This window comes from Brassica napus, chromosome C9, assembly GCF_020379485.1.
Source record: "Brassica napus cultivar Da-Ae chromosome C9, Da-Ae, whole genome shotgun sequence".
NCBI lineage: Eukaryota > Viridiplantae > Streptophyta > Magnoliopsida > Brassicales > Brassicaceae > Brassica > Brassica napus.
The window spans coordinates 25,954,930-26,096,985 of record NC_063452.1 but is presented as its reverse complement, the minus strand read 5'-3'; the positions used below and the strand labels follow the sequence as shown (position 1 = coordinate 26,096,985).

Sequence of the window (142,056 nt, the reverse complement as noted above, 5' to 3'; positions counted from 1 at the left end):
TCATGAAGAATATGGTAGACAAAGAGATGGTAGTAGGGATGCCTCAGGTGATACACGAGAAAGATGTGTGCAGCGCCTGCTTAGTTGGGAAGCAAACTCGGAAGTCTTTCCCGCCTAAAGCAAAGTATCGAGCATCACACGCATTGGAGTTGGTACATGGTGACTTGTGCGGTCCGATATCACCATCAACACCAGCAAACAATAGATATGTATTTGTCTTAATTGATGATTACTCAAGATATATGTGGACGATGCTGCTAAGAGAGAAGAGTGAAGCGTTCGATCGGTTCAAAAAGTTCAAGGAGTACATGGAGAATCAAACGAAGCTACAACTCAAGACTTTTCGCACCGATAGAGGAGGAGAGTTCACATCTTCTGAGTTCATTCGTTTTTGTGAAGAAAATGGTGTAACTAGACATCTCACCGCACCGTATACACCGCAACAAAACGGTGTGGTTGAGAGAAGAAATAGAACACTAATGGAGATGACTAGAAGTTTGATGAAAGCTATGAAGATACCTAATCAGCTATGGGGAGAAGCAGTACGTCATTCAACGTATCTCATAAACCGCATTGCTACAAAGGCTTTGGAAGACAAGACTCCATACGAAAGCTTGTATGTTAAGAAACCGAACATTGAGCATCTAAGGGTCTTTGGATGTGTAGCTTTTGCAAAAATCAACAGTCCTCATCTCAAGAAGCTGGATGATCGATCAAGGATGGTGATCAACCTAGGCACAGAGCCCGGCTCAAAAGCTTACAGACTCTATGATCCGGTCGCGAAGAAGATAGTTGTTAGTAGAGATGTAATCTTTGACGAGAAGAAAAGTTGGGATTGGTCCACACTATCAACAAACGTAGACGAAGAACCAGGATCATTCAAGCTTCCTCATATTGATGTTACAGAAGAAGGAGATGGTGATGAGCATCAAGATCACCAACACCACGAAGAGCAAAACAATAATGAAGAAGAAGAAGCTGTAGACGCAGATGAACAAGAGCAAGTAGTAGAGAACAACGATGCAAACCAAGACCCGCATGTAACATCAAGATATGGTCGTAACATCAGAAAACCAAAGCGGTTCGATGATTACATCCTACTCGCTGAAGTTGAAAGTGGCAGACTCTTGCTCACCATCGATGGTGAACCAGAAAGTTACATCGAAGCTGTAGTAATACAAGCTTGGATAGATGCAATGAAGGCAGAGATCGAATCTATCATCAAAACAAAACCTGGAAGCTCGTCAAGAAGCCGACAGGTGTGAAACCGATAGGTTTGAAGTGGATCTATAAGATCAAGAGGAATGCAGATGGAACGGTGATCAAATACAAAGCAAGGCTAGTTACAAAAGGTTATGTGCAACAACAAGGCATAGACTTCGACAAAGTATTTGCACCAGTTGCTCGGATAGAAACCATACGACTACTCTTGGCGTTAGCAGCAACTAATGGATGGGAGATCCATCACTTAGATGTCAAAACTGCGTTCCTGAATGGAGACTTAAATGAGGATGTATACGTTACTCAACTAGAAGGCTTTGTGGAGAAAGGAAAGGAGGATCATGTGTACAAACTTAGCAAAGCACTATACGGTTTGCGTCAAGCTCCGAGAGCTTTGAACATCAAACTCGATCGTGTTCTCAAGGAGATGAAGTTCACGAAGTGCACCAAGGAACCTGCGGTATATCAAAAGAAACAGAAGGGGGAGCTTCTGATCATAGCTATATACGTTGATGACTTGTTTGTAACAGGGGCTTCACTCAACGTTATCAAGCAATTCAAAGATGATATGTCAAGAAGATTTGAGATGTCAGACCTCGGGAAGCTTACATACTATCTTGGTATAGAAGTAACGCAAGGAGCTGATGGCATTCACATCAAACAAGAAGGATACGCGCAAGGTATACTTGTCAAGACGAAGATGGAGTCATGTAACTATACTCATGTTCTGATGCACACGAGTTTGAAAGTATCAAAGGCAGAGGAGGAGCCTGAGATTGATGCAACATCGTATCGAAGCATCATAGGATGCTTAAGGTATCTTCTTCATACACGACCGGACTTGGCGTTTTCGGTTGGTGTATTAAGCAGATATATACAGAGTCCAAGAGAGAGTCATGGAGAAGCAGTGAAGCATCTAATACGATACATAAAGGGCACTACAGAGTATGGTCTCTTCTTCAAACGGGATGGAACAACGGAGATTACATGTTACAGTGACAGCAGCCATAACATAGACGTTGATGATGGAAGAAGCACTACAGGGTTTATGTTCTACCTAGGAACATCGCCGATCACGTGGACATCGTGCAAGCAACCCACAGTGGCACTCTCTTCATGTGAGGCGGAGTTCATGGCAGCTACGGAAGCTGCAAAACAAGCAATTTGGTTAAAGGAGTTGATGGTCGAGATCATGAACAAAGAAGACAAGAAGGTCGTGTTGAAGATTGACAACAAGTCAGCGATAGCCCTCACCAAGAACCCGGTGTTTCACGGTAGAAGCAAACACATACTCTCGAAGTACCATTTCATTCGAGAATGTGTGGAGTTCGACTTTATCGAAGTGAAGCACGTACCTGGAGTGGAACAGAAGGCAGACATACTCACTAAGCCATTGGCAAGGATCAAGTTCGAAGCAATGCGCAAGTTCATCGGAGTTAAGAAGATCAACATACCTAAGATTCAAGTTGGAATTAAGGGGGAGAATGTTGGATAATTCCAATTAACTTAAGGAGCAAGTTAACTCATTAAAGTGAAGTTTGATGGGTTAAGGAAAAAGGAAAACATATCGAGCTTAGGAATGTTTCCATATTATTATTAGGAAAAGATGTAGCTTCGCTCTTAGGAAAAGATGTAGCTTCTTCCTATATAAAGAGTTCTCATGGAGAGATGTTCCATCAAGAGAAACACATTGAAATATTTAGTTTTGAGAGAGTTTCTAAATCTAATAAGAAGAGAAGTTCTTATAATCTTTGTGTTTGTGCAACTTTAAGATAACCGAAATTTGTAATAACTTGAGAAAAGTAGTGATGTCTTTAAGAATTAATTATTCCTTTTCAGTGAAGGAGATTTTTGTAATATATATGCTAAGCATATATCATAATTTTGTTATATATTTGTTCCTTGCCATTGTCATTTTTAATCTGAAAGTGTAACTAAAGGGTTATGCTAAATAAATGGGATAATGAAATGAGTAAAAAATACCATTAGAATTGGTTAGTCACAATCTGGTGGAAGCATATTGAGAAAATTACATTGACCAGTCCTCCTAAAGCAAAGGAGACTAAAAGAGAAAACCGAAGATGTTATTAGTTCCTGAAGCTTCCCGGTAGGCACCTAAGATGAATAATCAGAGGAGGATGGCTATCTTATATAGATAATCAAAACACCAGCTGCTCATAATCTCACCAAATGTTGAAAAAATTGAGTAGATTTGTGAATCAAAGGTTATCGGAGTCTTGGGCGTGCATTGGACAGAGCGAAAGAAGCGACTCAGTCCTGAGATGGCACGAGGAAATAATATTCAATAAAGAGAGAGAGAGCAAGTGACTAGCTACCGTGATGGTAAGGACTAAATATATCTATGCTGTTTCAACGTATTCGTTTAGAAGCTAAGTTAATTATCTGTTCTTGTTCTTCAAGGTGACAAGATAGTAAACCTAACCATCACTTGGTGGCCTAGTGGTAGGCGAGCTCTAGTGTTGCTAAGCAACCTGGGTTCGAAGGCACCCCGCTACGGTTAAACCATTTGGTGGCCACCCGGGCCCATCCTGCTACTTCTGGGGTGGAGTCAACGTGGCTGCTGCGGACCTCGAGGGATGTTTCGGCCCCGACCTGGGACCCTCGGTTAACAAAAAAAAAAAAAAAAAAAAGGATAGTAAACCTTCCCACCAAAAGGGAGAAAGAAAATTTAACTTCAAGGTCTCGTAAGAAACCAAATTTACCGTTTCTTTTCTGCCGCCTGTTATTCATAGTCAAATAGAGTGAGAACAAAAAAAAGTAAAAAAAAAAAAGAGTGAGAAAATAATAATTTTTGCTCTAGGAGAGAAGTTTTGTGAATTGAGATATTTTTTCAACGATGATAAATTACTAATAATAAATATTAATTAACGTGTATGGATTTATATAAAACGTACAACGCCTTGTTTTTTCTTACTTTGATCGTAAAAGTTTTTGTTTATGATATGTGTTTGTTTTTCTTTTCTTTTGGAGATTGGTGAAGTTTTTTTTTCTTTGAAAAAGCTTTTCTTCAGGTTAATTTTGATTTTGGAGCTATCAAAATTTAAATTTTAGTCAAAGAAAAATCATGGAACAAGTGAGATAGTAAAGAATAGAGCTATGTGTTAAAATGATTTGATTTGAGCCAGTAATAAAAGATGGCTGTATGATAGAAGACGGCAAAAGAGAAAGTAATATAATTAGAAATAGTAAGAAATAGCTGTATAATAGGAGATGATGGTACGGAATATGCTCCAGTTGGTAAATTTAACTTAAAACTAAAAATGATTATAAAAATTTAATTGAGTAAAATGAAAACCACTATTTACTATTTTTTTTAACGCTAAATAATTATGTTATTACAAATTATGAAAATATTACAGACGATTTTACAGCCGACAATTCTACCTGTATATGAGGAGGATTCATGCATGACTGCATCACGTGAGCCACCCTATGGAATCTACGCTTGACGATACTTTTTGCACCTCGCTGAAGATCTCTTGTAAGCTTGTTCTCCATTAATTCGTATTTTCTGGGAATCGAAACCCAGACCTCCTGATATAAAAACATTAATCAACATTTAGTCAAACAAAGGTAAGTGACTGAATTTAAACATTTAGGTACCTTAGTAAATTTTCTATAAATTAACATTTTAAAGACACTAGATATTTTTTCCGCGCTACGCGCGAATTACATCTTTTAACTTTGTTTGATTTTTTTTTTTTTTGTCTTAGTTGCTTATTTATTTTTAATTTAATACTTCAATATTTTTTGTACTTTATTTTTTATAAATGGATAATATTATATTATTTTAATGCTATTTGTTCAATATATCAAAATTTTAGTTTTAAAATAGGATTATATTTTATGAAACCAAAAAAACCACGACAATAAGGATCATGAAGGTAGAGAAAAATATTTTTTCTCCTCTTTCGCAGAATTCTGCTTGTTTCTCATGTGGGATGATGTAAATGTTTTTTTTATATTCTAATATCTAATTTCTATTTTAAACTTCTAATAATTTTTATAAATTTAATTGTATTGTATGAAAAAATCAAATTAAAATTATGTGTTAATTCTTATAGATCAACCAATATGTTAATTATTTTACTTTATTAGCTAAATCTAGAAATTGTTCATTTAAAACTTATAGGAATCTTTTTTATTTTATCATGACATATTTCAAGTGATCATTTGGATAGTTTATGATCAATAACTTTAAAAACGTTAATATATTTTGCAAGTTTCTTTGTATTTTTTGTTTAATTCAATTTTTTTGAATCATCAATTTATTTGTGTCATATTGAGTTAAAAACTTCGTATATTTCATTTGGATATTTTTCTTAAATATATGTGAGAGTTTAAATAAAATTTAAGATAACAATAATTTTTAAATTTTGATAGGGAAATTCAGCTTTTTAAACACAAGCTTTGAAAATTTGTTTCTGTTATTTTACTTAGTTAATTGTTCATAATTTTTATTTTTTTGTTTTTAAATTATATCATGGTATGATGATGGCTCATATTTCTATCAAGTCGTGAAGTTAATCACTGTATCAAAAGATTATATGAAAAGAAAAAATGTAACATGGCCTTCGAAAATTTCTCCAACTTCAAATATGAGATGCTTTTTCACTATAACTATCTTAAAGCCATAATATTTTTTAATTGATAAACTGGAAGGTAAAATATCAGATATGTTTACTTAATTTTCTTTCTATCTGTAATAATATTTGATAATCTGAATTTTTACTAAAATATTTTTTTACATACCACACAATAATTTTAAAGAATTTACATATACAATAGTGACTTTCTTTAAAATTTTAGAAAGTTACAACCGGTGACAAATCTAGAATTTATTTTCATTCGGGACATCAGAGTATAAAATACATAAACTACACTTTATAACCACAAAAATAATTCAAATTTGTTAAGTAACCAACCAAAATCTCTCTCTTTCTTCCTTTCTCTTTTTTTTCGAGCAATCTTTCTTCTTTTCTCTATCTATATCTTTATGTCCCCTTTTTACAATTTCTTTTTGTTATTTCACCATTCACCCGATAAAATAACATATAAAAAGAGCAAACATAAAAAGTCTTTAAACAACTTTCACAAAATCATAGGTGGCAGCGGCTCCTCCCAAAACCTAAGCAGATCCGCCATTGGTCACAGCTCGAAAATGTTTATAAGGTTAATAACCACTTTCTATTCCAAATTTTTGATCAAATTTTCTAATAAGTCAACTACTTTGTATTTTCAACATCTTTCTCTTTACGGAGTGATGCTACAGACCAATAAAATAAATTATATACATATTTTAATATTATATTATATGTATATAGTATTACCAACTATTTTTTGTTTATGCATTATCCTTATCAAACAATGTTAGAAATTTATTTGTTTATGTTTGTTTTTTTTTGTTTTAGTTGAATTTTTAAAAAAAGTTTCATCCTCCGTGGTCAATAACAATTTGCATAATATATAAAGCCAAAAACCAAAACGTAAATATCTTTTAATACTTTGTCATTTTTTTCCTAACTTCTAAGCAATCAATCAATAGTTTCTGAATCAGAGATTAACATTTAAAAATAATTGTTTTCCTACTTATATAACTTTTCATTTTCTGTAAATAATACGACAACACACACAGAAAAAATTAATTATATTTTTTTTTATCAAATACACCAAGTGTTTGTGTATTCTAGTGAGGAGTTCAATTTCCGTCTTGGATTCATTGAGTCATTCTATTCTCTTAGCATATCAGTAACCTTCTGTTAACAGCCCATGTAAGAGCTGTCATGCATAGTTCAAAATGAGCATGCTGGTCGTCCATAATGTTATAGACATTGCAGATGCTATATTGATCATAATGTTATAGAGATTGCAGATGCTATATTAAAGGCATAACATGAGAAGTATGTGATACATTAACAGAGCATAGAAATAAAAAAGTGAAGGATAATACCTCTTCAATCAAAGTGAAGCTCTGCCGTGAGAAGCACTCTTAACTGGAGAAAGACATTGATCAAAAACGGCACCTAGAGATGATGATGAAATTTTTTTTAAGCTCACGTTAGATGAATTGTCATCTGAGGGAACCTCTTTGACTGTTGCATCATTTCCCATTCCGTAGTCCTCCAGCACAGCTTCTTATTCGTCTATTGAAATGCATCTGCACAAATTTTTTGATCAAAAGCAAAGGTTTCAGACTCGTACTTATCTATATGACGGTAAAGAAGGAAAGAGCCGAGAAGAAATGTGTTGTTTACCCGTTACTGTGTTTGTCAAATTCTGGACAGTTTTGTGAAGATTCTCAATACTTTCAAGCAATGTTTCAGTAATGAACTCGATGCAGTCAGATTAGCCCGTCCCTATCAATATAAGCCAAAATCAGAATTCCCTAGACACATGAGTTTTTTATAGAAAAATAAGGGAATAGAAGAATAGGGTGTATATGATAAGCCTAGTTACAAAAAAAAAACTTACAGCATTCAACATTCATGAGCTCCTTCACTTCTGCCTCTGTGAGTCTAGATCCAAATTTGGATAGTCCTTACTTCAGTTCTTCATATGTGATTGTTCCACTGTTGTCTGTGTCTATGTTAGCAAACATTGTTTTTTAAATATATCTCAAGCATTGAATCTTAATCTCAGTTTAAAAATTCTTCGGATCTAACCTCTCCGTCTCGTAATGAAGGGTTTCCATCCTCTTTCGCCAATTCCATTGATCCTTTACTCCACTTGCCTTTCACCCGACTGTGGACCCTGTTTTATTTATTTTGGGCTTAGATCAATTTGATAGCTAGCTAATTTGATTCAAGCGAAAAGGGGAACAATATGGCATACACAAAGGTTTCAGTGGAGACTCCAATATTATTCTTTCATTGTGTAGAGACTCTAACATTTTGTATGCGAAAAATCCGTACACACTGACAAAATGATACTGGAATCTCCCCTGACCCAACTCACTTGGTAAGGTTATGTAAACAAAGTCAGCTATGTTGAGAGTTATCACTTGCCCCAAGATTACCGTATAAGCACTCTCTCTCCGACCTTGACACCAAGTTGAGACATTTACAATGTTACATTCACAGAGAAACAACAAAATAAAAAAATATTATTTATATTGGTATTACTATAAGAAGAGACGTTTAACATAGTAGCAAGAAGACTTTTGATAGAAGTCGGAAGGTGTGTAAACGAAAGGTGTTCTTGTGATTGAAATTGCAATAACTAACCTGGTCAGTGGGATCTTCAGTTTCTTCTTCAGATTTGCCTTTGCCAACTGTTTCATCAATTGCCTCTGACATCATATCTATCTGTAAACTTACAAAAGACAAAACAAACATGACAAAGACCAATCTTTACCTTTACACTATGACTTAAGTATTACGCTCATAGAGATGGAAAAATATATTGTGTACCATCATGTCCAATGTGCAGACTGCTTCTGGAAATCCTTGATCACTTTAGGTTGTTTTGCCGATAATGAAAAGATGAAAGGCTAATCGGGTCGCTCCGGGTACGATTCACTTCCTCTGCCCCGCAACCCTAACAGCCACAATCAAACTACAAATAGCAAATTTTGGTAAATAATTCTCACAAAACGCTAATCGCACCACCAAACTTAATATTGACAGGGGAAAGAGAGAAGTGCAGGAACCCATCATTCAATGTTTCCTTCGATACGATTCCAAGAGTGATCCATTCAAGTGATGGGTCCGAAGGCAAAATTCTTCACTGGTGCGACTGGACCGCTCCATTATTCACCCAAGAAACCCCTTTTTCTCGCGGTCAAACATAACCCAACAAATGACACCAAGAAACAAACACAACAGATTAGTACGTAGTCTGTTTGTGATGATTGTGATGATTCAAACGTCGAGAATCATTGGAATTTCCATCGGGACTCCATTTGTTCATCATATATAACCTGAATTTATAGAACCATCCATAGAAGTTTTAGATTTTGGTTGAAAGTAAGATTTACAAAGGAAATTTTATAGGAAGAGAAAGAAAGGGAGGTGGAACGATAACATATCTCACAAAGAAATGGGTAAAGAACATGAATGAATGATTTAGAGGGGGTAGATATTAATTCACCGTAAAGGCGAGTTGCAGACGGATGAATTTACAGTTTGGAATGTTGAGGGTGCGTGCAAGAGTCGTAGCTCGACTGCGACGAGCAATCTAGCGTTGAAAGGGTTGTGGGCTTTTCACAAAATGGGCAACTTGAAATTGTTTTTAAGCTTAGTCGAAGTGACCCGAGTTAATTATACGTAGAGTAAGCATTTGTTTGACATGTCAAAATCGAGTCTTCTGATTGGATGATTTTCTTTGCAGACGTGGACGCTCTCCCCATGGCTTATATTTGCCAATTAGTATTGTATAGATTTCAATATTCCTGCTGTTTTAGTTATGTTTTCGTGCAGCTGTATGACAGGTAAGACTGTTTAATTTATACTTAATTCTGTAATATTAATAGAAACATGTAATATTTAGAAAAAGTGTTTCCATTTCCACTGGTTTGGACCTAGTCACCATCGTGAAACGAAAGAATCTTTGAAAGTTTGATTTAATACTACTGATCATATATAAGATATTAAGACTAATATCACAATGTCAAACTTGGTTTGATCGTCGTAATTAATCCCATTTAAGAGAAGATTAAAACATGTATAGAGACACAAACGTTGATAAACATAGAATGAACTAGCATTATACAATTACTATTTAGGTCTTGCCGAATATTCCGTATGGATACAACATTATATATTGTTAATTAAGTAATACGAGAAGCCACGAAAAGCATTGGTTGCTTTTGTTTCCCGTGTTTTAATATCGTCCAAAAGCAAGTATCAAGAGCTGTTTAGGCTTTTAGTGACTGCGAAAGGTCACATAACCCAACCCTGGCCTCTTAATTAACAATATCTTAAGGAAACCCTAACCTGATTCATGTTCTTTTGGATCTATCATCGAATTATTGTATTTATTTTCTATATAATAATATATACACATATCTACAGAATCCTAGAAAACTTAAAATATAATTGAAAATTTGAAATAAGATCAAACCGCCATGTCGAGAACGCCAATAGCTTTTCTCTAGATTCAAGTTTCCCGATGGTCTTCAAGTAAAATTAGTTGTCAACTTAAAAATCCTCTTTTTCAAAAAAAAAAAAATCTTCTTAAAATCCACCATTTTGATTCAAAATTAGATAGTACTAATACTTAACCCCAATAAGCATGGCAGTAGAGATTAATATGTCACACAGCTCAAAGAGCCATATGAAATGAGCTCTAAAACTAAATGGCAAGAAAAATCAAACTTTTACCGGTTTTCTGATTAAATCCTGATTTCGATTTAAGATCTACGTATTTATAGAATGATAATTTTTTAATCAAAACTGAAGACGACACACAAATCAACACTACGAGAAAGAAGACAACGTGCACATTTGTATTAATTTTCAAACAACAAGAGAATAAAGTTTTTACAAGAAAAGTTATACATAGTTTTATTTTATATAGGAAATTTGTATATTCTCTTCACATTCCGGGATATTCTTTCCATGAAGAGGCCATATAATGTCTTCCAACTTCCGAATTGTCACCAAAAGTTAGCAAAAAAAAAAAAAAAAAATTCCGAATTGTGTGGGTTTTTTATGGAATGAAAATAATAATAAAAAATTCTTCTTTTAAAGATATAATATACTACAAGTCTACAATATATATTTTTTCTCTGATGGCTTTAGAGCATATGATTAATGGGGGTGCTTAGAGGGGGGTGCTTAGCAAAAAAATAATATAATAGCAGGTGAGACCCACACAAAAACTATGCACCTGTGCTTATTCTGCTTAATTAAGCATCGGTGCTAGCACTGTTTCGCGGGTCCCACTGATACGTGGTGGGCCGCGATTGGTTCGTTTTAAATTTTTTTTTTTTTTAAATCAGAAGAAAAACCAAAAAAAATAAAAATTAAGCTAATGGTGGTCTTACGTATCTTATAACTACAGTAGTATACAACTAGCGTGGCCGACATATATATATTAGGGACGCAACTATTATATTTGTTCCTTTGTGGTGGCTCAAGTTTCCTAAAAATGTTGATATCAATAATTTCGATTCTCTGTATGAATGACTGGGGAAATTAGAAACATTGAAAAAAAACTAGTTGGAGCCGACCAAGAAGAAAAGCTTTACTAGAAAGAAGACGTTGGTATATATATATACTACTTTTATATTTTAGTTTCTGTAAATGTTAAATTAGACTATAGTCCAGAACGATGTGGTCAGATATATTCGATCAATATAATGCGTCGATCAACTTCATTATTTAGAGCTTCATATATCGACTATAGATTAAGTAAATTAATATGGATCTTTAATTTATGGTACAGCACAAAATCAGGATAAATCCCAATACCAATTATGGGTAGAAGAATATAGATTGAAAAATATAACTTTCGAAGTCTAGAATCAAAAAAGAAAAGTTTTTGGCATTAATTAACTTGTATCCATAGAACATTTGACGTGGCATAAATAATAAATATATATGAGTTAATATCATTCTAATTGCCCGGTAACAAATTCCATTTTATCCTATGTAATAGTATATAAACATTTTCGTATGAATTTCAATGTCTATACCCTTTGCTTTTCGTAATGAACTTTTTTGAAAAAGTTATGATAGTTTTGCATCTTTAGTCTTTGTACGAGTAGAAGAAGACATTGCAGGAGAGCTACACCGAATAATTCCTGAGCATCGTGATCTTTCTTCCGAAATAGTCCGACCAAAATTTGATTGGCTCGGCCACTCTGACTGCAACGGACCATAAATCCCGATGGTGGTCTCACCCGCTGTGGCAGCATTGGCCGTGGAGTGGCAAGCTTGAGGGACCCATATCCCACCGACGACTACGAAATGTTGCGTTTGAGAGTCTCTCTTGTTAGGAATTGTTTGGCCAGGTCGTCTTGTATGCAGCCTGTATTTCTATTTATCATCCAAGAAGAAATATTTTAATTAAATATGTGGGCAAATTTTTTGAAGAAAAATAAATAAATTTAAGGTCTAATCGCAGTTTTGACAACAACAAAAAAATGGCAGTTTTGTAAAAAGAATAAATCGATAAACTTTTACTGTAGTCTTCAAAATTCACGTGTGGAAGTGACTTAATTTGGCAAGAAACATATTTATTTTTTTTGTATCAATTATGGAAATTCTATTTGTATGGTAGACCATGATTAACCCGGGTTTTTAGGATGGAGTTTTTAGCTTCGGTTAAGAATCGTTTTTTAGCTTTTAACTAAGAAAAGCTAAGAACCGATTCTTAAATAAGAGATATAAGAGAATGTTTATTGTAGGTCTCTTAGGTTGAGTCTCTTAGCGTAATATAAAATACGATCTCTTAGCTTTTAACTAAAAAAAGCTAAGAGATCTTTCTTAAATAAGAGATATAAGAGACGTCTCTTAGTTTTTTTAGTTAAAAGCTAAAAGACCGTATCTTTACGCTAAGAGATCCAACATAAGAGACCTGCAATAAACATGCTCTAAGAGCCGGTTCTTAGCCGAAAAGTATAAAAAAAACAAAACAAAAAACAAAAAAAATATCAAATCACGAGTTAAGAAATCCAAATTAAGAGCTTTGCATTAATCATGCTAAGCTAGTTTTACTACTAATGACTTTTGTACCAATTATGGAAGTGACTTAACCTGCAAATGACTTTTAACTTCATCATTTGTTAACCCATCAACCTTCATTAGCTCTCTTATCTGTTTCGGAGTAGCTACTGCAAAATGTCGTTATTACAATACAAATTAATTGAATCCCCTGAACCCTATATATCAAAATTATGAATCTTGAAAATGTTAAATGAAATCAAGAAACGCACCATGAGGACCACCAAGCTGTTTAAGAGTGTTCAAGAAGCGTCTGTGCAACTCATGTGACCAACACCGCCTATGCCTTCTCCGCCCTATCCCGCCGCTGCCACCGCTGATGTCTTTCTCCGCCTCCTTCTTTTGCCGACCGCTAATACTCGCCTGAGATTTATCGTCGCCGCTTTTTCCGTTGCTCGTTTCATAACATGGCGGCTGATGAGACGTTGTTCCATTGTCATTTCCGTTTATCGCTTCTACCACCGTTTCTGTCTCCTGTTGTGAGCGTTCCTGAAAACGCAAGACAGATTTAAACCTAAGATTTTCGAGTTATGAGTTAATACTTGTTTGCAATTGCGTTTACATCATATGGTTTTTCTTTGTTAACTATATATGAAAAAGTCAAACGGTGAACCCTCTATTACATTTAAAGAACACAAATATTAAAATTCTCATAAAAACACGACTGCAATGCATTCCAAACAATCAAGGCCATAATCTTTCCGTTATATCATATTTATTCTGAGAAAAATCGAAATTTCAATATCTTCAGATTGTTCCAGTCCAAATATTATATCGGCATTTTTAAAGCTAGAATAACATATTAAATTCATTTATCAAACATTTTTACAAACAACAAAAATATATTCAAAGTAGAATCTTACCAATTTCTTAGAAAGAACGGAGTCAGGTTGGTTCCAGAGCTGAACAGACTTGAGCCATTCAGATTTCATGTTCTTGTCATCGCAATCTAGGCCAGTTTCATTAGATTCATGTTCATCATCAACATCAACCTCTTCTTCTTCCCCTTCTAAGGAGGTTGAAGAGTGTTTGATAGGTCTAAATAGATCCAGGATGCCCCCACATTCTCCGGTCGTTTGCTCGGAGCACTCCGATTGTCCGCACAAGTTCTCCATTGTCGCCTCTGATATCTCCTTTTTATATGTCTCGATCGCTAAGTTTCCAAATCCATAGATAATTAAAATCTTCAAAAATATATAGGTACAAACCCCTTTCAGTATATATATATATAGATCTCATACATATTTAAATCAAAATTAAATAGCATATGAAAAAAACTTTTGTTCATATACATATTGAAAAGTTCAAATACAAAAAACCACAAACTTGAAATTAAAAATACTGCAAAAATGTAATAGTTATACATGTACTTGTGTTTATACATATATATCGTATACGTAGATGCTATGTATTTATAGATTTATACCTTGAGTGACAAGCTCTAAGCAAAGAGGAAGCTCGCGTTGGAAGACATTGATCTTGCGGAGTTCTTCTTCAAGAGCTTTGATGTACTCACAACATCTTACACGTTTCTCGTTGTAGTTCTTCATATTGCTTAAGCTTTTAATCATGGTGATTTTAGAGATTAATCTACTTTATTTTATAGCTATGCAGTACTCTTTAAACAAAAAGATGGGGGTTGTGTCTCTTTATAAAGAGAACAAATATATGGCTCTATAGGGTTTCTCAAGGATCATTATCTTTAAAGAGAAGCCGAGCCGTCGCATTTCAAGTCGAATCTTAGCTTTTGTTTATAAAATATGTAACTAGATTTTGACCCGCGCTTTAAAAACGCGGGAGTATTTTCGGCTTAATCCAAAAAAAAAAATTGGTTCTGGTTCAATTTTTGTTTTTTTAAAGCTAAGATATAGAAACCGTTCGGTTATTTATGAATTTGTATTTGGTTTCAGTTTGACTATTTTGGTTACGGCTGTGCAAAAAAATCAAATTTGAAGAACCAAACAAAATACAATCCGAAAAGTAGTACCAAACCAAAATAGATTAAATATCCGAATGAGTTCAAAAATTTTGTATTCAGAGAACCGAAACCGAATATGATCTGAACCAAAGTATTTCAGATACCTGAATGTATCCGAAATAGATTTATATACTTAAATATATTAATTATTTTAAATTTAATATATAAACAATATCCAAAATATGTATTATATTTGAAATTTTCCAAAAGTAAATGTTTAAATTAGCTAAACAATACTCAAAACACCAAAAATACTTGAAATATCATTGTTTTTTATCCAAATATTCATACCAAACCAATTTATATGTAAAGTTTAGGTATTTTGACATACATTATTCAAACTTATATAATATATTATTTTAATTTTATATTTTTAAAATTTTAATATATATATGAATTAAAATTTTTTTAAAGTAATTTAAAATTTTTTAAAATAATTTAAATTTTTTTAAAATAATTTAAACGGGTTGTGGACCCAACACGCCAGAAATTTCAAATATAATTCCTTTAAATATATATGGTCGTCTTCTTGTTGGTTTATTATTTTCTATAACATTAAAATCGGCCTGTATTATTATTATTATTCATATTGACATCAATCAATCTATAATGAAGTTGTTAAGATCATGGATTTTAATATCCATCAAATTTTGGAAAGTATTTTAAATAAAATTATGAGCATGTTAAGATTTGCTAGAAATCGGTATTAGTTAAGGAATATACTGATAATATTCTAGAAAAGAAAACGATATAATCCTAATATTTTTATATTGTTTAAAACAATGTAAATAACCATTAGAAAGCCATTAATTGATAGATTTATTATAAACTCTAAAGAGCTTCCAGGTTATTGATCGAGAGAGATGTAGTTATTGTAAATATCGCAAAGTGATTTCTTGAGTACTCGTCATAGCTTTTGTATACCAGAATATTATATAATATATTAGGCATAAGCAATTTGACCCCAAAAAAGCTCTTTGTCGTATAGATTTTTTGTCGTATAGGTTTAGTATAGTTAATATTAATGAGTTCCAAATGTATAGATTCTATGGGCCTTGAATTTATCATCGTAACTTGATTCGATGAGCTTCCGTTTTGTGTGGGATTTCTGAATAATTTAAAATTTGAGCAGCTGATTGGTTGATAAATAAGTGACAAAAATAATTAAAATTTTCAAATAAGGAAATGACATAGCATTGTAAATAATTCTAAAAGGTAAGGGCGGAATCCTAATAGGGATTCTGCTTTAATAGTATAGATATACCTTGATCCCCCTAGTATAAAATACAATTGACAGGTTAGAATATCAGAATACGAAGGTGGGTTGTCTTGTTGTAGTAGTATTAAAAGGAGTGGTGAATATACGCCATTCTAGTTGCAAGTTTCTCTGTAATTTTTTTATAAAATCATTTGGGTTTATCCAACCACGGTGTATAGTTTACATACAGGAAAAATGTAGTTGTAGCAATATATAGATTGTGTGTTACAAAACAGAAGAAGCAATATATAGATTGTTATGGGTCATTTTGTGTGCGATAGATATGCAGATTCCCTCTATCCGAATCGAGACTGATTACTTAGATTTGATGGATATGACTATAAACTCGGTCGAATGGCCGGTCTTCATTTCAATGATAACTTCGTTTCGCCTTTTGCATGATATTTTTGGGAGTTCGAGCTTAAGACATATATTCTTAAGAACTAAAATGTCTATGTGGATTCATTAGCAAAAGAGGATCGTATCAAAAGCGTAGTATTTTTCCCATGTAAACCAGACATGGTTGGATAGAAATGTTTTCCGAAATTACATTTATATCGACCAAAAATATGTAATACTAAGCTATTGGTTTCTTGAGTCAGGAATTTCATATAATATATTATGTTGTGCTAATGGATTATAACCCAATGAACTTTAGACATGGTATTAGAAACCACTTGATCCGATATGAATATGTTATCCGCTATGGATATTGATGCTAACTGAGAGTGATATGTGGTTCTGTCTAAACTGGATAAATCCCTAACTGCCTTTCAGCTGAATCCTATAATTTATAAATTCTCTTATTTTCACATACAAACTCCGGTTGTTGATCCAATTTGTATACACGTTTACTTTTGTAGATTGTTATGTAGTTTCTAAATTCAATACGTGGGGACCGACCGGATCAGCCGATAGGATTTATCAAAAAAAAAAAAAAATTCATTACGTGGAAAAAAAAACTCAAACGTTCATGAGCTATTTTGTTTTATAAGCATTGATTTCACACATACAAAATCTTCACAAAACGTTGAAAATGTATTTTGCAACAATCCAAAATGAAAAGCCAAATGTCTCTTCGTAGATAGCCTAAACATGGGAGAAGAAAAAGCCTTACATATACTAACTAGCTTATTTCTTAGAAAACATTTATATGTCATAGGACCTTGACATTTTGTTAAATTCGCTTAGAATCTTATCCATATATACAAATATATTAATATGTTTATCAGTATATTCAGATACAATGCCAGTCCAGAGTGCCTAATCTGAGATTTGACTGGTCATTAAAACTGTCAATTACCACCGAGTAAACCAAATATGCGAATGTTTCTTTCCAACATAATGGCGAGCCAATGCCTTTCCCAATCAAGGCATATTATAATGTAGTTAATATACATTTATATGATGCTGTTTTTCTATCCTTATTTTCAAATTTATGTGAAGTTTTAATATTATAATTAACTAATAGCTGTATCAAAAAATGGTCTTCTCTAGAAATCGAGATTTGTGTTTGATGGGCTTATCTGTTTTGATTAGATTGTAACGTGTTCTTAATTAATAAATTAGTTGTCAAATGAAGTTTAGAGTTACATATGTGTATCATTAATATTGGATTACAATTTGTCCCTTCGGAGTCTCAAAAAGCCATACTCACCGTTGATAATGGTTCAAATCAAATCGCCAACGACCGCTTTCAAACGAAACAACTCCATAATGCTAATACTCCAAAAGCCTTCCTTATGTATGTTTATAACTTGGGCTGTATTTATTTGAAAACTATTTCCCTTCCACAATTCTCCAATATTCTTAATACTCCATTTGACCAAAAAAAAACCAGAATTATCAACATGAATTCAATTGATTATGGTGCAAAAATAAACTAGCAGAAGCTATTTAGCTATTTAACACTGGTATACTAAAATTATCAGTAAGTTTTGGGGCTACTACATATATAATTATAGTAAAAATCATCTAGTATCACATGTTATTATTAGTCTACAATTTAAAATGTATCTAATAAAACACATTTGAGTTGAAGCATACTTCTAATCGCTATCGAAAAACAGTTCAACGCTACTGTGAGATGGAAGCTCTTTTTTTTCTGGAACATTATGATTCTTAACCCATGCCACCCACAAAGACTTTGATTTGGTGAAGAAATTTCATATCTATTTTTCAATATATGTAAAATTCATTAAAAAAAAACTAACTTTTGTATATCAAATATATCGTGTTGGATCTAATTGATTTTCTAGAAACCAGAAAATCATAACAATTAAACAAAACCAGAGTCTAAACCCTTGAAGCAAATCAGCGCTGCAGCAGAGCTTCATAATTTCGATGGCCCGTCGCAGACACCGTTAAGCACCAGTTACGAAAATGCCTGTCAATCATCTTAGTCAGAGAGCCTCCTACCATAAGCATTGCTTGATGACATCTATTTAGAGATGTCAAACAGGTTTACCCATCCCGTTCCGTTCCGTACCGCGGTGGGTTAGTCGTCGAGCGGGTTACATCGGGCATGTCCCGCGCGGACTACGGTCTTCAAAATGCCAGCCCAAACCCGTACCGCAGAACATATAGGCCTTCGCGGGCCGTCCTGCGGGAAGCCTCCTTATCAAACCACCTGCTACATATTCTTTCATTAATGTTCAAGTAGAAGACTTGTGTAAGAAAGTTGAAGAGAGCTCATTAAACTTCACTAACTAAATTTCACTAAAGCCTTATCAAAATCAATGCCACAAAGCTCCGTTTGTGCTTGCGTTCTTGAGTTAAAAGCCTTCTTTTGTTATCAATATAAACTTTTGTTGAGTTTGAATCTGATTGAGTTGTTGTCTTTGTAATAATTTGGCTCAAGTGTTATATGTCTTCATCAAACCATCTCTCTATTTAATTATTTGGATTGTAAAAAAATTTGTGAATCACTTTGCCAAATTATACAAGTGATGTGATATACAACTAACTTTTCTCCTAAACACCACCATTGTAACCAAATTTAATTTAAGAAAAACACTACTTCATAGTACTGAAAACAAAACCAATCAACTTAAACAAGAAATATCACATTGTAATAAAACAATTCATAGTTGTGTATAATAAAAAGAGAAAGCCAAATCAAAACACCACTAGAGCTCGAATCGTCATCGCTGGAGCTGGAGTCGTCATCGCCGAAGCTCGAATCATCATCACCAGAGGTCGAATCATCATCGCCGGAATTCCTTATGTTTTCTGGGGGAAAAGTCACAAGAATCGCTTTCTTCTCACTCTCTCTCTCTCTCTCTCTCGTTTTTCAGGTAAAATAAGAAATGAAGAAAAAAAATGCAGGTCCATGTAATCACGCATGACCCGTTTCGGCCCATCCCGCAAAAGACACAATCCCGCAAAGACGCATCCCGCGAGGCCCGCAAATTTACGGGCCTATAAAACCTCGTCCCAATACCGTACCGTGATAGCCCTTTACGGGCCAGGCCCGCGGTCCAGATCCATGATTGCCATCTCTACGTCTATCGTTTCTCTCCCGCCATATGGAGTGAAGAGTGATCTGAAATGTGTAACGCAACAGAAACTTGGATTTTTGATCCTGAGTTGTGTCCATTATGAGGTGAGTAAGATATCCCCAAACCGTAGTAAATCGAGAACCTAAAAGCCCCCGTGTTAAGAGTGACCACATTTCCGCAGAGAACGCACAATCGAAGAAAATGTGTTCACGAGTTTCAGTCTCCCGCCGACAGAAAATACATAAAGAACTTATTCCGCTGTTTTAAGTGGCCATACGATCTCCCGTTGTTAGTCTGTTATGAATAGCTAACCAGGTGCATAAAGCATATTTTGGGGTTGCATACTGAAACCAAATCCCAGAATGCCATTGCATTGTCGGATGCACCTGTCGAATGAGAATCCAGGTTCGTTTGGTGCTAAAATGTGGCATGTATGTGTTGTCTTTCTGTTTCCATAAAGGGACATAAGTTGTATCAGTCATCATGGTCCTTTGGTTCTTCGAGGCTGTCTCGATCATATTATAAATCGCCACCCGGTGAGTTCTTTTCCTACGCACTACAGGAGAGGCCACTGAAGCGTTTCTCTAATACCCATTTCAATACAACCTCTTGCTCCTACCAAGTCAGATAGGCATCCCATATAGGCATCCCATATATATCCAAGTGTCATACCAAAACGAAGTTGATAGACCATCTCTTACATCCATTCGGCAGAAGGTTTATCTTTGTCTCTATATTTCAGCAACTTACACCACATCAAGGACCCCGTAGATGTGTTATTCTTTCAGTACTGTTCAGTAGTTTCCTTGACGAATAAATTTTTCTGGACCCACTGACCCCATAAAGATGGCTGCGGTGATGTTAGTCGCCAGGTAAGTTTTAGACAACTCACCATATTTTCTTCTTTCAGAGGCTTTAAACCTAACTCACATTCACTCTTTGGTCTGCAAACTACATCCCACAATATCTTTGCCTTCCTAAGATTCAACACAGGGCCTGACACAAGAATGCAGAACAAAGGCGATCTATTTCCATGAGGCATTCTCCTGGTAATCAAAAAGAGGACAACCAAAAATTGGTTATACTCATGAGAACATAGCATATTAGTTGTAAGTGTCTTGCCATCGACAAAAAGTGATTTGTCCATAAGTTGATCCGTTTCCTTATTTGTTCAAGTAGAGGCTGATAGTCTTGAGCTCCCATCCGTTTGGTCGGAGGAGGAAGCCCGAGATATCGAACATGAAGTTTGCCTGATTCAAAATTGCATTGCACTTGGACTGCTTGGTGAGTTGAATCATGACACCCATCATAATAGATAGTTGATTTCTCCATGCTAATGCGAAGGCTTGACATTCTTGCGAAATTGTGAAAAACTTCTACGATACTGTCGATTGATCAAAAATTTCCATCAGTGAAAACCAGAATATCGTCAGGGAAACTCAAATGGGTGAGTCCGAGATTCTTTCATTTCAGATGGTACCCAATCTTACGATCGAGAGCTGCTTTATCCAGGAGATTTGAAAGGACGTTCATACTGATGATGAATTAGTAAGGCGAAAGTGTGCAGCCTTGGCACAACGCTCTTTCACTATTGAAAAAAACCTGCTAGTTCCCCATTCACGTGAACTGAGAAGGAAACTGTAGTAACGCAGATTGAAATCCAGTGAATAAACTTCGGTGGAAAACCAATATCCTCAAGAGTGTTAAGAAGAAAAGTCCACAGAATATAGTCAAAGGCTTTCGAGATATCAATCTTGATCGAACATCTCTTAGAAATCGAATCTTTATGATAGTCTTTAACCAACTCTATCTCAAGAAGAAGATTTTCAATAAGCAACTGATCTTTAACAAAACAGATTGGTTGAGGCTAATGAAATCTGGTAATGTTACTTTCAGCCGATTAGAAATAATCTTCGAAATAACTTTATAGATAACATTGCAACATGAGATCGATCGGTAGACCTTCATGTGACGAGCCTCCAGCTTCATTGGTATGAGAGCCAAGATTGTTGTGTTAACTCCTTTTGGAAGGAAACCTTTAGTAAAGAAAGACTGATCTGCGATAGTATACCCAGAACCGATAATATCCCAAGCCGCTTTGAAAAATTCTGATGTATACCCATCTGGACCCGAAGATTTCTCACTTGGCATTGCAAACAAGACTTCCCTAATCTCCTCTGCAATGACCTCCTTTGTCAGTTGAGCCTGCTCTATTTCACTGCAGCGATAAGGCAACAACTCTCTCAGACCTCCACTTTAATTCAAGTGTAATCATGCGGCTTATTGATATATGGTGTTTTTAACACCTTTGTATATATGTTTTCAAAAGGTTTTCGGTCAGTTATCGAGTCTGTCTAGTCCATTCTTAGTCCTTTCAGGTCCGGAGTAGGTTGCTGAGCAAGAGAAGGCTGCATGAAGAAAAGAGTGTAAGTTGGAGTTTTTCACGCAGAACAGTCTGACGACTATTCCCGATCGATCGGAGCACCCCGAGTGCTTGTTCCCGCGGCAGAGATTTTTAAGGAAACTATAAGCCATTACGGGATTTGCCCTAATTATCCCATTTTTTTCTCCCAGCCGCTTATGGCTTTGATATACCATATTTTTCTCTTTCTTTTTACATTCTATGCTAGTTTTGCAAGAAGACTAAGACCTATTATTGAATTTTGCTATTGTAAGGGAGACAGCTTCTCTTCTTCACCGAGAAAATTATCCTGAACACTATTGATTTCTCTTTAGATTTATATGCAATATTATTCAGTTATTATGTCTGGTTCATCTTGTATTATGGCTGAGTAGTCGCCTAGCTCATCTAGGGTTCTAGGGTGTTGATCGCAAAAGCTAAACATAAACAAGCGACCGTATTGTGTCATTGTTCATCTCTGTTCTTAATGCTAGTTATAACCTGATCACTTACTGCTTGATCTTAGGTTGAATCTGCTCATTAACTGTGTAGTAGATTACTTAATATTGAGTGAATGAGCCGCGCATCTCTAGTCAGCGAAAGTAGATACTAGAGTGCTCAGTGAACCTATCGGACTTGATCTCTATTGCTTGTAGTCGATCCTTGATCCAAACGATAGTTTATGTGTCAAGATCAAACCGCAAAGGGAGCAGCACCACGACAGTGGACTGTTCTACTTGAGTGATCCGTGTTCTAGATTGTGTTACATTGCGCTTGAATAAATTTTTGGTTTAGCATCAACACCCGATGAGAAACCCTAGATTGGCTTCTCTTTAATATTGAATTTACTCATTGCAATCATCTACTTTACTTGCACGTTACCACTTAATTCAAACTCCACTTTTAGTTTTAGCTAAGTTGAAAACTCATAGAAATAAAGTGTAGACTGGTCCTCTGGATTGAATCTTAAATAATACAATTACCGCTGTTAACTTGATAGTAGGAAAAGTTCAGTTTTAGTGTATCAAGTTTTGGTGCCATTGCGACGGGGACCAGCTCTTTACCTTTATTTTTTGGTTACATATTTAGTCTAAGAATTCTAACTTGCCTTATCCTTTTTGTTGCAGCTAATGTTCCAGGTGCATGACCAGTAGACATACTCGGAGAAACACACAAGGAGAGTTAGTTACATTTAGCAACTAGGAGCTAGCAAGGTTAGAAAGAACAAACCGTCAACAACCAGAGCCGAACAACACCACAATGGGCGACTACGGCAATCAAGAGCAACTCACTGCTCAGTTGCAACAGATGCTTCAGATGCAACAGACCATCCAAGCTCAGCAGGATGCTGCTCAACAGGCTGCTCTTGTGCTGCAGAAGGCGCATGCTGTTCCGATTGGGGAGATAAACCTTCCGCGTAACGTCCCTACTACGCGTTCTGCCATTGTTCCTCCGGACTGCACCATGCAGGACTTTGAGATCATGCTGCTTTGATCGGCCTAGTGCAGAGAAAGGTGTTCTTTGGTCTCTCTACCGAAATTCCAATGGAGCATATTGAGAGCTTCGAAAAAGTCTGCAGCTTCACTCGCGCAAATGGTGTCCCACCAGACTACATCAAGTGCATGTTATTCCCATTCTCCCTTGATGGAAAAGCTGCACGGTGGTTGAACTTCCTCCCTACCGGCTCTCTCACTTCATGGGAGCAGGTCCGATCAGCGTTCCTCAGCCATTTCTACTCTAAGGCGAGAACAACTGCATTGAGGAACAAGATCACCTCCTTCAGACAACTCACTGATGAGCCTTTCCGCGACGCATGGGTGATAGACCATGGATTTTACCTATTATTGGCCATGGTTTATAAGAGTTTTAAGATACATTTACTACTATATAGAGTCTATTTAGAGTATTTATAGGTCCATGTACTATTTTCAAGGAAATGATGTATTTGGAGCTATTTGGAGATCTTTTGAGCTTCGCTGGAAGCAAGAGATGGTCGACGGTCGCAATTCAGTATCGACCGACAGTTACCACCAAATATCGATCGATGTTGGGTTCCTCACATCGATCGATTATGAAGCCATCCGAGAATTAATGACAAATTAGAAGATTTCAAGTTTCACAAAAGTCTTAATAATTACATCATTAGTCCATGACCGTCTGTTAGGCTATTTATTAGGGTTTTGTATCATTTTAGAGGCAAACTTGCCTAGAAACCTTTTTTAGACCTAGTTTGGAGGAGGCAAGAAACCACTGTGGGAACCGGAACTCACACCGTCGATTTTAATGAATAAGTATGGAGGAAAACCAAGAAAACCCGATTTTTCCTGAAGGTCCGAATTCTCTGCGTAATCACTTTCAGAGCGTAAAAAGATAGATAGCAAGATAAAGATAAATAGTCGCTCGGAGGCGTTTTATTAATGAAATAGTATGAATACAGGACTTCTCCGAGAGGAGTAGAGATATGCTAACTAGACAAAAGCAGAACAGAAAGGCGGCAAAACATTCTAAGCCTTGCCTTGCTAGTCTAACCACCTAAGTTCTAAGTTCCCTAGGCTAGCAAGAGTTCTCTAAGTCTAAATTCTCGGATCCCTTTTCTTCTGCTCCAGCTCTCCTTATATAGTTGGTTTAGGTCGGTGGCCCACTTACTCCTTTGCCTTTGGGCCCAAGTTTATCTATTTTGGGAATATTCCATTTTTCGTCGATCTTTGTAGTTATCCTCGAATCTTGATATTTATCTTTGGAAACTTAACGTTTATCCTACTTCCGCGAGTTAGGATAAATCGTCATTACTCCCATTGGGCTCGGGTCCCTTTTAAATCGCAGATCGGCCTCTAGACACGTTTAGATCCTCTCTGGCCGTTTTTAGGCCTTCGGGCTTTTCTACGATTTTAGTCGTAAAACTTCGAGAGTAACTCCGATCGAAGACGAAACGAGAGGTATATGATCCAAAAATCGGATATCACAACTATACGAAGGACACGAGAGTCGAAACGAGTCAGACTGGCCAGGATTGGATCGTCCTCGCCCATGGGCGAGGTGACCGTGGTGCTGGTCGTCCTCGCCCATGGGCGTGGTGACCTTGGTGATGGTCGTCCTCACCCATGGGCGAGCTGACCGTGGTGCCACTACAAAAAAAGTTGCTATTCATAGCACATTGTTATAGCACGTTTCACTGAACTGCTGTCGTTGATGAGTGAATTTTTTTTCTAGTATAGGTTAGCATTATATAAATGCTATGATAGAGTTTTGCTAAGCGGGAAGCTAAAATTAGCTTTTCCACGAAACACTTAGTAAAAATTAGCTAATATTTTCTGTTTTCCCTCTCTCTAATCGGGGTTCCCTCTCTTCTCTCTCATTTTCCCCCTTTCTCGACAAAACTCTAAGAGAAATCAATCTGGATTCTCCATCTCCTTCTCTATCGTTCTCTCTCTATTTCCATCTCTGTCTCGATTCTCCATCTCCGGTTCTCCATCTCCGCCTCGATTCTCCATCTCTGATTCTCCATCTCCTCCTCGATTCTCCATCTCCCCCTCGATTCTCCATCACTCTCCTTCATCGCCGCTTCTCCCAGCTCCGATTCAACTCCTGTTCTACATCTCTTAGGTATAGGAAGTCACAATTTCGATATCTCTGTCAGTGTTAAGCTGAAATCGAAGTTTTATTTTTTTTTGCTTTAATTTCTTGGTTGCTTTGATATGTTGGTTGCTTTAATTTCCTGTTTTATTCCAGTTATCTTTTTATTTGGTTGGTATCGTTTCATGCTCTGAATATTTTTGCTATATCATTACATCCTCTGACTCTTATGTGTTATGTTATAAGTTCGTTTTGTTACAAAAGGTTTCAACTTAGGTTCGAACACAGCATTATGGACAAAGCTTGGGTACATCTAAACATGTAATGAGCTTAAGCGTGTATCTCATGTTTCATTTGGTGATTACTGACTTAACTTGTTTAATTTTGTTTTTCTTTTGATTGTTAATGGCAGAGTTGATCCTGGATATGAGAGAGGGGCTTCAAAGTTTGTCCGGGATGTGGCTTCAGCAATGGGAGGGGTTGATGTTATTGTATATCCGTGTATTGACTGCCGTAACATAGTTCGACATTCAGCAAGTGTGGTACTTGATCATCTTGTTACTAGGGGTATGGAGGAGGGTTATAAGATGCGGGCTGATTGGTATCTACATGGAGAGTTGAACGCAGAGGTTGCTGATGAAAGCAAAGGAAGTGAGTGGAACGATGAGATCTATGGGTTGTTCAGAGCTGCTGAGTGTTTTGATGAAGAGTTAGCTGGTATGGGGAATCTATCTGATATGGCAGAGGGAGAGGACAAGAAAGAAGATGAGTTCTTGGCAAAGCTAGCTGACGCTGAAACACCATTGTATCCGAGCTGTTCAAGCCATAGCAAGTTATCTGCAATTGTTTCGTTGTTCAGATTGAAGACTCAGAATGGATGGTCTGACAAGAGCTTCAATGATTTGCTAGAGACCTTGCCAGACATGTTACCTGAAGAAAATGTCTTGCACACATCACTCTATGACGTGAAGAAGTTCTTGAAATCATTTGACATGGGCTACGAGAAGATCCATGCTTGTGGCAACGACTGCTGCCTATTCAGAAAGAGGTTCAAGATTCTCGATAAGTGTCCTAAATGCAAGGCTTCAAGGTGGAAGACTAATGTCCACACGGGTGAGACGAAGAAAGGCGTCCCACAGAAAGTTCTCCGTTACTTCCCTGTAATACCAAGACTAAAGAGAATGTTCCGGTCTAAAGAAATGGCCAAGGATTTTAGGTGGCACTTTACCAACAAAAGCAGTGGTGGAAAGCTGCGTCATCCTGTTGATTCTGTGACATGGGATCATATGAATGCCAAATACCCTACGTTTGCAGATGAAGCAAGGAACCTGAGGCTGGGACTTTCAACAGATGGATTCAATCCATTCAACATGAAGAACTCGATGTACAGTTGCTGGCCTGTTCTGCTAGTTAACTACAACTTACCTCCATACCTGTGCATAAAGAAGGAGAATATCATGCTTTCTTTGCTGATTCCTGGTCCACATCAGCCTGGTAATAGCATAGACGTGTATTTAGAACCCCTAATCGACGATCTTAACACTCTGTGGAGCATTGGAGAGGTAACATACGACGCTCTTACTCGATCAGCTTTTACACTAAAGGCGATGCTGCTTTGGACAATCAGCGATTTTCCAGCTTATGGGAATCTAGCAGGCTGCAAAGTAAAGGGAAAATGGGATGTCCGTTATGTGGAAAAAATACAGAGAGCATGTGGTTGAAGTTCAGCAGAAAGCATGTGTATATGGGTCATAGAAAGGGTCTGCCACCAACTCACAGTTTTAGAGGAAAGAAGAAATGGTTTGATGGAAAAGTAGAACAAGGGAGAAGGGGAAGAATACTTACTGGGCGTGATATTTCTCAAAATCTGAGAAATTTTCACAATGATTTTGGAAATTTCAAACGGTCTGGCAGTAAGAGAAAAATGATGCAGGGTTCAACTGATTTAGGGTCTGATATTGAGGGTATGTCGAGTGAATCAGATGAAGAGGAAGAAGTACTAGTAGATGAGGATGAGTTATCTAGATGGAAGAAGAGGTCAATATTCTTCAAGCTACCTTATTGGGAGGTAGATTATTATTTCATTTGCTTAATTTTTTTTTCCTCATCACTGTTATTTTCTTAACTTAAATATGATGTTTTATTTCTCATGTGTAGGAACTCCCGGTGAGGCACAACTTAGATGTAATGCATGTGGAGAGAAATGTTGCTGCAAGCTTAGTTTCAACGTTGTTGCACTGTGGGAAATCTAAGGATGGTCTTGCCGCTCGTAAAGATCTGGAGGAGCTTGGTATTAGGCCGGATTTGCACCCTAGAGTGCAAGGAAAAAGAACCTATCTCCCTCCAGCACCGTGGTCTTTGTCCAAGCAAGAAAAGAAGATATTTTGCAGGCGTCTATTTGACTTCAAAGGGCCAGATGGATATTGTTCTAACATATCAAGAGGTGTCTCGTTGGATGACTGTAAAGTATCTGGTTTGAAATCACATGACTACCATGTTTTGATGCAACAACTTCTGCCGATTGCACTTAAAGGGTTGCTGCCAAAAGGACCGAGGCTTGCAATTTTTAGATTATGCTCTTTCTTCAATCTGTTGTGTCAGAGAGTGATTGACATGGAGAAGCTTCTGGTTATGGAAGCTGAGATTGTTGAGACTCTGTGCTTGTTTGAAAGATACTTTCCTCCAAGTTTGTTTGATATCATGCTTCATTTGACTGTCCATCTAGGAAGAGAAGCTCGGCTTGGTGGACCAGTCCACTTTAGATGGATGTACCCGTTTGAAAGGTAGATAAATATGATTTTTTTTTTCATTCTGTTACAAACATATCCAAAACTGACATTTATTGATTTGATTCAGGTACATGAAAGTCCTCAAAGACTTTGTTAGAAATCCTGCAAGACCAGAGGGCTGCATAGCTGAGTGCTACCTTGCTGAGGAATGTATCCGGTTTTGCAGTGAGTTCCTGAAGAAAACAACAAATGTTCAAGAGAAACAGGATAGAAACACAGAGTATGAGAACAATTCTATCTTAGAGGGTCGTCCAATAACCACTGCTACTTCAGTAACTCTCACTGAAACGGAAAAGAGGATTGCTCATCTTGCTATCATCCAAAACATGGCTCTGGTCGAACCTTATGTAGAGTAAGTATAAATTTATCTTTCATTACATAGTTTTTATTTACAATCAACAACTTTTTCTAATTTATTTCTATTTTGATCTGCTACTAGTGAGCATCTACAATATTTACAAGACACAGATGGAAGGTGTCGGCGAGATGCATCAACGTTATGGAGTATGCATACTAAGAATTTTGCTTCCTGGCTAAAAGAGAAGGTACTGAATTACATTATACAATTCTCCTCTTATAGACTGCCTACTTGTTATTGACTTGTTATTTATTTATCAGGTGCCTCTTGATTCTGCAGAACATGACGACACACTTAAGTGGATAGCTTATGGTCCACGTTGTTCTGCGAGATCATATACATGATTCATTGTTAATGGGCAGAGGTTTCACACAGTGTCAGTTGATAGGAAAAGTCAGAATAGTGGGGTCTATTATGAGGCTACAGCAGTGTGTAGAGCTAGTGCAAAAGATACATCACAGGTGGTAGATTTAGTATCTTACTACGGCAGGGTGACAGACATCATTTTGATCGACTACAATGTCTTCTATGTTCCTCTGTTCCGATGTCAATGGGCAGTTAAGGGTAATGGAGTAAAGATCGAAGATGGTTTTACACTTGTGAACATGAATCAAAGTCAAGCCTCCTTTGCAAGTGACCCTTACATTCTAGCATCTCAAGCGAAGCAAGTGTTTTACTCCAGAGAAGATGAGTCATCAAACTGGTATATTGTCATGAAAGGTCCTTCTAGAAGATACAGTAAGGAAGATATTCAAGAGGGAAATGCAGATATTGGGCCATTACCGTCGAATGTTGACTTGGATGTTGACATTGATGATGCTGAGAATGTCAGAACAGATTGTGAAGGGATATATGTGTGACGAAGCTGCCTTATTGACATTGATGATATCATTGCTTGTTTTTGTTTTTGATTGTGGTACTTGCTTGGTCATTGTCTGCTTGTTTGGTTGTTTCTTGTTTTGAGGTTGTAGTGTGATTGTTTCAGTGTTCTGTTGAGTATGAAGTTAACTATGTATTTCTTATTATGTTTCAGGTGAATTAAGATGGGACGTGCAAAGCAGACTAAACATGGAAGGAGACAATCAAAGAAGTCAAAAAAGGCAGATGATGACGAAGTTGAGTTCGTTTGTACTATCCAAACACATGAAGAAGAACATGAAGAGGAACGTGGGCAGCGACAGGAACAGGAAGAGGAACATGTGGAGGAACGAGAACCGGAAGAGGAACATGAGGAGGAGCAACAACAGGAAGAGGAGCGTCAACCAGAGCAACATAATGACGACGAGCCTGAAGGTGAGATAGAACATACTCAGGAGGCTGAAGGTGGAACCTCCCGTAAGAGAAAGCGTGGTCCAACAATGATGAGAGACCTAGCCAAAGATCCAAATACCAGAGTTCATGTCGATTTCACTTTTATGGGAGAAGCTTATGGTCCTGGTTCAGTCAAGCTATCTTCATATTTGGGTCCGTTGGTAAGGGAGCACGTGCCTGTTACAGTTGAAAATTGGAAAAAAATTACTGAAGAAGTGAAGACAGTGCTTTGGAAATCAGTCCAGGTGACAGTTTCTAAACAATAACAGCATGTATATTTCTGAACAGACATCAAGTTATTGATTATTGGTTGGCTAACTACGTGTGCAGGCAAGGTTTGAACTTGATGAGGACCACCAAAGGGTTGCAGTTCTTAAGCAGATGGGAGCCTTGTGGAGATCATCCAAGTCACGTCTTGTTACCCAAATCAATGAAGCTGAAAATAACCAACAAAGGATGAATCTCAGACCTAAGAATGTTCATCCAATTGAGTGGCGCAAATTTGTGAAGCTAAAAACAAGCCAAGAATTCAAGGTATACATTCTTAGATGGAACTCCCATCGCTATTACTAACTAGATTAATAAGATCGTTATTACGAAATGATAGGTTCTGAGTGATAGCTACAAAGAGAGGAGAAGCAAACAGATTCCTCACACTTGTAGTAGAAAGGGAATGGTTAGACTAGCAGAAGAGATGGTAAGCATATTATCTCAGATTTTGGTTTCATTTTTTTATCTGTAGACAAGGCTGTTGACATATAATTTTGCAACAGAAAAATAGTTCTGAAGACAAATCTGAAGTGTCGAGACTTAAAGTCTGGGTGAGGTCACGTACAAGAAAAGATGGAACTCCCATCAACACAAATGCTACTGAGAAGATTGTAAGTTTATAACATAATCTGTTCCTCCTATTAATCATGGTCGGTAGATAGATATGCTTATAACTTTTTCTGTTAATTGTAATGTGGTATACAGCAAAAGGCAGCTGAAATTGTTAAGGGTGGTAGTCAGAGTGGAAAAAATCTGGATGAAGATACGCTCATCCAGGTCTTAGGACCTGATAATCCTGGTCGTATGAGAGCAATGGGGAGGAATATTAGTAAGACGAAATTAGCTTGCTTCAATGTCAACCAGAAGTCAATTTCTGAAATGCAACATACACAAATTCATCTCATGCAAAAGGTTAATGAGCTACAGTCTGAACTTGCGAAAGTAAAAAACCAGGTTAGTTACATCTCCAAGAATACATAAAGATAAGTGCTTATCACATAATAATAAGCTTTGTGTTGGGTTTATGTTACAGAGAGATGACAATGAAGTGGGGGAAAACTCGGCTGCAAGAGTAAGCAATTTATATGAGATCAATGGCATTTTTTTCTACTTTACACTACTCTTATACTTTAACAACTAACATTTAACAGAGTGTGAACAAGATACCACAAAAGAAGTGTCTTCTCATTGACTGGGCTGATGAAGATGGAAACGTTGCTGAGGGTCGTATCATTTCTTCTGACCCTGAAGACATAGTGAATGACAGTCGATTAGGTCCTAATGATGTTAAAGTCTTGGTTGATGAAGCTACTGAACCTGAAGCATTCCTCTGGAGACCTGCGACTAACATGTGCACAATTAAGGAAGCTGTTGGTCATATTATTGCATGGCCGAAGAAAAAATGCGTGGAACTAGGTCTGGGGCTTGAACATGAAGACATTGCACCACTGGTAAATGTTTTTCATTCTTGCAGTTACATAGTTAATAAGGTCATGATTTCGCCTATGATAACTTCTTTTTCTGAATGTGTTTGATAGGGCTCAAGAGCAAATTCTCTCAACAAATGCAAACTTCTGGATTTGTGTGATGATAGTGTAGTTGTTGGCCATTTTTCTTTTTGACCACGACGGGATTCGCGGCAGCGTTCTGATAGTTATGGATTCTTATGAGAGTTTGGTCTCGTCGCTCGTTAATGAGATCGAGTTCGTCCAGCAGAATCGCGTTGTTGAGATCTTCTTGTTCGGGGAGGAATCTTCTCTGCACTCTGGGAAATTCTACTTCCGCTGGGATCATGTATTCCGTCCCGTAAACGAGGGCGAAGGGGGTTTCTCCCGTAGCCCGTCTTGGGGTTGTACGATGTGACCTAAGAACTCCTTCGAGCTCATCTGCCCATCGTCCCTTTTTGGCTTCTAAGCCCTTTTTTAACCCGTCAAGGACGGTTTTGTTAATGGTCTCTGCCTGGCCGTTACATTGTGGATATCTAAGAGTTGACTTGTTCAGCTGTATCTTCCACTTCTCGCAGAATGCTTCAAATCGGGTAGAGATGAACTGAGATCCGTTGTCTGTTATGATTTCGTAAGGGACCCCGTGTCTGGTGATAATGTTCTTCCATACGAAGCTCTCGACTTGTACGTCTTTGATACTTGCGTAGGCAATTCTACTAAGAAATTACTAATCTCCTCGTCGCTGGAACTATTGTGCAAGAGTGTGGACTCGCCAGAATTACTAATTACATCACTGCTGCGAGTCCATCACATTACGCCGTCTAAAACATCGACGGTTCTTCACATAGTCTACTATACCTCTTATCCGCTATTTGCTCACGCATGTTGGGGTTAGACGAGTGTGATGACTGTATGCTTAGGTCTCTTTCGGTTACAAATTATTGGGCTCGACACGGTAGTGTCGAATTCCGAGGTTTGGAACCACTTAGATCATCAACTATGTCATCAAACTTCATCCTTAGCGCCTCTTTGGAGGTAGGACTTCGGACTGTCAATGTTGCCTACGGTTCTAGAGCTTCTCACCTAAAGTTCTTGCCACTCAACATTCCAGCTGCTTATAGGTGTATCAACGTCGTTTTTGACTATCAATTGTTCTTTCAAACAATCGCCATGGGAACAAAAGTGGAGTTTTCTTTTGGGTTTCTTCATTTCGCTGAGCATGACTCACCCTTCGATGGTTCTATCTTTAGTTGTTTTTTACTATTTTCTAACTTCATTCTACCGTCGAGCGTGTTTCCGGGATCTTCTGGTTCAGTTGTAAACTTTGATGATTTTGCTCTTTGAGCTTTAATATAAGTTTGGTGTTACAAAAAAAAAAAAGATATGCGTCCATTCTTTCGTCCCCTACCTCGTATTCTCCGCTGTATTGATTTGCGACTTACTGAGAATCGCAGTAAGCGTGGATGTTGCAAATCTTCAGCCCATGGGCTAGTGGTAATCCTCCAGTGAGTGCTTCATATTCAGCCTCCTTGTTTGATGCATGGAATTCTAACCGAAACGACTGCTCCAAGATTTCCCTGGTGGGCGACGTGAGCCGAATCCCAATTCCGGATCCTTGTTTGGACGATGATCCGTCGACGTGAAGAACCCAAGTTGAATCTGGTTCCGTGTTTGTCATATCCCACGTGGGCAATTCTACTAAGAAATCCGCCAGCACCAGAGATTTTGCACAGGTTCTTGGGCGGTACTCGACATCGTACTCGCTCAGTTCGATTGCCCATTTCGCGAGTCGTCCTGACTGACTCGGACTGTGCAGAACCGTGCGCAGGGGAAAGGTGGTGAGAATCACTATGGTATGAGATTGGAAATATGGCCTGAGCTTTCTCGCCGATGTTACAACAGCGAATGCTAGTTTTTCCATCAGGGGTTCCGCGTCTCAGCGTCCAGCAAGGTTTTACTTATGTAAAAGATTGGTTTTTGTTCACCGCGTTCTTCTCTGATCAAAACGCCACTTACTGCTGTTGCGGAGACCGCGATGTATAAGAATATAGGTTCTCCCTCTACTGGTTTTGCAAGAACAGGAGGAGTGGCCAGGTAAGGCTTCAGCTGTTGGAAAGACTTTTCGCACTCTTCCGACCATTTGAACTTTTTGTTCCCTTTCAACGTGTCGTAGAAAGGCAGGCACTTGTCCGTCGAACGTGAGATGAAACGGTTCAAAGCTGCGACCCTTCCAGTTAGCCTTTTGACTTTTCGTTTTGTCTTTGGTGAGACCATTTCTATTAGTGCGTTTATCTGTTTGGGGTTGGCCTCGATCCGCGACACGTGACCAGATAACCGACAAACTCTCCTGATGCGACTGCGAACCTACATTTTGCCGGGTTTAGTTTCATGTTATGTAGGTTCAGCCTTGCGAAGCACTCTTCCAAGTGGCATATGTGGTCATGTTTGTCAAGGGATTTTACGAGCATGTCATCGATGTACACTTCCATAGTATTTCCGAGCTGTTTGGAGAACATCCGATTGACAAGTCGCTGGTAAGTAGCAACCGCATTCTTGAGACCGAAAGGAATTGCCTTGTAGCAATACGTTCCGCGGTCGGTGATGAATGCGGTTTTCTCGCGATCATCGGGATTCATCATGATTTGATTGTACCCGGAGAAGGCATCCATGAATGATAAAAGTTTGTTCCCTGCTGTTGCTTCGACCAGTCGGTCAATGTGCGGAAGTGGGAAGCAATCTTTTGGACAGGCCTTGTTGAGATTGGTGAAGTCGACACATACTCGCCATTGGCCATTTTTTCTTTTTGACCACGACGGGATTGGCGAGCCAATCCGGGTATCTGACTTCCTCGTTTACCGCGGTAGCACGCTCTGGTCCAAGCTTGCGTCTTTTTTGTTTTACGGGTTTGTAGGTCGGGTCAATGTTGAGTTCGTGACATGTTATGCCGATGTCGATTCCATGCATATCCTCTGCGGCCCAAGTGAACGTATCGAGGTTCTTTTTAAGACAAGCCATGAGCTGTGTTCTCAATGGTTCGCAGAGGTTGGCTCCAATCTCGACGCATCATTCTGGGCGGGATTCGTCGAGACAGACCGAGATTATCAGTTCGCAAGTTGGTTCGCGCTTCGACCCTCTGTGACTGCCAGAAGACTTCCGAGTCTTGTTCTGGGGCGCCCTCGTCGAGAGTCAGCGGCGAAAAATACTTGTGACATCCTGTGGTCTCCTTGAATTGTTTCGACTCCATGAGGGGTCGGAAATTTAAGGCATAGGTGGAATGTCGATGGGATCGCTCTCATGGAATTCAGCCATGGAGTTCCAATGATTACATTGTACGATGTTGGGCGATCGACGACCAAGAATTTCGTGATTTTTACGACGCTCCCAGCTTTAACCAAGAGGTTGATTGAGCCGAGGGTCATAGTAGCGTCTCCTGAGAGTCCGAAAATTGGACTGGGACCTTCCGTGATGGCGCACATGTCTATTTCCATTCTCTCACTGCAGGTGCGATAATCGATGTCAAAGAGGGTAGGATATGTCTAAACATTGGAAACATTCCGATGACTTTCGACATGGATAACCTGATAAGACGACCCTTGATCGATAAACAGACTTCCTACGTGGACAATATCTGTGAATTAGCTGAAGAATCTTTAATAAACATGTGCTCAGACGATCCCCTGGAGAAAGTTCTCACAGCTAGTGAAGAAGAAACTTTCAGTGTCGACAGTAGAGCTGAAGAATACACACGATTAATGGACACGAGCATGGAAACAACAAGCGTTGTTGACATAGAGGATGACGCTTCGGAAATCAACATCGATCGATATTTAATAGAAGCTGTTGATCGACAACCATCCTCCTTGAAGGAATGGGATCCCGAAAAGGCACCAAAGATTGAGTTAAAAAAGCTGACCGCTGGACTCAAATATGCTTTTCTCTATAAAGATTCATATCCAGTAATCGTGAACGCCAACCTCACAAACGGAGAACTTGCGTTGTTATTAAACAAACTACGCAAATACAGGAAAGCCCTCGGGTACTCTCTCGAAGATATTCCTGGCATTTCTCCAGATTTGTGTATGCACCGGATTCACCTAGAAGACGGTTCGAAATCGTCAGTGGAACACCAAAGGCGACTGAACCCGAACTTGAAAGAAGTTGTTAAAAAGGAAATAATTAAACTTCTAGATGCCGGAGTCATTTACCCGATTTTGGATAGCAATTGGGTTATCCCCGTGCATGTTGTACCAAAAAAGGGCGGAATCACTGTGGTGAAGAATGACAAAGACGAACTCATTCCCACGCGAACCGTCCCTGGACATCGAATGTGTATCGATTATAGAAAGCTAAACGCTGCTACTAGAAAAGATCACTTCCCTTTTCCTTTCATCGATCAAATGTTGGAAAGATTGGCGAATCACCAATACGATTGTTTTCTTGACGGATACTCTAGATTTTTCCAAATCCCTATATACCCTGACGAACAAGAAAATACCACATTTACATGCCCTTACGGAACATTCGCATACCGCAGAATGTCATTCGGTCTTTGTAATGCCCCGCCACCTTCCAACGATGCATGATGTCAATTTTTACTGATATGATAGAAGACTTCATGGAAGTCTTCATAGATAATTTCTCAGTATATGGATCCAGTTTTAAAAACTGTCTAGATAACCTATGTAAAGTTTTGGCAAGATGCGAAGAAAAGAATCTCGTTCAAAATTGGGAAAAATGCCACTTTATGGTTAACGATGGAATCGTCCTAGGACATAAAGTGTCTGCTGCTGGTATAGAAGTAGATCAGGCAAAGATTGAGGTAATGACCGGCCTGCCGGCACCCACAAACGTAAAAGATGTGAGAAGTTTTCTCGGACATGTCAGATTTTATGGGAGGTTCATACAAGATTTCTGCACAATCGCTAGACCTCTCACCTCTCTCCTCTGTAAAGAAGTTAAATTCGACTTCACACCAGAGTGCGTAAATTCTTTTGAGGAAATATAGAAAGCCTTGATAACCGCCCCCATCGTACATGCACCTGACTGGAATCTTCCTTTTGAAATCATGTGCGATGCGAGCGATTTCGCTGTAGGAGCAGTTCTGGGTCAAAGGAAAGACAAAAAGCTACATGCAGTTTATTATGCCAGTCGAACTCTCGACGAAGCACAAAGAAATTAGCAACTACAGAAAAAGAACTGCTAGCCGTGGTTTATGCATTCGAAAAATTCCGTCAATACCTGGTCGGATCGCGAGTCATCGTCCACACTGACCACACTGTAATTAAATACTTGATGCAAAAGAAAGACGCAAAACTACGACTCCTGCGATGGATCTTTCTACTTCAAGAATTTGACATCGAGATCAAAGATAAAAGAGGAGTAGAAAACGGAGTTGCAGATCATCTTTCCCGGATAAAAATAGAAAACGACGTCCCTATCGATGACTTCTTACCAACTGAAAACGTTTACAGTTTACCAAACGGAATCGTTCATCGGGAATGTATATCTCACTTTTAAGGACCTATCGATCGATGATAACGATCCAATGTCGATTGATTTCGACAATACCAGGTCGATCGATGACGACAATAGTATGTCGATCGACGACGACGATAGTATGTCGATCGACACTTCAGATATTACGAGCGAAGATACTAATCCCAAAACCCTCACCTTCGATATAAAAGTTAACGTTGCGCACAACAAGCTGAACCCTGACCGTGATTCCCCCGTGGATGAAAGTCTGCATCGAGGAGTACATGCAGTCGAGCAAGGTTCAAAGGACAGACCTTGGTACGCTGGTATAGTAAATTATTTAGCTGCCGACATGGAACCCGAAAAGTTGAGAGGGTACACAAGAAATAAATTTTTACGAGAAGTTAGGAGATATCACTGGGACGAACCATATCTCTACAAACACTGCTCTGACGGGATGTATAGACGCTGCATCGCCGAAATTGAAATACACGATATTTTATTCCAATGCCATGGATCAGATTATGCTGGGCATTTTGCTACCTATAAAACGATAAGCAGTATTCTGGTGGCCAACCATGTTTCGCGATGCTCATGCATTTATGGCACAATGCGACAGATGCCAACGAAGGGGAAAATCAGTAAAAGACACGAAATGGAACAGAAATCTATTCAAGAGGTAGAAGTCTTTGACTGTTGGGGAATAGATTTCATGGGCCCTTTCCCTTCTTCGTACGGAAATAAATATATCCTAGTCGCTGTTGACTATGTATCAAAGTGGGTCGAAGCGGTAGCTTCCCCAACAAACGACACATCTGTAGTTATTAAGCTTTTCAAAAGCATTATCTTTCCGAGATTCGGAGTACCCCGAATAGTCATAAGTGATTGTAGTTCCCATTTCATCAACAAAGTTTTTGAAGGACTACTCCATAAGAACGGAGTACACCATAGAGTTGCTACACGCTACCACCCGCAGCCGAGTGGGCACGTAGAAGTCTCAAATCGACAGATCAAAGAAATCTTAGAAAAGACCGTTGGCACATCCAAAAAAGATTGGTCTAGAAAATTGGACAATGCACTCTGGGCTTAACGGACTGCCTTCAAAACTCCTTTAGAAACCACCCCATTTCACCTGCTGTATGGAAAATCATGTCACTTACCAGTTGAGCTGGAACACAAGGCAGCCTGGGCCATTAAATTATTAAATTTCGACATCAAACCAGCTCAAGATGAAGCCTTTCCAATCAACAAGAAAGAAGAGGGAGACGGTTGGGAGCCTACTTGCTCCGATCTTTGTCCATTGCGGAGTCCCTTTAGACGACGCTGAGATGGATGACCGGATCGTCTACATGGATGCAGCGCACCTCACGAGCGCACAGTGGCTCAAAGACGACCGCGACTGGTGTTTCAGGGATGAGGACGGCATACACTTGGTGAGGCTCCCACTCCTGTCACTCACGGACTTCGCCAATGGCCTTACCAGCATTCAGTTCTGACCTGACCCTCGCCTCATCCGAGCCCCAGCTAACCAGTATTTATTATTCTCTAACCAACCAATCTTAGACTAATTATCACTGGGGACAATGAGATTTAAGTCTGTGGGAGGTATTTACTGATATCAGTTTCCTATATGATTTCTAAAAAAAAAAATGATGGGAATATTGATCTTATTAGATTTTTGCTTGTTGTCTAACCACTCTTCTAGCACCATTTTAAACTTTCTGATTGCACATAGTACTAAAGATACTAAAGTGGATCAACATGTCAACTGTCCACACTTGCTGAGATTGTTTGAAGGAACCAAAGCTGACCTCCAACACTAAACTTGACTCAACTGCTTGTCTTGGGGCTTGGTATACATGGGCTCGGATTCTTCAAACAATTCTGGATGGTAAAGCCTTGTGTAGATTTATCACCTTTTCTCTCTATATTTCGACCATATATTAATAGGTAGATTGAAAAAAAAAATTAATTAATTATAATTTTATTAATTAGGTGTTAGTTAGGTGGAATCCGAACAGGACTTGGTGGCTATAACCATTAAGGCTTGCTTCATAAGGATTCCAACAAAAAGAATTCGAACGGGTATTGGTGGCGGCAATCATCAAGTTTCGATTCATATGAATTCTTGGATATAGGTCAAAAAGAAGTGAACAGGACTTAGTGGCAACCACCATTAAGGCTTGATTCATGGAAGCCTATCCAATCTTGGTCAATGAACCTGCAATAAGCAGACTTTGACTAAAGAGAGAAATTAGAAAAGAGAAAAGATAGGAACTAACTTTTACCTGCAGATCCAAATACTTGTTTGAGAATCCTTGCATTCTGTGATCGATACTCCCAAGGTAAAGCTTACATTTTTATTTATGCAAAGAAATGAGGTTGGTAGAGGGGAATGTTAGGCTAGAAGAATATGGTTGCTAAGCTAGGATATGGTATAAAGTGCTTTTGTGATTAGGACTTTTCAGATATCGATTGCAATATTGTAGATGTGATGATTCTGAGTTTTAAATCATGTGAGTTCCTGATGTTTTTAAACCTCTCTTAGAGAGACTGCTCTAGTATGTTTTGCTTGAGGACAAGTAAAAGAGTAAGTATGGGGGAGTTGATAGACCATGGATTTTACCTATTATTGGCCATGGTTTATAAGAGTTTTAAGATACATTTACTACTATATAGAGTCTATTTAGAGTATTTAAAGGTCCTTATACTATTTACAAGGAAATGATGTATTTGGAGCTATTTGGAGATCTTTTGAGCTTCGCTGGAAGCAAGAGATGGTCGACGGTCGCAATTCAGTATCGACCGACAGTTACCACCAAATATCGATCGATGTTGGGTTCCTCACATCGATCGATTATGAAGCCATCCGAGAATTAATGACAAATTAGAAGATTTCAAGTTTCACAAAAGTCTTAATAATTACATCATTAGTCTTTGGCCGCCTGTTAGGCTATTTATTAGGGGTTTGTATCATTTTAGAGCCAAACTTGCCTAGAGACCTTTTTTTAGACCTAGTTTGGAGGAGGCAAGAAACCACAATTGAAAGAGGAGAGCTTAGGATTGGAAAGATAGATCATCTACTGCAAAACAGAGAAGATCTTGAACTCCCTTGTTTTCATTATTTATGTTACTTTTACTATATATTTTATCTAAGTATTATTCAGACCATCATAACCATGTGTTTCATGAATATGTCTGAGTAGTCCTTACTGTTAAATTTAGGTTTCTCAAATGTGTTGATAAATGTAATACTGACATAACAATTGCTAGGGTGTTTAGAAATATAGTTTCTTCATCTAGTTTTGCTTAAAACTAAGTTTATGATTGATCACCCTTTAAACTTAGATCTTAGGATTAATTGGGATCAAGCCATTGATTGACTCAATACCTGAAAATAACTAGAATGATCTAACTGACTAGATACAGACGAGAGTTGGTCTAGTGAGTTAGAGAACATAAATCAAACTTGTCCGTAAAGCTTTCTGGAAGAAATATCAATCGACGCAGCGATAGCCCTTTCGATCGATATTTTGAAAGGTGTATCGATCGATATTCACAAAGAATTATCGATTGACACTTTCTCGTGATTAAAATACGAAAGTTGAGATCCGAGATCCAGATTAGATAATCAAATATATTATATCTTAGTTTGAATTCAAGAATAATTAATATTAATAAACCCCTAATTTCCTAAGTTAAGTTTTACTTATCATACCTAATAACATACCTGAATCTAGCCACTTCAACCAACTGTTAACAGCCTCAAAACAATCAATCAAGCAATAAATTTGCTCACCAATCTATTTACTGCTTTTAAAACTTATAAACCATTCAATCTAGATTCATTTAAAGACCATTTTGATCCCTAAGTACTACATCCGAACCTCTTATTTGAGAGAGTAATTCACTCCTTAGGGTAATTTGAGTGATATCAATGGGAGCACTTCAATGACTATGATTACCTCCTGGACATTTTCTATGATAGAGTGGACTGGAAATACCAAGGTGCTCTAAACTCTTCGAGTATGGAGACTTCATGACTCAGACCACTGATGGAGCGTTTAAGCTGATTGAGAACATGGCTGCTAGCTCAGCTAATAAGAAAGAGGAGAGTGATTGCTCCAAGAAAGGGAACAGTTCCGACACCCAGAAGATAGATGAACTGACTGCCAAGGTTGATCAGCTACTGAAAAACAACAAAGGGAACGTCTTCGGCATGGAGCAAGCTATGGCCGGGAAGATTCAGAACCAGAACCAGTGACAACCGCAAAGCAATCGGCAAGCTGTTCCAGCTACCAGGAACAGTCAACCAGATGAGCTTAATGGCCTGGGTATGATGATGTAACAACTGTTTCAGGGTCAGCAGGTTCAAGCCAAGGAATTGAATCAGGTAACCACGGAAATCGACACCAAGATGGGCAACATGTTTACTGAGCTGAATGCCAAGTATGACACAGTTGCGAGCCACATAAGAAAGATCGATGTTCAGCTTGCTCAAACAGCTGAGAGTGTCAAGAAGCAACAAGGGACGCTCCCTGGAAAAACTGATAAAAATCCTAGGATTGAGTATTGTAATGCAATAGAGCAGCCGTTCACCGAGACTGTTCTAGGCACAGAAGAGAACACAGAGCAATCTGCTAGCTCTGGAGCGACTGCTCCTAGCGAACCTGCTGAAACTCCACTAGTGCGAGTCTATGTTCCTAAGGTTCCCTATCCAATTCCATCTAAACATCTGATGGATCCTATTAGTGCAGAGCAGCTAGCTGGGTTTAGGAAGATGGTAAGAAGGCTTCCTCAAAAGATCTCATTTTAACATGCTTGGGAGATTCGGCCAGTGCATATGTTCTTCAAACATTGCATAGAAACTCATGAGGAAATTAAGGCTCTCTTTACTGAAGCATTGACACCATCACTGAAGGTATTGCCTAAGGTCGATGACCCTGGAAAGTTTGTTTTTCCTTGTTCCATTGCTGGAGTGGAATTCAAGGAAGGTCTTTGTTATTCTGGGTCTAGTGTAAACATTGTCTCAAAAGCGATTGTAGACGAGCTGGGCATTGTTGATGCTGAGCCTTCTCAGGTGAAGCTGGATTTTGCAAACTCTTCCATGGCAGTCCCTTATGGAACTATTCGTAATCTTCCTGTCCAGGTGGGACTGTGTGCTCCATACCGAATTTCAAGTTGTTGAGATGAGGAAGGATCATGAGATGCCTTTGATCTTTAGAATGTCATTTATGGCTACAGTGGGAGCAATCGTCGACATGCCTAATAAGAGAGTTTCCTTCTCCAACATCAACAAGAAGTTTTTTTACAAGGCTGTCCCAACCAGATCACAAATCCGATATGCCTTATGCATCTCAATGGTCAGTGGAGAACAACCAAAAATTGTTCCAAAGAAGGAGTTTGGTGATAAGAGTGAGATCAAAGAATTTCTGGATGGAGATCCTCACACTGATACCAAGAAACTCAGTGGAAATGCAAAGGTGAAGGAAAAAGTCCAGAAGAAAAGGGTTAGGGGTGATCCTACAATGACTTTGATACCTCACATGTGTGATGAGAACTCCATTAAGTATGAGGTAAAGTGCAAAGGTACCTCCAAACCTCTCTCTAAAGTTAAAGTTATTCGCACACGTGAGCTGAAAAAGAAAGGAGAAGCTGTTGTGAAGGGGTTGTTGAGCAGAGTTCTGAAGCTGGACATGTCTGATTGTGGAGCTTGTTTTGGAACAAGCCATCATGATCAGCCCGACTGATCCATGTCACCAAGTCAAGCAGGTGACTTAAACCAAGCGCTTGGTGGGAGGCAACCCACTGGTAAGTGTACATATAAGTTGGTTTAGCTTTAGTTTACTTATTTTTTGTTTTAGTTTATTGAGTCTGAGGTCAAAAAGCAGAAGAACCCGAGATACTTCAAAAATTATGGGTTGCAGCAATGGAACAACCTGCCCTCTGAAAAGAGCGGCTGTTCCAGGCGACCATCTGACGATAGAACACCCAGAATTTTCGTGGAGCGCCAGCTCCACTCAGGTAAGTATCTCACAAAAAATGTTTATTCTTGTTTTCACCTTCTCTCTGATTTATTTTTACACCAGGGACGTTGTGAAGTAAGTCTAGGGGAGGGTTTTCGTCGTTTACTAACTCGTTTCTTTCTTTTGTTTTTCTTTTGGGTCAGTTTGAGTCAGTTTTTAAGATTGAGTCAGTCAAAACTTTGTGGGAATTAGGACCTCATTCCGTGTTGATCTCTAACCACCTCGTGCTTTCGTTATCTTATTCAGTGACCTTATCTGTGGCGAAAGACACACATGTGGACCTGGAACACCCTGACATATCTCACTTGATTCTCCAGAAGTTCTCGGCCAATCAGGTTACACTGATAGACTTAACTTCACCTAACTTGAACCTAATCTTGACTGAAATTCTTCTTGTTATTGGCATTAGATCAAGGAAACGAGAACACACTCAGGACTTCTTATCCTTTTTATCCATCTTGCTGGTCCTGAGTGGCTAGCTCATCTTTAGCTAGTTCCAACCCTGCACCTTAGCCTTTATTCCACCTTCATGCATTTGTTTTTCAGTGTCATATGTGTAGATATGTGCAAAAAGGTCGGAGAGGAAATGATCAACGCAGCCTCTTACTCATTACTGCTACAGAAATTCAGTCAGAAAAGAGAACATGCAGATTAAGGGAGCAACCGCTCCATAACCAATGAAATGCGCAAGAGCAGGGGTGGAGAACCAGAATGGTTGCGAAATCAGAACCACCAGTAGCACTCAAAACCATCATGTATTACCTCCTTCTTCGTCACATCACCATGAAAATAAGGTGATGGAGAAGGGGAAGAAATCAAAGAAACATGAGCCACATGGAAGTTCAAGCAAAAGAGTGGGTACCAAGTTGAAAGATTGGAGAGCAGGTAGATGATCTGAGCAGCCAGATGGATGATCCAAAACGGAGCAGTCGTTCCAGAGGAAGCAAACACGAGTAGAGGCTGTAGACATCAATGGATATATCCTCTCTTGCCATTTTGTGCGATATCCTGCATCCTCTACAATGAAATGGTAGCCCTTAAACACTCTTAATCCCACCATTAAATAACATGTTTCAAACCTAGACCGTCTACCCTGAATAATGCATGTGATGAGAATCTCACGCTTCTCTTAAATGAATGTAGGGAATTTTGTTTCGATAGTGTTGTTTTTTCAGGTTTGAGATGTAGAGTAGGTTCCGGTAAGGGTCTGTTGTCCTAGTTTTACTGCTTGTATGGTTCAGAGATTCGTGGTTAAATTATGGTTGCTGAGAATAGGAGAGTTCCCACACTTTCAAACCTTTCTCCATGTTCTTGATACTTGACATTGTTCATCTTTGTTCTTAATGCTAGTTATAACCTGATCGCTTACTGCTAGATCTTAGGTTGAATCTGCTCATTAACCGTGTAGTAGATTACTTGATATTGAGTGAATGACCCGCGCATCTCTAGTCAGCGAAATTAGATACTAGAGTGCTCGGTGAACCTATCGGACTTGATCTCTATTGCTTGTAGTCGATCCTTGATCCAAACGATAGTTTAGGCGTTAAGATCGAACCGCAAAGGGAGCAGTACCACGACAATGGGCTGTTCTACTTGAGTGATCCGTGTTCTAGATTGTGTTACACTGCGATTGAATAAATGTTTGGTTTAGCATCAACACCCGATGAGAAACCCTAGATTGGCTTCTCTTTAATATTGAATTTACTCCTTGCAATCATCTACTTTACTTGCACGTTACCACTTAATTCAAACTCCACTTTTAGTTTTAGCTAAGTTGAAAACTCATTGAAATAAAGTGTAGACTGTTCCTCTGGATTGAATCTTAAATACTACAATTACTTATGCTGCAAAAATTGTCAAACATTCTGCTTCAGTCTTAGTATCAGATGCAGTCCATAAATTCTGCTATCATCGCATTAAATCTCTTTGATAGAGTTCCTGATCTCGCGCATTGTGGCTGCTCTATTAAAAGATTTGTTGTTCTTGTCACCCTTCTTTAACCAATGTATTTTTGATTTTTGCTTTAGAAAGCTTTCCTCCAAATCAGAGACATGATCCCATCTCTTATAAGCTATGCTTTCTGCGTCCATGTTCTGCTGTGTTGGATTAGCTAGGTTCACATTCTATTTATCGAAGAGAATGGCCAGAGCTTCTTTTGACTTCTGCGTTAAGTTGCCTAGACCATCTTCTGCTAATTCTTGAATGACTGGTCTTAAGCCCTCCAGCTTTTTTGAGAAACAGAAGAATGATGAAGTCGAGTGATGAATTGGTTTCGTGTCTCTCCAGAACTGGCCGACTGTTGGCTTAAACCCCTCCAGACTCGCTGTGGTATTTTCAGATTTGAAAGACACTTAGGCCGTGGAACTTCAGAGTGCAGATGGATTCGGCGTCGAGAGTGATCAGAACACCCACCTCCCTCAAAAATATTGTACGAGCGTCGAAACATACCAAGCCAGTGATCATTGAACAGGACGCGATCAAGCTTCTTGGAAATTTCATATCTACTTGAACACCATTTCAAATTTATGAATATAATAATCAATCATGAATCCTTTTAAGACCCACAGATTAGCCACACCGACAGATTTTTATGCTTTGACTGGTAAGACACATTAATATCGTGGATTGAGTTGCGTTGAAGTATGCCAACATAAAAAGTAGATTACTTGCTGTTGATATGCCTTGAATCTGGATGTTACATCTAGGCGATGGATGTTACATCACGTACATCATACCGACTCGGTTGCATCAAGAACGTTGCATCAAGTTATTATGGATGTTACATCTGATCGTGGGCTTAGGCCCATGAGTCTGTTTAGTCTAGGGTTTTAGATGCGAGATGTTACTATATATATCTTGTATTCGAAGTAACCCTGAACTTGCACTTTGTAAGCTCAATATCGCCTCCAATAATAAGATCTCTCTTTGTCCGTGGACGTAGTCCTAGGGGTGAACCACGTTAAATATTCGTGTCGTAGTTACATCGCTTTTATTCATTTGTTTCCGCATCTGTTCCTTCTCACGTCCGTTACAACAAACTGGTATCAGAGCTTCGGGTTGTGATCTAGTGAGAAGATGTTTGGAATAAGAGCGAAGATCGACAAGTTTGATGGGAGAAATAGCTTCAGTCTTTGGCAGATTAAGATGCAGGCGTTGTTGAAGCAACAAGGCATCTGGGGACCTTGTCAGGGAAGAAATCTGAAGCAACTGATTTGGAGACTCTCGAAGAGAAGGCGTTCTCAACAATTTTGTTGTGTCTAGCAGACGAGATCATCATCGAAGTGTCGGATGAGAAAACTGCTGCTAGTTTGTGGCAGAAGTTGGAAAGCTTGTACATGACAAAATCTCTAACGAACAAGCTACTTCTGAAGCAACGCCTCTTTTCCTTGCGTAAGCAAGAAGGTATTGAGCTTTGCGACCATCTTGACAAGTTAAATTCGATATTACTGGAGCTGCGTAACATCGATGTTAAGGTGGAGGATGAAGACGCTGCTCTAATCATGTTGGTATATTTGCCGAACTCTTTCGAGAACTTCGTGCAATCGTTCATTGTTGGCAAAGATACAGTGAGACTGGAAGAAGTTAGGTCGGCGCTTCACAGTCGGGAATTAGGCCATAAGGCATCCAGCTCAGGGACAAACAATCAAGCTTCGGGATTGTTTGTCAGTGGTGTGAACGGACATGGGAACATAAGGACTTCGAAAGATAGGAAGTCGTTTCCAAGGGATCCTAAAGGGACACTGAAAGTCAGACTGTCCAAAGATGAAGGAGCAACAGTTTGGTTCTGTTGCAGTAGCGGAGGATGAAACCAAGTCTGACGACGACATCGCTCTTATTGTGCACGGACATACACACTCTTCTGATGTGTGGGTTCTTGATACGGGAGAATCCTACCATATGACACCGAGGAGAGAGTGATTTTCAGAGTACACAGAGGTACTTGACAATAAGATTAAGATGGCAAACGACTTTGTCTGCAAGATTGTTAGGATCAGCTCAATCAAGCTCAGGACACATGATGGTAGATTCTGCACATTGAACAAGGTTAGGCATGTTCCATCAATGACGAAAAATTTGATATCCGTGAGTCTTATGGACAGGAGAGGGTTCAAATATTCGGGTGGCGATGGAGTTTTGAATGTCTACAGGGGTTCTGATGTGATTCTGAAGGGTTTCATGAACGGTACTCTGTATTTACTGAAGGGTACAACAGTTACTGGTTCAGCAAATGTTGCATCGCCAGAGATCCCAGAGGAAGATATGACTAAGCTATGACATATGAGGCTTGGACATATGGGTGAGTGTGGGATGCAACATCTGTCGAAGCAAGATATGCTTCATTCTGATATTGGTTTGGAACTCTGCTTGGAAGAGTTTAAACAGTTTTGTAAGGATGCAACATCTGCCAAGCATCTTACAGACAGGGGAACACCACAGCGGGATGGTGTTGCAAAATGGATAAACCAGATAATGCTAGAGAGAGCGATGTGCATGCTCTCGAGTGCTGGTTTGGAGAAGCGGTTTTGGGCTGAAGCAGTTAACACGGCTTGCTACTTGATAAATTTTGGTTCCCAAACAAGCATCGAGTGCAGGATACCTTCTGAGGTGTGGTCAGGTAGATCTGCTGAATATTCACTTTTAAGAGTGTTTATGGGCTACGGTGATGGAATCAAGGGATACATGGTATGGTCTCCATCAGAAAACCGAGTGGTTCTAAGCAGGAATGTTGTCTTTGATGAAACATCTATGGTTAGAAGCTCAGGGTCCAGTTCAGAAGCAGAAAAGGGTAGCACTGATAAACAGGTGGAGCTGCAAGATGATCATGAAGTGATTGATGTGCAGGAACTCACAGAAAATCAAGAGGAGCGTGTAGAAGATGTTCAGTTGGAGTCTGCGGAGACTCAACCGCTTGACGCTACAGAGCATAGCATCGCGAAGTATCGACCAAGACGGGTTGATGTCAGGCGACCAGAGAGATATTGCTTTGACGATATGGTGGGTTATGCACTTCAGGTTGCAGAGGAAGGGGATGCATCATCCACTTACATGGAAGCTGTTTCGAGTCCCGAGTCTGAGAAATGGCATGTTGCAATGAGAGACTTGGAGTCTGTCCATGACTTAACATCGGTAGAATACTACCTCCAGAAGAATCATACATGGAATCTGGTCACATTACCACCAGGGAGAAGAGTTGTTACATGCAAGTGGATCTACAAGATTAAGGATGGCGCATTGCCGACAGAAGGAGATAAGTATAAATCTCGGGTTTTTGCAAGAGGTTTTAGTCAGAGAGAGGGAGTAGACTACAATGAGATATTTTAACCAGTGGTCAGACATACTTCCATCAGAGTGTTGCTAGCGCTGGTAGCTCGTCAGGACTTGGAGCTTGAGCAACTCGATGTGAAGACTGCGTTTCTTCATGGAGAGCTTGAGGAGGAGATATACATGACTCAGCCGGATGGTTTCCGAGTTCCTGGAAAAGAAGACTATGTGTGTAAGCTTCAGAAGTCCCTTTATGGACTTAAGCAGTCTCCCAGACAATGGTACAAGAGATTCGACATCTATATGATCAAGTTGGGCTACATCAAAAGTCCTTATTATTGTTGTGTCTACATGAGAAAATTGAAAGATGACACATTCATCTATTTGGTGCTCTACGTGGATGACATGATGATAGCTGAAGAGAAGATGTGTGACATCAAGAAGCTGAATGAGCTTCTGAGTTCTGAATTTGAGATGAAGGATTTGGGTGCAGCAAAGAAGATTCTAGGGATGGAGATCTTCAGAGATAGGGAGAAGAAGAAGTTGTTCTTGTCACAGAAGGCCTACATTAATAAGGTGTTGACAAGGTTCGAAATGTCTTCATGTAAACCTATTAGTACTCCGTGTGCATCAAATCTTCATCTTACCATGTATGAGGTTCAGTCTGAAGAAGAGATAGGGTATATGCCTCAAGTTCCTTATGCTAGCGCTGTAGGAAGCTTGATGCATGCAATGGTCTGCACAAGACCAGATCTGGCACATGCAGTCAGTGTGGTTAGCAGGTTTATGGGACAACCTTGGAAGGAGCATTGGGCAGCTGTGAAGCAGATTTTCCGGTATCTAAAGGGTACATCTGATGTTGGTCTCATCTATGGATGCGACAATCCGCGATTGGTAACAGGCTATTCTTATTCTGATTATGCTGGAGATGTGGACAGCAGAATATCTATGACCGGTTATGTGTTCACCTTGGGCGGCTATGTGGTTAGCTGGAAGGCGACTTTACAGTCTACAGTGACATTGTCTACTACTGAGGCAGAGTATATGGCGCAGACAGAAGCTGCGAAGGAAGGAATATGTCTTAGAGGATTGGTTAATGATCTCGGTTTGCATCAAGATCAGGCTAATGTGTATTGTGACAGTTTGAGCGCTATATGCTTAGCCAAGGATCAGGTTCATCATGAGAGAACGAAGCATATTGATGTGAGGTATCACTTCTTGAGAGATGAGAAGCGAATTGAAGTGAAGAAAGTAGGAACTGCAGATAATCCTGCTGACATGTTCACAAAGCCGGTTCCTCACAGCAAGTTTAAGCATTGCTTAGACTTGCTAAACATCTCAAACTGTTAGTATGGCCCTAAGGGGCATATGGCCCATCGGGGCATCTGGCCCGTCGGGGCATCTGGTCCGTAAGGACGTCTGGTCCGTAAGGATGTCTGGTCTATTGGGACATCTGGCTGATAATGAACGTCTGGCTCTAGTTGAGCATCTGGCCGTTAAATGGCGTCTGGTTCATCTAAGCAGCACATCTGGTCCGAAGGGACATCTGAGGCAAAGAGAGTGATCTTACATCTAGCGCACATATGCGCATCTGGTATATTTGGCACTTGAAGGTGCATCTGGTACGTCTGTTATTGAGAGGATTCAAGTCAAGGTGGAGAATTGTTGATATGCCTTGAATCTGGATGTTACATCTAGGCGATGGATGTTACATCACGTACATCATACCGACTCGGTTGCATCAAGAGCGTTGCATCAAGTTATTATGGATGTTACATCTGATCGTGGGCTTAGGTCCATGAGTCCGTTTAGTCTAGGGTTTTAGATGCGAGATGATAATATATATATCTTGTATTCGAAGTAACCCTGAATTTGCATTTTGTAAGCTCAATATCGCTTCCAATAATAAAATCTCTCTTTGTCCTTGGACGTAGCCCTATGGGTGAACCACGTTAAATATCTGTGTCGTAGTTACATCGCTTTTATTCATCTGTTTCCGCGTATTTTCTTTCTCACGTCCGTTACAGCACTTTTAGTAGTAGACTAGTAGCATTAACATGTAAGCACGGTCAAACTGTAACAAAACACAATAAAAATGCGTTATGCACCATTAATTCCATCGCCAAAATTGTTTTAACGTATCAACATTTTAAACAATAGTAATATTTATTTTAATGATTAATTTACATAATTAATATTTGTTAGAGTTCCGTGTTGTATAATATTTGTTATAAACAGCAAAAGTCACATCTAAATAAAGATATTATTCCACCAACACAACTAAACTCATACAACTCATCAAAAGATTCGATTACAAACAAATTAAAAGTGTAATTTATTTTTGAAAACAGTTATTAAAAGAACACGAGAAAAACACAAAACTAGTTAGTAAAGTTTTTAATGGTTGCGCCTGGCTCCGTCGCCTTAGCTTCCGGCGCCGGTTTCACATCCTTTGACGGCGTAACCGCCGTCCCGGTAAGCTCCAACGGCAAATCAGCAATACCCTTTATGTAAAAAGTGTAGAACAATTTTGTCGGATACACAAGCTGACGAAGCTTCACTTGTCCGTACGCGCCTTCAAAGATCCCGGAGCCACCAGTGACGGCGAGGAACGTGTCTTCGTAAGTCAAATACGGTCCCTGTACGGACAGGTGGCCATAGTCACCGAAGTAGAAACTGTAAGTGGCTTCGAACCGGTCACCGTTCTTCTCCGGGACGTGTTGGATCAAGACGCAGAGACCCGCGGTGATTCCCACGCGCTTTTTGAGATCGCCGGTGTAGAGTTTGTTGGTGAAGGGCACGAGATCGCCGAGGCAGAGCTCTGGTTTCTTGCCGAGTTTTAGAACAGCTGGGCTGTTTCTATCCCCTTCGTTGAGTTCGTACACGTTGAGTTCTTGGACTTTACCTAAATAAACAAGACACAATATTATAAATTGAGTAATTTTTCAATTAAATCTGTGGAAAATGTACGGAAAGACAAAACAAAGGATCAGTTGACTTACTTGGTCTGGCGTTTTCTGACTTTCCCCAGTTCCAGAAGAAAGCTCGAGTAGGGGAGAGATTCTTGGAAGTAGATCTTGATTGGGAGGAGAAATCTGGACCGTTAGATGAGATCCCAAGGTTTTGGAAAGATCTGGAGAAACCTAGAAAAGAGCTTCGATTAAAGTGGTGATTATGGGAGAGATTGCCGAGAGAAGTCTTAGAGATGGACTGGAGAGACATCGCAGAAGAAGTAGCCATTTTGTTTCTTATGTTAAGGGAAGACTTGGAACTTGGTTTGATTGATTATGAGAGTAGAGATTGGGAGGATCTTGTTTATATAATGAGTGTGTTTAGTCTACGGATGCGGGGATGATGTAACTCGCACGTGCGTATATTTAGAAAGTGGCCGGTTTCTAAATGAAAGATGGCTTTGGTGAAATTTCGACTCGGTTTCCCATGGACGGTTTCAAAGCGCAAGCTTGAGAAATTGACTGAAAACGAGTCATTACGTAGAGAGGAGAGTACGAGATCTCCAAGTAATGGAAAGATACCAAAACAGGCAAAAGATATACGTTTCGTAATTTATGTCTACAAATTTCTGGTCGGTATAGTGTTTTAGTGAAGACATTAGTAACTTTGTTCAGTTGTGTTAATTTTTTGTTTATACATAGACCATGTTTGTTTCCATGACACTGCAACTTGTCATTGCAACTAATAACCAAATATTGTTCATTGGCATGTTTCTACAAGTAGTCATAGTGATCAGTCGTATGTCACAAAACTTTTAATATTTCAGCTATGTAAAAAATTTATTTGTGACTGGTTGGCATAGTCAAACAAAACCTAGTTATAAGAGCATTTCAAATTTTTTTTCTAAAATATAATTTAAAGTAAAAATATTTTAATGATATTCTATTTTTACTCTATAATATAGTAAAAACTAAGTTTATTCTATAAATAGAGTAACTCATTATTTTTTATTCATCATTTTATTTTTATTTTAAAGTAGAGTATCATCAGAGTAAAATTTAATTCTATTATACAATTACTCTAAGTTAAAGAAAAAATGGAATGCAATATTGGAAATGTTCTAAGCGTTTTAATTTCTCCTACTACAAAATATAAGTATCATTTTTTGTTGAAACATCATTATGAAAATAAGAAATCACATTAGTCTTTGGACAAATAGGTTTCTCTCAATGGCAGGGCGGCTGCAACTTATAAAATTTGTGTTGTCAATTTTTTGGATGGCTGGTTTCTTGTTACCAGGAGAGTGCATCAAGGAAATAAACAGTATTTGCTCAGCGTTTTTGTGGTCAGGTCGTGTTCTGAGCTCTCGGAAGGCCAAGATCTCCTTGGAAATAGCGACTCGAGACAAACGTGAAGGGGGTTTACGACTTCGATTTCGAAGTGAATAATGTTTGTTGCTTGAAGCTGGTATGGCGTGTTGTCTCTGGCCAACCTTCTCTCTGGACCAAGTGGGTTCAAACTTATCTGATAACGCGAGGAAAATTTTGGTCTATACCTGATGCAACCACGACTAGTTCTTGGATGTAGAGAAAAATACTAAAATATCGTGATAAGGCAAAAGATCTGCAAAGGATGAAAGTTGGAGACGGCAAAGGAACCTCATTCTGGTTTGATTCCTGGTCGCCTATGGGTAGACTACATGATATCTTCGGCCCTCGAGGATGTATTGATATGGGCATTCCCGTAAACTCCACGGTTCACAAGGTTATCAATAACATGAGAAGGCGCCGGCATCGAGTTGATGTTCTTAATGAGCTTGAAACACTTATTGAAGTGTAAAGGGAGAAGATGACGCTGATGCAGGATCAATCCCTTTGGAAACATGGCAGTGACAAGTTCAAACCTGGTTTTGTGACGAAGCTGACCTGGGAATTAACTCGAAAACATGAGCCACCAGTCGCATGGTGGAAAGTGATATGGTTTCAGCACTGTACTCTGAAGTATGCTTTCTTACATTGGGTTACAGTACACAATAGGTTGTCGACAGGAAACAGAATGCTTGCTTAAAACGCTAACGCGAACCCATCATGTGTTCTCTGCCGCGAACCCTTGGAAACTCGGGAGCATCTGTTTTTCGAATGCGCCTACTCATCGGAGGTCTGGCCACTCTTAATGTCTGGTCTGTTGCACGCAAATTTCACTACAAGATGGTCGGAATTAATGGACCTGAGTATGGACACTAATCAAGGTCTACTTGAGACTTTCCTCACAAGGTACACCATCCAAGCCACAATATACTCACTGTGAAAAGAAAAGAATGACAGGAGACATGGGGCTACACCTAATACAGCAGTAACACTTGCGAGAATGGTGGATCGACAAGTTCGGGATCGATGCTTAGCTTTTCGCCAACTGGGAAACCTCAAAATGGCAGCATGTCTATCTCTGTGGTTTGCCACAAGATGACACACGATTTTCTATCCTTTGCATAAAAGTTCCATAGTTCTTTAAACTGATGCACTAGTTGTAAAAATGTTATTTTTTTTTTGAATAAATTTAATATATATTAAAAACAAACATCATTATTAATGAAATGTTGAGGTTCTAATTCACAATGATGAGAATCATTATTAGTGTGAATTATTTTGACAGAATCGAATTTCGAAGAAAAGTAGTTAACCCACAAAAAAATTTCTCCAAACAATATTTATGAAAATGTTCAGATCTGATAGACCGGATTTGAACAACACATTGTTTGACTGCCTTTTTTTGAATTATGGCATGCGTTTCAAACGTGGTTCACATAATATATACTATTATTTTGTTATTAATATTAAACAAAGTGTGGAACTCGCTGTTGAACGCAGATCCAGAGCAAATCAACTTTCTCACATTTCAAAGAGAAAAGAAATTCCCGAATCTCCATATTAATCTTAGCTTGTCACCTTCGAGTTATTTAATCAAATTATTAATCTAATAAAGAGTATTGCAACTAACTTCTGACATATACACTTATTACTCTACCAGATATCCAATAATTCACCATCTTACCTAAATGTAACTTAAGAAGTCCTCTGTTTCATCTCCCTCTTCTTCACTTTTGAGCAACTTGTTACTCCAAATTACAGATGGCAGATCAATCTCACCTACTCAATACGTTTGAGTTTATAAACTTTTATAAATCTTGTTCGATTTATAAACCTTTATAAGAAGTTACGAGATAATTATGTTTCTTCTTCTCACTTCTTAACCGATTGTTGTTTGATAGAGGCTTGTTCCTACAATGGTGTGTGTAGTTTCGTAGACGTCTATCCTGAGAATACAACTATCGATCTCCGTACAACACACCCGTACCGAAACCCTAACAAACTTTACTTTGAGTTTTCCTTCAAAAACTTGTTATGAAAAAAAAAAGATTAAATCCAATTTATTCTCAGTAATCTTCTCTCTTCTTTTTTTTTTTCCTCGTATTACACTTGATCACTTTATATAATGACTCAAGTTGTGCTTTTAATCAACGCATACGTTAACTCAAGCGGTACCTTTTAATCAAGCATATGTTGACTCATAACCGACACGTTTTGTCTGAAACTTCCATTAATTAATTAAAGTCCAACACAACTATGGAAGCAATGACCAGCGTTGACTTTGAAAATAGCTTCATCTTTGTCTTCTTCCCATGGTCCTATTGGGATCGATGAGTGCCTCGTGTTTGGAGCCCACGGCTTCATCAAAGCTCCCTATGGAGATTGCTGGAAGTTCATGAAGAAGGGCATCACCACTAATATGCTCGGACCCCAGGCCATGGAGCGGTCACGAGGGGTTCGTGCAGTCGAGATAGAATACGGAAATCTGCTCGATAAGGCGATGAAGAAACATAGCATTGAGACTCGTTAACAGTATCCTTGGTAATATGACACTGCGAATGAGTTTTTTCTGAGGAGAACAATGATGTGAAAGTCTCTGAGCAGGGCCGGACCTAAGATTTAGGGGGCTGTAGGCGATTTATTAAAGATTTCATCTTAAAAAAAATTTTGATAAATTTGGGGGCCTAAATAATATTTTTTAGGGGGTTTTTTTCTATATAATTATTTTCAAAATTTTTGGGAGCTTAAGGTAAATATTTCGTTAAACTTTGCCCAGGACCGGCCTTGTCTTTGAGCTTAATCTAGAGTTCAGTGCATTGAGTAAGAAGATTTTTTTGCAACAAGTATTGCGTAAGCCGCTTGAGAAGCTCGGGTTCTCACCATTTAAAAAGGAGGTAATGAATGTTTCATACAGATTTGACGAGTTCCTTGAAAATATTATTTTGAAATACGAAAGGAAAGTGGATGACCATCAAAGTAGTGAAATTATGGACACATTGTTAGCAGCTTATCGAGACGGAAATGCAGACTATAAGATCACTAGGAACCATATCAAGGCGTTACTAGCGTTAACACTACAAGAAAATCAGTAATTTCTGACTGTCATATCCGTTGGAAAACTGTCGGAAATGGCCTGCTCTGACGGATTTCCGACGGATCTGACCGTCAGATCTATATGGTCAGAAATGTTTTAGCGGTCAGAAACGGTCAGATATATCTGACTGAAAACCGACGAATTATTACGGTCGGAAATTTCCGACGGAAAGTCCGTCAGAAATATCGGTCAGAAACTTCTGACCATAGCAGCGGTCGGAAACATTTGACGGGTGTTTCGGTCAGAAAATATTGACGAAATTCGCGGTAGGAAAGTTTTGACAGAAATTACGGTCAGAAATATTTGACGGAAAATACGGTCAGAAAGTTTTGACGGGTAGTTCGGTCGGATATTTCTGACAGGTTCATCGGTCAAAAACGCTTATTTCGGTTGGAAATATAAAATATTGAAATGGTAGTTCGATTGTGAATTTTAAAACTCGAATTTTTATAAAAAAATTTGCAAAGTTAAAAACAAACATACATCGATAAAGTAATTAATTTACATGGTCATAGATTGTACAAACATACCAAAATGATTAATCACACCAAAACAAGTAAAAAAAAACATACCAAAACGGTTGGCAAAGTTCCAACAAGTAAAAAAAAACCAAACTTCCTTACTAGAAACATCGATCGTCGGGGCTTTGGGTTGCAGAGTCCGGCTGGGTTTGAGTTGCAGAGAACTGCTCGGGGCAAAAGTTGGAAATGAAAACGGTCACGCGACAAAGCTGTTCCTCAATAGCTTGACGTTTTGTCCGCTCTTCATCAAGCTCCGTCTTCATCCGCTCCATGTACTGAACAATACTCGAGGAAGAAACAGAGAGCTGAGATGATGAGGTTGAGATAGCTTCGGAGGTACGACCGATACCATACCGACGACCCTTCTTAATAGGAACATTCTACAAAAGAAGAGTAGAAAGATTTTAAAATTTTATAAGAACTATAAATATAACATGTTAACATTCAAGCAGCTGGATTTGAAGTAACTGATCCAAAATCTAACTGAAGAAGAAATAAACTGGCTCGGTTTCTGTTTTTCTATATACAAAGTCACACAACCCTTAACTGAATTCAAACTGACAGTTCTACCGAAGTGAAACCAAACCTATATTAGAAGCTTGAGAACGAATCCTAAAATTCTAAGTTATTGGCTGGAGAAAAAAAATAACAACTGACCACATAAAGTAGACATACCTCGAGAACCAGTTGGTTGATCACTTCGCGGGACAGCATGTTAGAAGCTGTAGATCCATCATTCGCAGACAACTGAGACTGCTGAAGTTGTGCTTATTTGTCCTCCTTCAGCTTACTCAGAGTTGCCAACAGCTCTCTCGCAACAGGATCTTGCACCTCACCGGTTTGTTTATTGGTGTGCATATCCCTCATCAATTCTAACCAATCTGGTGGCACACCACCCCTTTCAGCAGTCTTCCAATAAACACAGAAATGATATAAGAGTATCAGTTCAATGTATATGATGAAATTAATAAAATTGAAAAAAATAAGATACCGCTTACCATTTCTATCTCACGTTCCTTTCGTGTCTTAGCACCACCATTGTGTACTGCTTCACCTTTTCCACCACGCTTGCTTCTTCTATTAACATAATTGGTAGCTGCAATATGTGCAGTAGCATCGAGCTGCCAATAGGCGTTAAACCCTTCCCACACATCTTGATTCAGACATAAGGGTTTATCCTTCTTCAGCCTCGACTTTTCTTCCACTCAGTCACGTTGCTCGTGTACTGCTTTCTAGCCTGAAAATTAAAGGCTGTCCGCACATCATTGGTGAAAGCAGGGTCCCAGTTCCAATCTTGCTGCAATGAACATGCAAACACAACAAACATATGCATAAGTCGAAATTAATCTGTAACCAAGCGGACATTTACATTACAAAAAGACATTACCGCAAATGAAAGGAGCCACATCTTCTGAATTTCTAATGGAACATGTGCATACGTCGGATAAGGCAACTCAAGGAGACTGTGAAAGCACTTCAAAATCGACTTGCAAATTGCATTGCGATTGCTTCGCGTAAACCTATAACAATGAATACATAAGCACATAGCAAAATAGAAATGATTAGATAAAGAATTAAAAATTTACCAGCTAGTATTTGGTTCTCCATTGGGGCTCAGCTTAGGAAGCAACTCTCGTCCTGGTGCCACCAACAACTCATTCAGTAACCTATCCTCGATGATTGATGCTGGCTGTGGCTGAGGGACACTTGTTCCTTGTGTAGCCGGGGAACCCAGACCAGCAGATGAGGAAGATGGAAAAGAACCGGCGAGAAAATCCGCATAAGACCTCGAGTCAAAAAAATTAACACTTAGAACAAGAATTGAAATGTTTTTGACAGAGAGTTAACAACATAACCGACCAAAATCTATGTACTTTTAGAGTTTTAATTCCCACAACCTATAAGAAGCTATCAACATCATACACGGAAAATCATTTGACAAAATCAAAACCGATGATTCATTCACACGAAGAAGACCAAGAATCTATCAAAATCATAGACGGGAATTTTTGCCATAATCAAAACCGATAATCAAGCATTCAGACGAAGCAGGACAAGAAGCTATCTATCATCATCATAACGAGAAATCATTTGCCCTAAAACCTAAACTAAACAAACGAAAGTCATACAACTTACATCTTTCGGCTGAGATTTTCGAGAGAGAGAGAGAGGGAGAGAGATCGGAATGAAGGGACGGCGAGATCAACGGAGAACGGAGGGGGAGAGCGATGCAGAACGGAGGGGGAGATCGACGGAGATGGGGATGAAACAAGGAGGCGATTTCGTCTAGAGGGGGAGGATACGGATTAGGGTTAATGCGTTTCTGGATGTATAAAACCCTTTCCGACCGCAACAATGGTTGGAAACCGGTCAGAAAATTCCGACCGAAACCGGTCAGAAATCCGTCAGAAATTGAATATTTTTTTTTAAAACAAAATTCCGCTTTGAAACATTCATTAAAATACAATAAAGTATATGAAAAATATTTTATTTAAAAGTAGTCAGACTTACTAAAAAATATTTTCTTTTAAACATTACAAAATATATAATATCTTTCTAACTTATAAAAAGTTTTAACAAAATATTGAATATTTTTTTTTAAAAAAAATTCGCTTTGAGACATTCATTAAAATAAAATAAAACATATGAAAAATATTTTATTTAAAAGTACTCAGACTTACTAAAAATATTTTCTCTTAAACATTACAAAATATATAATATCTTTCTGACTTATAAAAGTTTTAATTAATCCGAATTAGACGAATATTCTGACGAAACTGAGTCTTCGTTGAATTCTCCGTTCTCCGACTCCGAATCTGAGATTACTTGGTTGTCACCTACACCAGTAAAATCAACAACAAGATCGATTTCTGTGCCATCAACATGAAGATCACCCATGGCATTGCTCGAGGATTGTTGCATCGCAGCCGTATCCGAAACTCCTTCCAATTTCCCCCGTGGAGTTATATGGGTCACGGTGACCCAAGGGTCTTGTTTATTCCTCACACGAGGATAGCGAATATAAGTTACTTGATCAGCTTGTGAAGCCAGAATGAACGGATCATAGTTTGCAAGACTTCTTCTGGAATGAACTGATGTTACTCTGAACTCGTCAATTCGTACACCATATTCAACGATCGGGTTGTACCAACCAGCAAAGAAGGCAACACACCTCAAAGAATGGTATTCATGATGTTGTCAAAGATATTCTTCTCTATATGCATCACATCTAAATTATGCCTAAGTAGATGGTTCTCCCAATACGGCAACTTCCAAAAAATACTTTTCTTGTGCCAGTTGTGATTTTCGCCATATCCATAAACTGGATCATGCCCATTTCCCCCACATTTAGCTGTCGATTCCACACCAAAATCTCTGAGTTGAGTCAGGATAGATTTTCCATCTATTTCTGGTGGCGGATCATCAAACACCTTTTTGTTCTTAGTAAACAAAGTGGTGCTTTTTCGATACGGATGGTCATGGGGTAGATATCGTCTATGACAATCAAACCAACATGTCTTCCTTCCATTCTTCAGTTGAAACGCATCTGTGTTATCTTGACAGTAGGGACACGCTAATCTTCCATGTGTTGTCCATCCAGATAACATTCCGTATGCGGAAAAGTCACTTATGGTCCACATAAGCACTGCACGCATTATAAAATTCTGCCTAGCAGATATATCATACACTTCAACTCCTTCGGCCCATAGCATTTTCAACTCATGAATCAATGGTTGCAAATAGACATCAATGGATCTTTTAGGATGCGCAGGACCAGGAACTAGAATTGTGAGAAAGAGAAACTCTCGTTTCATGCACAATGATGGAGGTAAATTGTATGGTGTTACAATAACTGGCCAAAGAGAATATTGTCTCCCATGGCTTCCGAACGGGTTGAATCCATCCGTACTTAATCCAAGGTAAACATTTCTTCTCTCAGATGCAAAATTAGGATACACTGACTGAAAATGTTGCCAGGCTTTTGCGTCTGATGGATGAGCAATTTCTCTGTTGCTGTTGTGTTCACCATGCCATCTCATAGCCTCGGCGGTATGTTTGAATTGGTATAACCTCTTTAGTCGGTCTGTTATTGGCAAGTACCACATTCTCTTATACGGGATTTTAGTCTTTCGACTTGTTTTTTGAAACCGTGGTTTGTGACAAAATCGACAACTAGTACGATCAACATCCCTTTTCCAGTATAGCATACAGTTGTCGATACAAACATCTATCATTTGATAGGGCAAACCCAACCCTAAAACTAATTTTTGTATCTCATAATAGGTGGCTGGTGAAAGGTTATCTTCCGGCAATATATCTTTCACAAAACCATCTCTACAACCATCATATAACGGCTGTTTTGCTGCATCTAACATATCATAAAATTTCTACGCTTCAAAGTTTGGTTCCTCTACTCTATACATATCTTCAACCATTTGAACAGTTCATATATGTTCATCTAAGCCACCTTGTTGTTCTCCTAACCCCCCACCCCCCCCCCCATGTTATTTTCTTCACTAGCACTACCGAAATTCACCATAGAATCAGTTTCACCATGCGAATACCACACTTTATAACCCGCCATAAATCCTCTATTATATAAGTGCTTCCATACACCACTAACTGTACCAAATCTACGATTTTGACAAATTGGACAAGGACAGTACATCTTACCCGTTTCCAAAGTCCTCGGCTGGTTTGAGGCAAATGACATGAATTGTTGAAGACCTTCCGCAAACTCTTTGGTCAAAAGTCCAGTAGATGGATCTTGATGATTGTGATCCATCCAAGACCTAAAATATTCATTATGATTTGAGGAAGACATTTTGTATTGTAGAGAATTGTTTTTTATAGTTGAATTTGTGAATGAGCCAGGACCGGCGTTCTGATATTTAAACACAAATTTCTGACGGATTTTTGACCGTTTCTGACCGATTTCCAACGGCTATAAAAACGTTCGAATTTTGGTTAGAAATCCGTTGGAAATTTCTGACCGATGTCCGACGACTGTGTTCGGTCGGAAATTTCTGACAGATTTCGGACGGATAATATTTTAAATTATTGTCGTCGGAAAACGGTCGGAAATTTCTGACCGTTTTCTGTCGACTTTGTAGCCGTCGGAAAGTTTTGACCAAATCAGATTTCTGTTGGAAATCTGTCGGAAATTTCCGACCAAAAAAATATCGGTCAGAAGTTCGGTCAGAAAAAACCTTCTTTCTTGTAGTGTAAATGTCTAATCCCCTTGTTGATGAGTGTGATATTTCATTGAGAATCCAAACTAGGCTAGAGCATTAAGTGTTGCTTAGTTTAGTTAGTTTTGGTTTTGGATAAGAAAATTAGTATTAAAATTAATAAATAACAAACTTTTAGCAAAATTGAATATATATATATATATATAATTAACATAACTAATTTAATAAATTTTAGTTTATTATTAATATGTTCTGTTGATTTGCGTATTTATCTCATCCTAATCGAAACGAGCTTTTCTTTGGAGCCGGTGACACCTCTTCTAAATCAACACAATGGGCAATGGCTGAAATCCTCAACAACCATAAGACTCTTGAGACATTGAGAGAAGAAATCGACTCCGTGGTAGGAAAAACAAGGTTGATCCAAGAAACTGATCTACCAAAACTCCCTTACTTGCAAGCGGTCAGCAAGGAGTCCCTAAGATTACACCCACCGGGGGCTATCTTGCCAAGGGAGTTTCAACAAGGGTGTAAGATCAGAGGGTTCTACATACCTAAGGGCACACCAATTGTTTTCAATGCTTATGCAGTGATGAGAGATGTTGATTCTTGGAAAGATCCTGATGAGTTTAAGCCAGAGAGGTTACTAAGGGAAGAGGAGGAGAGAAGGGATAAGGTACTTAATTTTCTCCCGTTTGGTGCTGGAAGAAGAGGATGTCCTGGATCACATCTAGGTTATATCTTAATAGGAATGGCAATTGGGATAATGGTGCAGTGCTTTGACTGGGAAACTGACAGAGGAAAAGTTATCATGGAAGAGCTTTCTTGGCTTTGGCTAATCCTCTTAATTGTACTCCTCTTCCTCGTAACCTAAACCCTTTGCCTCCACTTTGTAGATCCTCTCTATTTGTGAATTCTTTAACTCTATTTCAAAACATATCTATTGTACTTGTTTATTTTAATTTTATCAATAACAGTATACATTATGCAGCTTTGAATCTGTCTAACGACATATCAACGACGCTAGCATGCACATACCACTAGAATAGCCGATATACTCCCTCCGTTTCTATATAAGTGTCACTTTGACATTTTTCACACAGATTAATAAAGTGACGGAAATATATGTAAGTTGTTATTAATTATATCTCTCTGACCAATAGTATTTGAGATAAATAAAATTATTTATAAAATTAATGCAATTTTCAATTAATTTTCAGCCGAAAATAAGTATAATTTGTATTGGAATTGTAAAGTGACATTTTTTTTGTAACAAGAAAAAATGTTAAAATGACACTTATTATGAAACAGAAGGAGTATTAGATTTTATTTCCTATTTATATTTTTATTATTTTAAAAAATCATTAGACAAAGACACAAGAAGCAAATAAGCTAGTTTTGTGAATTTAATTAGTAAGGGCATGAGCAATGAGAGTCTCTCACCTCGTCTCTCATCTTAAAAATAATAAAAAGAAATAGAAAAGGAAGATAGAAGCATGAAAAAGAAGAGGGACGTACCTCCAAGAAGAAATGGTCAACAGTAGTTTGAGAAACTTTTCTCATATGTGTTATCATCTTAAGAGCATCATTAATGCGGTTGCTTAAACTCGTCTCTTAGTGTTATTAGGATTAAAAAAAGGAAAACACCAATTACCTTAAGCAACGTCTCTTAATCAATCGACAGAAGAGACACTTCTTGTAGGACACGCGTCGCTCTCTCTTGCTTCCCGTCGAATCTTCTTCGACGACAAGAGAATCGGAGTCCGCTTCTCGACTGAAACGAATCATCTCCGATATGGTTCCTCTCTTGGATATTTTATACTCATCTGATCGAAGAAGATATTTTATACTCATCTGATCTGTACACTCGTCGTCGTCTTGTTCGATTGAAATCAATCTTAGTCGGAGCTGCAGCGCGTGTAGCCATCGTCGGTTGCCGAAGGATCGTCTCGTTACGTGCTTCCCTCCTCGTCTCTTCTCAGTCTCGGCAGGTTCACCATTGTCAACCGTTTCTTCAGTATTGACTTACTTCTCGTACATTTGTCATATTCAATCGCTATTGTATCCTCGCAAAGAAATGATCGAGAGATTTCTTCATATCGCTGACTGATATAGGTGTCGATAATCAAAAGAAATAATAGTATTCGTAGTTGCCAATTAGCAGCGGCTGTTTCATCTCCTTTGATCGTATTTTCGTATAGCTTACTATGGTAGTTGTTGAACATGGCTGGGGAATTCGAATCGTAACTTGCTACTTGTCAATTCAATTGATTATCAGATGAGTATGGATGCACAAAGCGTTTCCGAGAATCTCAGGAACTCAGATCTCTTACGAACACAAGGTCTAATAGGAGGAAAGTGGATTGATTCGTATGACAAAACCACAATCAAGGTCATACATCCTGCTCTGCCTCTTGATTTAAAACTTACTCTTTTGGTGATGCTGACATCATATAGTCTTTCTCGGCAGGTTAACAATCCAGCAACCGGTGAAATGGTAGCTGATGTTGCATGTATGGGAGTCAAAGAGACGAATGATTATATTGCTTCTTCTTACGAAGCATTCCAATGTATGTGACCCTTGTGTCACGGACTGATTTCTTCACAGCAATCAGGACGTGCGGCCTTAGCACCTTTCACCTTGTGATTTGCTAAGTCAGCCTTTCAGACAACTCGATCAGTACTTAGAGAGAGAGAGAGAGTGACGTTTTAGAGAGAGGCCAGAGCTTATAAAGTGTTTTCTTATTAGAAACTTGGTATCTTACAAATGAGGCTATCACCCATATTTATACAAGTTCACCTCCTTAACGAACGGATCAGATTAAACCGATCTAACGGCTCAGATCTTTTCCATCCTATGAAGTAACTTCATGGTGAAGTACCCTCCCCTTAAGTAGCTTCACACTTAAGCTTTCTACACACTTCTTAATAATATTTTACAAAAGCTTAGGAGTTAAGAAAATTCTAAGTAAGGTCGGTTTAAACCTCGCGGTCCCGACCCGTTCTTGCTTCAAAAAGTTGGGGCGTGACATCCTCCCCCACCTAAGCCGGTGACGCCCTCGTCGCCGTGTATGCTTTCAGTGCATCCTGGAATTGCCACAAGTTCTCTTCCGGTTCCCGTGTTGCTTCTGCCTCCAGCAGTCCCTTCCACTTGATGAGAAAATAGGTCTGTCTCGGGACTCCTCGCTTCCTCACTTCCTTGGACGCCAGAACTTCTTCGATCTCTTTGTCATAAGACTTAGTCAGCACGGGTGGTGCTCGAGTTGAAACTCCTTGGGTTTGGTCGTCCTCATCAGCATGGTACGGCTTCAGCATGCTCACATGAAAGACCGGGTGGATCTTAAGTGTATCCGGTAGGTCAAGTCGGTAGGAAACCTTCCCCACCTTCCCAACTATCTCGAACGGCCCTTCGTACCTCCGGATCAAGCCTTTGTGTAGGCTCCGGAATGCCTTGAACTGTTGTGGAAGTAATTTAATAAGTACAAGGTCGCCCACTGAGTACTCTGAAGGCCGTCTCTTCTCATCTGCCCACTTCTTCATCCGCTTTCGGGACTTCTCCAAACATGCTCGGGCAAGATCAGCATGTTCTTCCCACTGCTTAGCCATTATGAACGCCCCTGGACTCTTCCCTTCAGTGCTTGGTGCAGCCAAGGTATGCGGGATCAATGGCTGTTGTCCCGTTGTGAGTTCAAAGGGACTTCGTCCCGTCACCTTACTGCGTTGAAGGTTGTAAGAGAACTGAGCTATGTCCAGCAACTTCGCCCAGTCCCGTTGGTTAGCGCTCACAAAGTGGCGGAGATAACTCTCAAGCAAGGCATTCACCCTCTCGGTCTGTCCATCAGATTGTGGGTGAAAGCTTGTTGAGAAACTCAATTCTGTTCCAAGCATCTTTAACAGCTCCGTCCATAAACTCCCAGTGAACTGGGGATCCCGGTCACTCACAATTCTCCGAGGCAGTCCCCAAAGCTTTACCACGTTCTTGAAGAACGCCCTTGCTGCCTCTTCCGTAGTGCAGTCCCGATCACAAGCCACGAACGTCCCATATTTATAGAATCGATCCACAATCACCAGGATGGATCCAAGCCCTTCAGACTTAGGCAACGCACTGATGAAATCAAACGAAACCGAGTCCCATGGTCGCTCTGGGATCGGAAGTGGCTGTAGCAATCCCGCGGACTGCTTGTTTTCTGACTTGTCTTGTTGGCATACTAGACAAGTCTTCACATAAAGCTCCACGGTATCCCTCATCCGTGGCCAGTAGTATCCAGCTTCCACAAGTGCCATTGTTCTCTTCTGTCCCGGATGGCCCGCCTATCGGGTATCATGGCACTCCCGAATGATGTCTCGTCGAAGACTTTCCCACTTCAGGACATAGAGTCGATGACCCTTGGTGTAGAGTAGCCCGTCCTCTACCCAAAATCGATGCACTTTCCCTTGGTTGGATAGCTTCACCAGTTTCTTAGCGACTGGATCACGTTCCAGCCCCTCTCGGATTCGAGCCATAAATGGTCCCCTCGACTTGGTTCATCGCTGCCAGCTCCGCCTTCCGACTTAGTGCATCGGCCACCACATTCACCTTCCCTGGCTTGTACTCTAAAGTATAATCGAACTCGGCCAGGAAGTCTTGCCATTTTTCCTGCTTCGGGGATAGCTTCTTCTGGGTCTAGAAGTAACTCGTTGCCACATTGTCCGTCTTGACTAATAAATGTGACCCAAGAAGATAGTGTCTCCAAACTCATAAGCAATGGACTATCGCGGTCATCTCCTTTTCTTGAACCGTGTACCGCCGTTCAGTCTCATTGAGCTTGCGGCTCTCAAAGGCAAATATCAGATGACCATTTTGCATCAGCACTCCTCCGATGGCAAAGTTGTAGGCATCCGTGTGTAACTCGAACGAGAGACTGAAGTCGGGTAAGGCAAGGGCAGATTTCTGGCTTACCGCCGTCTTCAGCTCCTCGAAGGTTTCTTGGCAACGTCCGGACCAGTCCCATGTCTTCCCCTTCTTGAGAAGGTCCGTCAGTGGTGCCGCCTTCCTTGAATATCTCTCGATGAACCGACGATAGTAGTTGACCAGACCAAGGAAAGATCGCAACTCCGTTACCTTGGTCGGGGCCTCCCACTCCATAATTTCCTTAACCTTTGGTTCATCCATCTTCAGCTTTCCATGGCCGATAACATGGCCAAGGAACTGGACTTCCTCGGTGGCAAACGTACACTTCTCTCGCTTCACAAACAACTAGTTCTGGCGGAGAACCCGGAATACAGTCCGCAAGTACTCCACATGCTCCTCCATTGAGTTGCTGTAGATAAAGATATCATCGAAGTATGCCACCACGAACCGATCCAAGTAGGGCGGTAGGATCTGGTTCATCAAGGTGCAAAATGTGGCTGGGGAGTTTGTAAGACCGGATGGCATCACCAACCACTCGAACGACCCATACCGCATTATGCACGCAGTCTTTGGCTTGTCTCCTTCCGCTATACGGACTTGATAGTAACCCTTCTGCAAGTCCATCTTCGTATAGACTTTAGCCCCACCAAGTCTATCAAACAAATCTGCGATCAGCGGGATAGGATAACGGTTCTTGATAGTCACCTTATTAAGGGCCCGGTAGTCCACGCACATTCTCAACGAACCATCGTGCTTCTTTTGGAACAGAACCGGTGCGCCATAAGGTGCCTTCGACGGTCTCAGCTTCCCCGTTGATAACAACTAATTGAGTTGTTTCCGTAATTCCTCCAGCTCGGATGGAGCCATCCTATAAGGTTCTATAGATGGTGGTTTGGCTCCTGGCTCCAACTCGATCTGATGGTCCAGCGCCCTCCTCGGTGGTAACTTCTCGGGCAACTTTGCCGGCATCACGTCCTTGTTCTCCTCAAGGACTTTCTCGATGACTTGTGGGATGGACTCCACGTTCTTGGGCTGATCCTCCACCTTCATCATAGCCAAAAACGTGGGTTCACCCTTTTTCACCCCCTTGGTGAGCTGCATCGCCGATAGTTGCCTCGTCCCATCGGTTTTTTTTCCTCTAAGGCTGGAATCATGCACGGTGAACCCTTCTCGAGAATGCATACCGAGCTCAATGCAGGCATGGGTATGGCGGAGACTTGTCTCATGAAGTCCATACCCAAGACTACCTTGAAATCGTCCATAGGAATGACTGAGAAGTTCACCGGACCGCTCCAGCTTCCCAACTTCATCCTGACCCCTCGGGCTATCCCATTAACGGGTTGAGCCTTGGCGTTCACCGTCTTCATCCAACCGTCCTTCGTGGACCACTTGACGCCAAGTCTCACAGCTTCGTCTATCGCCATGAAGTTGTGAGTGGCGCCCGTGTCCACCATCACTCGGGTTGGTTTGTCATTGATCTGAGCCTCGACATACATGAGTCCCTTGCTTGTTGGCTTCACCACCGGGTTAGCCTTCAGGGCGTTCAGTAGCTTTAACGACCCCAACTTTCTTGGTTCCTCTTCTGGAGTCTCGGTTTACCGACTCTCCATGATTGCGGACAAGGATCCCATCTTCGGACAGTCCTTCATCGCATGTGGCCCCTTGCACACAAAGCATCCTCCCTTAGGAACGAAAGACTTCTTCCTCGCCTCAAAGTCTTCCCGACGAGCACCCCTCCCAAAACTCCTTGACTTGGATGATCGGAAAGTATCCCGTCTCGCTCCCCCACCTTTGGCCACGACCTGCTCCTTCTTCTTTGAGGACTCAGACGGACCAGAGGTGCGGAAGTCTGTCAGCGACTCAGCCACTGCAATGGCTTCGTCTACCGTCTTGACTCCCCGATGCTGCAACTCTTGCTTGGCCCAAGCTTGCAGTCAATCGGTGAAGTAAAACACAAGATCCTCCGCGGTCATGCTCGTAATCTGAAGCATGAGTGTTGTGAACTCCTTCAAGTAGTCCCTGATCGAGCCACGCTGTCGAAGTTCCCTCAACTTCTTGCGGGCCTCATACACGACGTTCTCCGGGTACAACTGCAGCTTCAATTCTTTCTTGAAATCATCCCAAGTATCGATCCGGCATGTCCCTTGCTCGATCTCGGAATGCTTCCTTCGCCACCACATCATGGCTGTGTCCGACATGTAAGACGTCGCGGCCTTCACCTTCGCATTCTCAGCCACCAAGTTGAGATTGTCGAAGTATATCTCCATCTGCCAAAGGAAATTCTCGACCTCCTTGGCATCCCGCACACCGTTGAACTAGTTTGGTTTCGAAAATTCAACTTTACCAATACTGGTTCCTCCAACGGCTCCAACGTTCGCGCTTACTCTCTTGACCAGCACGACATCCTCCTCCATCGCAGTAAAGCGTGCCTTCATCCCCTCGATGTCATCACGCAAGGCCTGGATGGATCCCGTCATCAACTCCTCGAGTCGAATGAACCGAGAGTCTAAGTCGGCAGCATTTTGCTTGACCTCCTCAAGCCCACCGAACACAACACTCTCCAGCTTGGTGACGGTATGCTCGACCCTCTCGAACTTCTCACCAATCTCGCCCACAGCCACACCCAAAGCCTCACGAGAAACACTCTTTTCCCGCTGGGTGCCAGCACGTGTGGACGTAGCCTCCCGTCCGCGCTCCTCCATGCCGGACTGCGAGCTCACTTCTTTTTGTTTATCTCCCTTAGCCATTTTCTTCACTCGGACAGAGTCTCCCTTTGCCTGGATCGTAACTCCGCTCTGATACCAACTGTCACGGTCTGATTTCTTCACAGCAATCAGGATGTGCGGCCTTAGCACCTTTCACCCTTGTGATTTGCTAAGTCAGCCTTTCGGATAACTCGATCAGTACTTAGAGAGAGAGAGAGTGACGTTTTTAGAGAGAGGCCAAAGCTTATAAGTGTTTTCTTATTAGAAACTTGGTATCTTACAAATGAGGCCATCACCCCTATTTATACAAGTTCACCTCCTTAATGGACGACTCAGATTAAACCGATCTAACAGCTCAGATCTTTTCCATCCTATGAAGTAACTTCATGGTGAAGTACCCTCCCCTTAAGTAGCTTCACACTTAAGCTTTCTACACACTTCTTAATAATATTTTACAAAAGCTTAGGACTTAAGAAAATTCTAAGTAAGGTCGGTTTAAACCTCGCGGTTCCGACCCGTTCTTGCTTCAAAAAGTTGTGGCGTGACACTTGGCTTTCTTTCTTTTTGAACGTCTCTTAATTATACTACTCCTAATACCTAAAACTGTTTCGTCTTTACTCAATGTTTGATGGTCACTTCTATTCCCACTGAATAATGTGCTTGGAAGGATACAAACTTGTTCCCTGTAATATATTTTTTATTACATTCAGCTTGGAGCAGAAAGACTGCTGGAGAGAGGAGTAAAGTTTTGAGGAGATGGTACGAATTTTATCTTGTAGCAATCCGTACTCTTTTACATTTGTTGTGTGCAGTGGCATGTTTCAGGATTATAACTTATATGGTCTGCATTGCAACGGATGAAGGACAAATTCCCATGAAATTGAACTATGGTAATAGTATCAAGGCTTTTGGAAACAAAAGGCTGCTCCCTTTTAAATGTTTATGGTTGCTTTGGATCATGTTTGAATGAATACTTGCTACTGTGATTGTATGGAAGATGGTAGTATGGAAGATAGGGAAAAGAGAGGATGGTCAGACCCGTGAGCACTGGTGGTTTTGAGGCTGGTATCTCCAAGGATGGTCAGACCCGTGAGCACGCTTTTCTTGCTTTCACCCTTTGTGCCAAGCGAATGATTTGCTGCTATAACAAGGTGAGCACTGGTGGTTTTGAGGCTGGTATCTCCAAGGATGGTCAAACCTGTGAGCATGATCTTCTTGCTTTCATCCTTGGTGCCAAGCAAATGATTTGTTGCTATAACAAGGTGTGCTAACTGTTTTTTTTAAGAACCCTTAATTGAGTTTTTGCATTGGAGTACAAAAAGTAATTGTCTCTTAACAAAAATTCTTAATTTAACTTTAATACTTAAACTAGATTTTGACCCGCGCTTCTTAAGCGCAGCTAATTTTTTGTTGATTGTAAAGCCAAATATTAAATGAATTTATGTCTATTATTAGATATCTATAATATTTAAAAGTTATTCTATTATTATTATTATTACAGTCATGTACAATATTTTCATTGAGTTTTCATATCCGAGTTAGACTTCTGGTCGAACCGAGAGATCTAATTACTCATATATAGTGGGGTAGGATATAATAAAATGAATATGGTAAAAATATCTTAATATAAAAAAAGACCGTTATTAACTCAATGAGAAGAATATAATTTTTTTTTTGTTTTAGAATTTTTGATATATCAATATATATTTGACTTGTATAAAAATATTTTTTAACAATGTTATTAAGATTATTTATAAGTACATTAACTATCAATCAACCAAAATAGTGAACCAAGTATTAATTTATTAATTTAGTCGCATTTATTAAAAATAAATGGCAATTTATGGCGATTTTTGGTAAGATAATAGTCGCATTTATTAAAAATAAAATTGTAAGGAGATATCAACTTAGCATATTCTCAATATATTCTTTATGCGAGATGTGTTTGTTAAGAATTTTATTTTTTAAAAGGTGGTTACAAAGGTCGATATCAGCAACATTGTGAAAATGGTGTATGTGTATTAAGGCTTGGGACGGATCGGATATCCGGGCAATTTTAAGGTATCCGGATCCGGATCCGTATCCGGATCCGGATCCTTATCCGGCGGATCCATAATTTTATTATCCTTATCCGGATCCGGAGTTCTCAGATATCCGGTGTCGGATATCCTTCTAAAAATTGTAATATCCGGCGGATATCCGGATCCGGATTTGGATCCTTAAAATAAATAAAATAATAATAATAATAATATATATATAATATTAAAAATAATTTAAAAATAAAAAATATATAATGTTTTTAATTATTTCTATGTATAATATTACAAAATTTACATAAAATTTACATATATTATTATAAAAATAAAAATATATTAAATAAAGTTAGTTTTTATATATAGATATTACTATTTTTGAAATAGTTATTAATAAAACTTACGGATCCGGATATCTGGACTAAAAAATCAAGATATCCGGATTCGGCTTTGACGGATCCAATATTTTATTATCCGGATCCGGATTCGGCTTTGACGGATCCAACATTTTATTATCCGGATCCTGATTCGGCCTCTCCGGATATCCGGATTTTCGGATCGGATCCGGATCGAATCTCGGATCGAATCCAGATCTCGGATAAAAGTTTCAGGCCTATGTGTATGTAGTTAATTGTATATATCGTATAACAATATTTATGATGAACAATGCTCGTATGATCGTGTATATAAGTATCGTCTAAGCTATGGTGTCTAAAGTTGATTTCTTTATTTACTTGAAAAAGAAGTAATACTATGGCAAGGTTAGAAGATCTAAAACAATGGCAGGTTATGCTGTAAGTTAAATACACTTATATCTTACAAAATGTTGTGTATTAGATGTATAGATAGGCTACATGATCGAAAGAGAATGTAAGTTTAAATAATTGATATAGTTGTGGTGTCTTAGATGTCTAGGGCATGATTATTGGAGGAGGGGAAGGAGTTTTTAGTGGTCTTTCAAGGGGGGGCATAAAAAAGAAAAAAACTGGTCGCAGAAAAACCTGAATAAGGATCGCTGTTGGTTGGTTTTTTTTTTATTCAAACAAAAAAAATCAAAAAAAAATTAAAAAGCCCATTTGGGTTTCAGCGTTAATCATGGTCTTAGATAAGCGAGACGTTTTGAAAGTCAAAGGAAAAACGGAAAAAGGATCGCTGTTGAGCCCATAAAAAGGAAAAAAACGGGTTGCAGAAAAACCAGAATAAGGATCGATGTTGGCTGGTTTTTTGCACTGTTCGCAGGCCCCACTGACACGTAGCGGTCCGCGATTGGTTGATTTTTTTTATTCAGACAAAAAAAATTAAAAAAAAAATTAAAAAATCCATTTAGGTTTCAGCGTTAATCGTGGTATTAGATAAGCGAGATGTTTTGAAAGTCAAAGTGTCAAATGCTGTCATGGAAAATAATTTATGTTATACGCGCATGGAATCAATAATCGCTATAGTTGAGGGTCACACGAATATATAGGGGAAGACCAAAAAATAATAAAAGGAAATGGTCCAAACAATATTTTTAAATAGATTTATTAAAATTCTTTCCTTATAATAGTATTGATATTCATTAAAAGACTCGGATGGGTCTCCATGGTTAATCACGTTCTAATGGTTCATTTTTATTCAAACTTAAACTTTATTTAAATTACTTAATGATAATAATATCATATGTGTAAGACATTTAATGCAGATACTCTACCGCTAAGACCAGCTCCATTAGTGAGCTTTTAAAGAAGTTCTTAACATTAAAGAAAAATGAAAAAATAATTAATATTAGTGAGAGAGTGTAGAAAGGTTTTTAATTTGGGCATTTAAGAGCATGTGCAACGGTGAGGCTGGGAGGTCGAATCCTTAGGATTAGAATATTAATTTTTTTTGTTTTTTTACTTTTTGAATAGTTAAGAATTGTAATTAAAAATGATGTGTGCAATGGTGTCACCTACATTGAATCCTAGCTCAACCATTCAGCATCAAATTTTTGGTCAATCATGAATCAATGGAAAGTCTAACTTCAAGGATCAAGCTGAGTATGAAACAAATTTGCACTATTCAATTCGATCATGGCAGAAAATCAATTTGTAACTATATTTTCACTATAAACATTTTTTTCTAAAACAGGGGAGTTGAACACTTGATAACAAAAGCTAGGTTGTGAACGTGGACTACAACACGCTCAAGACCTCAGGAGGCCAAACAAGATACACCAAAACTGAAAGTAGGATATTAAAAATCGTCACCTGAAATTGGTGACACAGACAGAACGTATGCCAGCATCAGCCGCTGCACGGCACGCTACGGGGACAACATCAGACACCTGTGTTTAACAAACGTGAAAATTCTCCAGGTGAATTTTACAAAGCAAAAGTCCAAGATAAGTTAACGATGGGCCGAGAGATTGTATGAAAAGAAAAAGTTAATTACCACGAAATCAGTTTTGATAGAATGAAGCCACTCCACTTCTGTTTTCAAGATTTCAGCTCGAGGAACCACAGTTGTTTCCACATACTGTGGAAGTGGCAGCATCACAAAAAAAGTGTAAAGCTCATAAACTGGAAATTGCAATCAAGATAAGACCAATAATCATTTACAAGTGATCACATTAGTTAAAACCTTTTCTAAGGAGGCAAGGCGATCTACAGTCAGAGCATCAGCTTGCACAGCTCCACAGTCCAAAAGAACCTAACAATCGCCAATTAATCAATATATCCTTATGTTTCCAGTAAACAATTGAAAGAGTAAGCAAGTAAATGATCGATAGAAACCTTTCGAATCTTAAGCCTAGGAGACTGAATCTCGGAAATCAGGCGCGCCGGTGACGACATGAACGTCGTGCCCGGCCGCGATCAAGTGACGGACAACCTGAATTGCAACAAATTAGCCACGATCGAACTAACGCAGTAGTCACAGATAAGAATGATGCAGAGAGAGAGAGAGGGTGAGAAGGAAAACCTCGACGACGCGGGTGGTGCGACCGAAGCCGTGTCCAGTGACGTAGTAAGCGAAGACCAGGTGCTAGCTGGAAGCTGAGACGCCTTCGTTATCGTCAATCTTCATTTTCTTCGACGGGAAAATATCTCTCCGACGATCGCTGAGGGGAAGAAGAAGACTCATTCTAAAGAACTAATAAATCTCCAGCTTTAACGAACGATCCACTCAAATTCGGCCACGTACCACAAGGATCAAGTCCTTAAACCTCCTAATTACGGACCAATCCTTACGTTTATTAGCCTAAATATTATTATTATATTAAAACTAACATATGCTTTAGCGTTAAGGATTCGGAATGAACCCCCGTTGCGGACGCTCTAAGGACTGGTTCTAAACATCAAATGACAGATGTTACACTATCATTGTTTCAATTGGTTTTAAAAAATTAATGTGTAACTAAATTATTATAATAATATTATTTTTTTTTGTTTTATAATATGCTCTAAAGTTACCATTGGTAACTTACCAACAATAGATTTTAACTTTCTATTTCTTTGTTTAAAAATAATATATATCTCATACAAAGACACAAGAAGCACATATGACTAATTTTACTGAATTTAATTGGTAAAGTTACTAATAATTCCGCTAGGTTTCAATGCCTTAGCTTCCGGAGCAGGCTTCACGTCCTTCGACGGAGGAACAGGAGTTCCGGTGAGCTCCACCGGTAAATCACAAGCAAGACCCTTAAGGTAGAAAGTGTAGAAGAGTTTTGTCGGATAAACGAGCTGTTGAAGTTTGACCTGTCCGTAGGCACCTTCAAAGATTCCAGTGCCACCAGTAATGGCGAGGAACGATTCTTCGTAGGTCAGGTACGGTCCTTGTACGGACAAGTGACCGTAGTCGCCGAAGTAGAAGCTGTAAGTAGCTTCGAACCGATCACCTTTCTTCTCCGGGACGTGTTGGATCACGACGCAGAGACCAGCGGTGATTCCCACGCGCTTCTTGAGGTCTCCGGTGTAGATTTTGTTGGTGAATGGGACGAGATCTCCGAGACGGAACGTTAAGCTAATTGAATTTTTAAGTATTTTTGGGCTGTGTCGGTCTAGTTCGTTGATCTCATACACACTCAGTTCTTGAACTTTGCCTGAATCTTTTGTAAGAAGCGAGGAAAATAAATTCGATTTGTGAGCTTTGAGGTCATATGATTAGATAATAATAAGAAGAAGAAAAAATGATCAGTTAACTTACTTGGTCTGGAATGTTCGGTGTCTCCAGAGTTCTTGGAGAGAGCTCGAGATAGTGTGAGGTTCTTGGGAGTGGAAGTTGAACAAGAGGAGAAATCTTGAACGTTGGATGAGATCCCAAGATTCTGGAAAGGTTTAGAGAAACTGAGAAGAGAGCTACGATGAGATTGGTGATTACAGGAGAGGTTGTTGAGAGTTGTCATGGAGATGGACCGGAGAGACATAGCATGAGAAGCCATTCATCAAAAGAGAGTTTTGTGATTTGGTTGAAAGGATTATATTATGAAGAAAAGATGGGACTTTGGTTTATCCGTGAGTGATTTGAGTTCTACGAATATCAATCTATGTTTATATTTATACATATTTGGATGATGAATGGTGATGAAGACACGTGCGTAAATTCCCAAAGTGAACCAAGAATGATATAAAGAATTGAGGAATTCGGATTTGGTTTCCATGGCCGCCGGCACGTGGAAACGTGGGAAATAGTTGGTCCAAGTTTTCGGATCTTTGATTACTTATGGCCGGTCACTAAATTACAATAAAGAAAAATGAAAAACATGCGACTTGTGTAGCTTTTTGAATTCACTATTCTAACTACAGAAAATATTATTAAAAGATCTTTTTTCTTTGTCAGGCTCGGATGGCCAATGAAACAAATGGACGTGAGCTATATTATTTCACTCAGCCCACACCTTTTACAACCTGCAAATATGTTTAATTCACGCATAAGAAGTTGATCAACGCCGGTAGAGCCAGTGCCGGCCATTACATCATATGGACCGTAAGCTAAACAATTTTTTAGGCCTATAAGGTCTGAAACTGTAGCTGACAATTTAACAAGAGTAAGTGGGCTGATGGAAGTAAAAGTTTAAGAGGTTGAAAGTCAGGTTATTTGTGGAATTTGCCCTTTAAATAAAGAGCTTCATTGGGCTTATTATTGCATTAGACACACCCTACCTTTTCCGCTTTATCTGTCCGTGGTTTTGTTTGACGTTTTAATTTAATAAAAACATAACAATAATAAATCATATTATTATAGATTTAGGATTTTTTTTGTTTTCGTAAGTTGTGAGATATTTATTTTATAATTAAAAATTCATTTACACACATAAATTCCAATTAAATATTTGTATTTATAATCATGGTGCATAGGTAAATTGTTATCAACTTTGTATTTAAGCCTAAATAAAACACTCATACTTCAAAATTTAAACCGAACTTATGAGTTTTTATAGAGTACTACTCTGGTTGTGTGAGTGAATGTGTAAAAGTTCCAATGGAGTAAGATGGGAGCTTGTTTATGTGATTTAGAAAGAGATTGATGAGAGTATTTATGAGTGTATAAGAGACTTAGAAACAGAGATTAAGAGACTGAGAGACTAAGAGAATAAGTGTTTAGAGATTAGAGTTTCAGATTCAAGAACTAGTTTTTCATTTCCATGAAGGAGAAGGGAAACCCCCTTACTAAATTGAGAGTTTACAAAACGCCTCGTACATGCTTATTTATAAGCTTACAACTTGCACATTCATAAACCTAAATCTAATGGTTGATCTTGTTTGAGAATATGGACGCCTAGGATGTAGTCTTGGTCTGGTCAATGTAATTTGAGTGATGTCTCTTTATTGGTTGAAGATACAGCTCGGACAGGCTGGCTTGAAATGGATGGGATCGCTTCAGTTTGAATCAAGGGACATGATGGATTTTTGTGTGGATAAGGCTGCAAATTAAAAGTGCATTTCCCTTTCCAGCATGTCTTGGATCACACAGATTTTATGGCATATTCCCTTATCATCTGAACTCCCCAACGGTCATATTCAATCAAGGTAAGATGCGCCCTAAGTTTGCACTTCTCTTGGTCGACATGAATCAGCTTGGTACGACCACTTCTTCTTGTACGGTCAATGGTACTGACGCCTATCCGTACCTCGCCCTAACTTTGCACATCTCACCCAAGCTTCTCACAAGGTCGATCCTAACTCCATTTGGGTCGCCCTAAGTTTGCACGGTCCGTACGGATCTGTACCGTCTGTACCGTCTGAACTTCCGGGACGCCCTATCTTTGCACCATCACCCAATTCTCTCTAAATGATTTCTAAGTCCCTCTTGGACTTAAACCCTATCTCTGCACAGCCTTCATGACACTTCTGGACTTCTTTAAACCCTCATGAAGCCTTGATAGACAATCTCTGAAGATCTTGCCCTATCTTTGCACCAGACCCAAACTCCTCCATACTTCTCCTTTGGGTTCATTCATTTCTTCAAGTCAACACTCTCCCTCAAGCTTGACTCTAGCTGATCCTAAGTCAAGCTTGGAACCTTGAAGAACTTTCTCATTAAAAAATTCACGATGGAAAACCCTTTGGGACAAAACCTTGATTAGGGAAAAAGAGTAAAGTCTCCAAGGCCTAGGGATTGGTCAGTGAGTCTTTGTGTCTTAGTATAAGTGGGATAGACACAAAGACTCTGGATCATGGCCTCTTCACAACACCCCCACGCCTTGTACTTTCCTAACTGCGTGATCTTGGTCTCTCCCCCTTTCACCTAACCTCTTGTTAAGTTGAAGTGCTCGGACACACTAGATCAGCCTCCATAGAGATACAACTTGGTTACTGAGCCTTGGCTGCTTCTTCTTCTTCTAGAGTCGCCACCTTGTTGTTGGAACTATATTAGGATGATTCAGCCACTCTCCAATCACCTCAACACTTGAAGCCGCCTTGGACATTGCTTCTTCATCCTTCATCACACTTCCTAACATGTTGCTTCCTCTTCTTGAATAACCACCAAGCTCTCTCGGATCATGTAAGCTTCAACACTACCCCTCAAACTTGAGACTCTCACAGGAACAAGCTTGGATGGATTGCTTCATGATCCACACACACGCACCATTGCAGCCTCTCTTCTGATCTCGCCATCTTCATGGAATGCTTGTGGAAGCTTCAGCTATCTCTCCAATCACCTCACACTAGAGACCGCCTTGACAGAGTAGTCTTCATCTTCTCACAGCTAAGAATGCTCTGAACACTCTCTTGCCTAGACACGCCACTGCCTAGAACCGGATGGCATCATCTTCAGTTGCTTGCAATGAACTTCTTGAACCGCCAGATAGCTCACTTAACTCCCCTCCTCAAGCTTGGATTGAGTATAGGTCCAAACTTGCAAGTGAGCTTCAGTGAGACTTCACACCAGTGGCGCATCACCACTTCTTTCTCAACTCTCTATTGCACACACAATGGGCAAACATCTCCTACTTTCAACTCGGATGGATGGTGAACCAAGAACACATCTCGTGAACCTGAAACATCACTCAAACTCCAGCAAAGATGAGATACAATAGTATTGAGATCAATCCTTGATTAAACATCAAGTTTGATTCTCAATATCACAAGAATTGCAACAAATTAAACAAGACATTTTCAAGTTCTAATTCTTGCAAGCAAACTCTCTAAGCACAAGCATGATCATAACATATTCAATGCAAGCTACTTAGGCAATTTTAAAGCTTCTTTACTCAGCAATTTAGACATGAATCTAATGCTTCAATGTAAGACAGCCACAAGACTATATGCAACAACTTTCAATCAGTTTCAATACATGTATGCAAGCAGATTCAATTAATCACAACAAGCATCACTATGAAGTGGAGTTAAGCATATTAAACAATCTCAATCACCAAACAAGTCTCTTTAAGCATCTTGGGACATATTCTAAAATATTTTCATTTAGCAATCTTTAAACAATCCTCAGGTTTTCAATCACATCACAACATCACAACCAGTCAACAACACAAGCTCAATATCATGGGTTTTAAGAATCATTTACCACAAGGAACCAGATTGGTTCCTTGAATCTCCATGAAACCGGCCATGGCTTTTGTTGGATTTGAGAGTCTGGATCGTCACCCACCTCTTTCTCCTTCAGTACATAGCCACCATCTTGCACCATCAACTCAAAAGACCCCTCTTTTCTTTACACTTTCAGTCGCCACCATCTTTGGATCTTCCTTCTTGTAACCGGATGCAAGTAGCTTCAAGGACATGGAGTTTTGGCTTGAGGTTAGCTAGACCTCTCCATCCTCCTTTGCTTCCATCAAACTTTTCATCAGGTACTGATATGGCCGGCTGAGAGACATGATGAGGAACCAAGAGAATCGCCAAGCTTCACCCTTCTTCTTCATAAGAAACTGAACCGAATGGATATAGCTTCATTGGTTTGGATTTGAGCTAAGGAGAGAGTTGTGGGTTTGCGGAAGCTACAACTCAGGTTCTGATGAACCTGGCTCTGATACCATATGAGTTTTTATAGAGTACTACTCTGGTTGTGTGAGTGAATGTGTAAAAGCTCCAATGGAGTAAGATGAGAGCTTGTTCTAGGTGATTTAGAAAGAGATTGATGAGAGTGTTTATGAGTGTATAAGAGACTTAGAAATAGAGATTAAGAGACTGAGAGACTAAGAGAAATTAAGTGTTTAGAGATTAGAGTTTCATATTCAAGAACTAGTTTTTCATTTCCATGAAGGAGAAGAGAAACCCCCTTACTCACTTGAGAGCTTACAAAATGCCTCATACATGCTTATTTATAAGCTTACAACTTGCACATTCATAAACCTAAATCTAATGGTTGATCTTGCTTGAGAATATGGACGCCTAGGATGTAGTCTTGGTCTGGTCAATGTAATCTGAGTGATGTCTCCTTATTGGTTGAAGATACAACTCGAACAGGCTGGCTTGAATGGATGGGATCGCTTCAGTTTGAATCAAGGGACAGGATGGATTCTTGTGTGGATAAGGCTGTAAAGTAAAAGTGTCTTTCCCTTTCCAGCATGTCTTGGACCACACAGATCCTATGGCATATTCCCTTATCATCTGAACTCCCCAATGGTCATATTTCATCAAGGTAAGCCGCGCCCTAAGTTTGTACTTCTCTTGGTCGACATGAATCAGCTTGGTACGACCACTTCTTCTTGTACGGTCAATGGTACGGACTGCCTGTCCGTACCTTGCCGTAACTTTGCACATCTCACTCAAGCTTCTCACAAGATTGATCCTAACTCCATTTGGGTCGCCCTAAGTTTGCACGGTCCGTACGGAACCGTACCGTCTGAACTTCCGGGATGCCCTATCTCCTATTTGCACCATCACCCAATTCTCTCCAAATGATGTCTAAGTCCCTCTTGGACTTAAACCCTATCTCTGTACAGCCTTCATGACACTTCTGGACTTCTTTAAACCCTCATGAAGCCTTGATAGACAATCTCTGAAGATCTTGTTTTATCTTTGCACCAGACCCAAACTCCTCCATACTTCTCCTTTGGCTTCATTCCTTTCTACAAGTCAACAGAACTCAACCAAAGTAAAAATTAAAATGAAAAAAAAATTGAAAGCCAAATAAGGTCAATCTAGTCAATGACAATATTATACGGGAAATTACCAAAAATACAACATTCTTAATACCACTTTTACTTTCACTTTTGAAAAGAAAAAAAAAACACTTATAACCCTATAGTTAACTAATCTAGATTAGAATTTTAGGAATGTGGAGTTTAGGATTCTTATAAATATATAAATAAATACTTAATATTTAAAAACAATTTTAATTTTTTTAATTTTTTTTTATGTTGACTAAATATAGTTAACTCATATAAGTTAGAGAAATACCCTAGGATAGCACTAAAAAATTATTGTCACAAATATAGACTCTAAGGATCAAAATGACCAAAATGTTTCATTGAAGAGGTAAATATACATTTATACCCCTAGGGTTAACTAATCCAAACCTTAGGGTTTAGAGTTAAGTGGTTGGGATTTGGGATTGAGGTTTAAAATTTTGTAAAATAAAAAATAAATATTTAAAATTTCAAAAAAAAAAAAAAAATTCAAAAAAAAAAAATTTATAAAAAAGTTCGAATTTGAAAACATATAATCTAAAACTATAAAAAAATTAATTATTATTTTTTATATATATCTAGGGTATTAGTGTCATTTTACCTATTAAATGAAACATTTTGATCATTTTTCTCCTTGTGGTCTATTTTTGTGACCAAAACTTGAAATTGTCTATTTAGGAGAATTGTCTTATAAGTTAAGATAAAGATATATATATATATTTTAACTAATATTGAGCTTCACAAACTTCATTATTCATTTAAGGATTTTCAATCATATCGCCAAGATTAACCAGGCAACCATCATCATAGCTGAAACTAATAGAAATAAATAAAAATTAGTATATTAAATTTTCTTCAACTAATTACACTTAACTAATAAAATAAACATCCAAAAAAATTTTAATAGAATTTTTTTCAGAAGATGCTGATAAAAAAATTACAGCTTGATATGTCTTGATAAAAGAGTTTCATGATAAAAAAAATATTATCACATTTCACAGCGCAATATATATCTTCAAATAGTTATGCTTGTCCAACTCATAATATTGCTTATATTTCAATTTCACTATACAAAATTGAGTTTTTGTAGAAAAAGAAAAAGAAAAACTGAAATTGCTTAATGGAATTGGACTAATAATTCATAGAGAAAAAGAACTACAATTATGAATATAAAAATACCTTCTTATAAATAAATTTAGAGTAACTCTTCAAAAGACGGGTGTAGTCTGACTACGAACATCAAATTTTCATAGTATTGATATACCAATTACACATCTGTAACAAAATAAGTATATATATATATGTATGTATATATATAAATGCATGAATATTATCATCTAATATATAGTTTCTTGTATCTTTAAGTTGAGCAAAATCTTTATAGTTGAAATAAAAAAAAATTCACAGTGTTTGAGGTAATGGTTATTTCACACATATGCAGTTGTTGTTTTCTCAATCACTCTTATCTGAAATTTATGATCGAAGACTTTATAGTTCTTACTGCAGTCTTACACATTATAAATAGAAGATGTCGATAATAATTCCTTCACATAGTTCATCTCCAAACTTTTCAAAAAGAGAATGAGCTGACAGCCTTGATTGTATTTTCCTATATAATAAAATATCAATTTTAATAAAAAGTTATAAAAGATTTTTTTTTACATTTATTAAGTATGAGATATTACTTCCTATAAGTTCATTATTTTTTTTTCAAATTTCTTACCTTTTAATATTTTTAACTGATTTAGTGTTAAATAACCTTATGAATTCATTGTTTCATTGATAATTCATGATAGGGTAGTAAATATTTTTTTTTCAAACAGTCCTATTGTAAGAAGTGTCTATTTAAACTTTTGACTAAACTAAGATGACCATCAAAATCATAACAATTATTGTTGATTTTCAAATTATTATCTAATTAGCATAACCATAATAAACCGTTTATACTGCATTGATCAATCGTCATTGTTGACGTAACATAATAAATTGATGTTGATATTTACTTACTATAACAAAATAACCAATTTTATATCGTCTATAGGAACCAACACACATAATTGTGGCAATAACTTAAACACAGCAACATCATATATCATGATAATTATGACAGTCTCTACTAATGATAACATAAAACAATTTAAAACTATATCGAGAAAAAAAAACGCACCTGCATGATTAACGAGGGAGACCCATTTGGGGTTCTTCGAAAATAATTTGACACTTTTCTGCTAAGATACGTCTCTTATATCACTTATTTATGAAACTTTTCTTAGTTAAAAGGTAAGAAACATATCTTATATTACACTAAGAATTTCACCCTAAGAACACATGCATTGATTATTGAGAGAGTTTCTGATTTTAAACAATTATATTTGGTGACAAAATATAGGAGAGTTTAATCTTATATATAGATGTGAATAATTGTTATCCTTTCAGTTACAAAAAAGAAGAATAATTGTAATCCTTTTTGGATTATGATTTTTTAAACAGAAAATTTACTATTTAAATAAGAAAATTTATTATTATATGGAAATATTTGAAATGCTTATTTTACATTTTTTTTGTTTAGATTTGAAGAAAAAAGAAAACTACAACTAAACACTCTTTAACAATTTTATTTTGTAGAAGATTTTTTAAAAGGATAATTACTATCAAATAAATTTTTACAATTTTATATTTTCTTTATGATTTTAGAAAACGAAAATTAATATTAAGTAAATTTCTATAAAGATTTTTTTGTTTAAAAATTGTAAAAAAATAAAAAAAATTAGAAAAAGGAAATTATTGTCAACTAAAAACTATCAAATAATCTTTTGCTATTATCTTCGTTTAGGATTTAAAAAAAAAAAAAATTACTATTAAATAATTATTTTGTGTTATTATTTTATTATATTTATCTTATTAATTATATATTTTAACATATGTCATCATCATATATAAGAACCATGTCATCTTTACAAAAACGTCATTGCTAAGTTGTCAACGCACTATATGATTTCACTCGACTGGAAGGTCTATAATTTGGCATACTGACGTGGATCAAACACATAAAAAAATTATAATTCGTGAAATATACACCGGCTCATGCGATCCAGGAGGGTTCCCAAAGTGATTGAATATAATATGCTACAATAAACCCCTGTTCTAAAAATCGGCGACTAGGCACTACGCGTCACTCTTCCGCTCCGATTTAGGCAAAATCAGTTTAAAAAATCAGATATCTGATTTTTTCCGCCTAGACCGCCTAAATGACCACCTAATCTATTTTTTTATTATTTTTTTTTAATAATATTTTTATTTGGTTATTTGATTTAAAATTTTATAAATATCATTTATATTCATAATTTTGATGAAAATTACACTATATTTAGTTTATATATTCTATTTGTGTGTTTTATACAATCTTAAACATGAAAATGTATTAATGTTATACACAATTAAAAATTAACATATTTTATAACATAGTAAACCATCTAAAAATTCCGCCCCGCATAACTTCCGATTAATCTCCGATTTTCTCTTTAGGCGCTAGGCCCAACCCGACCGTCCGACTAGCGCGTTCCCGAACAGGGCAATAAACCGAAATACTACATATTATCACATTTTAAGTGGATGGTATTTGATTTTGGTTCTAAGAGCTTTAAATAATTGCATTTTAACAAACGACAGCAATCTTTTTTGTATTCTTTCAAATTATCGAAATCAAAGATCTCGAAAATATTTGGTCGAAAATAAAAGAGGGAACAGAGGGGGGGGCATGCATGTTCGAAGTATAAGGATTTTTCACACAAGTACAAGGCACGACAGATACAAATCACCACTAACTTTATAATAAGACCATCGTTAACGGGGGGTGGGGGGTTTAGCAATAGGGTTTTTAGCAAAACCTAATAAAATATTGGGTGGATCCCACTAATTTTTAAAAACCCGGTTCCTAAGAGTATGATTATCACTAGAAACTTATAAGGGTTCTTAAGTACACTTTAATAATTATTTAACTAATAAATATTAACTAAGTATTTTAGTTAAAAATCACTTAATTTTTGAGATACAATGGTAGTTTCTTAATTTGAGTTTTTTTTTTTAAAAAAAATTAACTTTTCTTAACAAACCTTGAGAAGAATTTGTCCAATGCCTAACACAAAGCATGCATCAATGTTTCCAATCCCTTAGCAAACTGACCAAATGCTCCAGCAGTACATGTGTGTGAGTCTGTTCTTAACAAAACCTATCGTAAGGAAAAAAATATTAATCGTAACAGCAACAACACTTAGAACCGAACCGAACCAAACCAAACAAAGCCAATCATATCCAGCGAGAGAGATTTTTACCTCTTCTGGCCTTCAATGACCTTCTTGTGCAAGCGCAACATGGCAAACACCTTTGTAATCAGGATTAGCCTACAGATGAGAAATGAAACTTTATTCACATGCAAGCAAGATAAGGATTCACAGTTTTCACTCCATGGAAATTTTCAAAACCACCATACCTTGATAACAACGACGTTTTTTTCCCTGCAGTAATCCCTCATAATATCCACGTTGCGGTTTGCACGCTTATCAGCTGTAAATATGTAATGGTCTGGTATAACAACGATCTTCTCCGAGTCCCAAACCTTCAACGTGGAAAGTAAAAATCACAATAAGCTCTAATAACGATACAACTAAGATAATATCATCATAGCAAGATTCAAAACAACCAAATCTCTTTCCAACTGCTACGTACTACCACAAGAAACAGAGCAAAGAGGAGATCAATGGATGCATTACCTTAGCCTTGTCACTGAACTCTCTCTTGAAGATACCAAAAGCACAGGGCCACAGACATCATGAGTCATAAGAACATAAACGTAGAGTCATAAAGCATGAACATAAATAGCATCAATCAAACACATAAACAAAGGAGAGAAGGCAAGACTCACATTCTGGACAGATGCAAGTGCATTTCTCACGGTAAGCATCGTATACGTGTCGGAAAATTCAACGTTGCCCACATCTTATAGGCTCGATGGATCAGTTAGAGCCTCTGATGCTCCCATCCTCTTATGTAGCTGGTGCTGCTACTAACTTCAAAGAGTTTATCTTTATTTCCCCTACTCAAGATTAAAATACTCTTAATCAAAAACGATACACTAGAGTGAAATCAAGACTCAAAATAAAAGGACAAAGACGTCTCCTTTATGTTTCTACCCGTATGTAGTAAACAGAGAAAAAATAAAACTTTTTCAACTTCCTACATCAACGCATGAGAAACAATCAATTGATTTCACTAATAACACAAACCGGAGAAAAACAAAATAGAGAAACACTCAATTGATTTCACTAAGAACGAGTTTGCTAAATCTTCGAAAGAGAAACATTAAATTTCCATTACTTTATAGCTTTTCACACACAAATCAAATCATTGAAATTAGCTGATTGATTCACCTTAGAAAATGAAATAGAGCTTGGTGCCGAGTGCAAAGAGAAGGAGGGCCACATACATCATGTACGACGAAAAATAACGAGAGATAGGTTCAGACCGATCCTGAGGTGGTGGATGAGCGCTGCGGAGGATCCATGACGGAGACGATCTTTCGAGATATCGATTTCTTCCGGTGGAAGATGATGATACTAACTTTACTGGGGGATTCACAGACGAAAGGAAAGGAAGAGATTACAGAGAACGAAGTGAGAAAAGAAAAGAAGAAAATAGAAAATAGAAAACAAAAATACTTTCTCTCGTTTGTGGGTGGAAAACCTACATAATAATCGGTCACCAAACTCCTTATTTAAAGATTGATAACTTCTTTTTTTTTTTTTATTTAAATCACTTATTAAATTTAAGAATCCCATTACGGATCATGGATAATCATGGTCCAAGGTTGTGATATAAGGACCGAATTTGACTTGTTTTTTGCACTGTTTGCAGGTCTCACTGACACGTATCGGTTCGCGATTGGTTCACCTTTTAATTTTTTTTTATCAGATAAAAAGAAATAAAAAGAATCAAAAAAACTTTTCTAAGAAACCGTGCACACACATCTCAGCGTTAATCTCTCTGAAGATTGAAAATGATGCGACACTTAAGATGGTGAAAGACAGTGTCAGGTGGGTTGGGGTGCACTTCCACGCGTGACTTCGACGTGTTGTCCCTTCAAACTCTCTTCTTCTTCTATAAAAAGAAAGACAGTTCTTTGTTCATATTAATTCTTCTTATCTTCAAACTAAAACCTCTAAAACCATCAAAGAAAAACTCTAAAATATCTAAAATGGGAGTTTTGAAGAGACGAGTATCGAGTAGTAGAGGACTTGGTGGTGTTATTAGAGAGCAGAGAGCTAAGCTATACATCATCAGACGATGTGTTGTGATGCTCTTATGTTGGCAAGATTGATCTTGGTTGTTTCTGAGGGTTGATACCTTGAAGCTGAACCGGATCAGACCGATGATTGCAAGAAGATATGAAGGAGAAACTGGTCTTGCTAATCGTAGATCTTGGGGGTTGAAAGTTCATACACTTTTGAAATGGGTATATGTTTTTGATTGGTGGATGTAAATTTGTAAATATCGACGAATAAAAACTTTGGGATAAATTTTGTAATGGCTTTTGCCTTAGTTCTATAGCTCCCCTGTTGTAAATTCAGCTATATCACACATAATTTAATCCGTACCAGATCTTAATTTCCTTGCTTTATAGTCTTATGAGCTTTTTATTAGTTCACTAGTATATGTGAAATTGCATTAACCCAAACAAAAACTAACCGTCCAAGTTCGACCAAACAAGTTGAAATGTTTGAATTTTAAGAAGTCAGTGTAGCTACATGATAGTTAGTCCAGCAAATATGGCACAATATTAAATATTTAACCAGCTATATATGTTATTTAACCAAAATTGTCAAATCTCATTTACTTAACGAATTTATATATTTTATACGACTATGTTAATAAGTTTCAGTTTATAAAATAAAACCCAATTATTAAAAGTTATAAATTATTATGTGAATGGTACAAGTTTGCATACCACATACTTTCTAATGCATACTTCAATTCTCCTAACTTTAGTCAAACCAACAACCTCTTCCTAGTTCCAATGATTAGCCAGTTGATTTGAAGATAAATAAAATAAATACTCTTTGGTTCTCGTCTAATCAAATGTAACGTTGGTGCTCCACGTTTGAGATAAATCTACTATAATTTAGTTGTTTGGACTCACATTAAGAAATTCTCCTAACTTAAACCTTTAAGTACCATGATGTGTCTTTGTTTGGGGTCTACTGAATTATTAAATTAAACTAATTAAATTTAGTGACTATAGTCTATAGATATTGATCAAGGGACACATTCACACACCATTAAAATTATTGTTCGGGTCCCACTTATTTAATCTGACGTGACCATTAGAGCACCATTATCGGTGTCTTTTAAACGTCTCTTAGCTGCTGACTAGGATAAAAAATAAATGAAAAATGGGAATTACCTTAAGAACGTCTCTTAATTAAGCACAAGAAGAGACGTATCTTGTAGACACGCGTCTGATACAGGGAAATCTCCTTCTCTCTCTCATCTCTATCTCTCTTTCAGCCGGTTTCGATTCCAAAATCTCGTCCTTGATCTCTCTTCGATGATTATCGGTCAACGTCGTGCGACCTCGGCGTTCAAGGAGAAGGGAGTCCTCAGCGTCAGCGAGTTCGTGCTCGCCGGCGATGATCTCGCCTCCAAGTGCCCTACCTGTTCATGGTTAGCTATAAAGTCTGAGTTTTTATTGATGAATGTGAATTCAAAGTTTCGATTTTTAGTTTTTGAGGGTTGTGAATTTTGCAATTATACGATATGGGTTAGCTGTAAACTTGATCGCAGAGAAATACAGGTGAATGGGTATCTCTAAGTTAGTGATAAAGCTATTGACTTTTAGTGTTTTTATATACAAGTTTGTGAGATTGTGATGAGATCAACCAAAGTTATGACTTGTCGTTTATGTATGCACATTCTCTTAATGGGTATCTCTAAGTTAGTGATAAAGCTCTTGATGTTTAAGCTTGGCTGAATCTGAGCTTCTTTTATGTTTGATTTGTTGTTTATGTATGCACATTCTCTTACGTGGCAGAGGAATATGAAGCTGCTGGAGGAGAAGTGTTGGTTGATGATGAAGATGATGATGGTTGGCTGGCTACACACGGGAAACCGAAAGGTGAAGATTAATTTAGTGTTTTGCCTAATCCATATTTCTCACATTTAATCTTTTGTCTTGATATTTGCTACAGATAAAGGCAACGAAGATGAGAACTTGCCGTCCATGGTGCCTTGGATATAAACAAGAAAAGCGGTATACGATCAATGCCAACGTATTTTGGAGCTGAGGAAGAGGATGATGATATTCCAGATATGGAAGAGTTTGATGAGGCTGACAATGTGGTGGAAAATGATACGGTGCGTTTCTTTTGTTCATTGGTCTTTGATGAATGCCTTTTAATCGTGCACATGAATGATCAAGTTTCTAGGCATGTGTAGCTGTGTTTTGCCTTCGAAAATATATCTCTTTTTTATAGTTTCTTGGTCTATCAGTAGTTGACAAATCTTTCTCTTCTTTGAGTCAGGCAACTCTTCAGTCAACTTATCTTGTGGCTCATGAACCTGATGATGATAACATTCTCCGAACTCCGAACTCGTACAAATGATAACACTCAACGTAAGCATCATGTCTTAACATACCCAACGAATTTCCCACTGCTTTGTTATCTTGATTCTCTCATTCTTTTGGCTTAATAGCAAACTCATAACACTTCACTTCACTTAGCAAAATCATAACACTTCAACATTTTTAAGAAAACAATGTTTAATAATTTTTTTGTTTTAAGAAACCTTAACTAAGAGATTAGCATTGGAGCATAAAAATGTTGGTGTCTTTTAAAAGAGTCTCTTAACACATATTTATTGCTTAAAAGTAATATAAAATAGATAAGAGACCCTAGTTGAGTATCTAGGATAATGATGCTCTTAGGTGCCAAATTTTATTTATGATGCATGTATAATGTACGTCGAATTTAATAGATTAAAATATAAATGAATCTCCTTTTTCCATTTAATTCAAGTATTTCCTTTTAATTAATTGCGTCAATATCGTCAACGTACATCTATGAAGATATAAGGGCAACCACAACCATGTACCCCGTAAAAATCTTTAAAAAAAAACGTTTTCTATTTTTTAATTATTTTTTTTCGGATTAAAAAAAAAACTAAGCAATTGCGAGCCGCCACGTATCAGTGGGGCCCGCGAATAGTTAACAGATTCCACCAGATGGAATCCTTACGGAAGAAATTTAACGGCTTAAACCTGCACAAAAACCTAAAAAATGTGGACTCCATATGTTTTTATAATAATTTTTTTTAAAGATTCCACCTATACGTACCGTCTTTGCGTGTGCTCTGAGATTATCAATTTTCGTGCCGTTTTTTTTGTAAAAGAGTTTGAGTAGAGTGCTTCTCTTTCCGTAAAATCTCGGTTGGTTCCTAGTTGGCTGGCCTATGAAACCAGCCTTTTTGAACATCCATATGGAGCTTGTCTTAGAAAAAAAGAGAGGATTGTTTCAACTACGAAGTATTGTCATTATAACTCCATTATTATTCGAACACCACATTTCTAATTATTTGCACTAAAAGAAAGCATGAAAATGAGGTCAAAGTGTCAGGTGGGAGAAGAAACTAATCTGCATCATTGTCTCATTGATATTCTGTTGTCGGCCAACTTTAACTATGCAGCCCATATGTTTATGTACTCATTATACTCATCTACACGTATATATTCTCTTTTTTGTCATGTTCTTATATACATATCGGTTGATTAACCGAAGCATTTCATAATTAGAAAACTCGAATTCAATAAATCGAATTTTACGAAGACCAGTAGAATCTGAATTCAGGCTCTAGTCGTTTTGCACACCATCAATTAATTGTCAGAGGAATTCAGAATTCTATTAAAACTAAGTTCTGTAAGGATAAAAAAAATCTATAGGCCCCCTCAATTTCTTCTCCCAAACCAAGATTTCGCATCTCCCTTCACCCTTCTCCCGATCGCCTCTCTGGTGCCGTTCGGCGCCTTTGCCGACCCCGTCATATCCAAATCCATCTCCGGCATGAAGATTTGTTGGTGTTGTGACTCTGCTTCTGGTCGTCGTCTTCGCATATGACATGTTCGATTCGTCGAAGCTGAGAAGGATTCGCGACGCGGTGCCTCTAGCGACTGTGCCGCTGCTTCTTCCTCCTCTTCACCGAAGCTTTCGTTACTCTCGACTTCTGACTCTTCTCGCCGGACTGGAAAATAAAAATGTTGCTTCTTGGCCTCTGCCTCCAAAGGCTAACCGGGTACACATCGCCTGAGCTAGAGGTCTCGGGACCTCGGACTGGATGCGATAGGGTCATCTTTGTCATTCCGTTGAGTCAAGATTAGGCGATTAGCTATTGAGGGATGCATTAAAAGTAATAAAAAAGTTTATTTTATTCATAACATAGAGGTTTCTTATATAGGAGATTACACTGTCATAGATAAATGGAAAGATTACAAATCATAATCTCTTGGTTATGAGCCATTCACAATCTGGTTCAAAACACTCCCCATTGGATGCCATAACCATTTAGAACTTGTAATGTGCTTTAATGTTGCCTCATTAAAACCTTACCTGGAAAACTCAATTGGGACAAAACCATGGTGAAGGAAAAAGAGTACAACACACATTACTCCCCCTGATTTGGACATTACTGAAGGTCCCTTGGACCTCTCCAATTTTCTGCAATCCATGAGTGATGAAGATCTTGGGCAGAATATGCTTCGTCCTCGAACATGATAGTTGGTTCTACTTTACCATCGGCCATGCCACAATCTGATCGAACATATTGAGTCATCAACCTCAAATACACACACACACGAAATCTTGGATGATGTTGTTGTGATATGCGTGTACCACCATTTGTAAAACATAACCTGTCTGAAAACAAATCAACAAAACCAAATAACCCCTCTTTAGGCTGGTTAGTATAAAATAAATCAAAATCAAAGGCTTCTTCATCGTCCTTCTTATGGACCAATCAGATCAGTGTCTAAAACAAGACTTCTGCATCGTCCATCTCAGGACGAAATGGACTTCTTTATCGTCAACCTTTGGACTGAATTGATCAGTGTCCAAAACAAGTGATCTCACGCCCATGTACTAGATAGTGGGTGAGACTGGTCCATATTAAATCTATTGAGTACCCTTTTCTGTATATACTATTTGATGCACAAGGATTTCATTGTTAATGTACTCAAGCTGTAATCCCAAACAAAACTTTGTTTTTTTTTAAGATCTTTCATCTTAAACTATTTCTTGAGATATTCAACTGTTTGGGAAATTGTATCCAGAGGTTCCTAGGATATTCAGATCATATACTTTGATGATTATCAATATTGTTCTCAAGAACTTGCTGTACTTTCAGCTCAATACCCTCTAGTACTTTCATTATCCAGTGGACCATATAAATATGCAGTCACTACATCAACTTGTTGCAAGTCTAATTTTCTCTCTTATATAGCCAGACTTATGAGAAATCTAAAAGTAGTTGCATCCACCACATAGGAGTATGTCTTTTCATAATCTATTAATGGTCTTTGTGAGAATCCTTGTGCAACATCAGCTTTATATCTCACGATTTCTATTCCTCACAAGACCCATTTATATCCACTGGTTTTACCATCATATGGCGTCTTAATCATATGGCCAAATACGTCTTTCTTCTTTAAACTATTTAACCTCACGTTTCCATTCAATCCAATCTGTTCTACGAGTGTGCCCTCTTATATTGACGTGGGTTCATGATCCTCGCTTATATTCATAAATTCAAGTGCTACTTTGTATGCAAATAAATCATCTTATGTCGACATTCCTTATTGGTTCCATTATGTTCCAGACATGATATAATTGATTGAGATTCATTATTATCAGGACCTTTAATACTTTGCAGCTTGGCTTCCCAAGCTACATTGTTTGGTACCTGTACCTTAGAGCCGGCCGGCCTTATCTCCAAGTCTGGGATGGTTTCCTTAGTAACCTCGGATTCAGATTTTGATTATCATTCTCTGCACCTTTCTTTTGTTTCCGAGGATTCTTATCTTTTGGAACCTATTGGTCTACCACGTTTCATACGTTGTCTAGACTCTGTATCAACTTGACTGTGTCTCTTCTTGGACATCAAATTCGTTGGTGCTTTACAAGCTGGTTTATATATGACTTAGTCATTCTTTTTCGGGTTAGCAAATGTGTTTGACATTTGATTAGCTAGCTTTGTAAATGTATAATCTTTGGATGTCTATTTCACATTCTTTAGTCCGAGGATATTGCCAAGACATTGATTGTTGATTCCATTCTATTTTTTTTACCATTCTTTTACCAGCTTTATTATTTTTTTCTCCTCCTGGTCTTAAAATAATCCGTGTACCTCGCCTCAAATATAATCACCCATAGTTGGCTCAAAGTACTTTATTATTGTGGGAGAATCATATCCAACATATATCCCCATCCTCCTTTTGAGGTCTCATTTTAGTTCTCTGTGGTGGAGCAATTAGTACATAGACAGCACATCCAAATGTCTTATGATGGGGTATGTCTGGCTCTTGACCCGTTAATAATTGTGATAGGGGATATCTATGCTCACTAAATGGCCTGATGCGTATTAACTTAGGTGCATGTAAATTTCGTGTGGCCCAAGCTGTGAATGGGAGTTTTGACCTCATAAGTTATGGTCTATCCGTTCTTGGTATGGACATGTATCACAGAATTGTCCACACTTACCCCCATGGACATACCATAATCATTTAAACGTTTGGGATATGTATTCACCAGTATTAGCTAGACATATAGTCTTTATTATGAAAAAGGGCTCGTAGCCGTTTTACTGGTGATGGCCTAATGAGTTTCCCTTGTATACATGCTACACACGTGAGATTCTTTGGGATAACTCTTCTTATCTTTTAATGTGTGCCTTTTGAATATCAATTTTCGCATCATGTTTGGACCAGGATGGCCAATCCGGTCGTGCCATAAAGTGTATATTTTCGCAGGCTTTTAGCCTCTATCATATTGATCTATGCATAGTCTAGGTCAGCAGATAATGCAGGTATAATCTTTAGGACTTATTATGGTCTTTGGCGATTTTATACATATATCTGAAGGAACTCTTTGTTTCCTTCGCCCATTGTTTCAATATGTAAACCATTCATTCTTATATCTTTAAAACTCAATAGGCTGCTCTTGCTCTTAGAGCTGGGTGAATATAAGGCATCACTGATTTCTAGATGCATACCCTTAGGCAATAATATATTAGCCTAGCCATAGTCTTCTTTCAGACTGGCGATACCTGCTTTAGTACTTATATTGGCGTTTTTCAGTGTACTAGAAATAAATTCAAGGAGATAAAAATCAGAGAAAGCATACAAGCAAAGCAATCACACAAGTTTGACGTCGAAATCAGATTATCAACTTGATTCTTTTAGGCAATTATAAGTCTCATATTCCATAAGATCATCTTGATCATGTTCGAAATTATTTTCACCATCTTTATAGACCAAGTGGGTTTCATGATTCTTCCCTTTCAGACTCTCTTTGATAGAGGTCACAAAAATGTTTGGGAGTCCTTCATATCTTAGCCCAATGGTTCCACATTCCACATCTATGGCACACTGATTTGGTCGAGCTTTGTGGTTTAAAGGATATACCACGGCCACTGCCTTGACCATGGCTCAAATTGGGTTGATACCCACGGTCTTTGCCATAGTGATTCCCACGGCCAAATGTGTTATAGTGGCCATGGCCACGTCCTTTCCACCCTCCACGGCTATGACCGAGTGGTCTGTCATTCTAGACGTGGTTACCTTTTTTTTCTTCTGCGGCCTTATTGGTATCAGGTAATGGGGTTAATCCAGGAGGTCTCAATTCACTATTTCTCATCAGTAATCCATTATTTTTTTCAGCTAGCAATAGACTCATCCACGGACTTATAGTCCTGGATTATGGGATTCCTCCAATCAAATAGGGCCTTTGGTAATAACATTGTTCTTTGGTGATCATATCTCGATTTTTTTTTAACTATGTCCAAAGGTCTAGAGGATTCTCTATAGTCAGATACTGATCTTTGAGACTCTTAATAAGATGATGGCTAATAATTAATATTGCCATGTATCAATCTTTCTCATTTGGCATTATCGCCTTTTGTGATTCATTCACCAAGTCCTTTGACTTTAGGATAAACTCAGTATCCAGTGCCCATTTCAAATAATTATCTCCTGAGAGATTTAAGGCAGCAAAATCCAAGTTGATTTTTGACATCTCAAATCATATATCAATCAATTTTAGATCTCATAAAATATTTAAAATACGGCCATAAACATGACATGCTATCAAGTCAATATATTTCTAATAAGCAAACAAGCCACACGGCCAAATGTGATATAATGCAATAAGGCCACACGGCCAAAGTGATATATGATGCATAATAAGTCACACAGATTTATCAAGCAAGAGTATCGACCAAACAAACAATTTCTATATTTTTTCATGTGGCCATATGGTTATAATGCAAACCTAGCATACTGATTCTATATGTACATGAGTGGAATTATGGAACCTCAATTTAAAACAATCAGATCATTGATAATAATCAGATCATGCGTATAACATAAACATGTTGGTCAGGATGATATATGATGCAAACTGGCCACACGGCCAAGTAGATATGATGCACTCAATCTTAGCAATCGGATTCTATGTGTGCAAGGGTAATATTAAAACATTCAATCAAATTTAGCAATTAATCAATCAGTTTCAGGTATGAGATTTAGCTAGACTAACAATCAGATTCAATTAAGTTTTATCAAGACTAGCAATTGGATCAATAATAAAAAAATAATCAAACGGATTCAAGCATTACACAATTTAGGGTTTCAATCCAAAAATAGGGTTTCAATCATGAAAAACCAAAACAATCAGTTTCAAGGCTGATTCTATCAATTTTATTAATCAGTTTCAAGGCTGATATTTATCAGTTTCAAGGCTGATATTAGCAAGATGGAATCAAGCAATCTGATTTTAGGAATACGCAAATTAGGGTTTAGGGTTTCAATTCGAAATTAGGGTTTTATCAATCAATCAGCTTCTAGCAAATAATCTTAAACCTCAGAACAGTTGATTATATCATGAAACTATCAACCTAGTATAATATGAAACTTCAAAACATTCAATTCGGATTATGCAATACACTGACTCTATTTTAGGGTTTATCAATTCGAATTAGGGTTTATATTATAACAGATTCTAACATGCAATATTAAACCTCAAATCATTCAATCAGGTTATAAAAACTATCAATCCTAACTCACACGGATTTAAACCTCAAGAATCATGCAATCAGATCATTCGGATTTTAAACAAGTAAACCTCAATCAATCTATCAACCTATCGGATTATATAAGCAAAGCAAGCTAGCAACCTATCGGATTCAATCAATGTTTTAACAGGCTGGTCGGTTTAAACAATTTTAAATCAGATGAACAATTAACCAAGCAGGATGAGAAAATAAATCTATCAATTTAACGGTCAAACAATTCTAGCAACATAACATCAGATTTAATCAGATTTAAAACTTCAATGATCAAAACCGAAAACAATTTTGATTTCAAAATATTCGATTAGGGTTTTAATATGTGATTTGATAATTATAGTATAATTAATTCTGATACTTATATTATTTAGAGTTTGTAGATATAGGATTAGGGTTTGTCGAATTTTAACTTGTAAAAACTGATTTGGGGTTTTAATCATGTAGGAACATGATTTAGGGTTTAGGGTATCGAACTTTTAGAGCTTCGATTTATTCAATTAGGATTTTTGATTTATTACCCTATGATTTTGATTCATAAAGATTAGGGTTTTAGGGTTTCATTCTTTATCAATCAATCCATGTTCGATTATGGGTTCTTAAGTTTTGAATTACCTTTTAACCTTAGATGATTGTTGAATCGGACCACCAAAGGAGTTGAGCCGCGAGCTGGACACGAACGGGATGCGAGTTGTCTGATGCTTTCGCGAACGAGGAAGAGGTCGCGTGCTGGAGCTGCTCTCGGGTCGCGAACGTCTGAGCTAGGATCAGGAACGCCTTGGGCTGAAGCTGATCGGGGACGCGAGCTGGAACAGATGCGAAAACAAGAGACGCGATCGGGGTTTAGGATTCGTCGGATCTCCGGCTAGGGTTAGGGTTTTAGGGTTTTTCGATTTGGGTATTAGCTTAGAGATTTAGAGTTTCGTGTTGATAATGTGTTATAAAAGTAATGGAAAAGTCTATCTTTATTCATAATATAGAGGTTCCTTATATAGGAGATTACACCGTCATAGATAAATGAAAAGATTACAAATCATAATCTCTTGGTTATGAGCCATCCACAATCTGGTTCATAACATCTAACTATTTTTATCTTTTATAGAATTTTGTCGGTTGTAGTTTATATGATTAAACATCAGATTTATTAAATAGTAATCTGAGTTTTAAATAATTTTCATGTTTAGTTAAATTAAAAAATAATTATTATAATTTTCATGAAATAGAAAAAAATAATATCATAATATTATTAATTAACTAAATATTAGCACAAATGTATGTCAATGAAAGTCTTTACTTAAATATTAAGATCATATTAAGAAAATAAACTATGTTTGTATATTATCAATTATATTATATAATATACATATAACTATACTATTACTAGGGTAGGTCCGCCCTACGGGCGGGATATATTTTAATTGTTATCTATGTTTTTATTTTTTTTGTATGATTTTATGGTTTGTATTTATATTTTCATTTGCAAGAGATTTGTATAATAATGATTTTTGTCTTTTAAAAAATTTTAAATGATGATGAATATTATATTCATTTTACTTAACATTTTCGTTTATTTTTCTAACTTGTTTTTGTTTTTTTGTTTGTTGTCAAATATATTTTATGACATTATACTATCTTAGTTATTATTTTTATATTTTGTTATGTTTTTATAATGAAAACACATTTTTATATCATCTTCGCATATGTCTAACTAAAAAAATTTATTTTTTATTTTTTTATTAGTCTTGTTAGAGATTATAACTTTATATTAGCATGACACAATTTCATGATTGAAATGGTATACATTTTCTTAAATGTTTGCTCAAATTTTTATATATAGTAAGTAGATTTGAGTTTTTATTGTTGTGGTAAATATTGTTTTTCTTAATTTTGTCTTTGTGTCATAAACAATTATCCGTACTGATTCAGCTTACTTTTTGACTTTACACATTCACATTCAAGAGGTTTGCATCCACTTGTTAGTTATTTTAAAATGTTAGATTTGTTTGTTTTATAAGAGAAAATAAGAAAACATAAAATTCTCATAAGAAAAAAGTATGACATATCTATATATATAAAAATATGTTCGTCTCACTCCTGCTTTGCCACGTGGAAAGTCGATGCCTGACAGGCCGACACGTGTCCCGGCTGTATTAAACGCAACACTTCATTTAATCTGAGAATTTGTTGGGCTTTTATCGTTAGGGGAATATCTATAGTGGTTTGGGCTACTACTTTCTGATTATGTATGCGGTCCATCGGCCCGACCTCGATAACCCTAAATCTAATGAAGCAAAGAAACATAGGTCGTCTCTCTCCTTCTTTCTGCGGCGCTTGGAAACGTCTGAGCTTCTTCCAAATCTCTGAAACGGTTCGAGTTGAACTTTTACATATGCAATTGTTATATCGGCTCTTTGAATCACTTTTGCATCTGTTTTGTTTTGTGAGTCATAAAGAATCAATCTTGAGGAACGTCGTCAATGGATTCCGACATGGTGGAGATCGCTCCTCCTGCGTTTGCTTCGGGTTCGACAACTCTAGAAATCCAAAAATGTTAAATCTTTATATCCTTTTTTGTAGTTTATGTACCCATTTTCGTTGACTCCCTTAACAAGAAGATCCAAAGTCGTACTTGAGCAGTATCTTATAAATCTTATCAACTCCAATGATTGTGCTCCAGAAACAGCGCTCTTACAATGTAACTTTTGGAGTACAAGCTCCTTCTTGACTAGGTAATATGAGAGAGAGTCCTCATTTGGTTCATAACTAATTTGACAGCTTTGTGAATCGTGGTTATGTAAAATATAGTATTATAGATGATCTTTGGTCAATACAATTTAAGTGACTTGACTATACATGACTTTCATTATGCTAATTACATATTTAAACTGTTATCTTAAAGCATTGGATATGTATCTCATGCATTCATGTGTCTGTTGTGAGTTTTCTAGGCTGGTGATATTTTTGCTTCAGCCTATAAAAGTGTTACCACTCAACAGAGGTAGATAGAATCATAACAAGTGGGTGAAGACGCTCTCGAGGCTCTTTATGCAGGAAGTACGAGATTTGCGACTGTTTTACCTTTTAAGTTGTGTTTTCTGCAAATAGCCTTACAAGCTGTCATTCTTAACATGAGAAGTCTATTGATCCAACAAAGCAAATAAAGCTTCCTCACTGGGCTAGAGCCTCACGAAAAGTCTATGGTGTTCAAGAGGATCATATTTTGCGCAACTAGGGAGATATCTTAACACGATAGTTTGTCATTGAGGAGTTTGTTGTTGATCCCAACTATGGGGAGAAGGTTAACTTCTTATTTTCTACTCTTAGTTTCTTAGACATTAAATGTGCAGCCTTTTTTCTATTGCAAGAGTTTGACTGCTTTCTTAATGTATATAAATTTTCTCGCCATAGACGCTTGCAAGTTAGAGTCTAAATTCTATATGTAGTTTATACGTTCTCATCTGCATATGTTTATATTTGACGTTGGTTCTGTCTCTATTGTTTTATTTTGTTTTGTTGATCTACCTAGCCAAAAATATTTCTACATGGAATGATTTGAAGAAAAATATATATTTATACTTAAGTTTGGATTGTGATCTAAAATAATACTCCTGGCGAAGATACATGTATTTTATTATCTTCTATTTTGGTGAAAGATTAAAAAGTAAATTTCTTAAGGTAGGTGAAGCTTTTGAGGTCAATTGATATCCTTTGAGTTGAGATCTTGGCGGAGAAGCTCAATGATGACTGAAGTGTTCATTATTTCTTGATATATGATTGATTCTGGTGTTTTTCCTTCTGTCTCATCATCATGAATTCTATGTATTCTTTTATAAATGATAACCACATGGAGCTGTAGCCAGTTCTTCTGTATAATAACCAACAGCAAATGAATTATTTATGAATTTCCTATCTCAACTAAAGAACTTCTCTAAGTATGCATATATTAAGCTGGCTAATTTTATATGCCATAAATCAACTTCGCAATCTTGCATACTCACTGCAAAACATCAAATTCTTCAAATAATAATGAAATAATGTCCGCTAGCGTGGATAGACCACCAGAAACAAAGTCATGTTTTTATTGAAAATAAACTAAATATTTACAAATTTGTATAGAAATTTAAAATAATTTAGCAGAAAAAGGTTAAACGATTTTTCTATATGATCTCAAACCTGTTAACGATATGAGATCTTAACCATTTTAATTGGCCCGTTTGCAGGCTCTCCAATTCCTTTCGACAATTGGTTTTAATTTATAAGCTGTAACCGCATTGTTTGGGACAAACTTTCCTAATATTTTTGACATCACCATTAAAGACAAGGAGAGACATTATGATTTTCTTTAAATGTTTTTTGTAATGTTCTTATCTCTAATCACTAGTTTTTGTCCATGTAAAATAGCTAATGTGTATGAATCATGAATATGTAAAAGGCTAAGTATTCTCTCCAAAAGTAGCACTAAATTAAGTTGTTGATTCTGATTCCCTTTAATGATATTGACTCTGAAGAATTAGTCTGTAAAGCTGTTGAATCCACCTTGCTTACGACTGGAACCGGGGACTCTACGATTGGATTTGCATATTAACAATCATATATCCGTAATGAAAAATATAAATGTAACACATCCCGCCCGTAGGGCGGACCGACCCTAGTTACGAATAAAAAGGTATGAAAATATTGATTTTTTTAGTTTCATTAAACTTACGCAAACAAAAATAAAAAATGAAAAAATCTAATCGGTTCATTTTTTTGGTCACTTACCAGTTGCCATAGTTTCTCGTTGTAGTCAACTTCAATTCTTGATAAAAAAAAACATTACACATCATATGTAAATCCAAATAAATCAAATGTTTGTAATGAGCAACCAATATAATTGTCCAATTTTTTACATTCTTGTTAAAACCTGGCTCAACCCACTACCAACCCAATTATTTTACTATATTCTTCACTGTAATGACAAAGGCCCATATCTGGCCTACTGATTTAGTCTGGTCAACTCTTACAATCTCTTCATTATACCAAGACAAAAGACTTTGTTTCTATCGACTAAAGAAAAGAGAGCAGTAAAAGAGACATTAGGCATTGATAAAGAAGGAGGTGATGGTACATACCAAGACAAAAGACTTTGTTTGCGGTGATTCATCTATCTCTAAGAAAACCTAAGAGAGTCACAAATGGAGACCTGAGGATTCCACGGTTATATCTCCGGTGAATCTTTGCCGCAATAATGAAAATGGTGGATTTCTCTGCATCTCCACTGGCTTGCTGATTCTTCTCTACTGCTATTCTCGATTCGAGCACACCACTTCATTTCTATCGTCTGCAGCAGATGAGAATTAAGGTAAAAAAAAAACAATTTAATGGATGAAGCAATGGGATTTGTTATTGTCTGCATATCTATTTATAGGATCAGAAAATCTGAATAACATAGGAGGTGAAGAATCAAAATTAATTAGACGTAGTGGGGCTCCTGGAATAAAGGCTATAATTGAGAAGAGTAATTACATGGTGTGAAGTTGAAAGGAGGCGTTTCCATGGGGTTTGCAGAGGAGGTGTGAAGTCAACGTTGTGAGAGATAGAGAGAAGACGTCATTGGGCCGTGTAGATAGATTGCTAACATATGTTTACGGACCGAGAAAGAAAAAAAAATGAAACATGGTGTATCACTCGACACGTGTCAGCTCCTTAACGCATGACTTATCTACGTGGAATCTGACGTGGCGCAACAGGTAAGAAAGAAACCCTTCTTACTAGGGTCGGTTTGCCCTACGGGCGGAACATACTTTACTTCCGATTTATGTTATTATTTTTTGTATGATTTTGTGGTTTGTATTTTAAGTTTGCATTTGCAAACAATGTTTAATGATTTTTGTCTTCTAAAAAGTTTTAAATAAGAAGAGATTATGTGTGATAAGATATATTTTGCATGTTTACCATAGTTGTTTCTAAATTAAAAAGTTGTGGCATTGATACGCATTGCAGGCTTCAAATAGTTTTCATGTTGTTTCTTTTAACAAAAACTTAATCTCATATTCGGTGCATTATTTGTGGTTTGTAATATTTTGGGTTCAGAAAAATTGGATTGTGAATAATTATTTTGTGTATGTTATAAGGGTAATCACTTTTCATGATGAAATCATAGTCTTTCCACATTTCAAATCACGCGGGAGTTTGTTCAAATTTTAATTTAATTTTCTTTGCATTTTATTTGAATATATATATATATATAAGAATTGATTATAAAATAAGGTAGTATAGAAATTTGAAACCATTTTGTTACTTTTTGTATTAAATTTGAAATGTTAGAACTCATAGTTTGTTGTGGGTTTTATTATTTGAAATTATAGATTTAATGATATGAGTTAGGAATTAACTAATTGTTCACTTTGATCTAATTTTTTTTTGATCATTTAGGTTTTACGTAAACCATCTTTTTGGTTTAGTTCAAAATTATTTTTATCGGGCCAACTAAGTTTGTAGTTTGCAATCTTGGTTTAATATACATACAAATTTTTTAAAAAAAGTTTGACCAATTAATTAAACATGTTATTTTTCATATACAATTTGATGGCCGTATAATGTATATAACTATATTGTATTTTTTATGTTAAGATTTGAAAGTAGGATTATAATTACTTTGATGTTTTTAGGTGTGTATGTTAGGCCGTAGATGGTTTATTAGTTTTTAGATTATGTATGTTATGTAGGGGTGGTTGTGTATTGTTTTAAGAGTTTGGACCATATAGAATACTACTATATATAGTTTTGGTGAGGTTTATGTGGGTTTCTTGGTTGAATGTTGTTGGTTATGCGTATACATATTGGTTGGTTAAATTAGGATTTCTTTATGTTGGGCTTGGAAGTACGTGGTTTGTGGGTCTAATGAGTAATGAGTATGATTTTTTGGTCCAAAAATCCATGGTCTTCGTTTGTTACTTTACATATACAATAATCAATATAAGATATTTTGATTTTTAGTTTCCATCTAATAATTTTAATTTTTGTTCAGCTTAAAATAATATTGGCTTTCATTATTTATATTTTGTCAATTTTATCAGAAATCATATGATTCATCTTTTACCATATAAAATATTGTCATGTATATGTAATTGTTTTACATTTAAATAAGTTGGTTCTACATGTATTATGATAATAAGCAGAATGAAATTTCTGTAACACACAAATTATGAATTGATTTTTGTTTAAACTTATCGGAGCTTTCTCGGTAACGTATGTGAACAGTTACCGCCTAATTTTATTTTGATTTTTTTAATTATTTTCCGACAAACTTAGTTAATTGTTATATTAGATATATAAAAAATAAGTCATAAATGTATTTCATATTTGATTTATGCATTAAACAATTTTTTTCCTTAACTTCTTTTATTTTTTTCTCCATTTCCTTTCTTACTCTTCTCCTCCAATCCTCTTTCTTCAATTTCTCCAAGTCTTTCCTTAACTTCTTCAAATCTCTCGATCTTTCCTTGATTTTTTTTTTCTTCGTCAATCATTTATTATTTCCTTACAAATCCAGTACCTACATTAACTCATGAAATCTACGTTTTTTTTTATGCGGTACGTCTCTTCTTTCGTCTTTTCTATTCTTTTATTGTGTCAATCGTTCAGCTTTGATGCTTTCATCTCCTTGTTTCAGATCTGACTTTTTGGGAGAAGACAACCGAACCTATGCTGCTTAGATTCACCATATTTGCTACTTAACACCATCGTTTCTTCCAAAGCCACCGCCTTTGCCATTTTCCACCACCACCATCACCGTAGGCTCGTAGCTCCTTCCTCACACATGTAGTTTTAAAGCCTCGGAGAAGACGCCTTCCGATGATATCCCGGCAAAATTAAGCGTCATGGAGACCTCTTTCTTGTAATGTAAAGGCCCAATTATGAAGAATAAGTAGAAAGCAACGTATAGGCCCAATGGAAAATAAATAGAAAGCGACGAACGATTAAATGATACGGTGAGTTTTGGTGAGAGGGACATGTGTCGATACCATAGAGCTTGAATTTGTGACCTGGAATCTTAGGTGGCGCTCTCAGGAGTGAAATAGCTCTACTTTATATATAAAGATATAGATATTTTACTTAATCGATTTCTTCAGTTTTATCGGTTTATATACCGAAAAATATCTATATATTGCGGTTTATAAAAAAGAACATATATTTGATTTATATAGTATGACCAAATCCAAACCACTTTATCTGTTTAATTTAGTTCTATTTTAATTTAGTTATATTTTAATTAGTTCGGTTTTACTGAATTAAACATTCCCACGTACAACATATTTATCATTATATTGAAGAAATGTAAGCAGGGAGTGGTCTATTTCTAAGCTTTTTTATATACTCTTCTATACTTGCTTAGCAATTTTATATGAAAATCGTTATCAGCTTGGCCTATTAGCTCAGTTGCTTAGGTTATAAGATTGGGCATACACGTTGGTTCAGTCAGGATTGAATTCAATTATTGGAAACCAAAGATTGTTTTGTTTCCAATTTAAAACCAGGATTGAATTACAGAGAATTATTTGTCTTTCCCCCCCCAAATAAACCAACAAAACCAAAGTTCTTGATTTTAGATTTTCAACACTCATATAACGAACAATCACCCAAACACATTTCTGTTTTGTACAATCTCAAGAATCAAGAATGGTCGTTCCATTTCCATCTTCTTCCCGCCTCCTCAAGAACCTTAGCCCTTGCTTGGCTTGCCTTAGCTTCATCCTCAACCCAAGTTCTGCATTTTCATTCACAAGTTAAAATCTTTATCCAAAGATCAATACTGAGTTATTTAGTTATTACTATAAACCATTTTACCTGAGAATCCGAAGAGCCTCAACTTCAGCTTCAAGGATCGATCTTTTATCAAGCACCGTTTCAAGTTTGGACTGTAACTCACTCAGCATCTTTTGTAACTCGCTATGCTCAACCATATAAACAGATTCATCCGTTGTTAGCCTCTGAGACATCTCATCAATATCTTCTCTCAAGCTGTTAACCAACTGTTTCTGACAATCTATGGCTGCTTTCTCTTTCAAACGCTCCGCAAACCACTTCAGCTGAGCAGCTTTCTCTTGTTCTAACTCAGTAACCCTGGAGAGATACAGCTCTTCCATCTCAACTCCTCTGGATCTCTCTACTTGAAGCTTCTCATCCCAAAGTTGCTTTATCTCTCCCTTTTCAAGCAACTCTGATTTGATTTCTTCCATCTCAGCTTTCTGTGAGAAGGACTCTGCTTCTAACCTTGACAGCTCTTCTGCAATGGCATTCGCCATTTTACCGGTTGTTAATGCTACAGCTGCTTGTGCTTTTGTGACAGGTCTACTCGGCTGAAACCGCTTGATCCTACCTGTAATATCAAGTCTACAATCATGTCCCATATCAACAAGAAGATAAAGAATGTAAGGATCAGAGGGATAGAATACCGAAAACGTTTCTGCTTGTACTCTTGTCTCCCTTCAAGAAGTCCAAGTAGAAGCCGAGGGACATGTCAGGATTGAGATCCTTTGTATCGATATAGTCTACCTTTGTCCTTGATATCTGGACTGTAAACAAGTCAGGTCATTAAAGTATCTGATGAAGCAATCACCGTTAATGCCTAAAATGTTAAAACTTTATCACACCTCTTGCATGATTTCAGGATGTAAATCACACTCTAATTCAGCTTTCCAGTTAACCAAATCGAGCCGGGAAACAAAACTGCAGCCACCATACATGTCCATCAGTTAAGGATAAAACAAATACAACAGAAGAGGAAGAAAGCTTGATCCCATTTTGTACTTTTCAGGATGAAAACTAATGTCGTTTCCGGATAGCTTGCTGGATGTAATGCCTGCCTCTGCCAAGGCTGGAAAAGAAAGTTAAAAGCCAGAAAGGTGAATTCAGTAGAAACAAATTAAGAACTGTGAATAGACAGAAGTAAAAAAATGCTCATCTTGGCTAATACCTTGAATGTACTCGAAGTCAGGGTCTGTAATATTCACATCTTCAAATGCAGGAACTGAAGAGCCCGCTAAAGCAACTGCTGGCGCAATCCTGTGCTTTGGATTTCTAAACGCCAAAAACATATATTTTTTTTCATCAGTCCTTCACAACAAACATAAAGAGTTTTATAACTCCAAGAAGTATCATCATTACCTCTCTAGTAACGAAGTTAAACGAACTAGCCATCTAGCATACTCTCGTCTGGTGCACAACTCGTCTGCCACTACATCATCTTCAATTATCTGAAATGTAGATGATCAGAGCTGGTACATTAACTTCAAGTTGATTGTATAATCTTATCAAGGGGGAGTACAAGTTTCTGGAAACAAAAACCTTTAGTTTCTTTAAAACTGTTATTGCTTCTTGTTGAGCAGCATCTACTGAAACCGGAGTGGTGATACGGTGAGCTTTTACCGTTGATGATGCTAAAGCAAAGCCGAAGATAAAGACTTGTTAGAGCAATTGTAAAGAATCTTACAAAACAAAATTGACTAGAAAACAAGAACGTACAAGTGTCAACAGTATCTGAAACAAAGTCAACGCCTTCAGTGACTGACTCAGAAGCAGAAGTCTTCTGAACACTCTCTTCAGTCTCATTCTCATTCTGATTCAAATCCACACTTGAACAATGCAACGGATTGCTAAAGCAGAACCTAAACCCTGTCAAGGAAAAAACACTGAATCTCAGATACAAACCATACAAATGAGTAGAGAGAGAACAAAAGGTTGAACCTTTTCTGGAGACTGAGAAGTAAGCAAGAGTAGCTAACAGAAGAGCGAGTGATGATCCAACACCAGTGATTACAACGTTCCTCCACTCTAAAACCCAAACAGATCGAAATCAATTTCAATTTCCAACTAAACTGGAAAAAAACCCAATTATGAGAAAGATGCTAACTTTTTTTACTTTTCGAGTGAGGAAGAGGAGGGTCGTCTTGAATAAGAGACCAGCCGCCGTATTTGTCTTTGGAAGCTTGAGAGACCCATGAGGCACTCGAGAGAGAAGCGACGACGCGGACACTCCGCGGTTTGAGTAATGGGAGGGTGAAACGATGTCGTACAAGTAAAGGAGCGAATTTTGGGAAGACGAAGGATGAATTTGGTGGCTTTCTAATCGAAAGAGAGCACATTTCTTGTCTTCAGTGACCTCAGATTAGGGTTCCGTTTTCTGGATGGTTCAGTTTGGAAGAAGCAGCTAGACAGGATGCTGCTGGTGCTAGTACAGCAACTAAACTTCTGACTCCCTCGGAGGGTTTTGGTTTGCGTTTATTTTCCGGTTTAGATTTAACCGTCTCGGTAGAATCATTCCTACCTAATCAATTGGGCTATAAATAATACACATTACAGACTCAATCGATAACATGTTGGGCTATTATTAAATTGGGGATAAATATATAGCCCATTAATCTATGGCCCATTTATAATTCTCCTGGTCTTCAGTTCTTGATCATATCTTCTTATCCTCTTCTTCCGCAGTCTCTCCCCCTAAACCCAATCAGCCGCCGCAAGGTTTCGCCGCCGATACATTTCTACGGCGTTACACCGGAGTTTATTTTATTAATCCAACTCGAACTCGAATTAAACATTCCACTCGCGATGCTATCGACATTGCAGCCGCCGCGCTCTCTCACTCTCCTCCCTTTCCGACGATTCCACGGCTCCAAAACAATCGCATCCTTAGCTTCTTCCTCTCCGACCCTCGACGCTTCCTCCGTCTCTCCTCCACAATCCCAGATCCTCACCACTCGTCGCTCTCTCCTCTCCGGCGAAACCACAGCTTCCGAGATCGCGAAATCTTACCTCTCCCGCATCCGTCTCACCGAGCCTCAGCTCAAATGCTTCCTCCACGTGTCCGAGAACGTTCTCAAAGAGGCTCAAGAGATAGACCAGAGAATCTCCAGAGGTGAGGGAGTTGGTCCTCTCGCCGGAGTTGTAATCGGCGTCAAGGATAACATCTGCACCGAAGGTATGCCTTCCACCGCCGCTTCTCGCATCCTAGAGCATTACCGTCCTCCTTTCGATGCCACGGCGGTGAAGAAGATCAAGGAGATGGGAGGGATCGTTGTTGGGAAAACCAATATGGATGAGTTCGGAATGGGAAGCACAACTGAAGCTTCCGCCTTTCAGGTTTGTTAATGAAGAAGAAAGGTTAAGTCTTTATTGATGGATATCTTGTGATGGTTTAGGGATTTTGATTTTAGGTAACTGCGAATCCGTGGGACTTGACACGTGTACCGGGAGGTTCATCAGGAGGCTCAGCAGCAGCTGTTGCGGCGAATCAATGTATGGTGTCTCTTGGGAGTGATACTGGTGGGAGTGTGAGGCAGCCAGCTTCGTTCTGTGGTGTCGTTGGACTTAAGCCAACTTATGGGCGTGTCTCTAGGTTTGGACTTATGGCTTACGCATCTTCGTTGGATGTGATTGGTTGCTTTGGCTCTACGGTTGCTGATGCTGGGATGCTTCTTCATGCTGTTTCTGGGTATGATAGGTTTGACTCCACCAGTAGCAAACAAGTAAGGTCTTTTACTTGTAATTAGACAGAAGAAAGGTCTTTGCTTTTAACTAAAATAAGTATCTTTGCTTTGTTTAGGATGTGCCTGAGTTTGAATCACAGTCTCTTTCTATGGATTCTTTTGAATCTAAACCATTAAAGGGAGTGAGGGTTGGTCTCATTCGCGAGACGCTTGAAGAAGGTGTTGATTCTGGAGTGAGATCTGCAACTCAGGAAGCTGCTTCTCATTTAGAAGCATTGGGTTGTCTAGTGACAGAGGTTTTTCTTTTGACTTTCTGTTGTTTAATGTGTTCTTTGTGTACAAATACATAGAAATTTATGTTTTCATATTTCACAGGTCTCTCTTCCTTCATTCTCTCTTGGACTACCAGCTTACTATGTGATTGCCTCATCTGAATCATCTTCCAATCTATCACGTTATGATGGTGTCAGGTAAACACCGTGATATGACTTGATTCACAATGTATATGGTCTATCTATACATGATAAAGATTGATTCTTGTGGTGGAAATGAAGATATGGGAATCAAGTTATGGCTGACGAGCTCAATAAGTTGTATGAATGTTCGCGTGGTCAAGGATTTGGCGGGGAGGTACGGTTTCATAAACTGATTTTTCTGCTTTACTTCTTCATTTTGCTATAATCAAAGACAAGTGTGTGTGTGTTTTGTAGGTGAAAATGAGAATTTTAATGGGAACATATGCACTCTCGGCTGGTTACTACGATGCATACTACAAGCGAGCTCAACAGGTAGGTAACCTCGCATCTTCATTAACCAGTTTGGATCAGTAACAAATATATGTTCTCTTTGGTGTTAATATATAGGTGAGAACACTAATTAGAAAAGACTTCAAAGCGGCGTTAGATCATAATGATATCCTTATCTCACCAGCAGCTCCATCTGCTGCATACAAGATTGGTGAAAAGAAAGATGATCCATTGGCAATGTATGCTGGAGACATTATGACGGTATGAAATGTGTTCTGTTTCTCTTTCAATAGCACAAAACATAGTTTGTAATGACATGAGATTGTTTGTTGCAGGTTAATGTAAATCTTGCAGGACTTCCTGCGATTGTATTACCATGTGGATTAGTTGAAGGAGGTCCCTCGGGTTTACCGGTTGGTCTTCAAATGATTGGTGCAGCCTTTGATGAGGTTTGTTTCATAAACTCTTTGCTTACTCCCAAGATTAGCTTAAGAACTTTTTTTTTTTTTTACTTGAATTTTTGCTTAAAATGATGATTGATTGAATTTTGCTATTGGTTTTAGGAGACATTGCTGAAAGTTGGTCACATATTTGAGCAGACTCTCAAAGGTTCAGGCTTTGTTCCTCCAACGTTGCCAAATGTAGCCTAAACATGAAAGCTTGGAGGCTCTTTTTACTTTCATGCTTTGTTTAGGTAAAGCGAATTGATTTGTAATTTAATTTCTATTGTATTTTTGAATGCAAGTGTTTTTAAAACCGGAAACTGAACCGGAAATATTTTGGGTTACGGTTCAATATGGTTCGACCGGGTCAAACCTGGTTCAATAATATTGTTTAATATTTTTTTAGTATGTAAATATAAAAGTAATATTAGTAAACATGATGAATAGTTAAAATATAAATCAATTTTGAACATAAAATATTATAAATATAAATTAGTTTCTTGTTTATATGGATGGTTTATAGATTTTTGATAGTTTTAGTTGTTTTTATTGGTTTAATAACTTTGAAATATAATCCGGCTATGTGGCCGGTTCATGGTCGAACCAATTACTAGATCAACCCGGCTATATAACCGGTTCATGGTCGAACCCGGTCTAACCATCGGGTCGGTCCGGTTTTAAAAACACTGCGTTTTATGTATTGCAACACGGTTGTTTTATTAGGTGGAGCCAAAATCAATATGGGATATATATATATATATATATATATGGCAATTTTCTCAGATAACACTTTTTAAGTTTTTGTCACAAAAATAGCCTTAAAAAAAAGACCAAAATAGCTATTTTTTATTTTGAAAATTTTAATTTTAATTTTTTTTTAAAAAAAAATTTGAAACCGTACACCCAAAATCTCACCCCTTAACTATAAACCCTAAGTTTAGATTAGTTAATAAAACTTATTTCGGTTATTTTTTTCATTGAGTGCTATTTTTATGACAAAAATTTTAAAAAAAATTATCCTAAGGAATTTCTCATATATATTATACATCTCTAATGTAAAGATTAGGGCATCTTTTATTGATATTCCGTGTCAAAGAAGCATCTGTAGTTCACCACACATGGAAAATTTTTACGGGAAATTCTATGTTTACCACTTTCATGGTATCGCTTTTCATCTTTACCACCATTAAAAAAATATTTTCAAAAATACATTCTTCGTTAAGTGGTAAAAGACTCTTATACCTTTGTTATCTATATATATAATAAATTATTATTCAAATAAATAAAAAATAAAAATAAAAAATATTTTTTTATGTTTTCGAATCATACTTTTTCAAATTCGAACTTTTTTGTAAATTTTTTTTTTTTGAATTTTTTTGAATTTTTTTTTGAATTTTTTTAATTTTTTTTCAAAAATTTCTTTTTGAAAATTGAAAATTATGTTTGAGACTATTTTTTAAAAATTTTAAGTATTTATTTATATATTTATTAGAATCATAAATTTCACAATCCAAAAATCCTATCTAACTCTTTAACTCTAAACCTTAAATATAGATTAGTTAACCCGATGGATATAAAGATCTTTTACCCTTAATTAAAAGTGATGGTAAAAGTGATCAGTGTAAACATAAAAAGTAGTACTACGAATGTGGTACCAGTGGTAATTTTTCATATTTTACACATAATTCGTGTATTTTCATTTTGTTTAGCTATATCCAGTTGTGTTTTTCTGATTGTATTTATAATTGATTGATTAATATTTGATAGTACAACAAAGTTCAATCGATGATGGTGGAAACAAATTTTTTTAAAGAAAAAGAAGACAATTTACGTCTTCCTTTTAGTTTTCTTACTTCATTATTAAAGTTTGATTTATTTGTTTCCTATCTTTTTATGTTTTTGTTTTATGTGTCCAATGTCGACTGTCCAGTACACTGGATCTAGACCACACGAAGGGAAAAGTCTGCAAATTTTTTATTTTCCAGTCATAAAGAGAAGGATCCTGCGAGGTTCGGTGAGATAATTGTTTATACAATACAATTGGTCCCATTCGTCTTTACGTGTCTGATAACACTTTCGTTAGTAAACTATCTATTTAATTTTTGTTTTGTCAAACGATTTCAATTATTTAACTGTTTCGACTGCAATCAGGAAGAGTGCAAAATTTTGGGATTAAGAACTCTGAGGATATTCAAATATTGGTTTGGAAATACTCAGTGTTACATATGAATGAAGAAGAGGAGGGTGAAATAATTGCTGAGGAAGATATGTGTGATGGGAAAGATCGGTTAGAAGTATCAGAAAATGATCTTTTAGAGGATGAAATATTTGATCAACAAGAAAAAGAGAAGATAAAGTCAGGGATGAAGAAAGGTAGAGGTAGATGTCGGAAGGCTAGGGCTCACGCTGTTAACACAGTGAAGAGCATACTATTGAAGCATTCCATAGTGAAAGAGTGGGTTGGAAAGAATGATTTGTTGTTTGGGAGTATTTTGGAGACAAGAGTGAAGGAGAAAAAAGCGGAGAGTATGTTGAGTTTTGTGTTCAGGGGCTGGTCTTATATGATGAATTATGAGTATAGTCAAGGAGGGAGGATCTGGTTCGTGTGGAGGGATGAGGTTCGTATGACACTTTATAGACCAATTGATCACTTGTTCATTTGGATTGAAAGACCAAGAGGAGTTTTTTTGTACTTGTGTTTATGCAAACAATCTAGCTGAGGGGAAAAAGGATTTGTGGGAAGACCTTTGTTACCATAATGATTCAGCTTTATTTATGAATAAACCCTGGATTATCATGGGTGATTTCAATGAGATATTGGAGGTTGAGGAAAGTTCGGGATTTTTCGGAGTTGGGAAGGCTTTCTAGTGGAATGAGAGACTTCCAGAGGATGATTCTTCATTGTAATCTATCAGGCTTGGGGTATCAAGGGCCGTTGTTCACGTGGTGTAACAAGAGAGAAGAAGGGGTGATTTGTAAAAAATTGGATAGGGTTCTTGTGAATGATGCTGCTCTTCAAAAGTTTCCAAATGCCTATTCAGTGTTTGAGCCCGGAGGGTGTTCGGATCATATGAGATGTAAGTTACAACTTCTTCCTCCCAGTGAGAAAATTAGAAGACCGTATGTAAATGTGATAGGGAGCTTGCCAAGTTTTTTACCTATGATCAAGGATTATTGGGAATCAACTCAGGTCCTATTCCATTCTACTTCAGCGATGTTCCGGTTTTCAAAGAAGCTAAAAAATCTGAAACAATTTATTAGAGAGATTGGTAAGGAAAAGCTTGGTAACCTCACAGGGAAAGCGAAAGAGGCTCATGGCATTCTTTGTGAAAAGCAGCAGCAAACTTTGTCTAATCCAAATGATGACACTATAAAGGAGGACGTTGAGGCTTATGAAAGATGGATACATGTTGCTAGCTTGGAGGAGTATTTTCTAAAACAGAGGGCGAAGCTGCATTGGCTAGACAAGGGGGGTCAGAATAATAAAACTTTCCATAATGCCATTCGGTCAGAATTCCATCCGTAAGATGTAAGGATGGAAGAATTGTTACTAAGCAGATGGAGGTAAAAGAAGAAGCAGTGAGGTTCTTCTCTGAGTTTCTTAACCAAAAGCCTGATTCTTATATTGGTACTACCACTGACGAGTTAAAAGATCTGATGGAGTTTCGATGTACATTGGAGGATTGTCGGCTCTTGGAAGCAGAAGTTACTCAAGAGGAGATTCGTAAGGTATTATTCGCCATGCCTTCTAACAAGTCTCCGGGTCCGGATGGGTTTCCTTGTGAATTTTTCAAGACTGCTTGGCCTGTTGTAGCTCAGGACTTCTTGGTTGCTGTTCAGTCTGTTTTTAAATATGAGTTTTTGCCTAGAGGGGTAAATTCTACCATTCTGGCTTTAGTACCAAAGAAAACAGACTCATTGGAAATGAAGGATTATAGACCCATTGCATGCTGCAATGTTCTATATAAGGTGGTTTCAAAAATCCTTGCTAATAGACTCAAGCTCCTTCTTCCTCGGTTGATCACGGAAAACCAGTCTGCGTTTATCAGTGGAAGGCTTTTGATGGAAAACGTGCTGTTAGCTTTGGAGCTAGTCAAGGATTATCATAAGGAGACAATATCTCCTCGCTGTGTGATGAAAATAGATGTCTCGAAGGCTTTTGACTCTGTTCAGTGGTCATTTGTGCTCCAAAGTCTTGAAGCAATTGGAGTCCCTCAAAGGTTCATACACTGGGTAAACCTGTGTATAACAACTCCTTCATTTTATGTTCAAGTTAATGGTGAGCTTGGTGGGTACTTTCAGAGTTCAAGAGGTCTGAGGCAAAGATGTTCTCTATCTCCTTATCTATTTTTGTTGTGTATGAATGTGCTCTCTCATAAGATAGACAAGGCTGTGCGGGAGAAGAAGTTCAAGTTTCATCCTCGTTGTCAATCTCTGTCTCTTACACATCTCTGTTTTGCCGACGATTTGATGATTTTTGTTGAAGGTTCTAAGGAGCCAATTGAGGGAGCTTTATCTGTATTTGATGAGTTCACGAAGTGGTCGGGGTGGAGTATAAGCATTGAAAAGTCTACTCTTTACATGGCTGGAGTTTCAGGGGAAGACAATAGCAGAATCTTGAGGAATTTTCCCTTTGCTGTTGGTTCTCTTCCAGTAAGGTATTTAGGTCTTCCCCTTATGACTCAGGTGATGAGAAAGCATGACTACTTACCTCTACTAGAGAAAATCAGAAATAAGATTGGTACTTGGAGCTATCTTTCGTACGCGGGCAGACTGCAGTTGATCAAAGCAGTTCTGGTGGGCATAGCGAATTTCTGGGCATCAGTGTTCAGGCTGCCAAGTCAATGTATGAAGGAGGTTGAACAGCTGTGTGCTTCTTTTCTATGGCCTGGTCCGGTTCTTAAATCATCTGGAGCAAAAGTTGCATGGAGTGATATTTGTAGGCAGAAAAATGAAGGAGGTTTGGGAATAAGAGCTTTAAAGGAAGTGAATATGGTCTATGGGTTAACGATTATTTGGAGGTTGTTGTCGGGCGAATCTCTTTGGGGAAGATGGATAAAGATTTATCTTCTGAAGAAGAAGAGTTTCTGGTCAGTTAGTGGGAAAACACAAATGGGGTCTTGGACGTGGAAAAAGATACTGAAGTTGAGGGAGACTGCGAAGCCTTTCTTTAAAAAAGAGATAGGGAATGGTCGACATGTTTCTTTTTGGTTTGATAACTGGTCGGATCAGGGAGTGCTGTTTGATCTCTTTGGAGATAGAGGAATTATTGATTTGGGTATTAAGAGAGAAGCTACAATTGAGGATGTTTGTTTGAGTAATAAAAGAAGAAGAAGGCATCGAACAGTGACCCTCAATGTTATTGAAGTGGAGTTGTCTAGTGTAAAAGAGAAGCTAAGAGAGGATGTGGAGGATGTAAATCTTTGGAAATGGAGGTCGGGTTTCAAATCAACTTTCTTGACTCAGGAGACGTGGCAGATGGTTCGGAAAACTTATGTGTGATGTGACTGGGTTAAAGGTGTTTGGTTTGCTATGGCTACTCCGAAGTACGCGTTTATGTCCTGGTTGGCTATGCTAGACAGACTCTCTACCATGGACAGAGTAGCTTTATGGAACCAAAGTGTAGATACTACTTGTGTCCTCTGTAAAATGGCAATGGAATCCAGAAACCATTTGTTCTTGGAATGTTCCTACTCTTCACAAGTTTGGGAATATCTTTCTCTTGGAATTCTGAGAAGCTCTTACTCCAACGTCTGGTCCATCATTGTGCCTCTGTTATGTGATGGTGTTAGAGAAAGGAAGAGATCTTTTTGCAGCAGATATGCATTCCAATCAGTTATCTATGCAATCTGGCAGGAAAGGAACAAAATAAAACATGAGGAGAATGTCATGCCTATATCTGTTTTGAAGAAGACCATTGATAAGGGTATAAGGAACAAGTTGAGTTTGATTAAGAAGGATAGGAAGAAGAGTATGGAAACAGTCCTCCAATTTTGGTTTGAGACAAGAATATAGCTCTTTGGTTTTATATGTAAGTTCTTGAAGAATCAATGTGAAAGGGTTTTTGAATTAGGACCGCACATGATGTAAAAAAAAGTTTTTTTGATGAATAAAATTTCATTCATTAAAAAAAAAAAAAAAAAAAAAACTAAACTGTTTCGACTTTCTGACCCAAAATAAAAAACACTGTTTCGACTATCATGGCTCATCGTGAAACACTGCAACTAGTTTAGTCTACTGAGTACGTGCAACTGGTTTAGTCTACTGAGTACGTTTTATCTGGATTTAGAGCTATCATAGACTGTAATATCGTATTGATCAAGATCTCTTTAATTTATGTGTTAATACGACTTGATTGTTAATAGAATGTTACTAGAATATTTTCATATTTCTATTTGTGTAAGGTTAGATGATTTATATAAATGTGACTTAATGTGCTTGTATGAGCTTCTTGCGAGTACTAACCTTAATACATTTTCATCATGATTATTCTTTCATATCTCATCAAAAGTCAATCTTGATAAAGTCACCAACTAGATATTTTAAGTCACACCAACTATATCATAAACTAATTAGAAGAAAAGAGGGAAGATTAGCGCCCATTGTTAAATTACTCAAGGTTGCATAATACAATAAAACAACTGAGCATTAGAAAATAATCAATTTAATCAAAAACAAACATAAGAGAATCAAGCAGCCGTTAATCCAAGAAAATCAGCGGCGGACTTAGCCATGATATGCGCAAACTCATTAAAACTAATAACACCGTCACCGTTAGAATCAGCCTCCGTCATCATCTCCGTCAACTCGCGATAAGTCAACGGATGTCCCATTTTAGCCATTGACCCAGCAAGCTCCGCCGCCGTGATTTGACCGTTACCGTCACGATCGAACGAACGGAAAACCTCCATGAGCTGCTCCTGGTTAATGAGCACCTCCTCGTTGAGGTCGGGGAGAATCGCGACGACGAGCTCGTCGAACTCGACGGAACCGTTACCGTTACGGTCGATTTGGTTGAGGAGGAGAGTGATTTGATCGCCGCGAGGTTTGATGCCGAGGGAACGGAGGAGAGCGGCGAGCTCGAGCTGTGTGAGGCTTCCGTCTCCGTCCATGTCGAAGCGAGTGAAGATGTCTTTGAGCTGTTTGATCTGATCGGTTGGTTTCGCGGACGCCATTGACGGAGGAAGAAGGAAGAGAATTATTATTCTTGGAATTGGATTTGAATGGTGAATAGTTCTTAAAGACGAAGAAGCGCGTTTACGGAGACGAAGTTGAAATAATAAAATTAACAAAATTATTATCGTTGAATTGTATTCCCGCGTAGTAAAGTAAAATTTAATTACATTATCTTTTCTGTTTTATTGATTGGTACTATGAATTTTGTTTTTCAATTATTGATAAGATATTAAATAGGTCGAGATAAAGGGTTGACGGTGATATCATTTAAATTGGAAATTGAGTAGGAAGCACATTATTAGACAACTATATTCTTGTTTACTAGTATTGATTATGTTTTATTCTATTTTGTAATAAATTTAAATATTTAAATGGACAGTTTGATTTCATAGTATATATGATTTACATTATACATAATCTATTTAAAATCGATTTTGCCTACTGTCAGTATCTTATATATTTAAGTGATGTGTTGTATATTTATTTTTTTTTTGAAAATATACAACTAACCTACTATAAGTATGTTACATTTTTTCTTTACCATTCTAAAATTGAAATACCAATCAAACTTATTATATATTTTCTGACCAAACCACTTATTCTAGTATTTGTTAAGTAAAAAAAAATGCTAGTTGTTCTGTTTTCTATCTATTTGTAACCTAAATCTTTCACGACTTAGAGCATGATTATCCTAGAGACTCACTAAGGGTCTCTTAATTGTTTTTTAATATTATTAGGTAATAAATGTGAGTTTAAAATACTTAGCTAAGAGACCGGAACATTTATATTATCCAATGCAAGTCTCTTAACTAAGAGTTATTAAAATAAAAAATTATTAATTTTTTTTTATTAAACTTAGGGAAGATGAGCAAAGAGAGAAGATGACTTTGGTGGTGTGAAAGCAAGAGTGTGTGGTTGTTTTTTAAAAGTCGAGAATGTTTGTTCTTGAGAAAGAAAAAAGAACTTGAGATGGTAGAAAGAACATGCGATCAAAATGTTTTGGTTGTGTTGGTATGGTGAGAAGGAGAGAAAATGAACTTGTGAATCAGAGTGATACATGAAAATGTTTGGTTGTTTGGTTTTATATAGGGAATCAGAGTGATACATGAGGATGAGAGTGACTACACAAGATTACAAAAAAATACAAAAGTGATACATGGTGGTGAATGCAAGAGATACAAAAGTGATACATGGTGGTGTGAAAGCAAGAGTGTGTGTGGTTGTTTTTTAAAAGTCGAGAATGTTTGTTCTCGAGAAAGAAAAAAAGAACTTGAGATAGTAGAAAGAACATGCGATCAAAATGTTTTGCTGTTTGGTATGGTGAGAAGGAGAGAAAATGAACTTGTGAATCAGAGTGATGCATGTAAATGTTTGGTCGTTTGGTTTTATATAGAGAATCGGAGTGATACATGAGGATGAGAGTGACTACACAAGATTACAAAAAAATACAGAAGTGATACATGAGGATGAGAGTGACTACACAAGATTACAAAATAGAAAAGTGATACCATTTGTCCAATACATCTCTACAATAATTAATGAAATTCTACCACAAACCTTAAATAGCGCTGCCAGAAAATCTTGTGATTCTTCTGTCAACCGATACTGAAATTCTACCACAAACCTGCAGTTCAATGAATAACCACAAGGTTAAAGGAAGCCAAAACAACATAATGAGCGAGGAATAGAGAGTAGAGTACCTCTTGAGTTCAGGCCATGGATTATTCAAGCGAAGTTCATCAAGAAAATGATCAGGCTTTGAGTCAATTATAGTGTGCTCCGACGAAAAAGAAAACGAAAGACAACTTAGCATATTCCAATTGCCAACACTCAAAAACAAAACAGTAATTCCTAGTTTTCAGACAAAACTGAACCAAGAAAGGTATTACCTTTACTGACACACGAACAAGCCCAACAAGGCCGTAAGATCGAATAAAAACCACCTTGACGTTTGCTTCTCTACATATTTTATCAAGCTTCACCATTGAATCTTCCACCAGCTACACACAACACAAACAAGGACCAATAAAGCAATAATCAATGAAACATTAGGAAACGTCTATAAGAGAATCTGAGAGCATCAAGCAGCTCCAAGGGGAAACAAAAGCTATCAACTTTACAACTATCAATTGGGGAAAGACTCTGCCTTATACGAATCCCATGGCCAACCTTCCTAAGGTTATGGTAAGTTCCATACTCTGAAAACAACCAAAACCAAAATTGAGATCAAACAAGCTTCGATGCGTTGACTTTAACAGCCATCGGGGAAGAAACTACTCCACGAGTTTTTTCAAATTTCATGATAAAATAGCTTATAGTGAGAGTAAATACCAAAGGAAGGATTGAAATCGAACCGGGAGATCCAAGAGCAATACCGATGACGACGAGAGCGACTGTGTACGGAACTCTAGTCCCGCGAAGCAAATGCATCGATGCTATACCGAGCACCAGAGACATCCCGACAAATATAACGGCGTCGACGGGGGTTGATTCTCCCTCCGAAGAAGAACCTGTCGCTTCCTCCAGAAGTCTATACGGCATCACCGCGTCGATTACAGTCGCTATTTTCTGTGATTTGGTCACCAGTTTGTTTTCCCTTCTCAAAATCTCAACACAAAACCAAAACAACAACGAATTGGCCTTTCGATTCGACTCACCAGCTTCGATTCACAGATGGAAATCCTGTTTTCATACACAGAGAAAGAGAGAGAGAGAGAGAGAGAGAGAGAGAGAGAGAGAGAGAGAGAGAGAGAGAGAGAGAGAGCACGAAAAGAAGAGAAGGTGAACGTGTTTTTTTCCCTTCTCAAAATCGCCTTTCCAATTAAATCAGAACACGTGTCCTTAAGACACGGTTCTTGTGCCTCTTGATTTAGATACGTTTCTTCTCTAATTTCCCATTTTCCTTTTCCTTTTAATGCTAATTAACATTAAAGACTCACTTAAGAGACCTGGATAATCCTGCTCTTATTATCCAGAAAAATATTTGGCAGATATAATATGAATTTCTGAAGTTTGGAACAAGCGAAACACCAACCTAGTGGATTTCTTTTTCCATTAAATTCAATATGTGAAGTTGTGAAAATACATACATATTATAAATATTCTTCAGGTATCTCATAACAACTTACAAATCTTAGGTCAAAGTTGTTATTAACACAACTTGACATTGACGAGAATTTTGAACCTTTCTTTTCCCCAGAAGCTTAAAAAAAACTCACTATTCATTGAAAACTTCTCCTAAGCCTTCAAATTCTTCAACATCCAAAACCTTGCATCTCTATACTCATAGAGTCTTTTCTCCTTTCCGAATCAAGCCTTGTATTTTCTCGACATTCACAACTGAGACCCGTTCTTTTTATCCTTTGGTTTATCCCCCATTTTGCAAAAAACTTTCTCGTGTTCTAGACCAGCTTTTCAGGGAGTCAAGGAAGATAAAGATTGCGATTTGGAGAACAAGAGAGTTGCAACAACACGATACAACAAGGCAATCAGCTACAAATGTGTTAAGCTGTTCCATGGAATCTTGAAGGAGAAAGACAATGGAAGAGATTAAAGAACAAACTGAATCCTAACATATTGTAGCAATTTGGAATATTTGGTTTGAAGGAACTCCTTGGTATTGCTTCTATAGAAGGAAAACATTGGGAGAAGGCTAATTAAGGAAGCACATATAATAAATGAAGTTATATGGACTTGAATATAATTTTTAGATAATATAATGTGTCAACAGGTTGACAAAAAAAAATGTGTGAACAGATAACAATAATAGTGGCTAAGCGTATCTCCAACTCCACTGCAAAATTTACTGCAAAATGAAGTGGATTATGCAGTTGTGCAGTAATGTTTTTTTTGTTTGTTCACAACTGCATAATTCATTCCATTTTGCAGTAAATTTTTCAGTGGGGTTAGAGATGCTCTAATTTTCCTTAACCATCACTCTACATTAATGTAGCCATTCGATCTAGCTATTCTTGTTGGTAGGGCATGGACGAAGAAAATGGTTTTCCATCAAGCAAGAATCAATCATTTCTTATCTAGCTCAAACAGTTTGTTATAATAACTTAAATAAGGATCCTGTTTACAGATAGTATTCTTGAAATACTCATATGGCTACAAATCTTTATGGAAATAGCAACTAAAGTGTATTGAAATCAAATACTGAATAAGTTTCATCTGAGTTGAACAAAAAGATAAGACGTAATTCAAAGCTGTTTGTGAACAGTTGTCCATTGTATACACTCTAAATATCGTTTTAATAAACATCTAAGCATAGGCTAGCTATGTGAATCGGAATATCAAGAATCAAGATAGGTTGATACATTGATACGTTGGGCAAATACATGCATTGACCTTTTCCTATACGACCATCCCTAAGCCATTACCAGATAAAGTAGGTAAACTAAGATTAAAAGTTGATAATAATAAAAATAGTTTTCATGATAAGGTATAACATAATCGGTAAGACAACATTTATAGGATCATACAGAAATAAAATAACTTCACAAACACTTACATGAATGCTAATAACAAACTAATTCTAAGTTTATTATACATCGATCTGTTTCAATATATATATATCAACAAGTTTTTCTTTCATATCTACTCATTATAAAAAAAACAATAAAAATCGTTTTTTGTTTCATATCGGAGATGAAATATACATGGCCAAATGTCTCTCACTTCAACCATGCATGTCTTCTGTCTTAAAAACGTTTAGTTCGGCAATACTAGTAAGTCATGCTTACATAACTGATTTTTTTTTTGTAACTGATAACTTATTTTTATTTGTTATCGTCAATCTCGACAAGTCATCAAAATCAATCAAGTAGTATAGCATGATCAGAAACTATACGTCCATGATCTTTACTAGTTGCTCTTTTGTTTACTCATCGCAGTCCTGCACTAAATCAATATATATACAGAACGTTAATGCAATTGCATTTGGTGGCATATGTGTACATGTTCGAGCTTCAAACAAATCAACCAATATTCATAAGTTTGTTTTTAATAAATGACCAATATTCATAAGTTCAAAAGAAGTAAAATGGCATAATAATCGTCAACAGTGACTATTGATCTCTTAGACATACAAAAGTAAATTACGCTGATTACCAAAAAAAAGTAAATTATGCTGATGACTAATGACGTTGTAGTGGTCCAAAACCCTAAGGGCCAACCGACCAAAAATCTACATACCGACCGTGTCTGAATTAATTTTTATGGTCCATACAAATAAAGCAAGTTCATGCCAGAATCGAGTCCTATTGCCCAAATTTTCAGCATAGGTCCACGCTAAGCTAAACCAATAATCTGCACAGACCTAGTGATAACGATGAATCAAAAGAATGAAAGAACAGAAACAGAGAAAGTCAATTATTTCTTCATTTCTAGTTCAACAACATAAAACTCTTTCAATCTCCAAACTCCCTCTAAAGTCCTCTTATTGGAGTTAAACTTTGTAAATCTTATAATCTGAACAAAACTGGTGAACTTTTAAATTCACCCCACCTTTTAGGACCAATCAAAGTGACACATAGATTATTAATTAAAAAATATTAAATTAAATAAAAAATAGCTACAAAAAAATAAAAACGCTAATTTTAACGACGTTAACGCTTCTAGCGAAACCCTAAACCCTAAATCTTAAATTATAAACCCTATACCCTAAATTCTAAACCCAAACCCAAATTCAAATCCCTAAACCCAAACCTTATACCCTAAACCCTAATCCTAGACCCTAAACCCAAATTATATACCTTAAACCCAAAAAATAGACTATAAACCTAAATCCTATACCCTAAACCCAAGTCTTAGACCCTGAACCCAAACCGTAAAACTTAACCCAAACCCATAACATCTAAGTTTGGGGTTTGCATTTAGGGTTTACCGTTTGGATTTTAGGTCTAGGATTTGGGTTTAGGGTATAGGTTTTGGGTTTAGGATTTACGGTTTTGGTTTAAGATTTACCGTTTGGACTTATGGTTAAGGTTTTGGGTTTAGGGTATATAATTTGGGTTAAAGATTTACGGTTTGGGTTTAGGATCTACGACTTGAGTTTAGGGTATAGAGTTTAGGTTTATAGTCTAGTTTTTGGGTTTAGGGTATATAATTTGGGTTTAGGGTCTAGGATTAAGGTTTAGGGTATAGGGTTTGGGTTTATGGGTTTGGATTTGGGTTTAGAATTTAGGGTATAGGGTTTAGAATTTAAGATTTAGGGTTTAGGGTTTAGCTGGAAGCGTTAGCGTCGTTAAAATTAGCGTTTTTATTTTTTGTAGCTATTTTTTATCTAATTTAATGTTTTTTAATTAATAATCTATGTGTCATTTTGATTGGTCCTAAAGGGTGGAGTGAATTTAAAGGTTCACCCTAGGTTCTGTCCTTAGAGCATCATTAACCCAAAAACTCACTTTGGGTCTCTTAATAATTTTTAAGTATTAAATATTACTTAAGAAATTTAGTTAAGAGATACCAACATTTTTATGCTCCAATGAGAGTCTCTTATTTAGGAGTTCTTAAAAAACAATTAAACATTGTAAAAAAAAATCCATTACAAAGCCAAAAGGAAAGTTGAAAATGTTATGCACAAAGTGATTATAATCCTAAGCAATGTTCTAAAAATCGCTAGGCGGTAACTAGGCGCTTTATAGAGGACTAGCGACTAGGCGGATTGTTCGGGGCCTAGGCGAGGCCTAGGCGTTAGTAAATTGTTGATTTATTTTATATATTTTATACATTTGTATAACATATTTTAGTTTTTTAAATTTAATTATAAAATTATTGTGATGAATTATCAAAATTAGATATACAAAACAGAAGAAAGTAGACAAATTTGTAGATTTGTAATAATATTATTGCTTTATTTAACATATATACACAATTTTAGATCGATTTTAACCGATTTAGAACAGTTTAAACCAATTTAAATCATATAAATCGGATTTTTAAAAAAAATCGGATTTTTAAAAAAAATCGTTTCGGATAGGACCGAGTTGCTGCCTAGGCGGGGGCCTAGGCGCCGCCTAGACCGATTTTTAGAACCTTGATCCTAAGCCTAGTTACGCAACAAAGACTATGAAGTAAAAAACAAAAATATGAATGTGAACGGCAAATCCCCCAAAAATGAACTCGATCCATGTATACACACAAGGCTCTAGATTGTTCCCCCACTAGAGATAGATAAGATGATGATGATGATGATGATGGATGATCTTTTCGTTCAGTCTAAACGAAGTTAAGTTCAGTTTTACCTTTGCTTGCTAATACTCAGGACTGTACAAGCTTACTAGATGTTCTTCGTTAAAGCTCTTCCCTGATTCATGTCATCTCAACGTTCCAGACGAAGCTTGTTCCTCTTCCCTCGTCTCATGCAGTATAACTGTTCCGGTCAGCACAGTGATGAATCCACATATTTCAGATGCTATGCTCTCTGTGTTTTGCCCATACAGTCCTGTCCAATACTCATTTATTAAAGTAAAGATTTAGTTGCTATAGAAGTTCTACGAAGTGCATAACGACCGGAACATCAACACTACATACAAGTAAATAAGTAAGAGAGCATCAACACTACATACAGCATCTGCAATCCTAAACAAAGGAGAATGAAATAAAGAAGTAAGAGAACATCAACACTACATACAAGTAAGATAGGAAGGACTTTTAACCATAACAAAGGCAGAGAAGGTTTCACACAAAGGTCTCAGATAGAGCACAAAATTAGATAACGGTAATCTCCAATCTAAAAACGAAGACATCATGCTATAAATCTAACAATTCTCTCAAAATCATTGCATCAGCTACACAATAACATCTAATTCAAGACCTAACTCTACCCAATCTGCCTCATTTTCTAATAATTGCATACAAATCAAATCCAATTCAAGGACCATAGATCAAAGAGACAAGCAAGAAGAGGAACACCGTACTGTCCAAACTCATCACCACATCTAAATCAAACCCATCACCCCACCGTACCTGCTGAAATTCTGGTTCCTGACGACGACGAAGTAGAGAGTGATGAAGATAAGGAAGCCATTGAAAGGGAAGCTCTTGAAGGCCTTGATGGCCGGAAACAGGGGTTGGATGAGAATCTGGAAAGGTTGGTATTGCTTGATGATGAATTCACCGTACTGGATGCCATCGAAGAACGGGTAGAAGTAACAGACGGCTGAGATGAGATGATCGGATGCGTCGACGGAGTGAGAGAGGACAACCCGATCGGAGAAAAGAGAGAGGCTGCATCGAACGATTTCGTCGAGGGAGAGAGGAAGAGCGGTGAATGTCTGACACGTGTCCATAAGGAACGTTTCTTCTGAGCCTTGATTAAGCGACGTCTCTTCTTTAATTACACAACTAGTATAAGACCGGCGCCTTGCGCAGGATAAATTTATTTGTATATATTATCGATAGTTTCTTTTATATATTTGATCATTTTATTTATATATATAAAATATTTTTTGTTGTTATTATATAATTTCTTTCCGATGGATCGGATCAATTTTTATTAAAAATAATGGAACAAAACTATAATTAATACATCATGGGTTGATCGGATCGGACTTTAAACAAATTATGACATAAAAACATTATTTTTTCTATCGAACACATTCTTTAAAAAAATGAACAATATTGTTTTCACAGTTGAATTATTTTGACTTTTATCTTCCATATGGTTTTGAAAGCTTTCAAATCAACCATCGAATTGATACATGTCATTTTAATGTTTTTAGTCGTATACTGAAGGAAAACTTATATTTTTGTATTTTAAAGTCGTTTTAAAAAATTCAATATATAACATATAAGAAAAAATCTAACATATAAGAAAAATATAACATATAAGGTGTCCTCATTTTTGTATTTTAAATTCGTTTAAAAAAAAATATAACATATAAGGTTTTCTATTTTTGTAATTTAAAGTCATTTTAAAAAATTAAAAATATAACATATAAGAAAAAATCTAGTTTTTTAATTATATGGTTAATGTGATTGTTTATTTTTTTAATAATATAAAATTAAAAAAAATGAAAAAGGATGCAAAAATTGTTATCAAATCTTTATTATTCATAATCATTAATTGTCATATATATGTAAATCATATTAGGTAATTTCGTAGCTTTTATTTAGGGAAAGAATACACACTTCTTATATTTTAGGTTAATATAATGTTCTCTAGTGGACATTAAACAAATTATGACATAAAAACCTTATTTTTTCCCTCGAACACATTCTTGAAAAAGTGAACAGTATTGTTTTCACAGTTGAATTATTTTGACTTTTATCTTACATATGGTTTTAAAAGCTTTCAAATCAACCATCGAACTGATACATGTCATTTTAATGTTTTTAATCGTATACTTAAGGAAAACTTACATTTTTGTAATTTAAAGTCGTTTTAAAAAATTCAAAATATAACATATAAGAAAAAATCTAACATATAAGAAAAATATAACACATAAGGTGTCCTCATTTTTGTATTTTAAAGTCGTTTAAAAAAAATAACATATAAGGTTTATTCATTTTTGTAATTTAAAGTCATTTAAAAAAATTCAAAATATAACATATAAGAAAAAATCAAAATTTTTTATTATATGGTTAATGTGATTGTTTATTTTTTTTAATAATATAAAATTAAACAAAAATGAAGAAGGAATCAAAAATTGTTATCAAATCTTTATTATTCATAATCATTAATTGTCATATATATGTAAATCATATTAGGTAATTCTGTAGCTTTTATTTAAGGAAAGAATACACACTTCTTATATTTTAAGTTAATATAATGTTCTCTAGTGGACATTAAACAAATTATGACATAAAAACCTTATTTTTTCCATCGAACACATTCTTGAAAAAAGTGAACAGTATTGTTTCCACAGTTAAATTATTTTGACTTTTATCTTCCAAATGGTTTTGAAAGCTTTCAAATCAACCATCGAATTGATACATGTCATTTTAATGTTTTTAGTCGTATATTTAAGGAAAACTTACATTTTTGTAGTTTAAAGTCGTTTTAAAAAAATTCAAAATATAACATATAAGAAAATTCTAACATGTAAGAAAAATATAACATATAAGGTGTCCTCATTTTTGTATTTTAAAGTCTTTTTAAAAAAAAATATATATATATATATATATAACATATAAGGTTTCCTCATTTTTGTAATTTAAAGTCATTTTAAGAAATTCAAAATATAACATATAAGAAAAAATCTAATTTTTTTATTATATGGTTAATGTGATTGTTTAATTTTTTTTAATAATATAAATTTAAACAAAAATTAAGAAGGATGCATAAATTGTTATCAAATCTTTATTATTCATAATCATTAATTGTCATATATATGTAAATCATATTAAGTAATTCCGTATGTTTTATTTAAGGAAAGAATACACACTTCCTATATTTTAGGTTAATATAATTTCTCTAGTGTTATATAATTATGGAATAATGTGACACCATTAGATTAAACTATATTTTATATTAGATGCTCTAGAATTATTTGAAATGAAATTTAGAAGGCATTTAGAGTGCCACCTAGGATTTGAGTTTTTTTTTAATTAATAGAAAATTAAGGTTCTAATTTTTCAAATGTTTCTCAATTAATATATAGGGGATTTTTTATTTTTTTTTTAACCTAAAAACACTAAAAACCCAAGACAAGAGACCGCGTTATTGATGCTCTTATAATCTATGTACCTTAAAAGTCACTATTATTTTAGTTAAGTATAATTAAAAAGCATAAATCCATGCCGACATGATTGATAGGGCTCATGGAAAGAAATTAATCAGTATTTACAATTTCTTAGATTTCATGAGTTCCGCGAGTGAATGGTTACTGAGTGAGAAAATTATATACGACTAGCTTGCAATTGCAACATTGCGAGCTTAACTATATTTGGGGTTGGGCCGATTTTAAAACCCGTTAATGTTTTCTGTGAAGGGACTTGTGTCATGTATGTTATATACTTATATACTACATGATAATCCGCGCGCACGTGCGAAGTGAATTATTATAATAATATTTGTTTATGAAATGATTTTAACATTTTACAACACTTCAATCTTTATCGGTTATAAAATGATAAATACAAATGTTGGTCTATTAAATATATCATCATTGTTGAAGAGTTAGTATTACATCTCATTTTAATTATTTTTAAGACTTCATATACACAAAAAAAAATTAAGTTTTGCGGCTGACACAAATCACCAAAACCAAATAGGCAACATCGATTGTATGATGACGAAAGGGGATTAGGTTTTCTGCTCTCGATTTGTTTACTATTGACTCTGCATAAGTGATTTAATTTTCTGCCTCTATAGAATTGTACTTTCGTTCTCGTCTTTGTTTCATTGATATGAGTTAAGTTTCTTTTTTAACTTCTTTTATGAATTCAGTGAATTACATAAGTGTCAATTAAAAAAAATGGACATCTACAAAAATTAGTTTCACTCCATATACATATCTAAGAATCAAAATTTTGAAAAAAAATCACCGGCAAACTATATTAACAGGTTAGTGTTCAAATCTAATATATCAAGCTGTTATATAATATAAGTGCAGACTCAAAATATAAATATTTGTCTAGTATATATTCACCAGCTCGGTCTAAAAATCATCTAATTATAACAACAAAACAAATTACTTATTTCACCAGTCCGGGTAATATCTGAATCCGAACGGGTAATATCTGAACCCTATATTTCTAGTTTATTTCTCTCATTTTATTCAAAATATTTATATTAATGATTCTTATTGCTCAAAATTAGATAATATACATATAATTATGCACAAAATCATTTGTTACTCACTTAAAATACATATCAAGTTCTTGTTTCTTGCATTAACAAAAGTTGCATTTAAAATTTCAAAACAACAACTAAATTAGTGTATTTCTATTTTTAAAGTTTTATCTCCAAACCTATTAATAGTTTAATCTTTTAAAAATTAAAAAAGTAGTTAAGTTAAAATATATTTTAAATACAACAAACTTAAATAATGAATAATTTATTTATTTTTTCTTCAAAATTTAAATATCCAAACCTGACCTAAAATATCCGAACCCGAACATAAAATACCCGAACTCGACTCGAAGTGTAGAAATACCCGAACGGGTTCTATACCTTTGTACTGAAATATCCAATAAAAACTCGAACATGTATCCGAACGCCTACCCCTATGATATATGATCATTTGTATCCTGCTTGAACAAAAAAAAAGTTAAACCAGTGATCACAAATTTTTTAATGTGAGACTTTTACCATTTTTAGTAATTTATAGTCGTTTTTAAAAATTCAAAATATAACATATAAGAAAAAATCTAATTGTTTTTATTATATGCTTAATGTGATTGTTTAATTTCTTTTAATAGTATAAAATTAAACAAAAAAGGGAGTGGCTAGAATTTTTTTTATCAAATTTGTATTATTTATAATCATTAATTGTCATATATATGTTAACCATATTAGGTAATTTTGTAGTTTTTATTTAAAGAAAAAAAAATTTGTACACTATTAATTAATTTGATAGTTAGTTTGATAAAAAAACATAGTATATGTTTATATGAACCAACTTATTTTTTTAACAATTCTAAGAATCATTCTCGTGATGACACATGAGTACGAAAAGATATTGTAATGCTCCGGAATTAATATACAGGGACGTGTGCATTGTCCCACAGCAAATTAATCAACTAACCAATAAATACTACATAACAACTCTAAGAAATTGCAAAATAGGACTTTGGTTAAATAACCGGTTGATATTTGAGTTGTGTTATGCTGTGTAACTTGTGTTGGTACACTCATAACGTTACCCTTCAAAATCGTTAAACTTGAATTCCAATTTCGATGTATTCAACAAAACAAAATGAAAAAATAATTAAAAAACCCAAAGTTTTCTGACTAAGATTGACATCGGATCACACAAACAGCACAATTGTTCCTTACTGGATCCCATAAAATTCATTTCTTTTCTTCAATCTCCACAATCATGATGATGATGATGTCCGAATATCCATTTCCATCCTTTGAAGCTCCTTCGACTCCTACTCACCTCTCGATCCTTCGTGGTTAACCGGCAAGACCCTCCTCCTTCGTGTTCCAAAACGACGTCGTTTACAACTCGTCCAGAGGAATCGAATTTAATCTCGATGAAACCAGGCTCATTCTCTTCTTCTCCTCCGGTGAAGTAACTCTCTTTCGCCGATAAAACCCTTCTCGTGAAACTCATCGCCCACGAATCACTCGTCCTTGCTGCTGCTTCGTAGTTGCTCCTCTGTGGATAATTATTCTCCCTCCGAGTATACTCTGTTTCGCTGAAATTACTCCTCCGTGGATACTCTGTTTCATTGAAGTTACTCTTCCTCCCCTCGAAACAGCTTCTTCGCGGCGGCTCTGATTCACTGAAGTTACTCCTCCGAGTCTCCGTCGTCTCGCTGAAGTTGCTTTTCCTCCCTTCGAAGTTGCTCTTCCGATGCTCTGTCGTCGTATCGAAAACCCCTAACCCGCCATTGACGCTCAAGCTCCTCGCGGCGGAGAAAGAGCTCCTTGCACCGGAATAAGACGACCCGTCTTCTTCCGACCCGACAAAGCACCCGTTTCCTCCGCGGAAACTACACAGAGATCTTGATCTCGAAACACTCTGTTTCTTACCATCGTTTTTATAATCCAAAGCTCTCTCACTTATGAGATTAATCTTCCGGAAGAACCTTCCGATCTTCGAGAATCTATGATGCTTCCTCTTACTAATCTCAACGCAACTGCTACTACTCCTCTTGAACACCACAACTTCCTCTGTTTTTCGACTCTTCTCCGTCGTCTTTCTCTGTTTCGTCGCCTCTTCGTCGATGAAAGAAGAGATCCGGACGACGTTTCCGGCGGCGTTTGAGGTCGGATTAGGAGAGACCTCGGAACATGAGCAAGAAGAGAGTCTCTGTTCACCGCATTCGGAGCATACGAGGTTAATTAAACGGTCGTTGAGACAGTACGGACAGATTCCGACAGCGGAAACAGACGGATGCTTCCGACAAGAGAGATCGGAAGGCGTGCTGTAATAGAATGAAGCGTCGTCGCTTCTTCGCTCCGTTGCTGTTCTCTTTCCTCTGTCTTTCATGTTGGGCAAACAAAACAGAACAGAGAGAAAAAAGAGAATAAAAAGTCAAGTATTTACTTTTCTTTTCTTGATAGGAATCTATTTATAATAGAGGAGTTTTTGCTCTTTCCCAAACCTGTCCACATGCGTATTGTGGGATCCACATATTATTTTTATTTTATTTTTAAAAATCATATATATTTAATTTACTTTTTAGATTAAAAATAGAAAAAATATCTAATAAACCTCAGATCGTAATCTTTGGTCTTTTATCTTTTTCTTTTCTTCGGCTTTTAAGAAAAAAAAACTTTATATCTTTTTCTTTCTCCCGTAAAACCTCAGATCGTAAGCTGTTATATGTCTAACCATTCACATTCAAAGCGATCATCTACATTCAACGTAAACGCTTCTCAAATCACCATATGAATCCAAACATATCTAAGAAATCGCCCAGCCAAAATCGCTGATCTTTTTGTTTTACTCTTTCTCCTACGCTTGTGGAAAAGGTGTTTCTGTTCCTCTCTATTACCTAGAAGTCCTAACGTCGGCCATTAAAAAGCTAGGGTTCATCCACTAAACGAATCCACAAAAGCCTTTTTCAACCATGGAACAACAAGCTCTTCAACTTACCCAGCCTCCCTATATAATTTGATCTCCCTTGCCAAATATCGATGGATGATGATGTCTCTTGGTGTGCAAATCAGACGTTCAAAATCCTCCTTAAAAATATGAACTCGACAAAGGAGGTTACTCATCGGATTGGAGCTCTACCGCAAGAATTGGCATTAGCGGTGCCAGTTACGACTAGGATGGTTTTGAATACAGAGATAGAAGGAAGAGACGACGAATCGGAGGACTGGCTTTTGGATAGGAGCATTCCGGTGAGAAACGGAAGGAACGACGTGTGAGAGTTAGGTTTCATTGAGAAAGCGGGTTGGATCCAGAACCAGTTGCCGGATTGCAAAGAGAATTTGTGCAATTGAATCATCTACATGACTGCAAGTTCAAAGTCTTATCATATGTGCTGTTGATTGATTTGATTTTTACGCATGTGAGAACTGTGAAGCCTTCGAGTGCTTCCCTTTGCAATCAAAAGAAATCTCTTCGTGTACGATCTCAAGCTCAAGGCTATCATTATAGTTCTGCTTCATTTTAGCTTTTGGTTCTATAATGCCCATGTTAAAGTGTTTTATGAGTTTAGGGATGATCGGTACATCTGCTTTTATCATATAGAAAACTTTGATGTTTGTCACTGGCAGTGAGTCTCCCATCGTTGTTGTTCTATCTACAAGTATTGGACCTGGTTTTAAGTGGGTAACTGGACTTAGGATGCATTACATTTTGCTTGCATATGCTCTGATCCTACTCTAAAACAGAGTGTATTGTCATGTAGGGGGATATAATGATCTTCTTGCACTCGAGTTAAGGATCCTATTCAAACAAGAAATATTATTTTTTCAATGTCGATGTATGTAAGTTTCCCTCTTTTTCTTTGGTCTCCTTCCTTGTGATTCTTGGTCTTTCACCAATTTTTTCTGCCTCCTCAAGAATTGTACTATTCCCATTGTACACTATGTCATTATGGTAAGGCTTCCTCACAATCATCTTTCAGTTACTTATAATGTAACATAATGATGTTGAGTTAGCTTTGATTATTGGGGTTGTTGTTTAAATTATAGGTTCAGGAAAGGGAGAATGCAGAAGAAGTTGATGTTTTGACCAAAGGTGCTAGTTCCGCTGAAGTAAATTGCTGTTTAGGCTTATCAATTTCTAGGAAGCTCGCAACAATTCCAAGGGAGGTATGTGTCGATGTTGTACTCTCTTACTGTTCAACTTACTTGATGTTTGGCTTAAAGATTTCATTACATCAACCCGTAGATATCGTTGATCACTGAGACATATTCATTTGCTTACTTTCTTACACTATTTAAAATATCTGATTTATGACGATCATCAAAAGTTGTCTTCTTTCTCCTTATACCTCTGCAAATTAGGGTGATCCTGAATATCTCTCTTCCATCTCTCTTAAGTCTCTCCATTGAACTTTTTTGGTTCTTAGGATAAGTCAACTCATCTAATAGCTTTTACAGGTTCCAGACATGCATGTCTGAAGGAATCACTCAAAAACGTTGTTTGTTCTCTTCTCACCACTTGCTCGAAACATGTATGTGAATTATTTTCTTGGTCCTCTAGAGTTTTAGGGCTTTGGGTTTTAATAGAGTTACAATGTTTAGATTGAGAGCTCTGGCCTTGTGTTTGTCTACTCGAGACCGCAAAATCATAGCTTTTTATGTTTCGTCAGTGTATGTACTAATAACCTATTTTGTGATCATAATCATTAAAGGATTTTGTTGACATATTATTCTGCAATATTTTTCTTATTTCCAGGTTTTATTCTTTTTGCAATTTAAAGGCAAAGTAACTCTCACGAGGAGAACAATTTTTAAGATTTAATAGTAAAAAGAAAGGGTTGACGAAATACTAAGTACGCTGGATAACGAATTGCACAACATAACATATACATAGCCCAAGTAAAAATGTCGAATGGATATATATATACGCCGCCTAGACGTTTTGTCTCTTTACATGCATTTTCCTAAAAATAGATATTAAAAACTACACCTGACAATTTAATATGAATTTAAAATCATATATAAACGTAGTGATTTTACACTTTGAATTAGTCAACCAAATTGAAAATAAGAGAAATACTAAATATGAAAACCCAAAAAGTTGGGACATACATGTGCGTTACAATTGTACTGAAATTTACAATAAAGCATAGTCTTACCTCATCATCTAATCAACTACAAGTAAATACCAATAATTTGTTATAATTATACTGAAATTTACAATAATGCAGATTCTTAACTCATTATCTAATCAACTATAAATAAAGACTAATAATTCAAACAATATGCTGAGAAATACTAAAAACCAAAACCACCAAACTAATCTTTCACCATTTATGGATACATCGAAGTAACATATAAGGACCCTCCGGTAAGTGCAATTTCATTCATTGCTTACTGCAACACCATATCATTGCACGCAAAGTTTTTTGCTTTAAGTCTAAGGAACGGTTTCTCTCTAAAGATCTGAGCCTCTCACCAATTGTTAAGAAATTGCATGTATCATTGTCAACAATCCCGCGCTTGCGCGGAGGTTCCGCCCCTAGTTTGAAAGAGTGAGATAGTATAGTGACGCTTGCTCTTGGAGAGCGTTTTTCTTTAGCTTAAGTTTTATTTTTTTTCTTTTCTATTTATTTTCCCTCTTTTTAATTTTCAGCCCCTTTTCAATTGTCCCACCATTTAGTTTTTTTTTTCCAAATTAAATTGTAATTTAAATGAATTGTCATATTATTTGTTTATGTCAAGTATTTTTTTTTTTGGTACAAATATCACATGAGTTTAATTCACGCTAAGAAGAACTATTTACAATGTTTGGTTTCTTTTTCGGCAAATCTTAGGAATTATTCGTTTCTATTGTGTAAAAATAGTATAATCATGCATTTGGCTGTGGGAATAGAGAGTTATTAGTTGGTTATTTGCTGTTGATTATGAATTACCAAAATTACTTACTGAAATTACATAGAGGAGGAGATGGTTAGAAACTTAGAACCGAATAATTAGGGAAAGAAAAGCAAAAAAGAGAAAGGGTACGATCAACAAAGAACCTTAGGTTTGTTTTTTTTTTTTCCTTTTGTTTTCTTGAATTTGGTAAAACCGAGGAAAATTATAAATATAAAACTCAATTTCAAGTTGGAGTAACAAAATTATTCTACCAGTATCCAAGAGAACACGACTTCTCGATTTTTTACAGAGGCCATGTCTACTACACCAACAGACCAAACACTATTTGATTTTTTGTATACTAACATGCACGTCAATGTCTTAAATCAAAAAACACTTTACATAAAAACAAAAACATTATTGCTCAAATAAACAGAAATTTCCAAAAGATTATAAGAGGAAGAAATAGAAAAGCCAAAAGAAAAGACGTGGAGTGAGGATCATTACTAATTAGCAAACACATCCAGTGAGAGGAATACATACGTGGACGAGATGACGAACTCATGCGTCTGCCGTTTTTTCTTTTTGTCACTATCTGCCGTTTGTTACTGCACACTTAGTATTTTGGATATATTTAGTACTCGATTTTGTTTGTATTGATAGTTAAATTTTAGACTTGTATTTGGTTTGTTAAAAATGAGTATTTACCATTTCAAGTATTTGCTATATAAATGATGGATTTTCAAAATTATTTGTCTTATCTTATTACTTGTTATTTGTAAACTACATGAAAGTTATTTGATAATTATTTGATAATTTGCTGGAATTTAAGCTAAATAACTTTATATTTGATAAATAATAATTCATTCCTTTCTTTATGTTTTAGCTAATGTGGAAAACAAAATATATAAGAAAAAATCATTCCATAAAAAATCATTTATATTTTGTTCACTTATTAAAATGAAAATATAAACGAGTAAAATACATTTAAGGAAGCCCCATTGGTAAACACATTAATGAAAATGAGTAACAAACTAGCAATGTCAAATAATTATTTTTATTCTAGTATTTGATATCATCTATGTACTTGCAAATAATTTAAATATATTATTTGATATTTGATTTAATTAACTAAAATACCTGATTTCACAGATCAAATAGAGACCAAATAACGGATACAATGCTGGTGATAGGCCTGAAACTTTTATCCGAGATCCGGATTCGATACGAGATTCGATCCGGATCCGATCCGAAAATCCGGATATCCTGAGGGGCCGAATCCGGATCCGGATAGTAAAATGTTGGATCTGTCAAAGCCGGATCCGAATCCGGATATTTTAATTTTTTAGTCCGGATATCCGGATCCGTAAGTTTTATTAATAACTATTTCAAAAATAGTAATATCTCTCTATAAAAATTAATTTTATTTAATATATTTTTATTTTTATAATAGTATATATAAATTTTATGTAAATTTTGTAGTATTATACATAGAAATAATGAAAAACATTATATATATTTTTATTTTTAAATTACTGTTAATATTTTATATATATTGATATTATTTTTTATTTATTTAAGGATCCAAATCCGGATCCGGATATCCGGCGGATATTACAATTTTTAGAAGGATATCTGACACCCGGATATCCGAGAACCCCGGATCCGGATAAGGATAGTAAAATTATGGATCCGCCGGAAAAGGATCCGGATCCGGATACCTAAAAATTGTCCGGATACCTAATCCGTCCCAGACCTAGTTGGTGATAACTGTGCTCACCTTACTTGTGCCCCACCCCTAGATATTATAGACGACGTCTTGCAATTTCTTAATTAAGTCTCTTCCTTGTATTGTATTGTATTGTATTATAGACGTCTGTACCAGTTCTCTTGCAATTTCTTAATTAAGTCTATTCCTTGTATTGTATTTGCATAAACACATACACATACAAAATGATATATTTGTACATGCTATATTTGCAACTATATGCATGTGAGCCGACAAGATTTTGGGGGACGACTGACGAGTATGTCCCTCACAGTTTCCTGCAAATCTATCATAGACGATTACTGATGAGTAATGGCCCACACGCAGAATACTTGTATTATATCTGATTTCATATTTTTAATGTTTTAATATTTTACTCCACAATCCAATTTTTGGTTGAAATTGTTCAGTCAGCTATGTATATATATAACTTTTGAGCCAAACTAAATATTAATTCGAATAGAATGATATTATTTTTATGGATATGATAAACGGAAGCCAAATTCAGATTAAACTAACATAAAAATCTACAACTTATGTTTTAAAATTAATAATTTATTTGATATGTTTTAAAATTAATAATTTATTTGATAAAAGCAAAAGCTGAACATTCGATTTTGCCTTGTCCATTGTTTTTCTATAAAAACTAAGAAGAGTCGAATGAAAATTTGGATTTAAGATTCTAAACCTTATACAATTCCGAAAGAGAAATTGCACCGTATGAAGTGAAAAAATTTAATAATTAGCTGACTGACTAACAACCCTAAATAGTTAGATTATAATATGTATTTTATATAATAATAAATTTATACCCTTCTCTGTATCTAAAGCAACCGGTTGAAAAATAATTTCTAATAAATAATTAATCATTTCAAAAGTAAATAGCGGACATCTAGTATTCATACATTATTCTAAGACAACTTTTAATAATAAATTTTGGGGAAGGCGAATAGAATTCTTCTCAGATCTTTTCAACCGGTTGTAAAGTAAGAACGACAAAGACGATAATACATACGCATGAAGTGGAATTAATTGGCGTACTATTCCATTGAGAGATTCTTGTTCTATTTTACATAGACATATTATATAATGCTATATATTTTGTTTCTATACTATTTTACAATATTTCATTCCTTTTGAAGAGTGCTCTATTATGTTTAGAAATATAGTTTGTAATTTTTTTAAGTTCTAATTATCGTTACATGTTTTGAACATGTAAAAATTGTCCTATGATCTATATTGTATAGTTTAATATTACATAATATTATGTATTTTTTAGATTTTGGTATTTGAGTTTAGGGTTTATATTTGGGTTAGGGTTTAGTGATTAGGGTTTAGGGTTTAGTATTTAGAAGGTGAGAAGGTATGGTTGGGGTCATCATTAACTTCTTCCATGCAATTGTGGACATTTCATAATTTCACCAATGTGTACTATGTTATTTATTTGTTCCATTCTATTTGGGTTTAGAGTTTATATTTGGGTTTAAGGTTTACTGATTAGAGTTTAGTATTTAGGGGTTGGGGTTGGAGTATGTTTAGTATTTAGGGATTGTAGGTCGGGTTATAATAGTATACTATTTCGGTGATATGGAGTAGTGTATGTAATCAATAAACATATACGTGAATGACTCCTCTTTTTTTCCGAATATTTTTTGTGTGCTCTTGACCTTATATTCTATTGACCACGTTATTTTCTTTCTCACATTTTTATTTTTACAAGAAATTCTGGTATGTCATATTACTAAAAGATTTACTATATGCGGTAAATAAATGCATGACGTTGGTGTTCTTATGTGATTTAATTGTGAATAGTGGAGCTTTTATACTATCTGTGTATTGATGTCATCTATTACCTCTCTCTGTAACCTATTACTTGGAAACGTGAAGGACATAACCGGACTAAATGTGTGTATAATGTTATTGATTTAATAACGTCAAAATCATGTCTATATACTTAAGATTGACTCAGAAATTAGCTAGTTCGCCAATTCTCCCTTTCCAAAACATATAAATTCCATACAAACGCTGATGCAAACGAGTGAGAGACCATACAAACAGGTAAAAGTAGGGAATCATATCTCGATCAATCATCAATGCAATGAAACATTTAGATCACCGTTAACTAACTAATACTAAGTCATAGTAGAAAAGTTTGAAATATCAGAAAGATGTCATCTAACAAAACTATTCTATGTCATTTAATCAAAATGTTTTTTTTTTTAATGAAAAGTTTTAAGTAACAGACAGTAAAGAACTAGTTCCATCGAATCTAATTTTGTTAATATAAAATTATCTTTTGATTTACACATAAATAATTTGACATATATGTAGAATGATTAAAATTGTTGAGGTTTGGTCTCCAGTTCATCTTAGGATCATCTCTGGTTTACAGAGGAAGAGACGTGACGTTGAAGAGGAAGGCCGAGAGCTGGTCAAGCTCTTGTACACCAAACACTCTAGGTAAACAAGCGGGTTTCAAGTGGAAGAAGTATTTGAAAGTTGCTGGATGGGATAGAGTCTTTTGGTCTATAGTTTACTTGGTGCTTGAGTCACGTGTTGTCACACGTGAGAAGCCTTTTCTGTTAAAGAGAACCAGAGAGAGAGTTAAGCTTCTTCAAGACTTCTTCATGGCGATTCTAGAGAGAGAGATAAGAGAGATCTAAAGAGAGTGAGGAGGTTTCATTCTCGGGTTCTAGGGATTCTTTTCTTATTCTTTTCTTCTTGTAAGCAAACCGGGTTGTGGTTTGCGGGTGAGCGATAGCTTGTACACACCACCACCGGAGGTAGTTTCCGGTGACATATAGTGGAGGCAGTTGGGGAGCAAGAGTTCTCCCCTCCGGATGTAACCGTTCTTTAACATGGTGAACCGGGTGAACATATCAATGTGCACAAGTGTTTATAGCTACGAATCTGTGAATCAGGATTAGTGGAATCTGGTTTGATTCCTCAACAAGTGGTATCAGAGCCGTGGTTCGACGATTCACAAGTTCAATCGACTCACGGAGTTCATGATTTCTCGAGGTGAAGAAATATGAGGATGAATCAAGATTCGTCGAAGTCGGAGATGGAAGCGGTATGTTCTTTATCGGCTTCAATGGTGTATCCGACGAGCAAAAGGAAGTTCGTCAGTGATGGCGGTATCTGATTCTCTGAAGAGGTTTAAGTTAACATCTATGTCGCAAGTTCATAAACAAGAAGGATCGGAGAAATCTTTTGGTTCTGCATTATCGAAATCTGGAGGAAGAAAGGTTATGTGGCTGATCTTGGAGTGGTTGTTTATGGAATTGACGGGAAGGATGTGGTGAAGAATAAAGTTGAGAAAATCGGTTTCTGGTTTTCTAGAGGATCAAAGGTTCGGCGACTTCCAGTGGTTCGATGAGTTTCTACGGTTGAGTGATTCACTGCGGTTCTGTGGTTTACAAAGACGGTGTGGATTCTAAGGATCAAAGCATCTGGATGGTTGGGTCTTAGTATCGACAAAGGGAGGTGCTATTGTAGGATTAAGCTCACCAGGAATGGTGGAAGAAAGATCACCAGTAAAGTTAATCAGAAGAGATGGTTCCAGGTTTAATGGAATCATGAATACTGTACGTTAGGGTTCTCTTGGGCTCGATACTATGCAACGATGCATGTTGTGGTTTAAAGAAGCTGCAGGAGGAATCGTTACGAGAACGAGAAGGGATAGTTTCAGAGAATAGTTCAAGACAGTGGACACAAGAAGAGGTTCTTGTATCTGTGGCGTTGAAACCGTTTCGAGATTGATGGAGGGTGAATGTATCTTCAAGTACAGTTCAGTTCAGGTTCGAAGTATGAGTTATGAACATGACTCAGGTAAACCAGAATCGTGAAAACATCTCTCAAGACTCAAATCTTGTAGACTGACAGAGTGATCCCGCTGCAATCACAAGAGAATTTGTGATATAGTAAGCTTTGCACCACATGTATTTCTATTGAATCTCTTCCGCGTTAGAGCATGGAGTTTAGTCTTCAGGTTTGGTTGAAGAACAACAATGGAACTGATAGATTCTGGATTCTGAGGGACGCCTTGGGAGGTTGAATCTACATTAAATTGTCTGTTGAAATATCAGGGTAAAGGTTTAGATTCAAGTGTATGTGAAGTTATCTGGGTCTTGGTCAGGTTGAGTATAAGATCAAGACAGTAAGTGGCTGCGAAGTTTGACAGTTTATGGGAAGATTTGCGATGGTTTTGTCTACATGTTAAGTCTCTGGAATTTAGTTGGATGATGCGATTATCAAGTTTTAAAAGGTGGATCATCAAGAAGCTTGGAGCAGCAGGAGAAGGTTCAAGGGAAAAGTGGATCAATGCTGCAACCTTCAGAATATGAGTCAAGGCTCTGAAGGAAGCGTGTACAGTCTTCAAAGTCACAAGGAAACTGAAACTGGTTAAAGCTTCTGTAGAAGAAGACTGTGTGTGCAACGACTGGTCGTATGCTGAATCAGATGGGTCAGTTTGGTAACTGGGAAAGAAGCATCTGAAGTATTGAAAGAAGCTGAGTCAGCTCAAGGTGGAGTTCTTAGCTCAAGGTGGTGCTCTAAACTCAGCTAGAGTTCTCAGTTGATTATAGAAGCGTTTCAGATATGAAAGTGAGGACTTTGATGGTGACTGAGACAAGGCAATGATGAAGTTCTTGGTGGCACATGAAGAGGTCGTGTGATAAGGCATATGAGTGCCAGTCTTGTTGAAACTAGGAGAAGGAGTCTGGTTTCTGGTATATATGGCTCAGGTAAAAGAGTCAAGGATACCTACTGTGCCTGGTTATTAGGAGACCTAGACAATGGAGGTCCTAAGGCACAATCTCAGTTTGATACAAGCAAAGGAAAATGCTTGTGTAACTTGAATTACCAGAAAAGTCTATTGAGTTAAATATGAGGTTTAAAAGGTTCTAAAGGGAAGCAGCAGGGAAGTCTTCAGGTTGTATCGAAGAAGATACATAAAAGGTTCTTTGACAAGTTTCAAAAGAAGCATCGGAGGATCTGAGTAGTGAAGCTCAAAGTAAGCTGAAGATTCAAGGAGAACTGTATGTCTGAGTTCAAGTTACTGATAAGAAGTTCCCAGTAAAAGAAAGTGAAGCTGAGGTTAGAATAACGTGAAGCTTCAGGGTATTGTTCCAGGGGGAGCGCATGATATTACAGAGTTTGTAATGTATTCAAAGGGGAATTGTCTTCTAGGTGGAGCTATGTTTTCAGAAGGAACCTGGTATTATCAAATCTCAAGGAGATATCTGATGGATCAGATGATAGATTAATGGTTTAAGAGGCTACATTTTTGTTTTGTATGAGAAGTTTCTCAGGATACCTCGCAATGGACTGAGCTTTGGTGGTATGTATCGAAAGTCTTCCTAATGTTGAGTGTTAGGCGGCGTGTCCTGTAGGTGTAAACAGCGGTACATAAAGGTTCTGTTGACTTTGTTTGAGGAGAGATCAAAGATCATTTTGGTTTCTGGTCTGAGGCGAAGATTGGTGAAGAATCAGTCTGAGTTTTGCACAAATCAGAATATAAGCCGGCTCTGGAGTTAAATAAACTCAAGGTTGCTGAAACGTGGAAGGTTGCTGAAACGTGGAAGGTTGCAAGGTTTATGCAACTGATATA

At 37.1% G+C, this 142,056-nt stretch overlaps 12 protein-coding genes, 3 long non-coding RNA genes, 1 other non-coding gene and 2 pseudogenes across 24 annotated transcripts in view; 9 read left to right on the top strand and 9 right to left on the bottom strand.

The window, feature by feature from the left end:
• Positions 1 to 11,710: 11,710 nt before the first annotated feature.
• LOC106417826 (transcription factor HHO1-like) lies at positions 11,711 to 14,571 on the bottom strand. 3 transcript variants are annotated; one of them, XM_048768696.1, is made up of 5 exons: positions 14,335 to 14,571; positions 13,772 to 14,061; positions 13,121 to 13,397; positions 12,942 to 13,015; positions 11,711 to 12,221 (listed from the first exon to the last, which is right to left on the bottom strand). In XM_048768696.1, the coding sequence occupies exons 1-5, from the start codon at positions 14,477 to 14,479 to the stop codon at positions 11,913 to 11,915; spliced, it is 1,095 nt and encodes a 364-aa protein (XP_048624653.1). In that variant the 5' UTR covers positions 14,480 to 14,571; the 3' UTR covers positions 11,711 to 11,912. The 3 variants fall into 3 exon arrangements, with proteins under 3 accessions (XP_048624653.1, XP_013714019.1, XP_048624654.1); XM_013858565.3 differs by having other exon boundaries at positions 12,942 to 13,018; positions 14,335 to 14,569; XM_048768697.1 differs by having other exon boundaries at positions 12,942 to 13,018; positions 13,772 to 14,092; positions 14,335 to 14,510.
• A 10,601-nt stretch (positions 14,572 to 25,172) lies between these two features.
• Positions 25,173 to 27,286, top strand: LOC106417123. Its single transcript, XM_013857979.3, has 3 exons — positions 25,173 to 25,939; positions 26,031 to 27,180; positions 27,275 to 27,286. The coding sequence occupies exons 1-3, from the start codon at positions 25,848 to 25,850 to the stop codon at positions 27,284 to 27,286; spliced, it is 1,254 nt and encodes a 417-aa protein (XP_013713433.2). The 5' UTR covers positions 25,173 to 25,847.
• LOC106417121 lies at positions 26,869 to 29,573 on the top strand. Its single transcript, XM_048768694.1, has 5 exons — positions 26,869 to 27,686; positions 27,776 to 28,401; positions 28,475 to 28,759; positions 28,847 to 28,952; positions 29,026 to 29,573. The coding sequence occupies exons 1-5, from the start codon at positions 27,294 to 27,296 to the stop codon at positions 29,107 to 29,109; spliced, it is 1,494 nt and encodes a 497-aa protein (XP_048624651.1). The 5' UTR covers positions 26,869 to 27,293; the 3' UTR covers positions 29,110 to 29,573.
• A 168-nt stretch (positions 29,574 to 29,741) lies between these two features.
• Positions 29,742 to 31,985, top strand: LOC111207689 (glutamic acid-rich protein-like). 3 transcript variants are annotated; one of them, XR_007328790.1, is made up of 5 exons: positions 29,742 to 30,321; positions 30,407 to 30,610; positions 30,684 to 30,773; positions 30,850 to 31,797; positions 31,885 to 31,985. XR_007328790.1 is itself a non-coding variant. In XM_048768695.1 (4 exons), the coding sequence occupies exons 1-4, from the start codon at positions 29,809 to 29,811 to the stop codon at positions 30,967 to 30,969; spliced, it is 927 nt and encodes a 308-aa protein (XP_048624652.1). In that variant the 5' UTR covers positions 29,742 to 29,808; the 3' UTR covers positions 30,970 to 31,877. The 3 variants fall into 3 exon arrangements, 1 of the variants encoding a protein (XP_048624652.1); XR_007328791.1 differs by lacking the exon at positions 31,885 to 31,985 and having other exon boundaries at positions 30,850 to 31,418; positions 31,498 to 31,877; XM_048768695.1 differs by lacking the exon at positions 31,885 to 31,985 and having other exon boundaries at positions 30,850 to 31,877.
• An 18,813-nt stretch (positions 31,986 to 50,798) lies between these two features.
• LOC106416621 (allene oxide cyclase 3, chloroplastic) lies at positions 50,799 to 51,857 on the bottom strand. The gene is made up of 2 exons (XM_013857546.3): positions 51,557 to 51,857; positions 50,799 to 51,459 (listed from the first exon to the last, which is right to left on the bottom strand). Exons 1-2 carry the CDS (start codon positions 51,792 to 51,794, stop codon positions 50,936 to 50,938), a joined length of 762 nt encoding a protein of 253 aa, XP_013713000.2. The 5' UTR covers positions 51,795 to 51,857; the 3' UTR covers positions 50,799 to 50,935.
• A 3,141-nt stretch (positions 51,858 to 54,998) lies between these two features.
• On the top strand, positions 54,999 to 62,724 carry LOC106417120 (annotated as a pseudogene).
• A 12,036-nt stretch (positions 62,725 to 74,760) lies between these two features.
• On the bottom strand, positions 74,761 to 75,920 carry LOC106416449 (allene oxide cyclase 2, chloroplastic). Its single transcript, XM_013857334.3, has 2 exons — positions 75,480 to 75,920; positions 74,761 to 75,381 (listed from the first exon to the last, which is right to left on the bottom strand). Exons 1-2 carry the CDS (start codon positions 75,712 to 75,714, stop codon positions 74,849 to 74,851), a joined length of 768 nt encoding a protein of 255 aa, XP_013712788.1. The 5' UTR covers positions 75,715 to 75,920; the 3' UTR covers positions 74,761 to 74,848.
• A 4,044-nt stretch (positions 75,921 to 79,964) lies between these two features.
• LOC106416451 (3-isopropylmalate dehydratase large subunit, chloroplastic) lies at positions 79,965 to 86,631 on the bottom strand. Of its 4 annotated transcripts, XR_007328789.1 has the most exons (7): positions 86,289 to 86,621; positions 85,784 to 85,954; positions 85,632 to 85,655; positions 85,352 to 85,477; positions 85,194 to 85,262; positions 84,975 to 85,090; positions 84,331 to 84,449 (listed from the first exon to the last, which is right to left on the bottom strand). XR_007328789.1 is itself a non-coding variant. In XM_048768693.1 (6 exons), the coding sequence occupies exons 2-5, from the start codon at positions 85,820 to 85,822 to the stop codon at positions 85,206 to 85,208; spliced, it is 246 nt and encodes an 81-aa protein (XP_048624650.1). In that variant the 5' UTR covers positions 85,823 to 85,954; positions 86,345 to 86,615; the 3' UTR covers positions 84,850 to 85,090; positions 85,194 to 85,205. The 4 variants fall into 4 exon arrangements, 2 of the variants coding, with proteins under 2 accessions (XP_048624650.1, XP_013712790.1); XR_007328788.1 differs by lacking the exon at positions 84,331 to 84,449 and adding an exon at positions 79,965 to 80,802 and having other exon boundaries at positions 85,632 to 85,954; positions 86,289 to 86,631; XM_048768693.1 differs by lacking the exon at positions 84,331 to 84,449 and having other exon boundaries at positions 84,850 to 85,090; positions 86,345 to 86,615.
• Positions 86,632 to 87,026: 395 nt separating this feature from the next.
• On the top strand, positions 87,027 to 87,533 carry LOC106417916 (small polypeptide DEVIL 6-like). Its single transcript, XM_013858630.3, has one exon. It carries the CDS (start codon positions 87,113 to 87,115, stop codon positions 87,233 to 87,235), a length of 123 nt encoding a protein of 40 aa, XP_013714084.1. The 5' UTR covers positions 87,027 to 87,112; the 3' UTR covers positions 87,236 to 87,533.
• A 1,396-nt stretch (positions 87,534 to 88,929) lies between these two features.
• On the top strand, positions 88,930 to 89,455 carry LOC106417845 (annotated as a pseudogene).
• An 11,612-nt stretch (positions 89,456 to 101,067) lies between these two features.
• On the bottom strand, positions 101,068 to 101,868 carry LOC125592963. The gene is made up of 2 exons (XR_007328787.1): positions 101,746 to 101,868; positions 101,068 to 101,560 (listed from the first exon to the last, which is right to left on the bottom strand). It is a non-coding gene; the product is annotated as an uncharacterized LOC125592963 (long non-coding RNA).
• LOC106417686 lies at positions 101,272 to 104,539 on the top strand. Its single transcript, XR_001283385.3, has 3 exons — positions 101,272 to 101,581; positions 101,648 to 103,815; positions 103,895 to 104,539. It is a non-coding gene; the product is annotated as an uncharacterized LOC106417686 (long non-coding RNA).
• A 156-nt stretch (positions 104,540 to 104,695) lies between these two features.
• Positions 104,696 to 107,430, bottom strand: LOC106416500. 2 transcript variants are annotated; one of them, XM_013857393.3, is made up of 11 exons: positions 107,144 to 107,430; positions 106,969 to 107,055; positions 106,747 to 106,896; positions 106,570 to 106,661; positions 106,390 to 106,478; positions 106,199 to 106,302; positions 106,033 to 106,099; positions 105,876 to 105,951; positions 105,678 to 105,792; positions 105,070 to 105,601; positions 104,696 to 104,989 (listed from the first exon to the last, which is right to left on the bottom strand). In XM_013857393.3, the coding sequence occupies exons 1-11, from the start codon at positions 107,364 to 107,366 to the stop codon at positions 104,896 to 104,898; spliced, it is 1,629 nt and encodes a 542-aa protein (XP_013712847.1). In that variant the 5' UTR covers positions 107,367 to 107,430; the 3' UTR covers positions 104,696 to 104,895. The 2 variants fall into 2 exon arrangements, with proteins under 2 accessions (XP_013712847.1, XP_013712846.1); XM_013857392.3 differs by having other exon boundaries at positions 107,135 to 107,429.
• Positions 107,431 to 107,689: 259 nt separating this feature from the next.
• On the top strand, positions 107,690 to 110,298 carry LOC106418439 (glutamyl-tRNA(Gln) amidotransferase subunit A, chloroplastic/mitochondrial). Its single transcript, XM_013859150.3, has 9 exons — positions 107,690 to 108,363; positions 108,438 to 108,749; positions 108,827 to 109,006; positions 109,086 to 109,180; positions 109,265 to 109,340; positions 109,421 to 109,498; positions 109,574 to 109,717; positions 109,792 to 109,905; positions 110,020 to 110,298. Exons 1-9 carry the CDS (start codon positions 107,833 to 107,835, stop codon positions 110,104 to 110,106), a joined length of 1,617 nt encoding a protein of 538 aa, XP_013714604.1. The 5' UTR covers positions 107,690 to 107,832; the 3' UTR covers positions 110,107 to 110,298.
• A 6,184-nt stretch (positions 110,299 to 116,482) lies between these two features.
• On the bottom strand, positions 116,483 to 117,305 carry LOC106417660 (probable calcium-binding protein CML16). The gene has a single exon (XM_013858440.3). The coding sequence runs from the start codon at positions 117,072 to 117,074 to the stop codon at positions 116,589 to 116,591; it is 486 nt and encodes a 161-aa protein (XP_013713894.1). The 5' UTR covers positions 117,075 to 117,305; the 3' UTR covers positions 116,483 to 116,588.
• A 4,748-nt stretch (positions 117,306 to 122,053) lies between these two features.
• On the bottom strand, positions 122,054 to 125,490 carry LOC106416732. The gene is made up of 2 exons (XR_007328786.1): positions 125,047 to 125,490; positions 122,054 to 124,522 (listed from the first exon to the last, which is right to left on the bottom strand). It is a non-coding gene; the product is annotated as an uncharacterized LOC106416732 (transcript).
• Positions 125,491 to 129,814: 4,324 nt separating this feature from the next.
• On the bottom strand, positions 129,815 to 131,254 carry LOC106417756. Its single transcript, XM_013858512.3, has one exon. The coding sequence runs from the start codon at positions 131,184 to 131,186 to the stop codon at positions 130,050 to 130,052; it is 1,137 nt and encodes a 378-aa protein (XP_013713966.2). The 5' UTR covers positions 131,187 to 131,254; the 3' UTR covers positions 129,815 to 130,049.
• Positions 131,255 to 137,651: 6,397 nt separating this feature from the next.
• Positions 137,652 to 142,056, top strand: part of LOC106418631 — a 6,722-nt gene continuing 2,317 nt past the window's right edge. The window contains exon 1 of the long non-coding RNA XR_001283708.3: positions 137,652 to 142,056. This exon is cut by the window's right edge and continues 565 nt beyond it. This is a non-coding gene — a long non-coding RNA (uncharacterized LOC106418631).

Excerpts from the sequence above, each read along its gene's own strand:
- LOC106417826 (XM_013858565.3), bottom strand. The coding sequence starts at position 14,479 with ATGATTAAAAGCTTAAGCAATATGAAGAACTACAACGAGAAACGTGTA. Across the intron at positions 13,398-13,771 it reads CCGTTCTTTCTAAGAAATTG|GAACGCTCACAACAGGAGAC; the intron begins GTAAGATTCTAC and ends TTGCGTTTTCAG. Across the intron at positions 12,222-12,941 it reads AAGTTAAAAGTCATTTGCAG|AAATACAGGCTGCATACAAG; the intron begins GTTAAGTCACTT and ends GATGATAAATAG.
- LOC106417123 (XM_013857979.3), top strand. The coding sequence starts at position 25,848 with ATGTGTTATGTTATAAGTTCGTTTTGTTACAAAAGGTTTCAACTTAGG. Across the intron at positions 25,940-26,030 it reads GCTTGGGTACATCTAAACAT|AGTTGATCCTGGATATGAGA; the intron begins GTAATGAGCTTA and ends TGTTAATGGCAG.
- LOC106417121 (XM_048768694.1), top strand. The coding sequence starts at position 27,294 with ATGGGATGTCCGTTATGTGGAAAAAATACAGAGAGCATGTGGTTGAAG. Across the intron at positions 28,760-28,846 it reads CTGGTCGAACCTTATGTAGA|TGAGCATCTACAATATTTAC; the intron begins GTAAGTATAAAT and ends ATCTGCTACTAG. Across the intron at positions 28,953-29,025 it reads CTTCCTGGCTAAAAGAGAAG|GTGCCTCTTGATTCTGCAGA; the intron begins GTACTGAATTAC and ends TTTATTTATCAG.
- LOC111207689 (XM_048768695.1), top strand. The coding sequence starts at position 29,809 with ATGGGACGTGCAAAGCAGACTAAACATGGAAGGAGACAATCAAAGAAG. Across the intron at positions 30,322-30,406 it reads TGCTTTGGAAATCAGTCCAG|GCAAGGTTTGAACTTGATGA; the intron begins GTGACAGTTTCT and ends CTACGTGTGCAG. Across the intron at positions 30,611-30,683 it reads AAACAAGCCAAGAATTCAAG|GTTCTGAGTGATAGCTACAA; the intron begins GTATACATTCTT and ends ACGAAATGATAG.
- LOC106416621 (XM_013857546.3), bottom strand. The coding sequence starts at position 51,794 with ATGGCTACTTCTTCTGCGATGTCTCTCCAGTCCATCTCTAAGACTTCT. Across the intron at positions 51,460-51,556 it reads GTCAGAAAACGCCAGACCAA|GTAAAGTCCAAGAACTCAAC; the intron begins GTAAGTCAACTG and ends TTGTTTATTTAG.
- LOC106416449 (XM_013857334.3), bottom strand. The coding sequence starts at position 75,714 with ATGGCTTCTCATGCTATGTCTCTCCGGTCCATCTCCATGACAACTCTC. Across the intron at positions 75,382-75,479 it reads CACCGAACATTCCAGACCAA|ATTCAGGCAAAGTTCAAGAA; the intron begins GTAAGTTAACTG and ends TTCTTACAAAAG.
- LOC106416451 (XM_048768693.1), bottom strand. The coding sequence starts at position 85,822 with ATGCTTACCGTGAGAAATGCACTTGCATCTGTCCAGAAT. Across the intron at positions 85,478-85,631 it reads AGTTCAGTGACAAGGCTAAG|GTTTGGGACTCGGAGAAGAT; the intron begins GTAATGCATCCA and ends TCCACGTTGAAG. Across the intron at positions 85,263-85,351 it reads AAAACGTCGTTGTTATCAAG|GCTAATCCTGATTACAAAGG; the intron begins GTATGGTGGTTT and ends TCTCATCTGTAG.
- LOC106417916 (XM_013858630.3), top strand. The coding sequence starts at position 87,113 with ATGGGAGTTTTGAAGAGACGAGTATCGAGTAGTAGAGGACTTGGTGGT.
- LOC106416500 (XM_013857392.3), bottom strand. The coding sequence starts at position 107,366 with ATGTGCTCTCTTTCGATTAGAAAGCCACCAAATTCATCCTTCGTCTTC. Across the intron at positions 107,056-107,134 it reads TCACTCGAAAAGTAAAAAAA|AGTGGAGGAACGTTGTAATC; the intron begins GTTAGCATCTTT and ends TTTGGGTTTTAG. Across the intron at positions 104,990-105,069 it reads GAGGCTCTTCGGATTCTCAG|AACTTGGGTTGAGGATGAAG; the intron begins GTAAAATGGTTT and ends ATGAAAATGCAG.
- LOC106418439 (XM_013859150.3), top strand. The coding sequence starts at position 107,833 with ATGCTATCGACATTGCAGCCGCCGCGCTCTCTCACTCTCCTCCCTTTC. Across the intron at positions 108,750-108,826 it reads ACTCCACCAGTAGCAAACAA|GATGTGCCTGAGTTTGAATC; the intron begins GTAAGGTCTTTT and ends TGCTTTGTTTAG. Across the intron at positions 109,499-109,573 it reads ACTACAAGCGAGCTCAACAG|GTGAGAACACTAATTAGAAA; the intron begins GTAGGTAACCTC and ends GTTAATATATAG.
- LOC106417660 (XM_013858440.3), bottom strand. The coding sequence starts at position 117,074 with ATGGCGTCCGCGAAACCAACCGATCAGATCAAACAGCTCAAAGACATC.
- LOC106417756 (XM_013858512.3), bottom strand. The coding sequence starts at position 131,186 with ATGAAAGACAGAGGAAAGAGAACAGCAACGGAGCGAAGAAGCGACGAC.